The 128,730-nt window shown below is 46.7% G+C and overlaps 2 protein-coding genes across 2 annotated transcripts; one reads left to right on the top strand and one right to left on the bottom strand.

Moving 5' to 3' along the window:
• Positions 1–7,045: 7,045 nt before the first annotated feature.
• LOC149470514 (uncharacterized) lies at positions 7,046–71,387 on the bottom strand. The gene is given in 4 exon segments (XM_089662991.1): positions 7,046–8,169; positions 42,908–42,915; positions 58,662–59,639; positions 71,242–71,387. Coding segments are annotated over 3 exon segments (1,569 nt in total). The 5' UTR covers positions 59,334–59,639; positions 71,242–71,387; the 3' UTR covers positions 7,046–7,280.
• A 33,289-nt stretch (positions 71,388–104,676) lies between these two features.
• On the top strand, positions 104,677–109,266 carry LOC149470513 (uncharacterized). The gene has a single exon (XM_089662975.1). The coding sequence runs from the start codon at positions 104,987–104,989 to the stop codon at positions 106,049–106,051; it is 1,065 nt and encodes a 354-aa protein (XP_089519101.1). The 5' UTR covers positions 104,677–104,986; the 3' UTR covers positions 106,052–109,266.
• The last annotated feature ends 19,464 nt before the right edge of the window (positions 109,267–128,730 follow it).

The following is a 128,730-nucleotide window of genomic DNA, read 5'->3' as shown; positions in this document are numbered from 1 at the left end:
GAAGCTAGTAGGACAGGAAATATGACCTCAGATGGCTCATAGGGGGGAAGGGGAGGAAGTCTGCTGACCTCAGAAGACTCATGGGGGAGGACCAGTGATAGATAATAGCAAAGGCTATGCTCCAATTGGAATGTATATCCTCTGTATAGGCAATCCCCATTGTATTGTTCGGTGGGAGGGTTTGACTTTATTCATGTGGGGGGCATGTGTGTATTCTTAATAAAAACAGAGAGCTGAGCCTAAAGCCGGCCCTTATGTGAGTTGCAACCAGCCTTAGAGTGTCGTGTGATCATTCCAGGGTAACGGAGCTCCATCACCCACAAATTCAACAGAACCAAAGTATTTGGATGGGCAGGAATCGTGTAGTTTGGCTGCAGTCGTGGTAAGCGAGATTCGCACAGCTTTATGGGGGATTTCTGCGCATCCAACTGCGAGTACTCACGGTAAGGAGAAATTCGTTAAAGCGAATTTCCAAGACAGGAGGAGGTGTAGATGGAGAAGAGAAGGGGCCCAAGGATGGAACCTTGAGGGACCCCAACAGAAAGGGGGAGTAAGGGGGAGGTGGTAGCATTATAGGTAATGCTGAAAGAGCGTTGTGACAGGTAGGATGAGAGCCAGGAGAGAGCAGAATCTCTGAGGCCGAGGGAGTGTAGTTTTTTGAGGAGGAGGGGTTGGTCGACTGTGTGGAAGGCCGCAGAGAGGTCAAGGAGTAGGAGCACTGAATAGTGGCCATTAGCTTTGGCGGTTAGCAGGTCATTGGAGAGTTTGAGTAAGGCAGTTTCGGTGGAGTGTAGGGGACGGAAGCCAGACTGTAGGGGATCGAGGAGGTTGTTGTCGTTGAGGTGAGAGCATAGGCGGGTGTAGACTAGGCGCTCAAGGAGTTTAGATGTAAATGGGAGATGGGTCTGAGGTTGTTCGGGTCATTGGGGTCCAGGGAGGGCTTTTTAAGTATGGGGGTGATGTGTGCATGTTTCAGAGGGGAGGGGAAAGTGCCGGAGGAGAGGGGGAGATTGAAGATGTGGGTGAGGGAGCGTAGGATGGAGGGGGAGGGAGGTTGTAGGAGTTGTGAGGGGATAGGGTCGAGGGGGCAGGTGGTGAGGCGGGCATCAGAGAGGATCTTGGAGACTTCCTCGATGGTAGTAAGGTCAAAGGTGCGGAGTGTTGGGGGAGCTTCAGTATGAAGAATGTAGGGTGGGGAAGTGGAGGTCAGAGCAGTGGTGAGGCCGTGGGAGAGGGGTGATGAAGGGGTAGCTGAGTGAAGGGGAACGGGGTTGGAGGGAGTTTGAGCAGCAACGAAGTCCCTGCTGGTTATGTCGAGGGGGAGGGAGGATGAGGGGGTAGCTGTGTGAGAGGGGACAGGTTGAGAGGGCATGTGAGTTGCGGCGATGTCCTTGCGGATTGTGTCAGTCTTGTTTTTGAAGTGATTGGCAATCTCAAGGGCAGTGAGTGAGGTGCTGGGTGGAGGTGGGGGTGGCGAGAGTAGAGAGTTGAAGGTGGGGAAGAGTCGGTGAGGATTTGAGGAGAGGGCCTTGATGAGGGTCAGGAAGTAGGCTTGTTTGGCTGTGTGGAGGGAGGAGGTGTAGGTGTGGAAGGCAGATTTGTAGCGGGTGAAGGCGTGTTGGGATTTGGTTTTGCGCCATAGTCGCTCCAGGGCACGACTGTGTCGTTTGAGGGTTTTGGTGTGATCAGTGTGCCAGGGCTGGAGCGGTCGGGGTTTGATGTTGCGTGTGGTTAGAGGCGCTAGTGAGTCAAGGGCTGTTGACAGCGTGTTGTTGTAGGCAGTCATAGCCAAGTCGGGCAGGACAGGAGGAGGATGCTGTCATGGAGTTGATCAGTTGCAGAGTGGAGGGGGCAGGATTAAGGTTGCGGAGGTTACGGCTGGTAGTAGTGTGACATTTGGAGGGGTAGGCGTTGGAGGACGAGGAGATAGAGAAGGTAATAAGGCTGTGGTCAGAGAGAGGGAAGGGGGTTTAAGTGAGGTTGTGGGGAGCGCAGCGGTTGGAGAAGACAAGATCAAGGATATTACCGTCAGAGTGGGTGGTGGATTGTATGCACTGTGCAAGTGCAAAGGAGGAGGTTAAGTGGAGGAGATGGGATGTGTCCGGGTTGTTGAGGTTGACAGGGATGTTGAAATACCCAAGGATGATGGTGGGTAGCTCAGAGGAGAGGAAGAAGGGTAGCCAGGAGCAAAAGTCATCCAGGAAGCGGGGTATGGATCCAGGAGGTATATCACAGCAATCTTCAGGGGGGTTGGGGAGAATAGTCGGACGCAGTGGGCCTCGAAGGAGGAGAAGGATAGGGAGGGGGGGTTTGGGAGGACTCGGAAGGTGCTCTGCGGTGACAGGAGCAGACCAACCCGACCACCTTTACGACCGTTAGGCCTGGGTGAGTGGGTCCAGGTGAGACCTCCGTAGGAGAGTGCAGCAGGGAAGGTAGAGTCAGTGGGCTGGATCCAGGTTTCTGTGATCGCTAGGAGGTTGAGGGAGCGGGAAACAAAGAGGTCGTGGATGGCGGTAAGCTTGTTGCACACCGATCGGGCGTTCAGGAGTGCACATGAAAACAGGGGGGGAGATTTAGGGAGCAGGAGGACAGATACTAAGTTGTGGGGGTTGTGGCGGGACGTGGAGGTGGGAGGGTGTTGTGCGGGTGAGGGAGGTGGTGGAGGGCCAGGATTCGGGGAGATGTCTCCCGCGGTTAGGAGGAGGAGAAGGGTGAGAAAGGTGGCATGGGAGCGGGATGTGCAGGAGCGTGAGAAACTACTAGTGGAGGTGTTGGGGTCAGTGGGAGAGTGGAGTAATAGGAGGAGGTGGTGGGTGCCGTTGAGGGGTGAAGGAAGCAGTGAGGACACAATATACAATTGTTTGGGAGGGGCAGAGGGATATAGTGAATGGATTTTGGGAATGGAGGAGAGGAAAATGAGGAGGAGAGGAAGAGGCATTTTGGGGAGGTGATGAGAGCAATAGTAGGGAGATGATAGCAATGAGGGGGAGATGTACAAGTTTTGGGGTGGAGCAGAGCGGTAAAGAAATGAGATTTGGGAACAGAGGATAGTAATATGATAAGGAGAAGAGGGGCGTATTATATAAAGGTACACGGAGTGGGACTCAGGCATGTAAGAGATGTTTCCCGGGGTGTTTGCTTGCAGTCTGTCCAGCGTGCAGTAGAGTTTCTTGCTGTTGTTGTGTCTTCCTGCTGCTGAAGTTCTCCTGCTTTAGTTCAACTGCTGTGTTTAACTGCATCCCACTCCTTCAACACAGCACTCAATCAGAAGCAGCACCCCCATCAGAGACTGTGCCCCCCCTCAGTGATCTCCCCCCATGAGCTGATCTAAATTTATAGGGAGATGCTCAAATGAGCATTCAACTCCACCCCAATTAGAAGCTGATAAGGATCACATGAATAGTGGGGGATGGTTCTCAGGGAACAGGCTACAGTCATAAACCTGAGTGCAGCTGGAGGTGAGGAATGGTCAACATACACAAATATAAATACACCATTTGTTCTGAATTTAACAGGAGTCAATGCATTTTTCTAGTTAAGAGCGGAGATTGGAGATAGATGCATTTACCCAGAGGAAAGCAGCAGGAGTCAATGCGTTCTCCTAGTTAAGAGCGGAGATAGGAGATAGATGCATTCACCCAGAGGAAAGAGCAAATAACAACAAAGGGCCAGAAGAGAACTAGGGAAATGAGGAAATAGAATTTGTTTCCCTAAAACTTGCTTAGCTTATGTATATATTGCTGACCATCAGATTTACAGTGCTATATTTCTTTTTACATAATTTGGACAACCCCTTTAAGGTTTTTTTTGGCATTTTATATCTTAAATGCACTTATGTGAATTAATTAATAGTAATTTGGACTTTAAATTTGGTTAAAAACCCATAATATAAAAAAAAAAAAATAAAATAATTTTTTTTTTATAAATTTGAAGACAATTTTGCATTTTGTGACAAATCATGACGTCTAAGAGTTTTTTCAATATTTTATTTGTTTTCAATATTTTTTTATTTGTTTTCAGCACACCAAAATACACGGAAATTAGATGAAAATAATCAAACAGCTTTATAGTCGCAGACCTGAGTTATAAGTAAGACACACAACAAGTAAAGCCCAACTTCAGTTAACGCTTCTACAGCAGTTACAGCAACAGGTTCTCTATAAGGTCCAACCCCCCATATGAATGACAACTGACAGTTGTGAGCACCCCCAGGAGTGTTATAGGATTTGCCCCAACCCCTCCAACTGCCATTTTTCCCTAAAGACTTAGTCTTCTACAGGAAGTAGAGAAAAAAAAAAAACAATCTACTGGGAGGGACAACAAAAAATAAAACAATAAGAGACTCAGAAAAACAAAACCTGCTCTGCTAATGACAGATTTCATTATTAATGTCATTAGTGATGTTGCCCATAGTTACACTTTGGTGCCAACGTTGTAATATTTCCAGGGAGAAGAAGTTCTCTTTAGAAACTTTACACCAAAAAGAGATGTGTGCACTCAGAGTGATTATTGTGAACCCCAATCAGAGGAATGTCAGTCCCCCGGAAGAAGTGGTAGGAATATGACCGCACACTCAGCACTTTGTAAGTTCAGATCTCTGGCAGTTGTATTGTGTGATTAGTCTATGGAGAGGAGTAATAGCTGGAAAGAGAAAACATGGAACAAGGATTTCTGATCTTCACCTGATGGAATCCCATTTGGTAGAACCACATGGAACACAAGTGGCCAGCTGGGCTTACGTTTTACTGCTGAATACATCCCCTAAATCAGCAGTAACTCAGTATTGGAAGGCCTGCATCAGCTTGGGATGTTGTTTTCTCACTGAACAAAGACTTCTTTCTAGCTGGTGTCACAGTCGCAGACCTGCCTAAAAGGTTGTCATCCATGAGATGATATCCTACAACCTCACAAACACCCACTTTCCTCTCTATGATCACAATCTCATCACCTTCACAGTCTCCTCATCATCAAACACTTATCCCTCCAAGCAGCAATCACCTGCAGAAACCATCACAACTTGAACCCTTCTCCTTTCCACTCTGCAACTGACCAACTCTATGACAGAATCTCTCCCCTGACCTGGCCATTGCATTCTATAACAGTTCACTTTCATCCACATTAGACTCACTTGCTCCTCTAACCACACGAAGCATCAGGCCCCGACCATTACAACCTTGGCAGACTGACAACACCAGAGATCTTAAACGACATAGTCGTGTGCTGGAGCGAATGTGGCATAAAACCAAATCTCACCAAGCATTCACCCGATATAAATCTGCTTTCTTCACATACAATTCCTCCCTCCATGCTGCCAGACAAGCCTACTTTGTCACTCTCATCAATAGCTTGTCATCCAGTCCTCGTTGTCTCTTCTCTACTTTTAACTCTCTACTTTCTCCACCTCCACGCAGTACCTCACTCACTGCTCACGAGATTGCAAATCACTTCAAAAACAAGATTGATGCAATTCATAGGGGCATCTCCACTGCACAGACATCCATCCCACTTAGCATACCTTATACTAAACCTCCCTCAACACTTTCCTCTTTTGACCTTGCTACTACCGAAGAGGTCACTAAGGTTCTCTCAGAAGCCCGTCTCACTACCTGCCCCCTGGACCCTATCCCCTCTCGACTCTTCCGGTCACCCCCCTCTTCCCTCATCTGCTCCCTCACCCACATCTTCAATCTCTCCCTCTCTACCGGCGTATTCCCCTCACCTCTAAAGCATGCGCACATCACTCCCATACTTAAAAAATCCTCCCTGGACCCCACCAACCTGAACAACTTAAGACCCACCTCCCTGCTCGTTTACTTTTAAACTCTTAGAACGCTTAGTCTACAATTGCCTGAGCTCCTCCCACCTCACCGACAACAACCTTCTTGACCCTTTACAGTCTGCCTTTCGCTCACTACACTCCACTGAAACTGCCCTACTAAACCTCACCAATGATCTACTAACTGCTAAAACCAATGGCCACTACTCGATACTCATCCCAACCAATGGCCACTGCTCCGTACTCATCCCACCCAATGGCCACTGCTCCGTGCTCATCCCAACCAATGGCCACTGCTCCGTGCTCATCCCAACCAATGGCCACTGCTCCGTGCTCATCCCAACCAATGGCCACTGCTCCGTGCTCATCCCAACCAATGGCCACTGCTCCGTACTCATCCCAACCAATGGCCACCACTCTGTACTCATCCCAACCAATGGCCACCACTCTGTACTCATCCCAACCAATGGCAACTACTCTGTACTCATCCCAACCAATGGCCACTACTCCGTACTCATCCCAACCAATGGCCACTACTCCGTATTCATCCCAACCAATGGCCACTACTCCGTACTCATCCCAACCAATGGCCACTACTCCGTACTCATCCCAACCAATGGCCACTACTCTGTACTCATCCCAACCAATGGCCACTACTCTGTACTCATCCCAACCAATGGCCACTACTCCATACTCATTCCAACCAATGGCCACTACTCCGTACTCATCCCAACCAATGGCCACTACTCCATACTCTTACTACTTGACCTCTCTGCAGCTTTTGATATGGTTGACAAATCCCTTCTCCTCAAAAAACTCCACTCAGTTGGCCTCCAAGACTCTGAACAAGCTCTGCAATAGGTAGGAGAACCAGGAGAGAGCAGAGTTAACTATAACTCTGCCTCCTCCTCTTCACTCCCTCTTTCCATAGGGGTACCTCAAGGTTCCGTTCTTGGACCCCTACTCTTCTACATCTACACCTCCTTCCCCTACTGCCATGGTTTTAAGTACCATCTCTATGCTGATGACACACAAATCTATATTTCTACTACTCACCTCGCCCCTTCAGTCTCCTCTCTCATTACTAACCTACTAAGCGACATATCGGAATGGATGTCACTCCACTTCCTCCAACTCAATCTTAACAAATCTGAGCTCTTAGTATTCCCCCCCAGCCTGTGCCCCCTCCCTGACTTCTCCATCAAGACCAATAACACAACCATCAGTCCCTCCCCCCATCAAAAAATGTCAAAACTCAGTTCATCCGATCATTACATTCCAGTTTGCTCACAGATTTTAGTTTGTTTCTTTTAAAGTAACATTTTAACTTTTCTCTTCTTCTCTAGCTTGTGGGATGACATTGGGGATGTGAAACAAACCTGTGACACCTGAAACTTCTTTAATATTCCTTTTCTTCCAGAATTTAATCAATGCAGAAATTTATGAAACCTCCGGTGATAGATTAGACTGGCATTAACTATAAAACTTTGTCACATTGAGAGCATTAAAATGGCTTCTCTCCAGTGTGCCTCCTCTGGTGTTTCATAAGATCTGACTTATATGTAAAAGCTTTATCACATTCAGAACACTGATATAGCTTCTCTCCAGTGTGAACCCTCTGGTGTCTGATAAGATTTAACTTCTGAGTAAAAGCGTTATCACATTCAGAACACTGATATGGCTTCTCTCCAGTGTGTATCTTCTGGTGTCTGATAAGATTTGACTTCACAGTAAAAGCTTTATCACATTCAGAACACTGATATGGCTTCTCTCCAGTGTGAATCCTCTGGTGTTTGATAAGATGTGACTTCAATGTAAAAGCTTTATCACATTCAGAACACTGATATGGCTTCTCTCCAGTGTGAATCCTCTGGTGTGGGATAATATGTGATTTATCTGTAAAAGCTTTATCACATTCAGAACACTGATATAGCTTCTCTCCAGTGTGAATCCTCTGGTGTGTGATAAGACTTGACTTCACAGTAAAAGCTTTATCACATTCAGAACACTGATATGACTTCTCTCCAGTGTGAATCCTCTGGTGTGTGATAAGATGTGACTTCAATGTAAAAGCTTTATCACATTCAGAACACTGATATGGCTTCTCTCCAGTGTGAATCCTCTTATGTCTGAAAAAATTTGACTTCTTTATAAAAGCTTTATCACATTCAGGACACTGATATGGCTTCTCTCCAGTGTGAATCTTCTGGTGTCTGGTAAGATGTGACTTCTGTGTAAAAGCTTTATCACAATCAGAACACTGATATGGCTTCTCTCCAGTATGAATCCTTTGGTGTCTGATAAGATCTGACTTCCGTGTAAAAGCTTTATCACATTCAGAACACCGATATGACTTCTCTCCCTTGTGAACCTTCTGGTGTGTGATATATTTTCTTTCCATTGTAAAATCTCCAAATAAGAAGTAGTTTGAAATGACTCCTCTTATTTATACTTAGTTGGACTTTATTGTAAAGTCATTGTCACTTCCAGAACACTGAAATTACTTTTCTCCTGCTGGATCAATGTGGAAGAGGATCCAAACCATGACTTTTAGAACACAGATATGACTTGTATCCCGTGTGAATCCTCCAGTGAGCTGCAATAAAGACTTTCAGTCAATTAAGACATCCATATGTCTTGTTTTCCATGTGACTCAGCTGTATTTATGAAGATCAACATGACCGAAAACTTGGTTCATCAATCCACCTGTACAAAAAAAAAAAAGAATTTTATATAAAGCTAATGGCCACTATTCAGTGCTCCTACTCCTTGACCTCTCTGCGGCCTTCGACACAGTTGACCACCCCCTCCTCCTCAAAATACTACACTCCCTCGACCTCAGAGATTCTGCTCTCTCCTGGCTCTTATCCTACCTGTCACAACGCTCTTTCAGCGTTACCTATAATGCTACCACCTCCCCCTCACTCCCCCTCTCTGTTGGGGTCCCTCAAGGCTCTGTCCTTGGGCCCCTTCTCTTCTCCATCTACACCTCCTCCCTTGGCCAACTCATACACTCTCACGGCTTCAACTACCACCTCTATGCCGACGACACACAAATCTATCTCTCAACCCCCCAGCTCACCCCCTCGGTCTCCGTCCGAATCACACACCTACTGAGCGACATATCAGACTGGATGTCGCTCCACTTCCTTAAACTGAATCTCTCCAAAACCGAGTTTCTTGTCTTCCCCCCAGCCCGAACCCCACCCCCCATTGACTTCTCCATCACATCCAACAACGCCAATATCAAACCCGCCCTGCAGGCCAGAGTACTTGGTGTCATTCTGGACTCCAACCTATCCTTCCAGCCCCAAGTCCAATCTTTAACAAACTCGTGCAGACTCCACCTCCGCAACATGCAGACTCCACCTCCGCAACATGCAGACTCCACCTCCACAACATCGCCAAAATCCACACGTTCCTAACCCCAGAAACCACTAAACAGCTCATCCACTCCCTCATCATATCACGACTTGACTACTGCAACTCCCTCCTCACTGGCCTGCCTCGCCGCTGGCTATACCCGCTTCAGTCGATCCTGAATACGGCTGCCAGACTCATTCACCTTTCCAACCGCTCCGTTTCCGCCACCCCCCTCTGCCAATCCCTCCACTGACCTCCACACCCCTCTGCCAATCCCTACACTGGCTTCCGATTGCGCAACAGATCAAATTTAAAATCCTAACACTGACGTACAAAGCTGTCCACCATACTGCCCCGAACTACATCACTGACCTAATTTCCAAGTACCGCCCAGCACGCACACACCGCTCCTCACAAGACCTTCTTCACTCTAGTTCCCTGGTCTCCTCCTCCCATGCCCGCCTCCAGGACTTCTCCAGGGTGTCACCCATCCTCTGGAACTCACTTCCCCAACCCATCAGATTATCACTCTCCTCTCCTTTAGGCGCACCCTGAAAACCCTTCTCTTCATGGAAGCCTACCCCCTGCTATCTTGACCGACCTCCTCCACTCTTCCTACCACTCCATCCCCCACAGCTATCTCCTCCTGTACCACCATCCCCTCCCTTCTAAATTGTAAGCTCGAAAGAGCAGGGCCCTCAATCCCCTCATGTTTTGCATTGTATTGGTATTGTTCTGTCACATGTTCTGTCCCCCTTTGTAATGTACAGCGCTGAGCCAACTATTTACTTTATAAATACTGTATAATAATAATAATAATAATAATAATAAAGGGCTACATAAAGTTGCTTTCTATTTTTAATGTTCATTACTAAATATATCTTCTGAATAGAAAGAATATGTACAGCATTATCTACAGTATTTTTTAATCAAATAGATTTTATTAAGAAAGTTTATAAGTGCGCACAGTATTCCCATTCAGCCCAGACAATGGAGTCATACATTCTCACGTATAGGCAGTTGTGGCACTGTTACAGATCATACAGAACAATAACTTGCTTTGTCTATGGTGTCACTTTTACCTTTTATAAACAAATGAACAGAGAAAAGAAGAAACAGCCTAGAACAATTCAGCTGTACACAGCAAGTAACTCCCCCCAGTACATACAGTTGTGTTCAAAATAATAGCAGTGTGATGATAAAAGTGACTAAAGCTGAAAATCCTTCTAATAGCTTTTATTTCCATCCACACAAATGCATTGGGAACACGACACATTCTATTCCAAATCACAACATGAAGAAAAATATATCAAATTTGTGTTGTTCCTCTAAAAAAAATGGAAGAAAAGTGAATATTAGACGGTTCAAAAAAATCGCAGTGTTTGTATTCTTCTTTACAAACTCCAACATTCACTATATAAACTGAGAAATGTTTGAAGATTTTGCTTTCCTTTGAATGACTTCATGAATATTTGGTTGTATAAGCACTGTTTCTGAGAACTGCTGTACATCTGTGTTGCATGGAGTCCCCCAACTTCTGGCCCCTGTGATCAGGTATTCCAGCCCAGGATGATTGGACCACATTCCACAGTTCTTCTCTATTTCTTGGTTTTGCCTCAGAAACTGCATTTTTGATGTCACCCCACAAGTTTTCTATTGGATTAAGATCCGGGGATTGGGCTGGCCACTCCATAACATCCATCTTGTTGGTCTGGAACCAAGATGTTGCCCGTTTACTGGTGTGTTTGGGGTCGTTGTCTTGTTGGAACACCCATTTCAAAGGCATTTCCTCTTCAGCATAAGGCAGCATGACCTCTTCAAGTATTCTGATGGATTCAAACTGATCCATGATCCCTGGTATGCGATAAATAGGCCCAACACCGTAGTATGAGAAACATCCCCATATCATGATGCTTGCACCACCATGCTTCATGGTCTTCACAGTGTGCTGTGGCTTGAATTCAGTGTTTGGGGGTCGTCTGACAAACTGTCTCCGCCCACTAGACCCAAAAAGAACAATCTTACTTTCATCAGTCCACAAAATGTTGCGCCATTTCTCTTTAGGCCAGTCAATGTGCTCTTTGGCAGATTGTAACCTCTTCAGCACACGTCTTTTTTCCAACAGTGGGACTTTGCGGGGACTTCTTGCAGATAGCTTGGCTTCACATAGGCGTCTTCTAATTGTAACAGTCCTCACAGGGAACGTCACACCTTCTTTCATCTTCCTGGAGCTGATTGTTGGCTGAGTCCGCCCCATTTTGGCTATTCTTCTATCCATTCCAATGGTAGTTTTTCGCTTTCTTCTACGTCTTTCAGGTTTTGGTTGCCATTTTAAAGCAATTGTGATCTTTTTAGCTGAGCAGCCGATCATTTTCTGCACTTCTTTATATGTTTTCCCCTCTCCAATCAACTTTTTAATCAAGGTACGCTGTTCTCCTGAACAATGTCTGGAACGACCCATTTTCCTCAGAATTTCAGAGAGAAATGCACTGTAACCAGCATGTACAACATTTGCTGCCTTCCTTCCTTAAATAAGGGCAATAATTGCCACCTGTTTATCAAAGAATGAATGACCTCACTAATAGAACTCCACACTGCTATTATTTTGAACACGCCCCTTTCAATGAGTGATTCAATGACACAGAATCAGCAGCATGCATGTCATGATTTTTGGGTCTGTTGGATTTCTATTACTCTACTGCACCTGCTAGGAAATTATTTGCCATGTAGAAATATAATTTCTACCAAAAACTGTGATTGATCCGGTTAGTGATGTCTGACTGCTATTATTTTGAACACAACTGTACATAGAAAGCTGACACCGTTCAATGAGGCCCGTGTCTACAGGATCATACCCCAAGTATGGGCCCCCCATGTAGTCACCATTCAGTAGGATACAACTGGCCGTTCTCCTTCTATGGGGCTAAAAGAGCTAAGATTTTAAAAGCCTATGAAGAACTAACTAGGAGTGAGCAAGGAGTATCCAGCCAGTGCTGCCAGACATACATCTCCTGGGAGAATTACAATGTTGGTAAGTTAGTTTTCACATGTTAATGTGGAGATCACCTGCTCAATCCACTGGTGTCTGCTGGGAGTTTGAGATGATAGCCAAGATCGGGATATTTTTTATAGTCAAGCAGCCTCACTATTGCTATATGACTTGTAATAGGAGGAGGTGTAAATAATTCCTCCTCTATTGAGACCAAGAGGCACACCCGAGGAATATTGAATACCAACATTACAATACTGGTCATATTGTTCCACTTTTTGAATAATTTTGGACATCTCCAAAACGTGTATCAAATCCTCGACAACACCACTACAATTGGGGTCATAAGGGGAAATCCCTCCTGTCCTAGCTGAACAATTGAGCTGGAGTCCTGAAAGATCTATGCAAAAGAAATGACTGAGTTTCTGTGAAGAGGACAGACAGATGAGAGGTATGGAGGTCACAATCACCTCCCACCACTCTCTCTTATTTTCTCTGTTTCCCATTTCTTTCTATAAGTCTTCGGTAAGAGTCAAAAGACTGGAATAAATAGATGAGAGATCATGCCTTTCCCACTGGTGCCATCTGAAGCCCATTAACAAGTGTGAGAGTGATGTGAAATCTGTATCTGATGGAAGTAGCAACCGATGGATGGGATCTAATGTGTCTACTAAGTCCCACCTGGTAAGATGCTGAAGTTGGGCAGCTATAATATAAAGTCTAACATTTGGTATTGCTAGGCCTCCTTGGTCTTCACCATACTGTAGAGTAGTGAGTTTGATTCTAGCTGACGGCTTCTTCTAAATGAGTTCCCCAAACTGGGAGTCTATACTGGAGAACCACTTACGAGGTGTCCACATGGGAGAATTGTGGAGTATATAGAGGAATTGTGGGGTCCATATCTTCTCTTGTTCATAGATTTTATTGGAAAGAGATAATAGTTTTATGTGTTTCCAGTGCCGGCATCTTCAGTGTGGGCACCCAGCTGTGATAGCTTGCGGCTTCATAGCCGGGTGCCCACTGAGCATGTGCGAGTATCTCTGTGCTTTGTGAATGGTCCTGTAGTCTTCTAGGACCTTTCATGTGTCCCAGAAGACTACAGGGAGGGAGGGGGGAGGACAATGTCCGCTTCTGATCACCTAGGTGATTGCAGCAGAAGTGGGAGCGGGTACCTGCCAATTTTGGTTACCCCCCCAAAAGGTGCCAGTGGGGTCCTTAACCACTTGCCTACCAGGCACTTATATCCCCTTCCTTACCAGGCCAATTTTCAGCTTTCAGTGTTGTCGCACTTTAAATGACAATTGCGCGGTCATGCAACATTGTACTCATATGAAATTTTTATAATTTTTTTTCACACAAATAGAGCTTTCTTTTGGTGGTATTTACTCCCCGTTGGGTGTTTTATTTTTAGTGCTATAAACAAAAAAAGAGCAAAACATTTGAAAAAAAAGTTCTTTGTTTCTATTATAAAATTTTGCAAACAGGTCATTTTTCTCCTTCACTGATGTGCGTTGATGAGGCTGTACTGATGGGCACTGATAGGCGGCACTGATTACACGGATTAGAGACTAACCGTTTTTATATTTCACGTATGCACTTTGAAACGCCAACTTGGGACATTTATCACATCTATACTCCACCATACTCCTCAGTGCGTGTATTTATTTATGTCACTATAATTGATATGGAGATCATAGTTGGTCACTTTTATATTCTCCATTGTATCTACATACATTTCATTCATGATATTTATGATTTTACATTTTTTCATACCTTTAGCGCTGCATGTGTTTTATTTATTATTGATTAGAGGGTTTTGAGGTTCTTACCTTTCATGCCAGCTGCTCCATTTCTATATTTATCCAGCGCTCATTTTATCTTATTGGATGAGGCAGCACTGATGAGCTGGCACTGTTAGGCGGCACTGATGAGCTGGCACTGTTAGGCGGCACTGATGAGCTGGCACTGTTAGGCGGCACTGATGATGGGAACGGATAGTCACTGATAGGCAGCACTGGTGGGCACTGACTGGTGGCACTGACAGGCGGCACTGATGAGCTGGCACTGTTAGGCAGCACTGATGATGGGCACCACATGTGAAGGTGGGTAACTGCTTCATAGCAGCCATGGAAACAAGTCAGGGATTAGGATGGAATGAATGCAGTAATCTGGGCAGGGACCAGGTACCTGAGGGGAGAGGTCTTTGCTATAGGCAGCACTGGTCACACATATATATATTAGGGCATCAACTCTTGTCAGCTTCAGCTCTGAGGAAAGGGACACGTCCCCGAAATGCATCAGCAGGCTGACAGCACAACCAGTCGGACTCTCTGACATCAGTTTGGGCCATCACTGTGGCTTTTTAGGCTTTTTCATGTACATATTCTGTGATTATGTTTTTTGTCTTTTTTATTTTTTTTTTTTAATAAAGCTTGGATAATACGCTAGGTGTTTGCACCGCCTGTGTGACTTTTTTCTTTTTTACCAGAACATGAGAGTTTTGTAGTTAGTCTCCATGGCTACTATATTTTGGGAGGAGGATTTCCAAATGTAGATTTAAATCCCATTCCCACTTGGATGTATATGGTATGAAGTGTAAGGTGGTGGAGCTGGTAGCTGTGTATATACAGTTGTGGCCAAAATTATTCAACCCCCAATGCTGTAAAGGGGTTTAGGGACTATAGTGTACATTTGGAATTGTATTCAGAATCAAATCCTACAAGGACGTTGTAACTACCCAAATGCAACTAAAATGACATCAATTGTTTATGTAATACAGTAGTAAATGGTTCTTATGTGGTTTCTTCATTGCCACAATTATTCAACCCCTTAAAGACTACCACTCTGAAGAACAGAGGTTCATACAGGTGCTTTCCATCAGGTATTGAAAACACCTGTGGATGTCACCGAGCAGCAATCAAGCATAATAAGCACCAATTAGGCAGCTTTAAAATGACTGTGATACTCAGCTCCTTCTAGACATTTACTGGTGTGGTTACAAACATGGTGAAGGCAAGAGAATGGTCCAGGAAGACAAGAGAAGAGGTGATTTCTCTTCACAGGAAGGGCAATGGCTATAAGAAGATTGCAAAGATGTTAAACATACCAAGAGACACCTTAGGAAGCATCATTCGCAAATTCAAGGCAAAGGGCACTGTTGAAACGCTACCTGGTCGTGGCAGAAAGAAGATGCTGACTTCGACTGCTGTGCGCTACCTGAAGCGTAGAGTGGAGAGAAGTCCCCGTGTGACTGCTGAGGAACTGAGAAAAGATTTGTCAGATGTGGGTACAGAAGTTTCAGCCCAGACAATAAGACGCACACTGCGTAATGAAGGCCTCCGTGCCAGAACTCCCAGGCGTACCCCCTTGCTGTCTCCAAAGAATAAGAAGAGTCGACTGCAGTATGCCAAAAGCCATGTGGACAAACCACAAAAGTTGTGGGATAGTGTTCTGTGGACTGATGAAACAAAATTAGAACTGTTTGGGCCCATGGATCAACGCTATGTTTGGAGGAGGAAGAACAAGGCCTATGATGAAAAGAACACCTTGCCTACTGTGAAGCATGGTGGAGGGTCAATCATGCTTTGGGGCTGTTTTGCTTCTGCAGGTACAGGGAAGCTTCAGCGTGTGCAAGGTACCATGAATTCTCTTCAGTACCAGGAGATATTGGATGGAAACGTGATGCAGTCCGTCACACACCTGAGGCTTGGGAGACGTTGGACCTTTCAACAGGACAATGATCCCAAGCATACCTCCAAGTCCACTAGAGCATGGTTGCAGAGGAAAGGCTGGAACATTTTGGAGTGGCCATCGCAGTCACCAGACTTAAATCCGATTGAGAACCTCTGGTGGGACTTAAAGAAAGCAGTTGCAGTGCGCAAGCCTAAGAATGTGACTGAACTGGAGGCCTTTGCCCATGAAGAATGGGCGAAGATACCCGTAGATCGCTGCAAGACACTTGTGTCAAGCTATGCTTCACGTTTAAAAGCTGTTATAACTGTAAAAGGATGCTGTACTAAGTACTAAGATTGAATGTCACTTGGGGGTTGAATAAAACTGATAATGCTGTGAGCACAGAAAAGACATTTGTGGTTATTTCATTATAACTGTTATGTTATATTTGTCTGACCTACAAGTGCCTCTTTAATGTAAATGTAAGCAAGATGACTGAATGATCAAAAGCAATGTCAAACTGGCCAAAACACTCAATTTCAGTGGGGGTTGAATAATTTTGGCCACAACTGTAAGGTGGAAATCAAACCTCTGACATGGGGGTCACATTTACATACGTGTTCAAACCTTGTCATGTCTGGGAGGGAGGGGGTTGGTGTGTAAGTAGGAGGAACAAAAGTGATTGATCTGAAGATATCTAAAACTTTCAGGTCTAGATATTTTGTGGGAGTCACATAGGGTTTGGAAGGGTATAAAGGAGTCTGGTGTTGAACTAGACTAGCTCTAGGACAAGCATGAAAAGAAGATGGAGGCATCCATGCCGGATAAAAGCCTGGATTGAGGAGGTATGCCATGAGTGGGTTATGGGGTGACTGTAAGGTGTATCAGAACTTAGACTGTCCCAGATAGATGGGTAGTGTTGAGTAATTGGGTGTTGGAGTGAGCGATGGTCTCTGGAGTGTAGCCATAGTAAATTGGCAACTGATAAGGGGTCACAATCTACTGACTCTATAGTGACACATGGGGGGGGGGGTCACTTTTACTGCATGATATTTAGGGAGTTGAGCAAGATGTGCAGCTTGGAAATATTTTGCAAAGTTCGGAAGCCCCAGACCGCTCTAAGTTTCGGTGAGGTACGGATCGACCTGAGCAGATGCAGTTTAATAGTGCCCCATACATAAGTGGTGCCGTGACACTAATATGCAGAGGAAAAAGGAAGGTATATATATGGGTAGGACCCAAAAAAGGTATAATATTTTGGAAAGAATTGTCATTTTTTACAACCGTGATACAACTCATCCATGAGAGGGGTAGTTTGGACCAGGATGTCATAATATTAGTAAGGTGTGTTAACATAGGAGGGTAGTTAGTAGAATATAGAATATTGAGGTCTGCCATCAGCTTGGGTCCTAAATCAGGAATATATTGACTGGACCAAGAGAAGGGTGGAGGACGTTGTAGTTGTGACACAGTTAAGGAGGGTAGAGAGATATTAGGAGCTGTAGACTTTTTGGGATTCACAACCAGGTCCGAAATCACTGCAAATTGGTCCAGGCATTGGAGAAGGTTGGGTGCTGAGATCAAAGGAGAAGACATGAAGAGGAGATTGTCATCAGAGAAAAAGCATAACTTATGATGATGACCGCCAAGTTCTAATCCTTTAATATTTGTGTTAGTTCTTATCAGCTGTGCTAAAGGTTCATTCGCTAGAAAAGGAGGGGGGGAGGGGCAGCCTTGCCTCATTCCCCTTTGTATGGAAATAAAGTCTGACTTGTAACGCACGTACCTCAAGTAAGCCCTTGGGGAGGTGTAAAGGGGTGATATCCATTGGAGTCAAAGGCTTTTTTTATGTCTAAGGAAAGGAGACAGCCGGGTATGCGGCGTATGCAAGCTGCATGTTCTAGCAAAATCACTCTGTGGTCTCGGCTTGGCAGAGGGGGGTTAAAACCCATCTGATCCTTGTGTATCAAGGTGCCAATGATGGAGTTCAGCCATGCAGATAGGATTTTTCTAGGATTTTAACATCCAAGTTAAGAAGGAAGATTGGTGTGTAATGAAGCCATGTGGTGTGATCTGATTGGGGTTCAGGTAGCATAGAAATGACTGCTGTTAGGGAGTCTGAGCAGAAAGAATAACCTTTGAGTAAGGCATTAAATGCATTAACCAATAAAGGTGGAAGGAGGTTAGTAAATATTTGGAATATAGGGCTGTAAGCTGTCTGGGTCAGGCCGCTTATTAGACTTTAGGGACTTGATGGAGTTCGGGACCTCAAGTTCTGTAATTGGTGTTTCCAGGGAAGAACATTGAGAAGCTGAGAGTGTTGGTAGAGATAGGCTTGAGAAAAGTTCAGTGGCCTGCGATTCATCATAGGAGCCGGTCTCAGAGTATAATTCTGCTAGATGTTTGTGGAAGACCTGTAATATTTTATTAGGATGGCTGGTGTGTGAAGTTTTTGTAATCTTTAAATGGACAAGTCTGTGTGTGTGGTCTGAGGTTCACAGTCCCAGGGCTAGAAAAGTGTCAGGTTTGTTTGCGTTCATATAATGTTCATGCCTGGATTGGTGTAGAACTTTTTCATCTGATTCTGTCAAGAAAACATCTATTTCTAGCCTGGTCTTGTCCAGGACAATCTATGAGAAGGTGAGGGGTCTGATTGGAAGGCTTTGTTGGCCTAATGAAATGAGGTTTCTAAGCGGTGATGGATTGCTCGCTGTCCTTTCTTGAGATGTGAGGCTTGGCTGATACAGGCTCCCCTAATTACAGACTTATGGGCTTCCCAAAAGGTCAGGAGAGAGATGTCATCAGTTGTGTTATGTGTCAGGTATTCTTTGATGGTTAGTTCAATGTCCAGTCTGTGGGATGGGTGGGCCATTTAGACTCCATGTAGTGCTAGTTTCTTGGGGAAGTAAGGAGGAGAGGGTCAAGAGGACAGCTTTGTGACCAGTCCAGGGGGGAGGTATGATGGTTCAGGATAGGAGGGCTGGGGACATACCTCTAGTCAGAAATATATGGTCAATGTGGGAGAAAGTTTTATGTGGATATGAGTAGTATGTATAGTGTCTTCTAGCTGGGTTAGCTTCTTGCCATGTGTCTATGAGAGAGCGTTGTTGGAGTTGTTGCTGGAAGGAGGATGTGGATGGATAAGAGGTTATGGGGGATTTGTCTAAAAAGGGATAAACTAGCTGATTGGAATTGCCACATAGTAAAAGTGTACCTAATTTATGGGAATCTATTACTTGTAGCAAATGGGAGTTAGGACTGCAATTGAGGCATAGTATGAAGCTATAGTGACCTCTGAGTCAAGGAGGTGACCCACTAGAAAATATAACGGCCCTCTGGGTCCCAGATCCCTGCCTTGGGTGTAAAGGGAGTAGAGCAGTGGAAAGCTTTGAGTACACCTGTGTGTTTAGTTGCGGCAGAAGCCATATAAACCTGTGGGTAGGAAGAGCTGAGATATTTCTGCATATGGCTGGCAGTAAAATGAGTCTCCTGCAGGCACACCACATGTGCTTTGGCATGGGCAAAGGATTTGAAGGCCTTAATTTTTTTATTCCCCGAACATTCAGGGTAAGTATATTTATTGGAGCCATGATAAAGGACAGATGCAAAGCTGATTGTAGGTGTCGCATCATGGTGACATCATCACCCCTGGGACAGGAATAAGAGAAAGAAAGGAGGAGAGAAGTGGGGGAAGCAAGGTTAGTAAAGAGAGAGAAATGTCTGACAAAACAGGTCAGGAGGCCAAAAGGCCATGATGTGAAAACAGGTAGGTTGTCCATCTGTCTATGTCACTGGGATATAAATGGACAGGAAAAAAACAGTCCTGGGCAGGCCCAACTCAGGGCTAGCAAGGAAAATGTGGGGGAGCAGTGAACATCTTCAGAAGCCACAGAGGCCAAAAACAGGATATTAAATATCCGTTTTATAAGAGTCAGGCCAAGGATAGACTATTGGGAATAAGATGTCAGCCTGCAGATAGAAGCAGTTGGTAAGTGTATGCATTGTTCAAAGAGGCTATGCTTGGCTGGGTATCATGGGCATTAAACAGCATTAGACCACAGCTGGATGAAAGGGTGATCCGTTTGTTATTTTGTTGTCCAGCTATTGGTAGAAGGTTTAGCTAACAGCATTGAGCTGTTAGTTGCAAAAATTGTAGAATTATACTAAATATATATTTTTTGTTTACAAACGTTTTTATTTTTTAAGAAATAGACTTCAAAATGGCATTACAGCTTCAAATAGAATATACAACAGAAACAAGGAACAACTGCAGTATTCATTTCAAAGGTGAAATTATGTAGAATAAAGGGAAAAAAAAAGAGAAAAGAAATGAAGTACATGAGCAATATAGGTAGAGAGGTAGGCAGAGTTATAAAACGACCAACAAAGTAACTCAATCAATCAAAGCATAAATGGTCCTTATTGATCTAGTAAATGCCTGTGAGTTCTCCAAAGTTCCCATTTTCTGTCAAATAAATGCATCTTATCCAATAGAGTATAATGAATTCTCTCCATGAGCATCACCGCATCAACTCTGCAGAACTGTGGTCAATGGTACTGTGAGGGATTTCCAATTTAGGGCAATAGCCCATAGGGTGGATATACAAATGCTATCGATTAGCCTCATAACCTCAGTCTGAACTCCCGAGATAGGGGCTCCCAGTAGGCAGGACTGCATAGACAGATGCACCGGAGCACCTGCCACTGCAGAGGCAACTTCAGAAATTTTGCGCCACACCAATGAGAGGCTTGGGCAGGCCCAAAATATATGCAGTAGAGTACCAGCAAGGCCACAGCCCCGGAAACAAAGGTGGGACATCCCTGGATACATGGCGTGTAGTCTAGATGGGATATGATACCATCTGGTTATTACTTTGAGGGCCGTCTCACGGACAGAAAGATCTAGAGCTCTTACACACATTATCCATCATGGAATCCCAATCCTCATCAGAAAAAGTGACATCACGATCAGCCTCCCATTTCTGTCTATAAAGAGGGGGTGAGGGAAAGAAAGTAACCAAAAATTGGCGATACAAATCTGAAATAAGACCCCTGCCCCTAGGAGAGTCATGGCTAATACGTTCTAAAAATGAAATCAGAGATGAAGGTGTAAGACCAAAATGTGAATTAAAAAAATGTCTAATCTGTCGATAATGATAATATTCACGAAGCGGAATATCAAAAAGTATGCGTAGCATCTCAAAAGTGATAGAAGATCCTCCTCTCTGAAAGTCAGATGACCTAATAAAGGACCTATCATACCACCAACGGAATACCTGTGAAGATGAGAATGCTGTAATAAAATTTGGGTCACCAAAAAATGATGAACCTGGTGAGACAGAGGAGACAAGATTCAATTTAAGTTTATAACGGGACCAAAACATCAATGATTGGGCAACAATGGAATTATAGAGCAATAACGAGCGGGGGGGGGGGGGGGGATTTTGGACCATAATACACCTGGTAAATAGAATGGATGTATAGACTGAGATTCAAATCTGATCCATGGGACCTGGGAAGTAATAGTCACCCATTGTGATAGCTGTGCGAAACGGGCTGACAGGTAGTAAAGCCAGAAATTGGGGAGACCTAGGCCTCCCACCCATTGTGACCGGTAGAGGACCGATGAAGTAAAACGAGGGCGTTTGTTACGCCAAATAAAATCATTAATAATCCGTTGAAAGTGATCTAAGAACGTTTTTGAGACAGAGATTGGGAGTGATCTAAATAAAGTAATTTAGGGAAGACATTCATTGTTACTGCCGTGACTCTGCCAAGAATGAGATAGGGTATCCATGCCAGATCTTCAATAGAGGTGAGAGGCGTGACACACATGGTGGCCAATTAGCAGCAAATAATTTTGAGTATCTGGGGGTGAGGTTTATACCTAGGTATGAAATCTGATCTGTGGCCCAACGAAATGGAAAAGAATTGCGGAGAGATGCACCCAGGGAATCAGGAACATTAATAGGCAGAACTACTGATTTAGTAAAATTTACAGTAAGACCTGATACTGTTACAAAGTCATTCAATAATGAGCAGAAGTCAGGCAATGACACCAACAGTTTAGTAAGGAAAAGCATAACATCATCTGCATACATACAAATTGTGAAATGTGAACCAATAATGGGGAACCAGAAATGTCTGAGTGTGATTATTGCAATTGCCAAGGGTTCCAAAACAAGCGCCAATAATAAGGGTGAAAGAGGACAACCCTGACGGGTACCTCCGCCTAGTGTACAAAATACAGAATTGCAGCCTGGAAGTCTTATTCTTGTTTTGGGGGGAGTCATACAAAGCCTGTACACCAGACAGAAATTCATCACTAAAGCCCATCTTCTGCAGTAATGAAAACAAGTATGGTCAGAGCAGAAGCGGACTGACAACTCATGGGGCCCCCGGGATATAGGGGATCATGGGGCCCACACTCAAAGCACACACAAAAAAAGCCTATAAAAAAGGTACTAGGGGCATTTCATGGGACCCCCTACTGACCCTGGGCCCTTGGGCAGTGCCCGAGTGCTCGAATAGTCAGTCCGCCCCTGGGCCAGAGGACGCTATCAATAACAAAACCTCTTTAGAATGCAAATTGACGTCCTGAATAACATTTAATGTGAGAGGAATATTGTCCGTGATAAGTCTGCCTGGGATAAATCCCGATTGGTCCGGTGAGACCAAAGAGGAGATAATGGGGCCAACCTATCTGCCAGAATGTGGCTAAATATTTTCAGATCATTGTTCATCACTGAGATTGGTCTATAGTTTTGAGGTAAATGATGGTCTTTCAGGGGTTTAGGTAATAGAGACAGGTTAGCCAAGAGTATCTCCTCAGGAAACCTACCGCCCTGCAAAACATCATTGAATAATGACATCAAAGAGGGAGCCAATGTAGGAGCAAAATGTTTATAATAACTGGCCGTGAACCCATCAGGGCCGGTGCTGTGGAAGTTCTGAGTGCGCTAATCACACAGGATATTTCCTTCAAAGTGCATGGGGCATTGGGAGAGGATATCTGAGAGGGTGAGAGAACAGGGAGGGTATAGAATCAAGCCATGAGCCATTTGAGGAAGCAGAAGTTGATTGCGGGGGAGCTAATAGGGTGGATTAAAAATTTTCAAAAATACCCAGGACTTCACGAGGAAGAGAGGAGATACTGCCGGATTTAGTACATAACTTGTAGATATGTGGGGGTCGTATAGAATGGTTTAATTTCCGTGCGAACATAGTAGATGCTGAGTTATTATGTAATAAAAAGGAGGCCTTCGAACAGCGTAGAGCTTTTTCAGTTTTCTGGGATAGTAAAGTATTCAGTTCTAGACGCTTTTGCGATATCATGGTTTGTTACGGAGAGATGGATTGCCATCATGAGCCCTATAATGTGATTCTAATTCTCAGGTAAGTTTCTGAATTTGTTTCCACCGCTCTCTATTTCTAGAAGAAGCCATAGAAATAAGGTGGAAATAAAAACCCTACTAGAGTAAAACCTTTTCTTGCTCTCTGGGAGTGTCCTCTTGTTATGGGCCGTACATTCCAGAGCCTCCTCGAGACCTGGACCAAAAAGATTATCGGCAATAAAGGGTAAGGCACAAAGGTTCAGTTTGAATGCTGAGTTCCCTGCCCAGGTTTTTAACCAAAATGCCCTTTTAGCTGAATTCACTAGGCAGAGGTTCAAGCCGCTAGCTTAACTGATTTGGCCGAGGCATCCACAAGGAAACCAACTGCTTTAAACAGCAAAGGAAATTATTTATTTATTTCAGGTACTTATATATTGCTGTCAGTTTACGCCGCGCTTTACATATATATTGTACATTCACATCAGTCCCTAACCCTCAAGGGGCGTACAATCTAAGGTCCCTAACTCACATTCATACATACACATACTAGGGACAATTTTGACATCAGCCAATTCACCTCCCAACATGTCTTTGGAGTGTAGGAGGAAACCAGAGTACCCAGAGGAAACCTATGCAGGCACAGGGAGAACATGCAAACTCCAAGCAGGTGGTGCCGTGGCTGGGATTCGAACCAACAACCCAAGTACTGCCAGGTGGAAGTGCTAACCATTTAGCCACTGTGCTGCCCTATATTTCAGGATTTGCTGCCTGGAGGTCCCTGCTGAGAGATGTGACTGGGTAAGTCAGCATTCCAGATTTCTGGTGACAAGGTAGACGATAAAGCTGGCCTAAAGCTGATGGAAGTGGAATCCCAGGCCCTACGGAGTAAGACTTCATCCCTTTTATACATAGGGTCTTTCAGAGCCCCCATATCTTCAAATGCTAAGTCTGTCCTTTTAGAGACTTTAGATAAGGGGGTGTCTAATTTCTGAACCTTGTTCCATTGCTGGGACCTGTTATCCTAAAAAGGAAACCTCCTATTAAGATTACTTGAGAAAAAGGGTTTCCTCTCAGGGCTTTCCCATTCCTGCCTAATGGTATCAACCAGGGAACTATGGACTGGAAAGACACTAGTCTTTCTAGCATGCAAACCTTGATACATGAGGTCATGCTTAGATAGGCAAACATCCTCCTCCTCGATCTCTAAGGTTTTGTAGATAACTTTAACCACCTTCCGTCCGGCCGTTGCATATAAACGGCCGGACGGTATCACTGCAGGGTCGGGTGGCCGTTTATGAACGGCCTCCCCTCACCCTGCTTGTGCGCGCTCCCTGGGAGCACGCAGCACCGCGATCCGGTGCCCGCTGTGTTCTCCGGACACAGTGAAACACCGATCGTCGGACGGGACCTCTGTACGAGGTCCCGATCATGTGATCACTGATTGGCCAATCAGTGATCACATGCAAAGTTTTGCTTACTACATCATTGCTTACTACGTGTGAAATCTGTGAATGATCACAGAGGTCACATGGTACAGGGCTATTCACAACAGCCTTGTACCATGTGACAAGCTGTGATCAATCACAGCTCACTCAGTACTTCTCAATGAGAAAGAGAAATGATTGCTTTTACATCCTATATGGGTGTAAAAGCAATCAGTGTAAAAAAAAAAAAAAAAAAAAAAAAAATCTTCATCACCCCCCACAAGTAGTACAGTGTCACCATGGTGACACTGTACTGCTAGGGTGACAGTATGTAAAAAAATTAATAAAAAATATTAATATAAAAAAATAAAATAAAAATGTAAAAAAAAGTTTAAAAATTATAATTTTTGGTTATAAACTAATTTGTTTTGTTTTTTTTTTTACTAAAAAGATAGCGGAATAAATTTTGGCAAAGATTTATGATGAAATATAATTTATTTGCAAAATGTTATAAAAAAAACACTTTTACATAGCAAAAAAAATAAAAATCCCAGCGGTGAATAAATACCACCAAAACAAAGCTTTATCTGTCTCAAAAAAATGGTAAACATTTAATTTGGGTACAGTGTTGCATGACTGCGCAATTGTCATTCAAAGTGTGATAGCGCTGAAAGCTGAAAATTGCCCTGGTCAGGAAGGGGGTAAAAGTGTCCGGTCTGGAAGTGGTTAAGGAGGTCGTCCACATCTTCCAGGGGCAATTTGTTCCTGGAACCTCTGGAAGAGCAAACTTCACCGTCCTCCTCTTATGAGCCTGAATCTACCTTTGAGGAAGCAAGAGACCTAGGATCCTCAGGGTCCTCCTCCCCTTTTAATGTATCTGCTACCGACAAACCCACCGATTGGGTCCAAGGACCCAGTGGCGACTGCATTTTTCCAATAGGGATCTAAAGGATACACTACTACCTCCCCCCCACTCCCCCTCTCTGTTGGGGTCCCTCAAGGCTCTGTCCTTGGGCCCCTTCTCTTCTCCATGTACACCTCCTCCCTTGGCCAACTGATACACTCCCACGGCTTCAACTACCACCTCTATGCCGACGACGGGCAAATCTATCTCTCGACCCCCCACCTCATCCCTTCAGTCTCCGCCCGAATCACCAGCCTACTGAACGACATATCAGATTGGATGTCACTCCACTTCCTTAAACTGAACCTCTCCAAAACTGAGCTCCTAGTCTTCCCCCCAGCCCGCACACCACCCCCCACTGACTTCTCCATCACGCCCAACCATGCCACCATCAAGCCCACCTCAGAAGCCAGAGTACTTGGTGTCATTCTGGACTCCAACCTATCCTTCCAGCCCCAAGTCCAATCTTTAACAAACTCATGCAGACTCCACCTCCGCAACATGCAGACTCCACCTCCGCAACATCGCCAAAATCCGCACGTTCCTAACCCCAGAAACCACTAAACAGCTCATCCACTCCCTCATCATATCACGACTGGACTACTGCAACTCCCTCCTCACTGGCCTGCCTCGCCGCTGGCTATCCCCGCTTCAGTCCATCCTGAATACGGCTGCCAGACTCATCCACCTTTCCAACCGCTCAGCTTCTGCCACACCCCCTGCCAATCCCTCCACTGGCTTCCGATTGCCCAACGGATCAAATTCAGAATGCTAACACTGACGTACAAAGCTGTCCACCATACTGCCCCGAACTACATCACTGACTTAATATCCATCTACCACACAAAAGATATGTTTCGCTTCTCACAAGACCTCCTTCTCTCTAGTTCCCTGATCTCCTCCTCCCATGCTCGCCTTCAGGACTTCTCCAGGGCATCACCCATCCTCTGGAACTCCCTACCCCAATCCATCAGACTATCACCCACTCTCCTCTCCTTTAGGCGCACCCTAAAAACCCATCTCTTCAGGGAAGCCTACCCCACCCTCTGCTAACTGCCGATCTCCTCCACTCCTCCTACCACTCCAACCCACAGCTTTTCCTCCCATACCACTATCCCCTCCCTCCTAGATTGAAAGCTCCAAGGAGCAGGGCCCTCGAACCCCTCGTGTATCACATTGTATTGTTATTGTACTGTCTCATGTATTGTCTTCCATTGTAATGTACAGCGCTGAGCGAACTGTTGGCGCTTTATAAATACTGTATAATAATACTAATAATAATAATAAAAGGATTGAAATGTAGACAACATGTCATCCTTAATGGAGGTGAGCACTTTATGGCACGCTGTAAATGACTTATCCTTAATTAGGCTAGCCACACAATTGCAGCATAAGGGTTTTTCCCAAGCTGAACCCAATTTAGCTGCACAAACTGCACACTTCTTCTTGGGGGTCTGACTCTGCACCTTGTCCTGGACTTTAACCTACAATAAGCAAGAAAAGACACAATACAGAAAATAATCAGCCCAGGGCCCCTCATACAAAACCACTGTGCTGGGGGAGCAAGAAAAGGAAGTGTGCCCACCAGGGTCAGCAAGAGGGATCAGAGTCCCCAAGCTTACCTTAGAGGAGCCAGTGCTTGAAGGACCAGAGTATGCCTGAGAAGTGCCAGCGCCTTCCATATGTCCCTCTTGGTGTGGAGCCACACGCTCTGCTGGGTCTGTACTCCATACTGGCTGCCTGTGCTAATATGGAGACTGGAACCACGAGTCTCCGGCGCCTGTCAATGACCTCACCACGGCCGGTACTTCCGGTTCCTGGACAGCACCCAGAAGTTGCGGCTACTTGCACGCCTGCTTGGCAGTCAATCTGCCACATTGTGCATCGGATGCTGGAGCCCCCCCCGCACGAGAAGGACAACGACAGGCATCAAAGGTCCTGGACCCCCCAGGACACCCCCAATGATGGTTATCATCCACTGAGGCATGGAAGGACATCAGGAGCGCAGCCCCACTCCCCCTGAAGTGATTGCGTCGGGCAGGAGGAAGTAATCCAGACCAGAATCCACCAGCAACCTCTAGGGCCCAGGACTTCGACAATCAGTTCCTTGATGACTGCACCCATCCTTGCAGAGGAAACACTAAAAACTCAGGAGGGAGGCCTGGTGGTCCGCCTTTTATAGTACTGTGCTTACGTGTTTCCTGTCCCAGAGGGAGGAGCTCTGTCTCAGGAAGGATGTCCTGGAGGACGTTTGGAGAAATGAACATTAGAGTGTCTGAGAGACAAAAGCCAGAAATAGATCAGTGGCTGCATGCACACCTCATTGTTAGGCTGCAGGTAGAGAGGCAGAGATGAGGCAGGATTTATCATGAAATACAAATTAAAGTGTATTATTTTCAAAACAGCCAAGAATATTTCACAAGGTCTGAAAAGTATGTAAGTCATCGAGTTATTCCCCAATTTAAGAAGAAGAGCATAACTGCAGGTAGTAAATGTAAGAGAGGAGTTGCAGATGATATGATGGTGGGTAATATGTACAAGAGAGGAGTGTGGGGGGTGTGACAGTGATCGGTATGTACAGGAGAGGAGTGCGGAGGTATGACAGTGATCGGTATGTACAGGAGAGGAGTGTGGAGGTATGACAGTGATGGGTATGCACAGGAGAGGAGTGTGGAGGTATGACAGTGATCTGTGTGTACAGGAGAGGAGTACGGAGGTATGACAGTGATGGGTAGGTACAGGAGAGGAGTGTGGAGGTATGACAGTGATCGGTATGTACAGGAGAGGAGTGCGGAGGTATGACAGTGATCTGTATGTACAGGAGAGGAGTACGGAGGTATGACAGTGATCTGTGTGTACAGGAGAGGAGTGAGGAGGTATGACAGTGATCGGTATGTACAGGAGAGGAGTACGGAGGTATGACAGTGATCGGTATGTACAGGAGAGGAGTACGGAGGTATGACAGTGATCGGTATGTACAGGAGAGGAGTGTGGGGGGTATGACAGTGATCGGTATGTACAGGAGAGGAGTGTGGAGGTATGACAGTGATCGGTATGTACAGGAGAGGAGTGTGGGGGGTATGACAGTGATCGGTATGTACAGGAGAGGAGTGTGGAGGTATGACAGTGATCGGTATGTACAGGAGAGGAGTGTGGGTGGTATGACAGTGATCGGTATGTACAGGAGAGGAGTGTGGAGGTATGACAGTGATCGGTATGTACAGAAGAGGAGTGTGGAGGTATGACAGTGATCGGTATGTATAGGAGAGGAGTGTGGAGGTATGACAGTGATGGGTAAGTACAGGAGAGGAGTGTGGGTGGTATGACAGTGATCGGTATGTACAGCAGAGGAGTGTGGGTGGTATGACAGTGATCGGTATGTACAGGAGAGGAGTGTGGGTGGTATGACAGTGATCGGTATGTACAGGAGAGGAGTGTGGGTGGTATGACAGTGATCGGTATGTATAGGAGAGGAGTAAAGATGGTATGACAGTGATCAATATGTACAGGAGAGGAGAGTGGGGGGTATGACAGTGATCGATATGTACAGGAGAGGAGTATGGAGGTATGACAGTGATCGGTACATACAGGAGTACGGAGGTATGACAGTGATGGGTACGTACAGGAGAGAAGTACAGAGGTATGACAGTGATCGGTACGTACAGGAGAGGAGTACGGAGGTATGACAGTGATCGGTACGTACAGGAGAGGAGTACGGAGGTATGACAGTGTTCGATACGTACAGGAAAGGAACGTACAGGAGAGGAGTGTGGAGGCATGACAGTGATCGGTACATACAGGAGTACGGAGGTATGACAGTGATGGGTACGTACAGGAGAGGAGTGTGGGTGGTATGACAGTGATGGGTATGTACAGGAGAGGAGTGTGGGTGGTATGACAGTGATGGGTATGTACAGGAGAGGAGTACGGAGGTATGACAGTGATGGGTATGTACAAGAGAGGAGTACGGAGGTATGACATTGATGGGTATGTACAGGACAAGAGTACGGAGGTATGACAGTGATGGGTATGTACAGGAGAGGAGTGTGGGGGGTATGACAGTGATCGGTATGTACAGGAGAGGAGTACGGAGGTACGACAGTGATCGGTATGTACAGGAGAGGAGTACGGAGGTATGACAGTGATCGGTATGTACAGGAGAGGAGAGTGGAGGTATGACAGTGACCGGTGTGTACAGTAGAGGAGTACGGCGGTATGACAGTGATCGGTGTGTACAGGAGAGGAGTACGGAGGTATGACAGTGATGGGTACGTACAGGAGAGGAGTGTGGGGGGTATGACAGTGATGGGTATGTACAGGAGAGGAGTACGGAGGTATGACAGTGATGGGTATGTACAGGAGAGGAGTGTGGGGGGTATGACAGTGATGGTTATGTACAGGAGAGGAGTACAGAGGTATGACAGTGATGGGTATGTACAGGAGAAGAGTACGGAGGTATGACAGTGATCGGTATGTATAGGAGAGGAGTACGGAGGTATGACAGTGATGGGTATGTACAGGAGAGGAGTACGGAGGTATGACAGTGATGGGTATGTACAGGAGAGGAGTATGGAGGTATGACAGTGATGGGTATGTACAGGAGAGGAGTGTGGAGGTAAGACAGTGATGGGTATGTACAGGAGAGGAGTGTGGAGGTATGACAGTGATGGGTACGTACAGGAGAGGAGTGTGGGAGGTATGACAGTGATGGGTACGTACAGGAGAGGAGTACGGAGGTATGACAGTGATGGGTACGTACAGGAGAGGAGTACGGAGGTATGACAGTGATGGGTACGTACAGGAGAGGAGTACGGAGGTATGACAGTGATGGGTACGTACAGGAGAGGAGTACGGAGGTATGACAGTGATGGGTACGTACAGGAGAGGAGTACGGAGGTGTGACAGTGATGGGTATGTACAGGAGAGGAGTACGGAGGTATGACAGTGATGGGTATGTACAGGAGAGGAGTACGGAGGTATGACCGTTCCCAGGGAGGAGTATCTCAGAAAGGGTCTATACTCCACCATAACTCTGGTTCTCGGAGTGTCAGGTCCCAGCGGGTTCTCCTGGTGTCTCTCCTGTTATTCTGTCTCGGACACATCAGAGGAACATGGTGGGAGATCGGCCTGAATGTCCTTCCTAGGAGGGAATACCGGAGCCATTCTGAGGCCCATTTAATGGCCGGCAATGAGGAGGAAACTGAGAAGTAGATGCTGAGATATATACAGCACGGGGCAGCACAGTGGCTGAGTGGTTAGCACTTCCTCCTGGCAGTACTCGTGTTGTCGGTTCAAATCCCAACCATGGCACCACCTGCCTGGAGTTTGCATGTTGTCCCTGTGCCTGTGCGGGTTTCCTCCGGGAACTCAGGTTTCCTTCTACACTACAAAGACATGCTGGGAGGTGAATTGTCTCCGGTCTAAGTTGTCCCTAGTATGTGTATGTATGAATGTGAGTTAGGGCCCTTAGATTGTACACTCCTCAGGGGCGGGGACTGATGGGAATGTACAATATAGATGTAAACTGACGGCGCTATATAAGTACCTGGAATAAATAATAATAATACACCCAGATCATCGATGACGAGGAGGAAGGTTCGGTCACAGATGATTGGTCCGTCTATAGCAGGGACAGGAGCCGGGACCAGGAATAGGAGATCCACCTGACTTACCCGTGTGCTCTGACATGGAGAAGATCCCATGCTGGCCCTATGGTGGCCGTGTGTTCAGGATGGAGACCGATTCTGTTGGATCCTCTGGAAGCAGATCTAAAATGGCTGAAAGGAAGAAAGTTTTCCCGGTACAGGAAGTGACACCGAGAGGAAAAGCCACCAGACAGGAAGTGACACAAAACAGGAAGTGACTGGGGACAGATTTATACAGAGGCTGCAGTATGGAGAGCAGACACTAGATGGTGCTGGTCCAACAAAATCTGAATAGTATAAAACAACAGGGAAAAAACCTTAAAAGCAAAAGACGATGGCGGCTCGTAAACTTCTATTATGAATAAAACACAGTTATCACTTTACAGTGCAGTGGAGTAGATATTTGTCCTCCATTTTATTGTAGCACACCTGTCCCTCCTCCAGTGGTTATTTTTCTTTGGTATATTATCAATGTTTGTACAGTTATCACATTACAGTGCAGTGTATTAGATCTTTGTCCTCCATTTTGTTGTAGCCCACCTGTCCCTCCTCCAGTGGCCATTTTCCCTTAGTCTGATATGAATGCTGGCACATTGTGTCCCCTGATATTAGACATTAGCCGGGTGATTGTATACACACAGCGGGCAGATCTCAATCAATGTCACCCACTAGTCTATACTGTCACGGGGTTGGCCAGCCAATCATGTGGCTCCTATTCTGTCCTTCCAATGACCATTCCTAGTACATAGGACTCATCTTCCATACTACATTCATGATAAAACAAGATGGAAACTCCCAATATACAGAGAAAATCTCCCATAAAATACATAGAAATCACATCTGCCCTAAAGGGCCATAAACATAAGAAGATTGTCCCCGACGCCCCCAGATTCATCTACAATACTAGCCAAGGTGTCATTGGTTCCCCTAATACACGGACAGTACCTGTTTCATGTACAGGAATGCAGACAACACAAGCTGCTGGTGTGAGGAATCATGTTGTACACAGAACTGCATCCAGGTCAGCATAGAACAGGAAGCAGGAAGTATAAGGCCATGCAATATTCCCGGATACAAGTCGGGTCACAGTATTTGGACAATGACTCTATAACGTCTCCCTTTTTTACATTCCATTCAAACCTTGTAAACAATAAAACTAAAACAGATCCTGAACAGTCTTGAACATGGCATGCTGTGTTACTGGTAGATACACTACAGATTGAGTCTATCTGGTGGTCTGGAAACTCGACCACTACGCAAGGCCACAGGGATTTTCCTGGGGAAATCCGTTCAGCTCCAGAAGGTGTTGATAAGGAGCGACCCTCTTTCCTGGCTGGTGTGTTTGGCAGAGAAGAACTTGTCGGGATATGTGGCTGCATTATGTCATCCTCATTGTATCCCGATATGACAGCGGAGTTCTCTCTGCTTTGAGTATATGGTCCAGTAGGACTCGGGGCATTGAGCACCTCAGGAGGATCACGTGCGGGGTGCTCATAGGCTTGTGCAGGGAATCGTTCTGCCCTTTGCAGGTCCACTCGATTGCGGCGGTAAAGACTGCCTTCTACATCCACAAGATATGATCGAGGAGCAACCCTCTAAACACAGGAACCCAGTCTCCAGAGACCGGTCCTGTCACCTGGAAGCGGCTTCATACGGATTGCCTCTCCAATGCTTAGTTCAGGTAAGTCTTTAGCAGACACATCGTATGACAGTTTGGCAATCTGTTTCCTCCGCTGCAGTTTCACCGGGACACCTGTAACCACACAAGGATTAAGTAATTTGTTGGCCACAGGCAATGAAGTCTTCAGTCTCCTAGACATCAAGCGCTGTGCAGGACTACTGTCCATGCCTTCAGATGGGGTGTTCCTCCAATGTAGAATGGCCTTCCACGAATCAGTACCATCAAACTTGGCCTTCTTACAAAGATTCTTCACTATCTTGACAGCCAATTCCGCTTTACCATTGACTTGGGGATGAGGTAACATGCTCAAATCCCCAATCTGTAGAGAAACATCTGAATTGCTCACATGCAAATTGAGGTCCATTATCCGAGATGACTCTATCCTGCTGGCCATAACGTGCAAACTGTGCTTTACAACACTTGATGGTAGTATCAGCAGACAGGTCAGGAAGTAGCTCAATCTCCCAAAAGTCAGAATAGTGATCAACAATTAGCAGAAAATCCTGCCCAGCATAATTCAGTAAGTCCATGCTTACAATTTGCCAAGGCCGGGTGGGCAGCACATGTGACATCATAGGTTCTTTCTGTTGTACCTGATATTTTCATTTCATGCCGAGCAACAGTCTCTAATCTCATTCTGCATGTTGGGCCAGTATAGGGTATCACGTGCTTGCCTATAGCATGTTTCTCCTCCAATGTGACTGGCATGAATACGAGTCAGCATCTCCCATCTTAAAGATTTAGGAATGATGACCCTTGGCCCCTTGTACAGTATACCATCTTGGATGGCGATTTCATCTCTGAAAGTCCAATATTCTCTCACAAATAATGGGGCTTCCAACTTGGAATCAGGCCAACCGTTCAGGACAACATATTTAAGAGCCTGCAAACTCTCATCGGTTTCAGTGTGCTGTTTTATCTGAAGCAATCGTTGGTCCGTGACGTATAAATAGTCTGAATGATTAATCTGTGACAGGACCTCCAGGTCCCGCTGAACATTGCAAACTGTGTGTTGTGCATACTCAGGTGTACCACCTGCTGCTGTAGCTCTGCTAAGAGTGTCACTAATGTATCTTTCAGGACCAGGTTTATAGACAACATTTAGGCAATAGTTTTGTAACGTGACAACATGCTCTGTAGATGTTTGGGTGCACACAAAAGTGGTTTCTGGAAAATAGAAATCAGAGGTTTATGGTCAGTTTCTGCCGTGATCTTGTCGCGCCCATAGAGGTAGTGGTGAAAGCGCTGGCAGGCAAACACTATACTCTGACATTCCTCTTCTATTTGTGCGTAGTTTTGTTCGGTAGAGTCAGTGTCCTTGAAGCAAAAGCGATAGGCTGGCCAGCTTGCAATAGACAACACCCAAGTCCAGTTTTGCTTGCATCACTTTGAATAGTTACAGGTTTTGTAACGTCATAGTACTTCAGGACAGGTGTGTCCGTGACCAAGCGTTTGATGTCCTGCACTGCATTATCATGCTTAGGAAGCCAATGCCAAACAGCGTCCTTGTCCAGAAGCCTTCTCAATGGCTCACAGACCTCTGAGAGGTGTGGTAGGAATTTTGCTAGGTAGGTAACAAATCCAATAAAGCGCTGCAGGGATTTCACATTTGCTGGCTGCGGCATATCCAGTATGGCTCTGATTTTTTCTGGGTCAGTGTAAGGAACCACCTGGCGGGGCCTCTAGTAACCCATGGAATAGGATTCCCCAGAGCGCAGAGTCTAAGTTCCAGTCTGCTTGTTCACCAGGGCCCCTGATGGTGGGGATGGACTTGCAGCAGACAGAGACCAGGTCGCGGCCCCTGAGTACACCCACCCGTGGTAGAGGAATCTGCCAGAGGTATCCACAGGATGAGAGCCTGATATGAAGAGGCGGATGGATCCGAGTGGGATGGATGGATGACTGAGAAGAAGCGAGGTCAGACAGGCCGGGTCGGTAACTGTGGGGACAGCGAGGTACACGGCTGCAGGCAAAGAATAGTCGGGTCACTCGCTGGGTCAGTAACAGAAGATCAAATCCAAAGGGGGCATCCGAGAGAGAGGTCAGGCAAGCCAGAGGGTCAGAGCAGGAGAATTCAACACAGTCAGGGACAATCTGGGTCAGCAACGATCAAAATACAGAGACTTCAGGAACAGGAACACAGGATAGACCATACGGCAACCGGTGTCAGTGCAGAATGGATTTAAATACTGCGCCCTGCACTGTCATTGGTCCCGAATGCACATGCGTGAGTTCCGTCATTGCCGTGGCCGGCCAAGACCTAGTGCCCGCACACCAGTGCAAGTTGGCACACTGCGCCTGCTCCTGACAGTCAGCCTTCAAACCCTCCCAGGTTAGAATGTGTCCATGAAAGGGGACTTCTTTGACCTTGAATTGCAGCTTTTTCATGCCAAGTCTCAATTTTACCTGCCTACAATGATTTATCAGTTCCAGCACTTTGCCATCATGATCTTGCTCTGCTTCCTCATCTGTGTCCCCACAGCCAACCACAAGGATGTCATCAGCTATTGGTTCAATACCACCGAGTCCAGCCAATAGTTCATGTTGTTTACGTTGATACACCTCTGGTGCAACTGATACTCCAAAAGGCAGTTTGCGCCATCTTTTCCTGCCCCACGGAGTCCAGAAGGTTGTCATGTAACTACTTGCATCATCCAACTTACACTGTAAAAATGCATCCCGGGCATCAACAAGCGTGAACAGACGTGCCTTAGGCAGCTTGTACAAAACATCCTCGAGAGTTGGCATGATGTAGTGAGATCGTCTCAGTGCCATATTTAAGAATTTGGGATTTATGCATATTTATAGCTTATTTGGCTTCCATACAATCACCATGTTACTTATCCAGCCAGTTGGGTCAGTCACTGGTGCCAAGTGTCCATTGGCCTCATACTGGTCAAGCTGTGCCTTAACTGCCTGTTTTAATGCCACCGGCACATTGCGTGGTGCACATTGGACTGGACGGACACTCACATCAAGGTGGAAATGAACTTCCCCTGGTACAGATTCTACTGGCCCAGTAAACACATCACTAAATTCCTTTATCAGCAGTTGTTTTGTCAAGGGCCCCTTGGATAGATTGTCCATCACATTACGCTCTGCAGGGATGGATAAACGTCTCAGCCCTAGACGCTCACAGGATGAGCCAGACAACAGTGGCTTTTGGCTGCTTCCACAATTTCACACTCCAGCTTGTGTGTTAGTCCACGTATGGCACATTCTGTCTTGAAGAGCCCCAGAGATTTCATCATCGCACCGGAGTATAACTTTAATCTGGTGTCACTTGGCAGTAGACGTGCTTCTGGTGCTGACACCATTTTGTCTCTGAAGCACATTACATCCCACGTTGTTCCTGAATGGAGGTGACAGGATTGGGGCTTATTATTGACATGTAAAGTGACAAACCATTTCTTTCCTCTGGATTGCACAGCGCCCATCAATTCACTGCTGTCTATAACTTCAGTGGTGTGTGTGTGGGGGGAGGTAGGTGATCTGTGTGGGGGAGGTAGGTGATCTGTGTGGGGGGAGGTAGGTGATCTGTGTGTGGGGGGAGGTAGGTGATCTGTGTGTGGGGGGAGGTAGGTGATCTGTGTGGGGGGAGGTAGGTGATCTGTGTGTGGGGGGAGGTAGGTGATCTGTGTGTGGGGGGAGGTAGGTGATCTGTGTGGGGGGAGGTAGGTGATCTGTGTGGGGGAGGTAGGTGATCTGTGTGTGGGGAGGTTGGTGATCTGTGTGGGGAGGTTGGTGATCTGTGTGGTGGAGGTAGGTGATCTGTGTGGGGGGAGGTAGGTGATCTGTATGGGGGAGGTAGGTGATCTGTGTGGGGAGAGGTAGGCCGATCAATTCACTGCTGTCTATAACTTCAGTGGTGTGTGTGTGGGGGGAGGTAGGTGATCTGTGTGGGGGGAGGTAGGTGATCTGTGTGGGGGAGGTAGGTGATCTGTGTGGGGGGAGGTAGGTGATCTGTGTGGGGGAGGTAGGTAATCTGTGTGGGGGGAGGTAGGTGATCTGTGTGGGGGAGGTAGGTGATCTGTGTGGGGGGAGGTAGGTGATCTGTGTGGGGGGAGGTAGGTGATCTGTGTGGGGGGAGGTAGGTGATCTGTGTGGGGGAGGTAGGTGATCTGTGTGGGGGGAGGTAGGTGATCTGTGTGGGGAGGTAGGTGATCTGTGTGGGGGGAGGTAGGTGATCTGTGTGGGGGGAGGTAGGCCCATCAATTCCCTGCTGTCTATAACTTCAGTGGTGTGTCTCTTCCTCATATGTGGATGTGTTCTCCACGTTGTGTCATTTGCCTATTGATGGCCGTCGTTTACTTGACAAACAAACGTTAGTAAAATGGTTTGTTCTTCCACAAGACTTCCAAGACTCCCCATAAGCTGGACACGGCTCTTTAATTCTTTCATGCACAGTCCCACAGTATCTGCAAGCTGTAGGGTTGGCAGTATTTGTGCTCATCAGGCGGCGTTGCTGCACTTTGTTCCTGTTGCCATGCTGCATTGTAATGTTTATGCTGTCGGTCTGCTGTCTGTCCTGTTCCATAACTTTCAGACGTCTGTCAGTGAGCTCTGCTGTACGGCACGTCTCAATGGCTGTGTGTAGAGTGAAGTCATGTTCTCTTAGGAGGCGCCTGCGTGTGCTCTCTCGCTAGCTATACCAACAACAATTGTGTCCCTTATCAATTGGTCTCCGAGTGCCATATTCACAAGTTGCTGCCTTTTCTCTCCAGTGTGTAACAAAGTGATCCAAAGATTGTCCCTCTTCTTGTTTGCAGCATCCAAACACATCCCTTTCATAAATGACATTTGTAGCAGGTATGAGATCATCTTCCAGTACATTTACAATGGCTGTAACATTGTGTTGCTGATCTGCTGTGAGGGTCACATGGTGTTTATACACATGCCTGCATTCACTGCCCATGACTCTTCTCAGAGTTGCTGCCGGCACTCCTGCACATTTCTCATTCCAGCCTGTAGCCAGACAATAATCTTCACATTCAGCTCTGAAAGATTCCCAATTGCTGCTCCAATCCCCACTCATTGTCATCCCCTCTGGGGGAGGTATGCCATTCATGGCAGCCATATTGTCAGGAAGCCTCTGAGCTATCAAATCTCAGACAATCCTCAGTCTCAGGCTGTAGTTCACAAACCTGTGTTTCCCAAAGCTGCTGCGCTCCAAACAAGAGGCTCAGTCCTGATTCCAGTCACTTCTGACACCATGTTTCATGTACAGGAATGAAGACAACACAAGCTGCTGGTGTGAGGAATCATGTTGTACAACAGAACTGCATCCAGGTCAGCATAGAACAGGAAGCAGGAAGTAGAAGGCCATGCAATATTCCCGGATACAAGTCGGGTCACAGGATTTGTACAATGACTCTATAACAGTTTCCATCTTGTTGTATCATGAATGTAGTATGGAAGATGAGTCCTATGTACTAGGAATGGTCATTGGAAGGACAGAATAGGAGCCACATGATTGGCTGGCCAACCCCGTGACAGTATAGACTAGTGGGTGACATTGATTGAGATCTGCCCGCTGTGTGTATACAATCACCCGGCTAATGTCTAATATCAGGGGACAAAATGTGCCAGCATTCATATCAGACTAAGAGAAAATGGCCGCCAGAGGAGGGACAGGAGGGCTACAACAAAATGGAGGAGGGAGATCTAATCCACTGTAATGTAAAAACACTATATTAGACCAAGGGAAAATGGCTGCCAAATAAGGGACAGACAGGCTGCAACATAATGGCTCCCAATTAGTCTATTAAGGATTATATTGGTATATATAGGCAGCTGTACGTCCGATGGCCAACTCCTGAGGAAGTCACGTGATGTGATGTAACATGTAGAGTGGGACAATGACATCAAGCTGCTAAATAGGAAGTTTACGAGCCGCCATCTTCTTTTGCTTTTCAGGGTTTTTTCCCTGTTGTTTTATACTATTCAACTTTTGCTGGACCAGCACCATCTAGTGTCTGCTCTCCATACTGCAGCCTCTGTATAAATCTTTCTGAAGTCACTTCCTGTCTGCGTCACTTCCTGTCCCGGGAACACTTTCCTCCTCTCAGCCATTTTAGATCTGCTTCCAGAGGATCCTGTGATTGTCGGTCTCCATCCTGAACACACGGCCACCATAGGGCCAGCATGGGATCTTCTCCATGTCAGAGCACACGGGTAAGTCAGGTGGATCTCCTATTCCTGGTCCCGGCTCCTGTCCCTGCTATAGACGGACCAATCATCTGTGACCGAACCTTCCTCCTCGTCATCGATGATCTGGGTGTATTATTATTATTTATTCCAGGTACTTATATAGCGCCGTCAGTTTACATCTATATTGTACATTCCCATCAGTCCCCGCCCCCGAGGGGCGTACAATCTAAGGGCCCTAACTCGCATTCATACATATACATACTAGGGACAACTTAGACAGGAGACAATTCATGTCCCAGCATGTCTTTGTAGTGTAGGAGGAAACCAGAGTACCCAGAGGAAACCCACGCAGGCACAGGGAGAACATGCAAACTCCAGGCAGGTGGTGCCATGGTTGGGATTTGAACCAACAACCCGAGTACTGCCAGGTGGAAGTGCTAACCACTCAGCCACTGTGCTGCCCCGTGCTGTATATATCTCAGCATCTACTTCTCAGTGTTGGTTTCCTCCTCATTGCCGGCCATTAAATGGGCCTCAGAATGGCTCCGGTATTCCCTCCTAGGAAGGACATTCAGGCCGATCTCCCACCATGTTCCTCTGATGTGTCCGAGACAGAATAACAGGAGAGACACCAGGAGAACCCGCTGGGACCTGACACTCCGAGAACCAGAGTTATGGTGGAGTATAGACCCTTCCTGAGATAGTCCTCCCTGGGAACGGTCATACCTCCGTACTCCTCTCCTGTACATACCCATCACTGTCATACCTCCGTACTCCTCTCCTGTACATACCCATCACTGTCATACCTCCGTACTCCTCTCCTGTACATACCCATCACTGTCATACCTCCGTACTCCTCTCCTGTACATACCGATCACTGTCATACCTCCACACTCCTCTCCTGTACATACCCATCACTGTCATACCTCCGTACTCCTCTCCTGTACATACAGATCACTGTCATACCTCCGTACTCCTCTCCTGTACGTACCCATCACTGTCATACCTCCGTACTCCTCTCCTGTACATACCCATCACTGTCATACCTCCGTACTCCTCACCTGTACATACCCATCACTGTCATACCTCTGTACTCCTCACCTGTACATACCCATCACTGTCATACCTCCGTACTCCTCTCCTGTACATACCCATCACTGTCATACCTCCACACTCCTCTCCTGTACATACCCATCACTGTCATACCTCCGTACTCCTCTCCTGTACATACCCATCACTGTCATACCTCCGTACTCCTCTCCTGTACATACCCATCACTGTCATACCTCCGTACTCCTCTCCTGTACATACCCATCACTGTCATACCTCCGTACTCCTCTCCTGTGCATACCCATCACTGTCATACCTCCGTACTCCTCTCCTGTACATACCCATCACTGTCATACCTCCGTACTCCTCTCCTGTACATACCCGTCACTGTCATACCTCCGTACTCCTCTCCTGTACATACCGGTCACTGTCATACCTCCGTACTCCTCTCCTGTACATACCGATCACTGTCATACCTCCGTACTCCTCTCCTGTACATACCCATCACTGTCATACCTCCGTACTCCTCTCCTGTACATACCGATCACTGTCATACCTCCGTACTCCTCTCCTGTACATACCCATCACTGTCATACCTCCGTACTCCTCTCCTGTACATACCCATCACTGTCATACCTCCGTACTCCTCTCCTGTACATACCCATCACTGTCATACCTCCGTACTCCTCTCCTGTACATACCCATCACTGTCATACCTCCGTACTCCTCTCCTGTACATACCCATCACTGTCATACCTCCGTACTCCTCTCCTGTACATACCCATCACTGTCATACCTCCGTACTCCTCTCCTGTACATACCCATCACTGTCATACCTCCCATACTCCTCTTCTGTACATACCCATCACTGTCATACCTCCGTACTCCTCTCCTGTACATACCCATCACTGTCATACCTCCACACTCCTCTCCTGTACATACCCATCACTGTCATACCTCCGTACTCCTCTCCTGTTCATACCCATCACTGTCATACCTCCGTACTCCTCTCCTGTACATACCCATCACTGTCATACCTCCGTACTCCTCTCCTGTACATACCGATCACTGTCATACCTCCGTACTCCTCTCCTGTACATACCCATCACTGTCATACCTCCGTACTCCTCCCCTGTACATACCCATCACTGTCATACCTCTGTACTCCTCTCCTGTACATAACGATCACTGTCATACCTTTACACTCCTCTCCTGTACATACCCATCACTGTCATACCCCCACACTCCTCTCCTGTATGTACCCATCACTGTCATACCTCTGTACTCCTCTCCTGTACATACCCATCATTGTCATACCTCCGTACTCCTCTCCTGTACATACCCATCACTGTCAGACCTCAACACTCCTCCACACCACCACCTGAACAGGAAGGACCTTCTGCCGAATGGAAACCTGACACCGTGCATTCCATGTGTAGTAACGGGTCACTAGACAAACTAGAAAAAAGAGTGTTCAAATGAAAACCAGCATGACTTTCCAATGCCCCATATACCCACTCTGCATAAGACATGCAGTGCAGGAAGGGGATGTCCAGAGCCCTCCCCACCTCTTTATACACCTCTATGTTGAAGGGACACTGAAGCAAGAAGTGGTCCATAGATTCCACCTCGCCCCCCCACTCCGTCCTCGGACAACCAAGGTCATCCAGAGAACGGCACTTCAGGTTTCCCCTCACGTAGAGCCTGCCGTGGAACGCAAGCCAGGACTGGTCCCTAAACTTCAAGGGAATCCTTTCCATATTTAACAAACGTAGCCCCTCCCACAAAATATGGCCTGGGCAATATTGGCCTTGGCCTTCAAGGCCAATGGTGCATGAAACGCAGAGGCCACGACCCTTTCCCTCAGAAGTCTCCCCGTGTGCTCTCCTGTACATGCCGGCTGCCCACTGCACATGTGCGAGAAGCGCTGCTCTTTGTGAATTTCCCCGTAGTCTTCTGGGACCTGTCACGTGTCCACTACTGGGGGGGGAGGAGGGGAGGACAACCTCTGCTTCCAATCGCCTAGGCAATTACAACGGAAGTGAAAGCTGGTACTTGCCAAACTCGGGCACCCGCTCCACAACTCCCCCCACTTCAAAGGTCTGCAGTCTCTGGTCATCTCCTGTACTGTCCGCAGTCTCTGGTCATCTCCTGTATTATGTCTGCAGTCTCTGGTCATCTCCTGTACTGTGTCCGCAGTCTCTGGTCATCTCCTGTACTGTCTGCAGTCTCTGGTCATCTCCTGTACTGTGTCTGCAGTCTCTGGTCATCTCCTGTACTATGTCCGCAGTCTCTGGTCATCTCCTGTACTGTGTCCGCAGTCTCTGGTCATCTCCTGTACTGTGTCCGCAGTCTCTGCTCATCTCCTGTACTGTGTCCGCAGTCTCCGGTCATCTCCTGTACTATGTCCGCAGTCTCTGCTCATCTCCTGTACTGTCTGCAGTCTCTGGTCATCTCCTGTACTGTGTCCGCAGTCTCTGGTCATCTCCTGTACTGTGTCCGCAGTCTCTGGTCATCCCCTGTACTGTGTCCGCAGTCTCTGGCCATCTCCTGTACTGTGTCCTCAGTCTCTGGTCATCTCCTGTACTATGTCCTCAGTCTCTGGTCATCTCCTGTACTGTGTCCTCAGTCTCTGGTAATCTCCTGTACTGTGTCCGCAGTCTCTGGTCATCTCCTGTACTGTGTCCGCAGTCTCTGGTCATCTCCTGTACTATGTCCGCAGTCTCTGGTCATCTCCTGTACTGTGTCCGCAGTCTCTGGTCATCTCCTGTACTGTGTCCGCAGTCTCTGGTCATCTCCTGTACTGTGTCCGCAGTCTCTGGCCATCTCCTGTACTGTGTCCTCAGTCTCTGGTCATCTCCTGTACTATGTCCGCAGTCTCTGGTCATCTCCTGTACTGTGTCCGCAGTCTCTGGTCACCTCCTGTACTGTGTCCGCAGTCTCTGGTCATCTCCTGTACTGTGTCCGCAGTCTCCTGTCGTCTCCTGCACCATGTCCGCAGTCTCTGGTCATCAGTCGGGGCAAACAGTATCTCTAGGCTGGGTCTCTCTCCACCAGGCAAAGGCCCCAGAAATGATGTGGAATTACTAATTTCAGCGCTGTTGCACTTTGGATGACAATGACTCCGTCACGGAACACTGCACCCCTTTGACATTTGTATCATTTGTTTCACACAGATGGAGCTTTCCTTTGGTGGTATTTAATCACCTCTGAGGGGTTTATTGTTTGTTAAATAAATGAAAGAAATCTGAAAATGTTGGGAAAAAAGGTTTTCTTAGTTTGTGTCATGAAATGTTGCAAATAGGTCATTTCTCGGTGTCACTGATGAGCATTGATGAGGTGTCACTGATAGGCAGCTGTGCCAGCACTGAAGGAAAGGAATGTCAATAACTGGCAAGTGATGAGCTTTGATTGGCTTTTCCCCACAATATGCGATCAGCTGTGTCAGAAGGACCCCAGGGGGCCATGTGGGGGGCGTTGTTCTGGGGGGACGTCCACGGATATCCTCCCAGAATGAGAGAGCCGCACTGCAGCCATCTTTCATTTAGAGCGCGGTCAGGAAGTGGTTAATAAACATCATCTTCCAAGTAAAGTAATCTTTTACAGCCCCTCCCCTGGATAAACTCCTCCCCCATGATAAACTCCTCCCCCTCTATCTGACCAGTCTATTCAAGAAAACAATACCCCTCCAATGTAAAAGTCCTTTTATACTTTCCTGTATCTGTGATCACATGACTACCCCAAGTCTGCTTTGGGTCCTTCATTGGGTGACCACATTAGTGCCTGCCTGACACGGACACTCCCTATTAGATGGGCTCCAGTGGGGTCCTCTCAGAATAGAGAAGAGAATGATGTCATCACGGGGGGATGGCAGAGGAGAGATGATCTCAGGGGGTGAATCGCAGAGCTGGATCAGCAGTTCCCCCACCAGGACCCAGAGGTGAGGGACCTGTATGGGGGACTTGGGTGAGTATATCTGGTGTCACAAGGTGGGGGGGGGTAAATGTTTATTAGTATTGGTTGGGGGAGGAGGGCTATCAAATAATGTTTTTGGGGCTCCAATAACTTTTAAAAAAGCAACTGACACAACTTGCCGTTTAAAATGACTGTGTACCTGGCTCCACCCACATACCCAGGGGTGGACTGACCATTTGGAAACTAAGGCACTGCCCGAGGGCCCGGGGTCAGTAGGGGGCCACATGAGATGCCCCTGGTACCTTTTTCATAGGCTTTTTTGAGTTTGGTAAAGGACACAGGGGCCCCATGATCCCCTATTGCCCGGGGGCCCCTTGAGTTGTCAGTCCACCCCTGCACATACCGCTCAACTACTATTGGCCATGCGCCTAGCGCCACCCACATACCGCTCAACTACCAATGACCGTATACCTGACTCCACCCACATACCGCCTTATTATCAATGACTGCACCTGGCTCCACTCACATACCGCTTTATCATCAATGACTGTGCACCTGGCCCCACCCATATACCAACTTATTAATGACTGTGCACCTGGCTCCACCCACATACCACTTTAATATTAATGACTGTGCACCTGGCTCCACCCAGATATTACTCAATTACCAATGACTGCGCACCTGGCTCCATGCCCAGCATAAGGCAGCTCAGGCAACCATCCTAGGGTGTCAGGATGGGGGGCGGTTAAATTTGAATCTCCAGTCACTTGCTGGAGATTCGGATTGTTAACAATGCTGCAGACGTGTTATTTCCCCACAGTGCCCACCGCTATACAGCCGGGAGTGTGTGGACTTTAGTAAATCCGAATGTCGGCTGTCATGTGGAAGTGATACAATTGGCTGTGAAGCCGCCTATCATTCCCATCACTGAGATGTGCCCCTCCCCCCTTGACACCATGTGGGACAGCAGAGCCCTGTGCTGTCATGGTGGGTGTCACTGGGAAGGGCGGCAGGAGCTCAGTGGACCTCCTATACACAGACCAGGATCAGTGCCGGGGGAAGTAGCTGATGGAAGGCGGTCTGTGTTCCATCATCTGCAGTGGAGCAGACAGGAGACATCCAGAGTCTAATAGACCCCGGGGGTCTCCATAAAGAGAACCTGTCACCTATATGCCATCATATAGGAGGCTATTGGTCCCCTACATGATAGCAATACACATTACAGTGCCTTGAAATGCCCCCCCATGTTGTCATGTTACAATGTATTTATTGGGATTGGATGTGATAGACCGACACAAAGTGGCACATAATTGTGAAGTGGAAGGAAAATGAGAAATGGTTTCCAACATTTGTGACCAATAAACCTGTGAAAAGTGTGGCGGCATTTGTATTTGGCCCCCTGGAGTCAGTACTTTGTAGGACCCCCTTTGGCTGCAATTCCAGCTGCAAGTCTTTTTGGGGATGTCATGGAAACGACCCCAGACTGCGCTTAACTACTTCCGTTAGAATACCGCTTCCCCATCCGAACACCGACCACAGACACCACAGCCGACCATACAAGACCAGACACCAGTCCTGAAGTAAACTAGGAGGTAGACTACATTATTTGAACACAGATACAAGATATATACACTCAGGGGACAGTCCCCCCTCCCTGTATTACATCACAGGGCGGGGCAGTCTACATTTAGTAACAAGAGACACACAGGTAATCAAACTTCACACCAGCAGACAGTCCCATCGGGGGGAGGGATTCTAGAGACACCCCCTCCCCACTAAGCTAATACACAAACACATACATCCCATAATAGTTTGCTCCCAAGCCAGACAGACAATAGAACAATGGGATGCAACCACATGGCATTCAATAACAACCCCCACACAATATTAGGACAAACCCCCTGTACCCCTAACAGGCACAGGGTGACTTACACATAAGAGGGATATGGGGAACGGAGACAGGGGTATCCCCACCTCTCCAAAGTGAGCTGGGTTCCATGGACCCTCCACCCAAAGTGACCACCCCTCACAGACCCCCCTCACGTGTAGAAAGAGGATGTGTATGGGGGAGGGGTGAGAAGCTGTGAGGGGATATGTATGGGGAAGGGGTGAGAAGCTGTGAGGGGATATGTATGGGGAAGGGGTGAGAAGCTGTGAGGGGATATGTATGGGGAAGGGGTGAGAAGCTGGGAGGGGATATGTATGGGGGAGGGGTGAGAAGCTGGGAGGGCTGTGTATGGGTGAGGGGGGAGAAGCTGAGAGGGCTGTGTATGGGGGAGAGGTGCGAAGCTGGGAGGGGATATGTATGGGGGAGGGGTGAGAAGCTGGAAGGGAGGGGTGAGAAGATGGGGATTGATGTGTATGGGGGAGGGGTGAGAAGATGGGGATTGATGTGTATGAGGGAGGGGTGAGAAGCTTAGTAGGGGTGAGAAGTTGGGGGGGGGGAATGTGTATGGGGGATGGGTGAGAAGCTGGGAGAGATGTGTATGGGGCAGGGGTGAAAAGCTGGGGAGGGGGTAGAAGCTAGGAGGGAATATATTTGGGGGAGGGGTGAGAAGCTGGGAGGCATGTGTATGGGGAAGGGGTGAGAAGTTGGGGAGGGATGTGAATGGTGGAGGGGTGAGAAGTTGGGGGAAAAATATGTATGGGGGAGGAGTGAGAAGCTGGGAGGGATGTGTATGGGGGAGGGGTGAGATGTTGGGGAGGGCTTTTGTGATGGGAGTCACTTTGGGTGCTGGGTCCATGGAACACAGCCCCTTTTGGAAGGGTGGGGAGACCCCTGTTTCAGCTCCCCATATCCCTCTTATGTGTAAGTCACCCTGTGTCTGTTAGGGGTGCAGGGTGAGATGTCCTGATATTGTGTAGACATGTATAGGTGGGGTGGGAGGTTGTTCATTGTTTAATGCCATGTGGTTGCATCCTATTATTCTATTGTTTGTCTGGCTTGGGAGCAAACTATTATGGGATGTATGTGTTTGTGTTTATTGGTTGGTGGGGGGTGTCTCCAGCGGCCCTCCCTCCTGATGGGACTGTCTGCTGGTGTGAAGTTTGATTACTTTTTTGTCTCTTGTTACTAAATGTAGATTGCCCCGCCCTGTGTCATTATGCAGGGAGGGGGGATTGTCCCCTGAGTGTATATATCTTGTATCTGTGTTCAAATAAAGTAGTCTACCTCCTGGTTTACTTCAGGACTGGTGTCTAGTCTTGTATGGTCAGCTGTGGTGTCTGTGGTCGGTGTTCGGAGGGGGAAGTGGTATTCTAATGGAAGTACTCAAGCACAGTCTGGGGTCAGTTCCATTACAGTTGTGTATGGGGGAGGGGCGAGAAGCTAAAGAAGATATGTATGGGGGATGGGTGAGAAACTGGGGAGGGGTGAGAAGTTAGGGAGGGATGTGTATGGGGGAGGGGGTGAGAAGCTGGGAGGGATGTGTATGGGGGAGGGGTTAAAAGCTGGTAGAGGATACGTATGAGGGAGGTTTGAGAAGCTGGGAGGGATGTGTATGGGGGAGGGGTGAGAAGCTGGGAGGGGTGTGTATGGGGGAGAGGGTGAGAAGCTGGGGAGGGATGTGTATGGGGGAGAGGGTGAGAAGCTGGGAAGGGATATATATGGGGAAGGGGTTAAAAGCTGGTAGAGGATACGTATGAGGGAGGTTTGAGAAGCTGGGAGGGATGTGTATAGGGGAGGGGTGAGAAGCTGAGGAGGGATGTGTATGGGGGAGGGGTGAGAAGCTGAGGAGGGATGTGTATGGGGGAGGGGTGAGAAGCTGGGGAGGGATGTGTATAGGGGAGGGGTGAGAAGCTGGGAGGGATGTGTATAGGGGAGGGGTGAGAAGCTGGGAAGGATGTGTATAGGGGAGGGGTGAGAAGCTGGGGAGGGATGTGTATAGGGGAGGGGTGAGAAGCTGAGGAGGGATGTGTATAGGGGAGGGGTGAGAAGCTGGGAGGGATGTGTATAGGGGAGGGGTGAGAAGCTGGGAGGGATGTGTATGGGGGAGGGGTGAGAAGCTGGGAGGGATGTGTATAGGGGAGGGGTGAGAAGCTGGGGAGACCTTGTAACACAAACAAGTCACATGACACTGGGGAGGGAAAATGGCTAATTTGGACCTTGTCACTTAGGGGGGGACTCACTTTTGTTGCCTTCGGTTTAGACATTAATGGCGGTGTGTTGAGTTATTTTGAGGGGACAGGAAATTTCCATGTTATACAAGCTGTACACTGACTACGTCACATTGTAACAAAGTGTCATTTCTTCAGTGTTGTCACATGAAAAGAGAATCAGATACTGTATGTCTCTCTGGCAGAACTGGCTGGATATTCTGGGTGTTTCTCCCCTCCAGGTACGTCTTCAGACACTTTACAGGTTTAACTTTTTTAGCCACAAAAAAAGGACCGATCCAGTTCCATCCTACTAAATGGTAACTACTTTACAGACCAATACTTGGGGTAGACACGGGCCCCATTGATCGGTGTCAGCTATCTATGTATGGGGGGGGGGGGGTTACTTGCCGTGTACAGCTGAATTGTTCTAGGTTGTTTCTTCTTTTCTCTGTTCATTTGTTTATAAAAGGTAAAAGTGACACCATAGACAAAGCAAGTTATTGTTCTGTATGATCTGTAACAGTGCCACAACTGCCTATACGTGAGAATGTATGACTCCATTGTCTGGGCTGAATGTTGGGAATACTGTGCGCACTTAGAAACTTTCCTAATCAAATCTATTTGATTAAACATTTCTATATTGCTGTACATATGCTTTCTATGTATCAGATACATTTTTAATAATTAACAGAACCTTTATTTAGTCCTTTATATAGAATTCTGATATTTATTTATTTTTTATGCAGGTGGATGGGTGAACCAAGTTTTCGGTCATGTTGGTCTTCCTAAATACAACAAAGTCACATGGAAACAAGACATATGGTTGTCCTAATTGACTGAAAGTCTTTATTGCAGTTCACTGGAGGATTCACACGGGACACAAGTCAGATCCACGTTCTAAAAGTCATAAAAGTTTTGGATCCTCTTCAACATTGATCCAGCCTCAGAGGACAAGAGAGAAGTCATTTCAGTGTTCTGGATGTGACAATGGAGGCAAAACATATCACTGTAGAGAAGCCATATCAGTGTTCTAATTGTGGCAAAGCTTTTACATCGAAGTCAAACCTTATCAGACACCAGAGGAATCACACTGGAGAGAAGCCATATCAGTGTTCTGAATATCAATGTTCTGAATGTGATAAAGCTTTTGCAAAGAAGTCATATCTTATTGCACACCAGATTGTTCACACTGGAGAGAAGCCATATCAGTGTTCTGAATGTGGCAAAGCTTTTACAGAGAAGTCACCTCCAACACTGGACATTTATTTCCTTTCAGTGACACCAACAACACAGGACATTTCTTTCCTTCCAGTGACACCACCAACACAGGACATTTCTTTCTGCTAATTGTCTCTTTGTGGAAACCAATCATTCCCATCCAGGACTCTCTGGGTTTTCTCTATGGAAGAAACAAATACAGAGAGAGGTTGGCTGAGAGAGAACTCTGCTTCTTTCAGTGTTTAGTCCCCGGTCACATGGGGTGTCACTCGGCATGCCATTTCCATGCTATGCTTCTTGCAGATCACAAGTCGCCCCCTACTGCCCACAATGACGGGTCATATCGGTGGGTGTGACTTGGTGGGAGTCGCAGCGATTTCTAAAGTCGTCCCTGCACTACTATTAGTGGGATTGGCATAGACATCGGTTTCACTCCTGAAATCGGCATTTCCCCCGACTTGGAAATCGTACGACTTCACTGTAAGCTGGATGTGACCGGGGGGGTTAGAGGACAAAACCGGGAACTCCGCAAATGAGGCGTCCCACGATGATTAGTGACACCCTCTTTCCTTCTTTCTCTTTCCCTCTCAATTCAATGAGCTTTATTGGCAGGAACAAATGACATTGTAGCATTGCCAAAGCAGTTTGTATGGGAAGAGGGGAAATATAAAGGGGGAGGGGTCCATGGGAAGGATTATGAAGTCCTCAGTGTTTCAATGCGGCCCATTCACAAAGTGCAGTGCGATTGGCCCATGAGCAGGAGGAAACTGACTGTGGGGAGTCATGAGAAACATACAATTCCTGGTGTGACCGGAGCCTGACCAGGAGAGTGATGGGAGATATGATCAAATACAATCTCATTACCTCCTCTGCTCACACTTCCAGCAACGTCTCCTCTATAATTCCTCCCACATGGAGCTTCCTGTCTGTGATATCTTCTACTTTGTTATAAAACATATCCCATAAAATCTTCATTCTTCATACATGTAGTACAACGTGTATTCTGCTCCGTGTCTTTGGTAGAAGCATAGCTGAATCCGTGGATATTGATTGGTCTGTGTGAAGTTATGGCGTCTACAAACTATGGGATATAGAATGGAATTTATGCAGCTTTTACGTCGCTGTTACTTTCTGACTGCCGATCACATTTCTTGAGGCACTAAAATGCCCGGACCTTACAAACATCCCCAAATGTCCCCTTTATGGGAAGGATACATCCCAAGGTATGTGCTGAGAGGCATGTTGTGTCCATGGAACATTTACAGTTTTTGCCATAAGTTATTGGAAAATGAAAAATAAATTCTATTTACACCAAGTTGTCATTTAATGAGCTATTTCTGGCACACGTCATGGGGATATGTGGAATTACACCCCAAAACACATTCTGCTACTTCTCCCCAGTATGAGGACACCACAAGTGACAGACTTTCTGGCAGCCTTGCCACATACAGGTCCCAAAATCCAATGACCACCTTAAGGAGGCTTAGGTAACCATCTTAGGGTGCCAGGAAAGGGGGGTGATAAAATATGAACCTGCAGCCACTTGCTGGGGATTTGGATATTTAACAATGCTGCAGACGTGTTTTTTTACAACACTCCCCACCGCTATACAGCCGGGAGTGTGTGGACTTTAGTAAATCCAAATGTTGGCTGTCATGTGAAAGTAATACAAGTGGCTGTGAAGCCGCCTATCATTCCCACACCCACCACTGAGATGTGTCCCTCCCCCTGACACCATGTGGGACAGCAGAGCCTGGTGCTGTCATGGTGGGTGTCACTGGGAAGGACAGAGGGAGCTCAGCGGACCTCCTATACACAGACCAGGATGTGACATGTACATCGGGGTGCCTACATAGGAACACAGTGATCCCCACACACGTTACATATCAGCGCACACGCCGGAGGGAGAGCAATGATTGGAGCACCAGTGCTCCTGTGTAACTCTATACTGATGACCTGGAGGGGCTATTAAAGCGTTCCAAGTGCACACAGTGTTACGGCTTGACATGTTGGGAATCCCATTTCCTCGGCACAACCTCATCTTTTATATTTCACCAGAAAATAGGTCATGAATTGCATTTATGTGCTCAGAAATAAACGTTACTATATTGTTCCTGAAATGTTGCCTTTCATAAACTGTTGTGCTAATATCATGTAACATAGAAAATGACAACTCCCAACATTGTATTATATAGGGTGTCTGCTATCAAAGAATACATCAGATTTGGGGTTTAGTGATCTTCAGGAATAAAATGATTTTTAAAAGTTGTGAACAAGAAATAAAAAAATGTCCCCAGGACTCCATGGACCCCTTCATTCCACGCCATCTCCAGGAACCGGGAAACCACTGAGAAGCCAAGTGTACCCCGACTTCCTGTCAGGAATGGACTTGCCAGTGGTGGTGGGACTCACCTGCCTTGTAGGCTGCAGTACCAGGGCTGGCCAGCGGGTGCTCTCAGCAACCACTCCTGCAATGAGCCATTACCTGAGGCTGATTACAGCAGGTGTATTTAAGGAATGGCCAGGCCTGTGATCAGGGCCTTGGTGTATGTTTCCCATGGGCCCCTGTACCTGCATCCTGTCTACTTTCTGCCTGATCCAGATTCTGCTTTGATCCCTGATTCTGAATGAACTCCGCCTGTCCTGACTTTGGCTATTCCTAACTACTCTTCCGCCTGCTCCTTGAGCCCTGCCTGCCCGTTTGCTACCAACCCGGCCCGCCCAACTACGCTTAGTATTGTTTCTATTGTTATTTGTTGGAGGTTTGGGTTGGTTTTGTTTGCACTATGTCAGGGGAGTATTGGGAGAAATTGAGGCTTTCCCTTACAGATATGGGGGAGGGGCAACATCACCTAAAGTACAGCTATGGGTGGAATTGAAGGGAAGCCATTTTAGGGTGCTCCTTCCACACAAGAAGCAATGTATCTGGAAGGACTAGGAATCCATTGGACCAATGGGGATGAAATGTTACTGGCCTGTGATTGGCTCTCCTATTGTTAATGAAGTGAGACTCCCCTTATTGGTGTCATTAATGAAAGAAACCATGTGAAATGTTTCCTCCAAATCCAAAAAGTTGACCCCCTTGGGTAGGTACCCATCCTAATATTCCTGATAGGAGTTTGTAGTCCCTGCTACTACAGGAAACATGCAGGTGATCATTTACACCTTTTACAGCAGGACAGTAAATATCATCCACATTAGACTCACTTGCTCCTCTAACAACATGAAGCATCAGGCCCTGACCTCTACAACCTTGGCAGACTGACCAGACCCGGAATCTCAAATGACACAGTCGTGCGCTGGAGTGAATATGGCGTAAAACCAAATCCCACCAAGCGTTCACCCGTTATAAATCTGCCTTCCTAACATACACTTCTTCCTTTTATGCTGCCAAACAAGCCTACTTTGACACTCCCATCAATACCTTCTCTTCAAGTCCTCACCGGCTCTTCTCTACCTTTAACTCCCTATTTTCTCCACCCCCACCTAGTGCCTCACTCACTGCCCACGAGATTGCAAACCACTTCCAAAACAAGATTGACACAATTCCTAGGGACATCGCCACTACACAGACACCCACCCCACTTAGCATTCCTCATACCATACCTCCCTCAACACTCTTCTCCTTTGACTTCGCTACCACTGAAGAGGTCTTCAAGGTCTTCTCAGAAGCCTGTTTCACTACCTGCCCCCTGGATCCTGTCCCCTCAAAACTACTACTACTACTCATTGTAATGCACCATTTTCCCTGGTATCTCCTTTCCATCTCTTTAATGTCTTGGTGGACTCGTTCACCTTGTTCCTCACTCACAGCTCCCAAATTTTCAGGAAAGCAGTCAAGGTGGGACTGGAGGAAATGCACTTTCAAACTCATCAGGCAACCTAAAGCTTGAAATGCTTTCAGCATTTGTCTGACAATCTTTTTGTAGTGAGGATCTTTGGTATTGCCTAAAAATTTCTGTACGACGTCTTTAAATGCAATCCACCCTTCTTTGTGAGGATCCGTCATGGTATTGACAAACTCTTGATCAACTCTAAGCCTTCTAATGTCTGGTCCGATGAACACACCTTCCTTCAATTTTGCCCCTGACAGGCCTGGAAAGTTGGTGGCCATTTGAATTTGAAGCATTCTCCGTCTCTTGGAAGTGATTTTACAAATTGCTTCATCAAACCCAATTTTATGTGGAGAGGTGGTAGAAGAACTTTATGGGAAGGTACCAAAGTTACCCTCGGCTGTCACCTCTTCTTGGTCCAGTGATTTTGTCTGTCTCGACTGTCCCATAGACACAGAAAACAAGGGTATTTGGTATCCCACCCACTGGATTCTTCAGGAAAGATTGACCCTTTCTACCATTAGAAGCACAGACTCAGGGCTGAGGCTTACCCTCAGTAGTCAGACATGTCACTCAGAGCAGCACATGTATTCACCCCCTTTGCAGGGAGGGAGGGGCAGAGATTGTTTACCTGCAAATAACAACAAAGGGCCAGAAGAGAACTAGGGAAATGAGGAAATAGAATTTGTTTCACTAAAACTTGCTTAGCTTATGTATATATTGCTGACCATCAGATTTACAGTGCTATATTTTTTTTTACGTAATTCAGACAACCCCTTTAATGTTTTTTTGGCATTTTATACCTTAAATGCACTTATGTGAATTAATTAATAGTAATTTGGACTTTAAATTTGGTTAAAAACCCATAATATAAAAAAAAAAAAACAATTTTTTTTTTTTATAAATTTGAAGACAATTTTGCATTTTGTGGCAAATCATGACGTCTAGGAGTTTTTTCAATATTTTATTTGTTTTCAGCACACCAAAATACATGGAAATTAGCTGAAAATAATCAAACAGCTTTTTAGTCGCAGACCTGTGTTATAAGTAAGACACACAACAAGTAAAGCCCAACTTCAGCTAACGCTTCTACAGCAGTTACAGCAACAGGTTCTCTATAAGGTCCAACCCCCATATGAATGACAACTGACAGTTGTGAGCACCCCCCAGCAGTGTTATAGGATTTGCCCCAACCCCTCCAACTGCCATTTTTCCCAAAAGACGTGGCCTTCTACAGGAAGTAGACAAAAATTATCTACTTAGAGGGACAACAAAACATAAAATAATAGGAGACTCGGAAAAACAAAGCCTGCTCTGCTAATGACAGATTTCATTATTAATGTCATTATTGATTTTGCCCATAGTTACACTTTGGTGCCAATGTTGTAATATTTCCAGGGAGAAGAAGTTTTCTTTACAAACTTTCCACCAAAAAGAGATGTGTGCACTCAGAGTGATTATTGTGAACCCCAATCAGAGGAATGTCAGTCCCCCGGAAGAAGTGGTAGGAATATGACCGCACACTCAGCACTTTGTAAGTTCAGATCTCTGGCAGTTGTATTGTGTGATTAGTCTATGGAGAGGAGTAATAGCTGGAAAGAGAAAACATGGAACAAGGATTTCTGATCTTCACCTGATGGAATCCCATTTGGCAGAACCACATGGAACACAAGTGGCCAGCTGGGCTTACGTTTTACTGCTGAATACATCCCCTAAATCAGCAGTAACTCAGTATTGGAAGGCCTGCATCAGCTTGGGATGTTGTTTTCTCACTGAACAGAGACTTCTTTCTAGCTGGTGTCACAGACACAAACCTGCCTGAAAGGTTGTCACCCATGAGATGATATCCTACAACCTCACAAACACCCCCTTTCCTCTCTATGATCACAATCTCATCACCTTCACAGTCTCCTCATCTTCAAACACTTATCCCTCCAATCACCAATCACCTGCAGAAACCTTCACAACTTGAACCCTTCTCCTTTCCACTCTGCAACTGACCAACTCTATGACAGAATCTCTCCCCTGTCCTGCCCTGACCTGGCCACTGCTGTCTACAACAGTTCACTTTCATCCACATTAGACTCACTTGCTCCTCTAACATGAAGCATCAGGCCCCGACCATTACAACCTTGGCAGATTGACAACACCAGAGATCTTAAACGACATAGTCGTGTGCTGGATCGAATGTGGCGTAAAACCAAATCTCACCAAGCATTCACCCGATATAAATCTGCTTTCTTAACATACAATTCCTCCCTCCATGCTGCCAGACAAGCCAACTTTGTCACTCTCATCAATAGCTTGTCATCCAGTCCTCGTCGTCTCTTCTCTACTTCTAACTCTCAACTTTCTCCACCTCCACCCAGTACCTCACTCACTGCTCACGAGATTAAAAAATCATTTAAAAAACAAGATTGATGCAATTCATAGGGGCATTGCCACTGCACAGACATCCATACTGTGTTGCCTTCACAGGCTAATTGAATTAAAGTTACTTATATGGGACATGTAGTGTACCACGGCCATCTAGTGGCAAACATGTATGGCAGTTCTCCTCTGGATATGTAAGCTCTCAGACAGGAAGTGACTCTTGGTTTATGAAGTTCGTCAGCCATTTTAGACTTCTATTAACTGTGGATGCAGTGTGCTTGCTTCTCTCCCAAGGGGCTTGAGACATCATCACCTGTAAGTTCCTTTCTGCTGTGTCATCTGTCATTTATGTTACACTAGTTATTCTATGTATACTGATATGCTGTCATTGTATTGTGTTTCAGTTTCACCTATAAAATAAAGTTGGATTCTTTGGTAGACAACACAAGCAGTGGGCTTCTGTTTGCTGGAGATTCTGACAAGGGTTTAGCTGTCCATTTAGAGCCACACATTGTCAGTGTTTTGAGAACGGAACACATACCACTTAGCATAACTTATACTAAACCTCCCTCCACACTTTACTCTTCTGACCTTCCTACTACCGAAGAGGTCACTAAGGTTTCTCAGAAGCCCGTCTCACTACCTGCCCCCTGGATCCTGTCCCCTCACAACTACTACGGTCACCCTCTTCTTCCATCCTATGCTCCCTCACTCACATCTTCAATCTCTCCCTCTCTACTGGGCCCTTCCCCTCCCCTCTAAAGCATACGCACATCACTCCCATACTTAAAAAGCTCTCGCTGGACACCACCAACCTGAACAACTTAAGACCCATCTCCCTGCTCTTGTTTACTTTTAAACTCTTAGAACGCTTAGTCTACAATCACCTGAGCTCCTAACTCACCAACAAAAACCTTTTTGACCCTTTACAGTCTGGCTTTTGCTCACTACACTCCACTGAAACTGCCCTACTAAAACCCACTAATAATATAACTGCTAAAACCAATGGCCACTACTCTGTACTCATTCCAACCAATGGCCGCTACTCCATACTAATCCCAACCAATGGCCACTACTCCGTACTCATCCCAACCAATGGTCACTACTCCGTACTAATCCCAACCAATGGCCACTACTCCATACTCATCCCAACCAATGGCCACTACTCCATACTCATCCCAACCAATGGCCACTACTCCATACTCTTACTACTTGACCTCTCTGCAGCTTTTGATATGGTTGACCAACCCCTCCTCCTCAAAAAACTCCACTCAGTTGGCCTCCAAGACTCTGCTCTCTCCTGGTTCTCCTACCTATTGCAGAGCTTGTTCATTGTTAACTATAACTCTGCCTCCTCCTCTCCACTCCCTTTTTCCATAGGGGTACCTCAAGGTTTCGTCCTTGGACCCCTACTCTTCTACATCTACACCTCCTCTCCCTTCTGCCATGGTTTTAAATACCATCTCTATGCTGATGAAACACACATCTATCTTTCTACTCCTCACCTCTTCAGTCTCCTCTCGCATTACTAACTTACTAAGCGACATATCGGAATGGATGTCCCTCCACTTCCTCAAACTCAATCTTTCCAAAACTGAGCTCTTAGTATTCCCCCCAGCCTGTGCCCCCTCCCCGACTTCTCCATCAAGATCAATAACACAATCATCAGTCCCTCCCCTCATGCCAGGGTACTAGGTGTAATCCTAGACTCCCATCTGTCCTTTCAGTCCCAAATCCAATCACTGTCCAAATCTTGTAGACTTCACCTCCACAATATCTCCAATATACGTCCGTTCTTAACCTCGGAAACCACTAAGGAACTTATTTACTCCCTTGTTATATCCCTTCTTGACTATTGTAACTCCCTCCTCATTGGCCGACCTCATCGCAGGCTATCCCCGCTCCAGTCTATCATGAACGCTGCTGCCAGACTCATCCACCTTACTAACTATTCTATATCAGCCACCCCTCTCTGCCAATCCCTCCACTCAGTGTCCTCCACCCCTCTCTGCCAATCCCTCCACTGGCCTTCACTCAGTGTCCTCCACCCCTCTCTGCCAATCCCTCCACTGCCTTCCCATTGCCCAACGGATAAAATTCAAAAACATTAACAATAACATATAAAGCCATTTATAACTCTGCCCCAAATTACATCACCGATCTTGTCTCCAAATATCACCCAAAACGTACTCTCCGCTCCTCTCACAACCTCTTGCTCTCTAGCTCCCTTGTCTCCTCTCATGCTTGTCTCCAGAGCTTCCCCCGTCCTCTGGAACTCTCTACCCAAATTTATCAGACTATTGCCTACTCTGCTCACTTTTAGGCGATCTGTGAAAACCTCTCTCTTCAGGGAAGCCTATCCTGCCCTCAGCTAATAATGGAATCTTCTACTCTTCCTACCAGTCCATCCCCCACAGTTACTACCTTTTGTACCACTAGCCCCTCCTTCCTAGAATGTAAGCTCCAAAGAGCAGGGCCCTCCTATCCCTCTTGTATTGTTGCTGTATTGTCTCCCGTTATATTGTAAACCGCTGAGCAAACTGTTGGCGCCATAAATCCTGTATAATAATATTAATGAGAGATGAAATGTGGAAAGGAGGCATTGAATGGGAGAGGAGATGGAACATGTATTGGGAGGAGTGGACAAGGTGGGCTTAGCTGGAGACCTCAAGCCTGGCTGATGATGTATTACTAGTCGGAAGAACCTGGAATGGACTCTCCCAATGAGGCTTCAGAGACTTGGTAAGATGACAATAGACCCCATCCTAGTCTCTGGTACTGAGGCAGTGTTGGTCATGTATTACCTCAGGATCCAGAAATGAAGAAAATGCTTGGAAACACAACTCAGTTGGTGAATCATGAAAATGCATTACATGTTCAGTCAAAGCTCCATAAAAAAGATAAAGATGAGAATCATGAGGGAAGCTGTTCAGTTATTGATGCTTATCTTAAAAACAATTGTCAAAAGGTAAAATATTCAAATCCCTTCTAGTTGTGTATTGATGGACATAAGCACTAAACTCAGTTCATCCAATCATTACATTCCAGTTTGTTTAAGTTTGTTTCTTTAAAAGTAACATTTTATCTTTTCCCTTCTTCTCTAGCTTGTGGGATGACATTGGGGATGTGAAACAAACTTGTGACACCTGAAACTGCTTTAATATCCCTTTTCTTCCAAAATTTAATCTATGCAGAAATGTATGAATCCTCCGATGATCGATTAGACCGACATTAACTGTAAACGTTTTGTCACATTGAGAGCATTAAAATTACTTCTCTCCAGTGTGAATCATTTGGTGTGTGATAAGACTTGACTTCCGTGTAAAAGCTTTATCACATTCAGAACACTGATATGACTTCTCTCCAGTGTGAATCCTCTGGTGTGTGATAAGATGTGACTTCACTGTAAAAGTTTTATCACATTCAGAACACTGATATGGCTTCTCTCCAGTGTGAATCATCTGGTGTGTGATAAGATGTGACTTCACTGTAAAGGTTTTATCACATTCAGAACACTGATATGGCTTCTCTCCAGTGTGAATCCTCTGGTGTTTGATAAGATATGACTTATGTATAAAAGCTTTGCCACATTCAGAACACTGATGTGGCTTCTCTCCAGTGTGAATCCTCTGGTGTGGGATAAGATTTGACTTCTGAGTAAAAGCTTTATCACATTCAGAACACTGATATGGCTTCTCTCCAGTGTGACTTCTCTGGTGTGTGATAAGATTTGTCTTCACAGTAAAAGCTTTATCACATTCAGAACACTGATATGACTTCTCTCCAGTGTGAATCCTCTGGTGTCTGAAAAAATTTGACTTCTTTATAAAAGCTTTATCACATTCAGAACACTGATATGACTTCTCTCCCTTGTGAACCTTCTGGTGACTGATATATTTTCTCTCCATTGTAAAATCTCCAAATAAGAAGTAGTTTGAAATGACTTTTCTTATGTATACTTGGGTTGGACTTTATTGTAAAGCCATTGTCACTTCCAGAACATTGAAATTACTTTTCTCCTGCTGGATCAATGTGGAAGAGGATCCAAACCATGACTTTTAGAACACAGATATGACTTGTATCCCGTGTGAATCCTCCAGTGAGCTGCAGTAAAGACTTTCAGTCAATTAAGACACCCATATGTCTTGTTTTCCATGTGACTCAGCCATATTTATGAAGACCAACATGACCCAAAACTTGGTTCATCAATCTACCTGTTCAAAAAAAAAAAGAAAAAATAATTCTATATAAAGGGCTACATAAAGTTGCTTTCTATTTTTAATGTTCATTACTAAATATATCTTATGAATAGAAAGAATATGTACAGCATTATCTACAGTATTTTTTTTAATCAAATAGATTTTATTAAGAAAGTTTCTAAGTGCGCACAGTATTCCCAACATTCAGCCCAGACAATGGAGTCATACATTCTCACGTATAGGCAGTTGTGGCACTGTTACAGATCATACAGAACAATAACTTGCTTTGTCTATGGTGTCACTTTTACCTTTTATAAACAAATGAACAGAGAAAAGAAGAAACAGCCTAGAACAATTCAGCTGTACACAGCAAGTAACTCCCCCAGTACATACAGTTGTGTTCAAAATAATAGCAGTGTGTTGAAAAAAGTGACTAAAGCTGAAAATCCTTCTAATAGCTTTTATTTCCATCCACACAAATGCATTGGGAACACGACACATTCTATTCCAAATCACAACATGAAGAAAATACATCAAATTTGTGTTGTTCCTCTAAAAAAATGGAAGAAAAGTGAATATTAGACGGTTCAAAAAAATTGCAGTGTTTGTATTCTTCTTTACAAACTCCAACATTCACTATATAAACTGAGAAATGTTTGAAGATTTTGCTTTCCTTTGAATGACTTCATGAATATTTGGTTGTAGTCGCACTGTTTCTGAGAACTGCTGTACATCTGTGTTGCATGGAGTCCCCCAACTTCTGGCCCCTGTGATCAGGTATTCCAGCCCAGGATGATTGGACCACATTCCACAGTTCTTCTCTATTTCTTGGTTTTGCCTCAGAAACGGCATTTTTGATGTCACCCCACAAGTTTTCTATTGGATGAAGATCCGGGGATTGGGCTGGCCACTCCATAACGTCCATCTTGTTGGTCTGGAACCAAGATATTGCACGTTTACTGGTGTGTTTGGGGTCGTTGTCTTGTTGGAACACCCATTTCAAGGGCATTTCCTCTTCAGCATAAGGCAGCATGACCTCTTCAAGTATTCTGATGTATTCAAACTGATCCATGATCCCTGGTATGCGATAAATAGCCCCAACACCGTAGTATGAGAAACATCCCCATATCATGATGCTTGCACCACCATGACCACCACCTTCACGGTCTTCACAGTGTACTGTGGCTTGAATTCAGTGTTTGGGGGTCGTCTGACAAACTGTCTCCGCCCACTAGACCCAAAAAGAACAATCTTACTTTCATCAGTCCACAAAATGTTGCGCCATTTCTCTTTAGGCCGGTCAATGTGCTCTTTGGCAGATTGTAACCTCTTCAGCACGTCTTTTCTCCAACAGTGGGACTTTGCGGGGACTTCTTGCAGATAGCTTGGCTTCACATCGGCGTCTTCTAATTGTAACAGTCCTCACAGGGAACGTCACACCTTCTTTCATCTTCCTGGAGCTGATTGTTGGCTGAGTCCGCGCCATTTTGGCTATTCTTCTATCCATTCCAATGGTAGTTTTTTGCTTTCTTCCACGTCTTTCAGGTTTTGGTTGCCATTTTAAAGCATTTGCAATAATTTTAGCTGAGCAGCCGATCATTTTCTGCACTTCTTTATATGTTTTCCCTTCTCCAATCAACTTTTTAATTAAGGTACGCCGTTCTTCTGAACAATGTCTGGAACAACCCATTTTCCTCAGAATTTCAGAGAGAAATGCACTGTAACCAGCATGTCCAACATTTGCTGCCTTCCTTCCTTAAATAAGGGCAATAATTGCCACCTGTTTCTCAAAGAATGAATGACCTCACTAATAGAACTCCACACTGCTATTATTTTGAACACGCCCCTTTCAATGAGTGATTCAATGACACAGAATCAGCAGCATGCATGTCATGACTGTTGGGTCTGTTGGATTTCTATGACTCTACTACACCTGCTAGGAAATTATTTGCCATGTAGAAATATCATTTCTACCAAAAACAGTGATTGATCCGGTTAGTGATGTCTGACTGCTATTATTTTGAACACAACTGTACATAGATAGCGGACACCATTCAATGAGGCCTGTGTCTACAGGATCATTCCCCAAGTATCAGTCTTCAATGTAGTCACCATTCAGTAGGATACAACTGGCCGTTCTCCTTCTATGGGGCTAAAAGAGCTAAGATTTTAAAAGCCTATGAAGAACTAACTAAGAGAGAGCAAGGAGTATCCAGCCAGTTCTGCTAGAGAGACATACATTTCTTGGGGGAATAACAATGTTGATACGTTCGTTTTTTCACATGTTGATGTGGAGATCACCTGCTCAATTCACTGGTGTCTGCTGGGAGTTTGAGATGATAGCCAAGATCGGGATATTTTTTATGGTCAAGCAGCCTCACTATTGCTATATGACTTGTAATAGGAGGAGGTGTAAATAATTCCTCCTCTATTGAGACCAAGAGGCACACCCGAGGAATATTGAACACCAACATTACAATACTGGTCATATCGTTCCACTTTTTGAATAATTTTGGACATCTCCAAAATGTGTATCAAATCCCCGACAACACCACTACAATTGGGGTCATAAGGGGAAATCCCTCTTGTCCTAGCTGAACAATTGAGCTGGAGTCCTGAAAGCTCTATGCAAAAGAAATGACTGAGTTTCTGTGAAGAGGACAGAGAGATGAGAGGTATGGAGGTCACAATCACCTCCCACCACTCTCTCTTAGAGTCAAAAGACTGGAATAAATATATGAGAGATCATGCCTTTCCCACTGGTGCCATCTGAAGCCCATTAACAAGTGTGAGAGTGATGTGAAATCTGTATCTGATGGAAGTAACAATCAATGGATGGGATCTAATGTGTCTACTAAGTCCCACCTGGTAAGATGTTGAAGTTGGGCAGCTATAATATAAAGTCTAACATTTGGTATTGCTAGGCCTCCTTGGTCTTCACCATACTGTAGAGTAGTGAGTTTGATTCTAGCTGACGGCTTCTTCTAAATGAGCTCCCCAAACTGGAAGCCACTTACAGAAGTGGGAGCGGGTACCTGTCAATTTTGGTTACCCCCCCAAAAAGGTGCCAGTTGGGTCCTTAACCACTTGCCGACCAGGCACTTATACCCCCTTCCTTACCAGGCCAATTTTCAGCGTTGCCACACTAAATGACAATTGCGCGGTCATGCAACATTGTACTCGTGTGAAATTTTTATCATTTTTGTCACACAAATAGAGCTTTCTTTTGGTGGTATTTACTCCCCGATGGCTGTTTTATTTTTAGCGCTATAAACAAAAAAATAGCAAAACATTTGAAAAAAAAAGTTCTTTGTTTCTATTATAAAATATTGCAAATTGAAGGTAATTTTTCTCCTTCACTGATGTGCGTTGATGAGGCGGCACTGATGGGCACTGATAGGCAGCACTGATGGGCACTGATAGGCAGCACTGATGGGCACTGATAGGCAGCACTGATTACACGGATTAGAGACTAACCGTTTTTATATTTCACGTATGCACTTTGAAACGCCAACTTGGGACGTTTATCACATCTATACTCCACCATACGCCTCAGTGCGTGTATTTATTTATGTCACTATAATTGATATGGAGATCATAGTTGGTCACTTTTATATTCTCCATTGTATCTACATACATTTCATTCATGATATTTATGATTTTACATTTTTTTCATACCTTTAGCGCTGCATGTGTTTTATTTATTATTGATTAGAGGGTTTTGAGGTTCTTACCTTTCATGCCAGCTGCTCCATTTCTATGTTTATCCAGCGCTCATTTTATCTTATTGGATGAGGCAGCACTGATGAGCTGGCACTGTTAGGCAGCACTGATGAGCTGGCACTGTTAGGCGGCACTGATGATGGGTACTGATAGTCACTGATAGGCAGCACTGCTGGGCACTGACTGGTGACACTGCTGGGCAAAGGTGGGTGGCACTGATGGGCACTTGTGGGTGGAACTGGTGGGTGGCACTGATGGGCACCGATCCTCAGGGCACTGATGATCCCTCCTCTGACAACTGCCGGCAGTACTTTCCTCATGCTCTGACAGCGTGAGGAAAGTGCAGTCTAGAACCGGCAATTGCATTTCTCGATGACCAGCGTGTCATAGAACACAACAATCACGGAGATCGCCAGGTGTGCGCCCCCAGGGGCATGCAGGAGAGCGCATTCTGGGAGGACGTCATATGACAGCCTCCCAGAACTGGCCTGCCGCAGTGCAGTCGTCATTTGGCTACCTGCGGTCGGCAACTAGTTGAAGCAGGACTTCCCCTTTTGGGTGGAGCTCTGCTTTAACATCAGCAAGAGATAACAGTGCTATAGTATCAAGAGAGGAGTGAATGTAGAGACTGAAACATGTTATATACTCTATAATATCATTTCTGGTACTCTCACAGTGGGAGTATAGATTTAGTACTTCAACCTGTATGCAGATATCAGTGGCAGACGAGTGGGTGACCTGTCCGCCTCACTGAAAATTCAAACTGATAGTGTAGGTTCCCCAATTGGGAAAACCCCCATAAGGGATAAAGAGCTAATGAGAGGAAAGGTGAAAAGGAAGAGAGCAATGGAGAGATAAGAGCAAGAGTAGTGAAGAAAGGGGTACAGATAAGGGGGGAGGAGAGGAGGTCCCCAGGGGGGAGGGTGTGTGCCTGTATAGAGTAGCAACTGAGTAGTGGGTTACCTAATGGACTCAGGACTACAAAGAGAGTAAGGTTTCATCAGAGTTTGAGGGTAGGAAATGGTCAACCCATGGTTGCCATAGTTGTTCATTTTTATGCACTCTGTCTAATAGGACGGCTTCTACTTTGACATGTATCGTGGCTCGAGTGACACTATTCTTAGTTTCAGTGGTATTGAGGTGGGGGGATTTCCAGGCCTTCGCTATGGTTTGCTAAGCCGTGGTGGTGACCTACAGGAGTAGTTTGAATTGCCAGTGTGTCACTTCTTGGGCATTATGCAAGTAAAGGAATGGATGCTGGTCAACCGACCAAGTCCAGTGTTGAGGAATGGCCTCAGCTGCCATTCTAGCCACGCCCTCTGATGCATTTCACCCCGCCCACTAGGGCTTGGTCACACTGCATCCATCCCGTTACTTGTATTGGCTGACACTGGAATCGCTCTGACTCATGCTCCCCTCTTCTCACTTGCCGGTGGGGTGATCCCTTTCCTTCTATCCATAGCTTGGAGACACACCATAAGTTATACTTCTTGGGGCTTGTTATTAAATGAGGCAGTGGCCGGATGGATATATATACTGTAACTTCTTCATAAAGAACTGTAGGCATATGGAATATTTTGCACCAATACGTTAGAACAACCGGGCAGGTCCACCAAATGTGGATACCTGCTTCAGAGCAGCCACATAAACAAGTCAGGGATTAGGGATGGATTTAGCTATCCGGGCAGGGACCAGGTACCAGTGCATGAGAGTGCTGTGGTTAGTCTCCATAGCAACTATATTTTGGGAGGAGGATTTTGCAGCAGACCATATGTCTGCCCAATCGCTTTCAAATGAAGATTTAAATCCCATTACCACTTGGATGTATATGGTAAGGAAGTGTAAGGTGGTGGAGCTGGTAACTGTGCATATAAGGTGGAAATCAAAAGTCTGGCATGGGGGTCACATTTACATATGTGTCCAAACCTAGTCATGTCTGGGAGAGAGGTGTTCATGTGTAAGTGGGAGCAATACAAGTGTTTGATCTGAAGATATCTACAAATTTCAGAGGTAGAGATTTTGTTGGAGTCACATAGGGTTTGGAAGGGTATAAAGGAGTCTGGTGTTGAACTAGACTAGCTCTAGGACAAGCATGAAAAGAAGATGGAGGCATCCATGCCGGATAAAAGCCTGGATGGAGGAGGTATGCCATGAGTGGGTTATGGGGTGACTGTAAGGTGTATCAGAACTTTAGACTGTCCCAGATAGATGGGTAGTGTTGAGTAATTGGGTGTTGGAGTGAGCGACGATCTCTTGGGTGTAGCCATAGTAAATTTGCAACTGATGAGGGGATACAATCTACTGACTCTATAGTGACCCATAGGAGGGGGTCACTTTTACTGCATGATATTTAGGGAGTTGAGCAAGATGTGCAGCTTGGAAATATTTAGCAAAGTTAGGAAGCCCCAGACCACTCTAAGTTTCGGTAAGATACGGATGGACTGGGGTAGATGCAGTTTAACAGAGCCCCATACATAAGTGGTGGCATGACACTGTAATATGCAGAGGAAACAGGAAGGTATATTGTGACGGAGGGTAGGCAGGACAGAACACGCAAGGCAGATGGCAAACACACAAAGCTTTATTATTACAAATGGCAGTCACTCAATGGGGGATTGCAAGGGGGTGGCAGTGCCCAGTATGGGAAATAGCAAGAAGAGGACCAAAAATAATTGTAGTCCAGCCCCAGGGGCAAAGTTAAAATCTCTACAGCAGTTTGTAATCCAAACAGGGAGGTGGAGAGGGAGTACAAGAACAGTTCAGGGAAAACAGGGGAGCATTCACTCACAGATCAGACAGGGGTGCCCGGGTCCACAAGGGAGCAAGGCAGTATGACATCAAGTACTTGCCCTGAAACCGGAGTATGCGTGGCATAGTCCATGGTAATAATCCCCCCGAGTCCTAGATGCCTGCAGAAGGCAGCTGGTGTAGTTCTCCCCCTATCCTTGGGGCTTGCAGAGTGGCAGCTTGTGGAGGTCTCCCCCTTCTCTGGGGCTTGCGGTGGGCAGCTGGCATAATTCTCCCCCTTAGCTTTGGGGTGTGCAGAGCGGCAGCTCCCCTTATCCGTTGGGGGGGTGTATGCAGAGTGGACACAAGAGTCCCGTCTTATCTGGGATCCCTCGGTGGCTTGGCAGTGAAATGGATGACCGGGAAGAGCCTGTCATCGGTCTCTTAAACCGATGCAGGACGCTTCTTGGTCGTCCTGGCAATGGCGGGCGGGCCGTGGGCAGTGAGCCTCGTTGCTCGGCAAAGAGGCACGCCCCCCTGGACACGGAGCGCAGCCTTTGTCCGGTGGCATCCGCAAGAGCGGGAACTCCCTGTGCATGCAGTGCAGATGTCGGGACCGTGCGGCATCATTCTGACACCGCGGTCCAGAACCTCTCCGCAGACAGGTGTGAACCTCACTATCTTTTCCCCTAATGCCTCGCAGGATGGGGAGAAGATAGTGGCGGAGGTGAGAGGAGCCACACCTCTTGTCCTGCGTGGTTCGGCTTCAAAAAGCCGCGTCAGGACGAGAGGCAGCAAGGGGGGAAGGTCATCCTGACAGGGGGGAAACAACTACTGAAATGGGAGCTGAGCTTTATTAATTAAATTACAATGTGCTAAGGGAATTGGGGGAAACTGGCTAATGAAATTGGGACTGGAATGCACTTTATTTGAGGGGCTGAAATGTACTATATTTGGGAGGGAAATATAACAGATTTGGGCACCCTGGCAGCACCTATATTGTGACATTTTACAGTTGCAAGAAAAAGTATGTGAACCCCTTGGGAATACGTGGAGTTTTGCATGAATTGGGCATAAAATGTGCTCTGAACGTCATCTAAATCACAACAATAGAAGAACACAGTCTGCTGAACATAATACTACACAAACATTAGATGTTGCCATGGTTTGATTGCACATAACATGTAAACATTCACAGTGCAGGGAGGAAAAAGTATGTGTACCTTTGGACTTAATAACTGGTTGACCCTCCTTTGGCAGCAATAACCTCAACCAAACGTTTCCTGTAGTTGCAGATCAGACCTGCACAACGATCTGGAGTCATTTTGGACCTTTTCCTACTCTCTGGGAATGTCCTCTTGTTATGGGCTGTACATTCCAGAACCTCCTCAAGACCTGGACCAAAAAGATTATCGCCAATAAAGGGTAAGGCACAAAGGTGCAGTTTGAATGCTGAGTTCCCTGCCCAGGTTTTTAACCAAAATGCCGTTTTAGCTGAATTCACTAGGGCAGAGGTTCAAGCCGCTAGCTTAACTGATTTGGCCGAGGCATCCACAAGGAAACCAACTGCTTTAAACAGCAAAGGAAATTATTTCAGGATTTGCTGCCTGGAGGTTCCTGCCGAGAGAAGTGACTGTGTAAGCCAGCATTCCAGATATCTGGTGACACAGGTAGCCGAGAAAGCTGGCCTAAAGCTGATGGAAGTGGAATTCCAGGCCCTACGGATTAAGACTTCATCCCTCTTATCCATAGGGTCTTTCAGAGCCCCCAAATCTTCAAATGCTAAGTCTGTCCTTTTAGAGACTTTAGATAAGGGGGTGTCTAATTTCTGAACCTTGTCGCATTGCTGGGACCCGTTATCCTCAAATGGAAACCTCCTATTAAGATTACTTGAGAAAAAGGGTTTCCTCTCAGGGCTTTCCCATTCCTGCTTAATGGTATCAACCAGGGAACTATAAACTGGAAAGACACTAGTCTTTCTAGCATACAAACCTTGATACATGAGGTCATGCTTAGATAGGCAAACATCCTCCTCCTCGATCTCTAAGGTTTCGTAGATAGCTTTAAGGGGGTTGTCCACATCTTCCAGGGGCAATTTGTTCCTGGAACCTCTGGAGGAGCAAACATCACCGTCCTCCTCTTATGAGCCTGAATCTACCCAGGACCTAGGATCCTCCTCCGGGTCCTCCTCCCCTTTTAATGCATCTGCTACCTCCAAACCCACTGATTGGGTCCAAGGATCCAGTGGTGGCTGCATTTTTCCAATAGGGATCTAAAGGATTGAAATGTAGACAACATGTCATCCTTAATGGAGGTGAGCACTTTATGGCAGGCTGTAAATGACTTATCCTTAATTAGGCTAGCCACACAATTGCAGCATAAGGGTTTTTCCCATGCTGAACCCAATTTAGCTGCACAAACTGCACACTTCTTCTTGGGGGTCTGACTCTGCACCTTGTCCTGGACTTTAACCTACAATAAGCAAGAAAAAAAACAGTACAGAAAATAATCAGCCCAGGGCCCCTCATACAAAACCACTGTGCTGGGGGAGCAAGAAAAGGAAGTGTGCCCACCAGGGTCAGTAAGAGGGATCAGAGTCCCCAAGCTTACCTTAGAGGAGCCAGTGCCTGAATGACCAGGATATGCCTGAGTACTGTCAGTGCCTTCCATCCATCCCTCTTGTGGTGGCGCCACAGGCTCTGCTGGGTCTGTACACCAGACTGGCTGCCTAACCAGATGCTAGTGCTGCTATGGAGACTGGAACCACGAGTCTCAGGCGCCCGTTGACGACATCACCGCAGCAGGAACTTCTGGTACCTGGACAGCACCCAGAAGTTGCAGCTACTCGCACGCCAGATTGGCAGTCACTCTGCCCCACTGTGCATCGGATGCTGGAGCCCCCCCCGGAAGGAGAATGACAGGCATCAAATGTCCTGGATCCCCCAGGACACACCCGATGGTCATCATCCACTGAGGCATGGAAAAATATCAGGAGCGCAGCCCCACTTCCCCTGAAAGGATCACATCGGGCAGGAGGAAGTAAGACAGACCAGGAGCCACCAGCAACCTCTAGGGCCCAGGGCTTCGATAATCAGTTCCTTGATGACTGCACCCATCCTTGCAGAGGAAACACTAAAAACTCAGGAGGGAGGCCTGGTGGTCCGCCTTTTATAGTACTGTGCTTACGTGTTTCCTGTCCCAGAGGGAGGAGTTCTGTCTCAGGAAGGATGTCCTGGAGGACGTTTGGAGAAATGAACATTAGAATGTCTGAGAGACAAAAGCCAGAAATAGATCAGTGGCTGCATGCACGCCTCATTGTTAGGCTGCAGGTAGAGAGGCAGAGATGAGGCAGGATTTATCATGAAATACAAATTAAAGTGTATTATTTTCAAAACAGCCAAGAATATTTCACAAGGTCTGAAAAGTATGTAAGTAATCGAGTTATTCCCCAATTTAAGAAGAAGAGCATAACTGCAGGTAGTAAATGTAAGAGAGGAGTTGCAGATGATACGATGGTGAGTAGTATGTACAGGAAAGGAGTACGGAGGTATGACAGTGATCGGTATGTACAGGAGAGGAGTGTGGGGGGGTATGACAGTGATCGGTATGTACAGGAGAGGAGTGTGGAGGTATGACAGTGATCGGTATGTACAGGAGAGGAGTACGGAGGTATGACAGTGATCGGTATGTACAGGAGAGGAGTGTGGAGGTAAGACAGTGATGGGTATGTACAGGAGAGGAGTACGGAGGTATGACAGTGATAGGTATGTACAGGAGAGGAGTACGGAGGTATGACAGTGATGGGTATGTACAGGAGAGGAGTACGGAGGTATGACAGTGATGGGTATGTACAGGAGAGGAGTACGGAGGTATGACAGTGATGGGTACGTACAGGAGAGGAGTGTGGGGGGTATGACAGTGATGGGTACGTACAGAAGAGGAGTACGGAGGTATGACAGTGATGGGTATGTACAGGAGAGGAGTACGGAGGTATGACAGTGATGGGTATGTACAGGAGAGGAGTACGGAGGTATGACAGTGATGGGTATGTACAGGAGAGGAGTACGGAGGTATGACAGTGATGGGTATGTACAGGAGAGGAGTACGGAGGTATGACAGTGATGGGTATGTACAGGAGAGGAGTACGGAGGTATGACAGTGATGGGTACGTACAGGAGAGGAGTACGGAGGTATGACAGTGATGGGTACGTACAGGAGAGGAGTACGGAGGTATGACAGTGATGGGTACGTACAGGAGAGGAGTACGGAGGTATGACAGTGATCGGTATGTACAGGAGAGGAGTACGGAGGTATGACAGTGATGGGTATGTACAGGAGAGGAGTACGGAGGTATGACAGTGATGGGTATGTACAGGAGAGGAGTACAGAGGTATGACAGTGATGGGTATGTACAAGAGAGGAGTACGGAGGTATGACAGTGATCGGTATGTACAGGAGAGGAGTACGGAGGTATGACGTTCCCAAGGAGGAGTATCTCAGGAAGGGTCTATACTCCACCATAACTCTGGTTCTCGGAGTGTCAGGTCCCAGCGGGTTCTCCTGGTGTCTCTCCTGTTATTCTGTCTCGGACACATCAGAGGAACATGGTGGGAGATCGGCCTGAATGTCCTTCCTAGGAGGGAACACCGGAGCCATTCTGAGGCCCATTTAATGGCCGGCAATGAGGAGGAAACCAACACTGAGGAGTACATGCTGAGATCTATACAGCACGGGGCAGCACAGTGGCTGAGTGGTTAGCACTTCCTCCTGGCAGTACTCGGGTTGTTGGTTCAAATCCCAACCATGGCACCACCTGCCTGGAGTTTGCATGTTCTCCCTGTGCCTTTGTGGGTTTTCTCCAAGTACTATAGTTTCCTCCCACACTACAAAGACATGCTGGGAGGTGAATTGTCTCCTATGTTGTCCCTAGTATGTGTATGTATGAATGTGAGTTAGGGCCCCTAGATTGTACGCTCCTCGGGGGCGGGGACTGATGGGAATGTACAATATAGATGTAAACTGACGGCGCTATATAAGTACCTGGAATAAATAATAATAATACACCCAGATCATCGATGACGAGGAGGAAGGTTCGGTCACAGATGATTGGTCCGTCTATAGCAGGGACAGGAGCCGGGACCAGGAATAGGAGATCCACCTGACTTACCCGTGTGCTCTGACATGGAGAAGATCCCATGCTGGCCCTATGGTGGCCGTGTGTTCAGGATGGAGACCGATTCTGTTGGACCTTCTTGAAGCTGATCTAAAATGGCTGAGAGGAAGAAAGTGTTCTCGGGACAGGAAGTGACAGACAGGAAGTGACACCAGTCAGGAAGTGACTGCAGACAGATTTATACAGAGGGTGCAGTATGGAGAGCAGACACTAGATGGTGCTGGTACAAAAAAAGCTGAATAGAATAAAACAACAGAGAAAAAACCTGAAAAGCAAAAGATGATGGCGGCTCGTAATCTTCTCATTTAACAGCTTGACGTCATTGTCCCACTCTACATGTTACATCACATCACGTGACTTCCTCAGGAGTTGGCCATCGGACGTACAGCTGCCTATATATACCATTATAATCCTTAATAGACTAATCGGGCGCCATTATGTTGTAGCCTGTCTGTCCTTTATTTGGCGGCCATTTTCCCTTGGTCTAATTTCATTTATATCTCATTTATCACATTACAGTGCAGTGGATTAGATCTCCCTCCTACATTTTCTTGTAGACCACCTGTACCTCCTTTGGTGGCAATTTTTTCCTGGTCTATTATCAATGAAACACAGTTATCACATTACAGTGCAGTGGGTTAGATCTCCCTCCTCCATTTTGTTGTAGCCCGCCTGTCCCTCCTCCAGCGGCCATTTTCCCTTAGTCTGATATGGAAGCTGAGGATCTGCCCCCCTTGATGTATCTGCGCATGTGCCAGTTTCAGGCATAAGCAGACGATCAGCGATCTCGCTCTGAGAAAGTGTTAACTCCTTTCATGCTGGATTGCAATTACAGGAGTCGCATCCCTCGGATCACTGCTGCTGACGATCCTGATGTTACAGGAGTCACATCCCTCGGATCACTGCTGCTGACGATCCCGATATTACAGGAGTCACATCCCTCGGATCACTGCTGCTGACGATCCCGATGTTACAGGAGTCACATCCCTCGGATCACTGCTGCTGACGATCCCGATATTACAGGAGTCATATCCCTCGGATCACTGCTGCTGACGATCCCGATATTACAGGAGTCACATCCCTCGGATCACTGCTGCTGACTATCCCGATGTTACAGGAGTCACATCCCTCGGATCACTGCTGCTGGCGATCCCGATATTACAGGAGTCACGTCCCTCGGATCACTGCTGCTGACGATCCCGATATTACAGGAGTCACATCCCTCGGATCACTGCTGCTGACGATCCCGATATTACAGGAGTCACATCCCTCGGATCACTGCTGCTGAGGATCCCAATATTACAGGAGTCACATCCCTCGGATCACTGCTGCTGAGGATCCCGATATTACAGGAGTCACATCCCTCGGATCACTGCTGCTGACGATCCTGATATTACAGGAGTCACATCCCTCGGATCACTGCTGCTGACGATCCCGATGTTACAGGAGTCACATCCCTCGGATCACTGCTGCTGACTATCCCGATGTTACAGGAGTCACATCCCTCGGATCACTGCTGCTGACGATCCCGATATTACAGGAGTCACATCCCTCGGATCACTGCTGCTGACGATCCCGATATTACAGGAGTCACATCCCTCGGATCACTGCTGCTGACGATCCCGATATTACAGGAGTCACATCCCTCGGATCACTGCTGCTGACTATCCCGATGTTACAGGAGTCACATCCCTCGGATCACTGCTGCTGACGATCCCGATATTACAGGAGTCACATCCCTCGGATCACTGCTGCTGACGATCCCGATATTACAGGAGTCACGTCCCTCGGATCACTGCTGCTGACGATCCCGATATTACAGGAGTCACATCCCTCGGATCACTGCTGCTGACTATCCCGATGTTACAGGAGTCACATCCCTCGGATCACTGCTGCTGACGATCCCGATATTACAGGAGTCACATCCCTCGGATCACTGCTGCTGGCGATCCCGATATTACAGGAGTCACATCCCTCGGATCACTGCTGCTGGCGATCCCGATATTACAGGAGTCACGTCCCTCAGATCACTGCTGCTGACGATCCCGATATTACAGGAGTCACATCCCTCGGATCACTGCTGCTGACGATCCCGATGTTACAGGAGTCACATCCCTCGGATCACTGCTGCTGACGATCCTGATGTCGCCAAGCTGCTTGGGGGGTGACATGGCAAGTACAGTCACATGTGGGGGGATCAGTGATATTGGGGGGCCATAACATGTTTTGGTGGTGCAGTTACACGTGGGTGCCAGTCACATGGGGGTGGGGATTTGCAGCAAGGGAGACTGAGCTTATTGCTAGGGGGGGATGTTTGCCTCAATGGGGGGCAGATCTTCACAGGGTACTGATCCTGGGGTGAGGGGGGGGGGTAATGACAAGGGGTGCAGATCTTCAATGGGGGCAGATCTAGCTGGGGAATAATGACAAGGGGGGGCAGATCTTCACGGGGGACTGATCTTGCTGGGGGGGGAAGACAAGGGGGGGCAGATCTTCACGGCGGAATGATCTTGCTGGGGGGAATGACAAGGGGGGCACATCTTCATGGGGGACTGATCTTGCTGGGGGGGGAATGACAAGGGGGGCAGATCTTCAAGGGGGACTGATCTTGCTGGGGGGAATGACAAGGGGGGCAGATCTTCAAGGGGGATTGATCTTGCTGGGGGGAGTGACAAGGGGGGCACATCTTCACAGGGGACTGATCTTGCAGGGGAGGAATGACAAGGGGGGCAGATCTTCACGGGGGACTGATCTTGCTGGGGGGGAAGACAAGGGGGGGCACATCCTCATGGCGGATTGATCTTGCTGGGGGGGAATGACAAGGGGGGCAGATCTTCACGGGGACTGATTTTGCTGGGGGGTAATGACAAGGGGACACATCTTCACGGCGGACTGATCTTGCTGGGGGGGGTATGACAAGGGGGGCAGATCTTCACGGGGAACTGATTTTGCTGGGGAATAATGACAAGGGGGGCACATCTTCACGGCGGACTGATCTTGCTGGGGGGGAATGACAAGGGGGGCACATCTTCACGGGGGACTGATTTGGCTGGGGGGGAATGACAAGGGGGGCACATCTTCACGGCGGACAGATCTTGCTGGGGGGGTATGACAAGGGGGGCAGATCTTCATGGCGGACTGATCTTGCTGGGGGGGTATGACAAGGGGGGCACATCTTCACGGCGGACTGGTCTTGCTGGGGGGGTATGACAAGGGGGGCAGATCTTCACGGCGGACTGATCTTGCTGGGGGGGTATGACAAGGGGGGCAGATCTTCCCGGCGGACTGATCTTGCTGGGGAATAATGACAAGGGGGGCAGATCTTCATGGCGGACTGATCTTGCTGGGGGGGTATGACAAGGGGGGCAGATTTATGGCGGACTGATTTTGCTGGGGGGAAATGACAAGGGGGGCAGATCTTCATGGCGGACTGAATTTGCTGGGGGGAAATGACAAGGGGGGCAGATCTTCATGGGGGACTGATTTTGCTGGGGGGAAATGACAAGGGGGGCAGATCTTCATGGGGGACTGATTTTGCTGGGGGGAAATGACAAGGGGGGCAGATCTTCATGGGGGATTGATCTTGCTGGGGGGGAATGACAAGGGGGGCACATCTACACGGGGGACTGATCTTGCTGGGGGGAAATGACAAGGGGGGCAGATCTTCACGGGGGACTGATCTTGCTGGGGGGAAATGACAAGGGGGGCACATCTTCACGTGGGACTGATCTGGCTGGGGGGAATGACAAGGGGGGCACATCTTCACGGGGGACTGATCTTGCTGGGGGGAAATGACAAGGGGGGCAGATCTTCACGGGGGACTGATCTTGCTGGGGGGAAATGACAAGGGGGGGCACATGTACACAATATATAACCCTTTGCACACTACGCCATTCATATGGGCACACGGATGTCAGTGCAGTTGCAGTTCTGTCACTTGATGGTGTTACTTTGGTAGGGGTGCTGTTTATGGCAGAAGGGGCGGAAGTCTGTCAATAATTGTTTGTGGTAGTTTTGTTGTGGATGTCTGTGGTTGGTAGGTCGTGTTATAGCAATTTAGGGGTCACAATTGGCACCCCGATATTTCAGTGGCTACAATTTCACATTCTGCAGTATCATGAATTAAAGTGATACATTATTTCATGGCCTCTATGATTATCAGAGGATACATTGAATGGATACCTAATTCCATTAACCCCTCGCTAACCGGGCACTTCTACCCCCTTCCTGCCTACAGGACACTTCTACCCCCTTCCTGCCTACCGGGCACTTCTACCCCCTTCCTGCCTACCGGACACTTCTACCCCCTTCCTAACTACAGGGCACTTCTACCCCCTTCCTGCCTACAGGACACTTCTACCCCCTTCCTGCCTACAGGGCACTTCTACCCCCTTCCTGCCTACAGGGCACTTCTACCCCCTTCCTGCCTACAGGGCACTTCTACCCCCTTCCTGCCTACCGGGCACTTCTACCCCCTTCCTGCCTACAGGACACTTCTACCCCCTTCCTGCCTACAGGGCACTTCTACCCCCTTCCTGCCTACCGGCACTTCTATCCCCTTCCTGCCTACCGGGCACTTCTACCCCCTTCCTGCCTACAGGGCACTTCTACCCCCTTCCTGCCTACAGGACACTTCTACCCCCTTCCTGCCTACCGGGCACTTCTACCCCATTCCTGCCTACAGGGCACTTCTACCCCCTTCCTGCCTACAGGGCACTTCTACCCCCTTCCTGCCTACCGGGCACTTCTACCCCCTTCCTGCCTACAGGGCACTTCTACCCCCTTCCTGCCTACCGGGCACTTCTACCCCCTTCCTGCCTACCGGGCACTTCTACCCCCTTCCTGACTACAGGGCACTTCTACCCCCTTCCTGCCTACAGGGCACTTCTACCCCCTTCCTGCCTACCGGGCACTTCTACCCCCTTCCTGCCTACAGGACACTTCTACCCCCTTCCTGCCTACAGGACACTTCTACCCCCTTCCTGCCTACAGGGCACTTCTACCCCCTTCCTTCCTATAGGACACTTCTACCCTCTTCCTGCCTACAGGACACTTCTACCCCCTTCCTGCCTACAGGACACTTCTACCCCCTTCCTGCCTACAGGGCATTTCTACCCCCTTCCTGCCTACAGGACACTTCTACCCCCTTCCTGCCTACCGGGCACTTCTACCCCCTTCCTGCCTACAGGACACTTCTACCCCCTTCCTGCCTACAGGACACTTCTACCCCCTTCCTGCCTACAGGACACTTCTACCCCCTTCCTGCCTACAGGACACTTCAACTCCCTTCCTGCCTACCGGGCACTTCTACCCCCTTCCTGCCTACAGGGCACTTCTACCCCCTTCCTGCCTACAGGGCACTTCTACCCCCTTCCTGCCTACAGGACACTTCTACCCCTTCCTGCCCCCCGACAATTTTCAGCTTTATGCGCTGTCGCACTTTCAATTACAATTGGTTGTTCATGCAGAACTGTACCCATCTGAAGTTTTATCATTTTTTGTCCCAAATACAACCTTCTTTTCGTGGTATGTACTCTCCACTGTGTGTTTAACTGTTTGCTCTATAATCAATAATAGTGCCCCCGAAACATTTCTATGTTTCTATTAAAACATTGTGAAAACTGGTAATTTTTCTCCTTCACTGATGTGTGTTGATGATGCGGCACTGATAGGCATCACTTATGGGCAATGATAGGCGGCACTGATAGTCAGCACTGAAGGGCACTCATAGACAGCACTAATGAGATGGCGCGGATAGGCGGCACTGCTAGGCGGCATTGACTGGTGTCACTGACTGGGGCTACTGCTGGGCAAGGAGTGGCAGAACTACTGGGCTGCACTGATGAGCATTGGTGGGTGGCACTGATGGGCACAGGTTGGTGACAAAGGTGGGTGGCATTGTCTCATCAATGTTCATTTCATATAGTACTAGGTTACCAGGGGCAAACTGACAACTCATGGGGCCCCTGGGCAATAGGGGACCATGGGGCCATTGTGTCCTTGGCCAAACTCCAAAATAGACTATGAAAAAGGTACCAGGGGCATCTCATGGGACCCCATACTGACCCCGGGCCCTCGGGCACTGGCCGAGTTTCCAAATGGTGATTTGGCCCCTGCATGTGACATGAATGTAGTTTATAAATGACACAATGGTAAAGAGAAATGTTTACTTGGGATTGCAATGAGAAGTATTCTGATAGAAAAACATTTTGTCTTGTTTTTGAAGAGGTGAAATTAGCAGATGGCAGCTGTTGATCTTATGACAAGGTGTTGCTTTCTGCAGACATATGTATGATGATGACCTCATCAGCAGCCTTTCCCCTAGTGTTACCTCATCTTCATGACATCATCTCTCTAGGGGGGGTCAGTGTCTCTCTGGTTGTGGGGGGAGGGGTGTTCCCAGTGTATGGGGAGTGGTGGTAGTGGAGGGCTCTCTCGGGTAGGGGTGGGGTCTTGTTGTTCAATGTCAGGCTCTCTTTGTGGTTGAAGGGGGGGGGTCAGTGTCTCTCTGGTTGTGGGGGGAGGGGTGTTGCCAGTGTATGGGGAGTGGTGGTAGTGGAGGGCTCTCTCGGGTAGGGGTGGGGTCTTGTTGTTCAATGTCAGGCTCTCTTTGTGGTTGAAGGGGGGGGGGGTCAGTGTCTCTCTGGTTGTGGGGGGAGGGGTGTTTGAGCCAATGTTTGGTTGCCACGGCAGCCTGCACCCTAAATGCATGACATAAAACAGGACATGTCAGTGAGGGGATAAAGAATTACACAGGATAACAGATAGCAGATGGAATTGATGATCTTGTAGGACAACATTGAAGGGTGAGCACAACGTTCCTAACATGTTACATGTTTAAATGTTGCAAAAAAATGAGTTCAATTTAAATGAAAAGATAATGACAAGAGTCAGCACACAAGATCAGACTCCACCAGTCAGAGGATGACCCTGTACTACACGGGGGACATTTATTAATAATAATAATAATAATAATAATATGTTTCTTCCACATTCACTTGTAACCCCTTCCCTACCGGCACTTGTACCTCCTTCCCTACCGGCACTTGTACCTCCTTCCCTACCGTCACTTGTACCTCCTTCCCTACCGGGCACTTGTACCTCCTTCCCTACCGGCACTTATACCTCCTTCCCTACCGGCACTTATACCTCCTTCCCTACCGGCACTTATACCTCCTTCCCTACCGGCACTTATACCTCCTTCCCTACCGGCACTTATACCTCCTTCCCTACCGGGCACTTGTAACCCCTTCCCTACCGGCACTTATACCTCCTTCCCTACCGGGCACTTATACCTCCTTCCCTACCGGCACTTATACCTCCTTCCCTACCGGGCACTTATACCTCCTTCCCTACCGGCACTTATACCTCCTTCCCTACCGGGCACTTGTAACCCCTTCCCTACCGGCACTTATACCTCCTTCCCTACCGGCACTTATACCTCCTTCCCTACCGGGCACTTATACCTCCTTCCCTACCGGCACTTATACCTCCTTCCCTACCGGGCACTTGTAACCCCTTCCCTACCGGGCACTTGTAACCCCTTCCCTACCGGGCACTTGTAACCCCTTCCCTACCGGCACTTGTACCTCCTTCCCTACCGGCACTTGTACCTCCTTCCCTACCGGCACTTGTACCTCCTTCCCTACCGGGCACTTATACCTCCTTCCCTACCGGCACTTATACCTCCTTCCCTACCGGCACTTATACCTCCTTCCCTACCGGCACTTATACCTCCTTCCCTACCGGGCACTTATACCTCCTTCCCTACCGGGCACTTATACCTCCTTCCCTACCGGGCACTTATACCTCCTTCCCTACCGGGCACTTGTAACCCCTTCCCTACCGGCACTTATACCTCCTTCCCTACCGGCACTTATACCTCCTTCCCTACCGGCACTTATATCTCCTTCCCTACCGGCACTTATACCTCCTTCCCTACCGGGCACTTGTAACCCCTTCCCTACCGGGCACTTATACCTCCTTCCCTACCGGCACTTATACCTCCTTCCCTACCGGGCACTTGTAACCCCTTCCCTACCGGGTACTTGTAACCCCTTCCCTACCGGCACTTATACCTCCTTCCCTACCGGCACTTATACCTCCTTCCCTACCGGCACTTATACCTCCTTCCCTACCGGCACTTATACCTCCTTCCCTACCGGCACTTGTACCTCCTTCCCTACCGGGCACTTATACCTCCTTCCCTACCGGCACTTATACCTCCTTCCCTACCGGCACTTGTACCCCCTTCCCTACCGGCACTTGTAACTCCTTCCCTACCGGCACTTATACCTCCTTCCCTACCGGGCACTTGTACCTCCTTCCCTACCGGGCACTTATACCTCCTTCCCTACCGGCACTTATACCTCCTTCCCTACCGGCACTTGTACCCCCTTCCCTACCGGCACTTGTAACTCCTTCCCTACCGGCACTTATACCTCCTTCCCTACCGGGCACTTGTACCTCCTTCCCTACCGGGCACTTATACCTCCTTCCCTACCGGGCACTTATACCTCCTTCCCTACCGGGCACTTGTACCTCCTTCCCTACCGGGCACTTGTACCTCCTTCCCTACCGGGCACTTGTACCTCCTTCCCTACCGGGCACTTGTACCTCCTTCCCTACCGGGCACTTATACCTCCTTCCCTACCGGGCACTTGTACCTCCTTCCCTACCGGCACTTATACCTCCTTCCCTATCGGCACTTATACCTCCTTCCCTACCGGCACTTGTACCTCCTTCCCTACCGGCACTTATACCTCCTTCCCTACCGGCACTTGTACCTCCTTCCCTACCGGCACTTGTACCTCCTTCCCTACCGGCACTTATACCTCCTTCCCTACCGGCACTTATACCTCCTTCCCTACCGGCACTTGTAACCCCTTCCCTACCGGCACTTATACCTCCTTCCCTACCGGCACTTATACCTCCTTCCCTACCGGCACTTATATCTCCTTCCCTACCGGCACTTATACCTCCTTCCCTACCGGGCACTTGTAACCCCTTCCCTACCGGGCACTTATACCTCCTTCCCTACCGGCACTTATACCTCCTTCCCTACCGGGCACTTGTAACCCCTTCCCTACCGGGTACTTGTAACCCCTTCCCTACCGGCACTTATACCTCCTTCCCTACCGGCACTTATACCTCCTTCCCTACCGGCACTTATACCTCCTTCCCTACCGGCACTTATACCTCCTTCCCTACCGGCACTTATACCTCCTTCCCTACCGGCACTTGTACCTCCTTCCCTACCGGGCACTTATACCTCCTTCCCTACCGGCACTTATACCTCCTTCCCTACCGGCACTTGTACCCCCTTCCCTACCGGCACTTGTAACTCCTTCCCTACCGGCACTTATACCTCCTTCCCTACCGGGCACTTGTACCTCCTTCCCTACCGGGCACTTGTACCTCCTTCCCTACCGGGCACTTATACCTCCTTCCCTACCGGGCACTTATACCTCCTTCCCTACCGGGCACTTGTACCTCCTTCCCTACCGGGCACTTGTACCTCCTTCCCTACCGGGCACTTATACCTCCTTCCCTACCGGGCACTTATACCTCCTTCCCTACCGGGCACTTGTACCTCCTTCCCTACCGGGCACTTATACCTCCTTCCCTACCGGGCACTTGTACCTCCTTCCCTACCGGCACTTATACCTCCTTCCCTACCGGCACTTATACCTCCTTCCCTACCGGCACTTGTACCTCCTTCCCTACCGGCACTTATACCTCCTTCCCTACCGGCACTTGTACCTCCTTCCCTACCGGCACTTATACCTCCTTCCCTACCGGCACTTATACCTCCTTCCCTACCGGCACTTGTACCTCCTTCCCTACCGGCACTTATACCTCCTTCCCTACCGGGCACTTGTACCTCCTTCCCTACCGGGCACTTGTACCTCCTTCCCTACCGGGCACTTGTACCTCCTTCCCTACCGGGCACTTGTACCTCCTTCCCTACCGGCACTTATACCTCCTTCTTTACCGGGCAATTTTCAGCTTTCAGCGCTGTTGCACTTTGAATGACAATTGCGCGGTCATGCAAGATTGTACCCATATGAAATGGTTATCTTTTTCTCACAAATAGAGCTTTCTTTTGGTGGTATTTAAGGACTGCTGGGCACTTTACTTTTTGCAATATAAAAAAAGAAAGTGCAAACAAAAAAAAAAAAACTTGCTTTGTTTCTATTATACAATTTTTTAAAAAAGGTAAATTTTCTCCGTCAATGATGTACGTTGATGAGGCAGCACTGATCGGCAGCACTGCTGGGCACTGATAGGCAGCACTGCTGGGCACTGATAGACAGCACTGATAGACAGCACTGCTGGGCACTGATAGACAGCACTGATAGACAGCACTGATGGGCACTGATAGGCAGCACTGCTGAGCACTGATAGGCAGCACTGCTGGGCACTGATAGGCAGCAGTGATGGGCACTGATAGGCAGCAGTGATGGGCACTGATAGGCAGCAGTGATGGGCACTGATAAGCAGCACTCAATGGCACTGATAAGCAGCATTAATGAGGTAGCACAGATAGGCAGCACTGATAATGGGTACTGATAGACAGCACTGATAGGTGGCACTGACTGGCATCACTGTTGGGCGCTGACTGGTGCAACCGCTGGGCTGCACTGATGGGCACAGGTGGGTGGCACTGGTGGACACAGGTGGGTGGCACTGGTGGGCAGAGGTGGGTGGCACTGGTGGGCACAGGTGGGTGGCACTGGTGGGTACACTGCTGGGCACAGGTGGCTGACACAGGTGGGTGTACAGATTGGTGCAGTGCTAGGCACAGGTGGGCGTAACTGGTGGGTGGCACTGCTGGGCACTGATCATCACTGGCCTAATAATCGGTGCCGATCCCCGCTCTGACAACTGCCGGTTCTCGTCAGTACTTTCCTGGTGCTCTGACAGCGTGAGGAAAGAGAACCTGCAATGGCATTTCCTGGTGATCAGTGTGTCATTGGACACGGCTGATCAGGTGCTGAAATCCAGGCATAATTGGCCTTTTAACACATTACATGATCAGCCGTGTACGTAGAACACAGCGATCACGGAGATCGCCGGGTGTGCGGACCAGGGGGCGCCCAGGAGAGCGCGTTCTGGGAGGACGTCATATGATGTCCACCCAGAACTGGCCGGACGCAGTGTAGCCGTCATTCGGATATCTGCTGTTGGCAATTAGTTAATCAAAACATTTTCACAACAAAAAAAAAAGAAAAAAAAAAGATTCTAATTTCCATACAGATATCATTTGGGCATTTTAGAGCCTCGAGAAAAAGAAGACAAGAGTTCATCATGACTGACGAATGATCAGATATATTGTATAGAACATAGTTATAGACTGTATTGTTCCCCCCAACCAATTAATAACACATAGAAAAGACATGTCGGATGATCCATTATTGCCTACATTCATCTAAAGAAATAGGATTTTATTGGAGTAGAAAGTATTTTTTAATTTTACATATTTCCAGTCTTTTCAAAATCTATATGAAAGTTTAATTTTCTTTTGAAACTAAGAAAAAAATTGATACTTAACTTCCTATGGAGACACCCAAGCAGGTGCATTGGCAAGATGATGGTCCATGTGTCCATTCACACACAGGCCACGGCTTGGCCACGCCTCCTCTTACTTCATTACATGACTGCCTGGGATTTACAGCAGTGGGAGCCAATGACAAGGCAGAGAAAAGGGACAGCCAAGGCTGTTGTGGCCATTCATTGATATCAATGGGGATCAAGTAAATATTGTGGGGGGGGGGGGTTGGCAGGGATGGGTGTACTGCAGCATACATGTTTTGTAATGCATGCATACAATGCATGAAGCTGAAAGAACGTAAGCCTTTAAAATCAATTTATCATGGAAAATAAACAGTGGTGATGCAAAATAATACAAAGTAAATAAATAATAAAAATAATATTTCTATATATATTGGTAATCAAATTCAATGTTATTACAATATTACATGACTCTGCAACGGCCAGTTAAAGTAGCGCTGTAATGAATAGCTAGAAAGGCTGTCGTCATGGAGGTAAAACCTTGCAGACAACAAGTGGATAAGCACAACATAAATCTAAATATCAGCCATAACAATGTTGATACATACAAAACATGACTAGATAGTAGGATACAATAGGCCATGGCCCTTTTATTGGTGAAACAAAAAACATTTGATTTCAAAAAATGTTAGAAAATATATTTTAAATCATATAAAAGATAAAAAAAAACACATTAAACAATAAATGAATGCTTGAATACTGCTATAACAACAATAGTCCATTCATTTATTTTTTCTCACTGTTGGCCAGGGGTGGACTAACCACTCATGGGGCCCCTGTGTCCTTGCCCAAACAAAAAAGCCTATGGAAAAGGTACCAGGGGCATCTCATGGGGCCCCCTACTGTCCCCTGGCCCTGGGGCAGTGCCCGAGTTTAAAAATGGTCAGTCTATTCCTGCTATTGACCAGAGGAAGTAGGCTACACTATTGCAAGGTGAGACATTGATGCCTGAAAACAGATGAAGGAGATGAATTATCCAGAAGTCACAGGAGCAGAATTCTGGAAAGGTGATCTGGATACACCATTATCAGCCAAGTTCTCTATCCACATCGATAAGTACACGTCCCGTCACAGGTTGATGTGACCATTGAAGATCTGCAAGGGCACACCCAATAGCAACAACAATGCCGTATACAGCCAACAAAGCCTGGACCTAAAACAGAGAACAAAGAGAAGAGTTAGAAACCAACACATAGAACAATGATATTTCACAGGATAACAGACATACATGAACAATGTAACATACAACAGCATGAAGACTAAACACACCGGCCATGACACCCAAGAATTACAGAGCAACACCGCAAGCAGCCTGACACCCCCCCATATCTACCTACAGAAGTCCAAGGATGATCCCAATCCAACAGAACAGAAACAACAGACTGACAACCTGACACACGTCACCTCAACCTGATTACAGGACAAAATGAAACATTTCCTGCACCCCAAACAAAAACACAGACTCCTAGCAAACACGAGCAACACTCCACAACTGATCATAAAACATGGGCACAAGCAACTGACAACACAGACTGACCGACATCCAGACTACAACTCAACCACACTGTCCTCCCCATGTCATTGTAATTGTCCTCCCCATGTCACTGACCCCCCAATGTCACTGTCCTCCCCATGTCACTGACCCCCCCAATGTCACTGTCCTCCCCATGTCATTGTAATTGTCCTCCCCATGTCACTGACCCCCCAATGTCACTGTCCTCCCCATGTCACTGTCCTCCCCATGTCATTGTAATTGTCCTCCCCATGTCACTGACCCCCCAATGTCACTGTCCTCCCCATGTCATTGTAATTGTCCTCCCCATGTCACTGACCCCCCAATGTCACTGTCCTCCCCATGTCATTGTAATTGTCCTCCCCATGTCACTGACCCCCCAATGTCACTGTCCTCCCCATGTCATTGTAATTGTCCTCCCCATGTCACTGACCCCCCAATGTCACTGTCCTCCCCATGTCATTGTAATTGTCCTCCCCATGTCACTGACCCCCCAATGTCACTGTCCTCCCCATGTCATTGTAATTGTCCTCCCCATGTCACTGACCCCCCAATGTCACTGTCCTCCCCATGTCACTGACCCCCCAATGTCACTGTCCTCCCCATGTCATTGTAATTGTCCTCCCCATGTCACTGACCCCCCAATGTCACTGTCCTCCCCATGTCATTGTAATTGTCCTCCCCATGTCACTGACCCCCCAATGTCACTGTCCTCCCCATGTCAGGACCCATCATGTCACTGTCCGCCCATATATCACTTTCCTCCCCATGTCAGGACCTACCATGTCACTGCCCCCTCACATGTCACTGTCCTCCCCATGTCAGGACCCCCCAATGTCACTGTCCTCCCCATGTCACTGACCCCCCAATGTCACTGTCCTCCCCATGTCAGGACCCACCATGTCACTGTCCGCCCATATGTCACTTTCCTCACCATGTCAGGACCTACCATGTCACTGCCCCCTCACATGTCACTGTCCTCCCCATGTCACTGCCCCCTCACATTTCACTGTCCTCCCCATGTCAGGCAACACCATATGTCACTGTCCTCCCCATGTCAAGCCCCACCATGTCACTGCCACCACATGTCAATGTGCCTCATATGTAATGCCCCCCCATATCACTGCCAACCCCCATATCATTGCCCCACTCAAATTTGAACTCTCCCCCTACCATGTCACTGTACCCAGGGGCGAATTTGTTGCGAGGCAAACAAGGCATTTACCTAGGGTGGAACTTTTTAGGGGGTTGGCTCAGTGCTGCCGCCACCCCATCCAATGGAAAGGACACTGTGTACCGGAGCGGGAAGGGGTCTGCTGTGTCTTACCTGGTTCCGTGTCCCAGTCCCACGATGATGCAGTCCAGGAAGCGCTGCTCCTTCATTCACTCCGCCCGCTCCCTCACTTCATGTTCGCGCTGCTGCTCGGCTCCGCCTCCTCACCGGTGATTGGGCAACAGAACTGTAGCTCAGGAAAGGCACACAGGCGGCCAATCACATGCAAGGAGCCGGAGCCGAACGGACCCACAGCATCGAGTGAGGGAGCAGCCAGAGTGAATGAAAGAGGACAGCTGACCGCCCGGTAAGTGTGCTGTGCAGATGGTGCTGCTGCAACCAGGTATGCTGCCTGCAGCAGCACCTACCCTGGCGCAGGGGTCAGCATGTTAAGTGTCTTTGGTGTAAGTGGGAGGAATAGTGCCCCATCATTGGTGTCACTGATACTAATGATGGGGCACTATTTATCCCACTAACACCAACCATGGGGCACTATTCCTCCCCCAACTGATACCAATAATGTGGCACGTGAAGATGTGCCCCCCTTGTCCATAACCACAGCTAGATCAGTCCCCCATGAAGATCTGCCCCCCCTTGTCATTCCCCCCAGCAAAATCAGTCCGCCGTGAAGATCTGCCCCCCTTGTCATTACCCCCCCAAGATCAGTCCCCCGTGAAGATCTGCCCCCCTTGTCATTTCCCCCCCCCCAAGATCTGTCCCCCATGAAGATGTGCCCCCCTTGTCATTCCCCCCCAGCAAGATCAGTCCCCCCGTGAAGATCTGCCCCCCTTGTCATTACCCCCCCAAGATCAGTACCCCGTGAAGATCTGCCCCCCTTGTCATTTCCCCCCCCCCCAAGATCTGTCCCCCGTGAAGATGTATAAAACAAATAGTGCAGTGCTAGATGATATATGACTGCACTAGTATATGAGGTAGTGCGATATCCCTTACTTAATGTCAACTAATGTAGGCCACATATATTATATGTGACCTTCCCACGAGATGAAAACAAAGGGGGGAAGTAATGACGTGTACTCCACACGGCTTTACTTCACAATGAGAACGCACAATATAAATGTACAATATAGTCCAGTAATTGAAACAGCACAGATAGATGTATCTTGATAAGATCCTTCTGATGTATATAGTCCGGCGTTGTGCAGAAAAAATGAATAAATTGCGCACTCACCGGAAGCACAATTTAAATTGTGCGTTTATATCTCATACACCAAGGATCACTCCGGCTGTAGATGGAAGGAAGCTCTGAACAGGTAGTTCCGTGATGAGGGGTAACACATCTGGGGGTTCCTTATGGTAGACCAGGCTCCAAACAGGATAGGCTGAACGTTACTCTGGGCCTTAGGATAGTCACCTGGTGGTCCTGAGGGATCAAATGCTCGATGTGGAGCAAAAAGGAATACCCATAGTGTAGTATTTAAATCAAATTTAAAACGGATTTATTGAATATTAGAGCAAAACACTTAACATGAGTATGAAAATAAAATCAATCCTTGTGCACTAAGGATATCATGAAGGACACACTAACCAGCTGGTATAGAAGAGTGGCCGCCGGACCTCCTTGATCCGGCGGCTTGACGTCACGGCTAGCAAGGGCTCCTCCTTGACGCGCGTTTCGTATCACACGTACATCATCAGAAGGAATAAGAACCATCCAGATTAATTAGCATAAATTAGTCAAAAGCCAGGTTCCTGGAGGTGACACCTTTTGTGTGTCAATCAGGTTATCACTTTCTGGGAAAACAGGTTTGGAGTGAAGGACAGCAGACAGACTGTCTGCCTTATGTGGAAAGCTCTTTAAGTACATCATACATCAGAGAAGGATGTTTCATCTCTCATAAAAGCTAAAATATTAGTTGCAGAGAGGTGAACATACTCCCTTCTTGTAGGCCATTCTGTACGCTTCATTTGCATATGAAAATCATATTTGTGGCTTGGGGAGAAAGCCAGGAAAATGCATGGAATGATTAGATGACGCGGGGGTGCGACAGTCTGATGGTGTTTGGTACTGTTGCGATCGGGCTGACGCGCTGGTGTCAGAAATCCAATCCCCGACTTGGTGTTCATGGCAGTCTTGGCCCAATTGAACTTGGGCAGGTCCTTACACAGTACCTCTTGTGGGCAGGTCAGGACCACCTCCCCCAGGGTCAATTGGCCAAAGACTAATGTCCCGCCCATGTCCTAATCCCAATAAATTGGTTACACGGACATTTGGACATTTGTGATCCGTACGGAGCTGGTTCGATCGACCAATGGATTGCTAAGTTTCTGGCTTGCTCCAGCCGCAGGGTAAAGTGTTATTTTGTCTTTTTATTCCCTTTTTATTTTATAGTAATTAGTCATTTGTGTGTCTTCTTATATCTTTTGTATTTTCTGTAACTTGTTATATTTTGTACATATTTTATGCCCCGCCCACTTTTGGGAAATTAAATCTTAAAATTAATTAGTGAACTTCTGTGTATTTAAGCTCGGGCTCATATCTCCGGAGAGACTAGATCGGAGAGACTAGATTGTATTGTATTTTAGTGCCTTTAAAACGCTCGGTTAAGCTCATTGCCAATCTGTATGCAACTGCACTGTGAGTGGGCAGATTGCACGCAGATTGCAAAGGTAACAGATCGGCCAGACGGAGATCTGTGTGTGTGTGGTGTCTCAACAGACCGTTCTGCGGATAAACTGTTGGGTGGTGGCAGGCTACCTTCGTGGTGCGTCTGGTGTAGGGGTGTGTGGACAGTGGAAGGGTTATCAACACCGGGGTTCAAGCTAGGATAGCTGAAGGGACCTTAGAAGGGTGTGATTACTAAGCTGGTCCTCAACTCTAATCAGGGCACCAGGTTGTATGTAAGATCGTATCGGCCAGTGTGTGGTCGACCAGCTGGATTGGAGTGGAGTCTCCATCTGGTGGTGGCCAGAGGTAGTGCGGGCTGTGAAAAGGTATCACGGCTGATCTTATATACGGTTTTAGATATTTAAGTGTTAATCCCTTTATTATCCCCTCTTTACCACCCTGTCGCGGCCGCACGCACGCGTCTCGGTTAGCTAGTTGCTGTGGGTGCGGCGTGTGAGGGACACGTGACAGGGTGATCGTTGACAAATCCTTGACATAGGTCCTTTATTAGGTTATCTGACTTTCAGAGAGGAGGATCTTGTATCACTTTTGAGATGCTACGCATACTTTTTGATATTCCGCTTCGTGAATATTATCATTATCGACAGATTAGACTTTTTTTTAATTCACATTTTGGTCTTACACCTTCATCTCCGATTTCATTTTTTGAACGTATTAGCCGTGACTCTCCTAGGGGCAGGGGTCTTATTTCAGATTTGTATCACCAATTTTTGGTTACTTTCTTTCCCTCACCCCCTCTTTATAGACAGAAATGGGAGGCTGATAGTGATGTCACTTTTTCTGATGAGGATTGGGATTCCATGGTGGATAATGTGTGTAAGAGCTCTAGATCTTTCTGTCCGTGAGACGGCCCACAAAGTAATAACCAGATGGTATCATACCCCATCTAGACTACATGCCATGTATCCAGGGGCGTCCCACCTTTGTTTCTGGGGCTGTGGCCTTGCTGGTACTCTAGTGCATATATTTTGGGCCTGCCCAAGCCTCTCATTGGTGTGGCACAAAATTTCTGAAGTTGCCTCTGCAGTGGCAGGTGCTCCGGTGAATCTGTCTATGCAGTCCTGCCTACTGGGAGCCCCTATCTCGGGAGTTCAGACTGAGGTTATGAGGCTAATCCATAGCATTTGTATATCCACCCTATGGGCTATTGCCCTACATTGGAAATCCCTCACAGTACCATTGACCACAGTTCTGCAGAGTTGATGCGGTGATGCTCATGGAGAGAATTCATTATATTCTATTGGATAAGATGCATTTATTTGACAGAAAATGGGAACTTTGGAGAACTCACAGGCATTTACTAGATCAATAAGGACCATTTATGCTTTGATTGATTGAGTTACTTTGTTGGTAGTATCTCAGCTCTTCCTACCCACAGGTTTATATGGCTTCTGCCGCAACTAAACACACAGGTGTACTCAAAGCGCTCCACTGCTCTACTCCCTTTACACCCAAGGCAGGGATCTGGGACCCAGAGGGCCATTATATTTTCTAGTGGGTCACCTCCTTGACTCAGAGGTCACTATAGCGTCATACTATGCCCCAATCCCAATCCTAACTCCCATTTTCTACAAGTAATATATTCCCATAAATTAGGTACACTTTTACTATGTGGCAATTCCAATTGGCTAGTTTATCCCTTTTTAGACAAATCCCCCATAACCTCTTATCCATCCACATCCTCCTTCCAGCAACAACTCCAACAACGCTCTCTCATAGACACATGGCAAGAAGCTAACCCAGCTAGAAGACACTATACATACTACTCATATCCACATAAATCTTTGACCATATATTTCTGACTAGAGGTATGTCCCCAGCCCTCTTATCCTGAACCATCATACCTTACCCCTGGACTGGTCACAAAGCTGTCCTCTTGACCCTCTCCTCCTTAGTACCCCAACAAACTAGCAGTACATGGAGTCTAAATGGCCCACCCATCCCACAGACTGGACATTGAACTAGCCATCAAAGAATACCTGACACATAACACAACTGATGACATCTCTCTCCTGACCTTTTGGGAAGTCCATAAGTCTGTAATTAGAGGAGCCTGTATCAGCCAAGCCTCACATCTCAAGAAAGGACAACGAGCAATCCATCGCTTAGAAACCTCATTTCATCAGGCCAACAAAGCCTTCCAATCAGACCCCTCACCTTCTCATAGATTGTCCTGGACAAGACCAGGCTAGAAATAAATGTTTTCTTGACAGAATCAGATGAGAAAGTTCTACGCCAATCCAGGCATAAACATTATATGAACACAAACAAACCTGACACTTTTCTAGCCCTGGGACTGCGAACCTCAGACCACACACACAGACTTGTCCATTTAAAGATTACAAAAACTTCACACACCAGCCATCCTAATAAAATATTACAGGTCTTCCACAAACATCTAGCAGAATTATACTCTGAGACCGGCTCCTATGATGAATCGCAGGCCACTGAACTTTTCTCAAGCCTATCTCTACCAACACTCTCAGCTTCTCAATGTTCTTCCCTGGAAACACCTATTACAGAACTTGAGGTCCCGAACTCCATCAAGTCCCTAAAGTCTAATAAGCGGCCTGGCCCAGACAGCTTACAGCCCTATATTCCAAATATTTACTAACCTCCTTCCACCTTTATTGGTTAATGCATTTAATGCCTTACTCAAAGGTTATTCTTTCTGCTCAGACTCCCTAACAGCAGTCATTTCTATGCTACCTGAACCCCAATCAGATCACACCACATGGCTTCATTACACACCAATCTCCCTTCTTAACTTTACATGTTAAAATCCTAGAAAAATCCTATCTGCATGGCTGAACTCTATCATAGGCACCTTGATACACAAGGATCAGATGGGTTTTAAACCGCCCTCTGCCAAGCCGAGACCACAGAGTGATTTTGCTAGAACATGCAGCTTGCATACGCCGCATTCCCGGCTGTTTTCTTTCCTTAGACATAAAAAAAGCCTTTGACTCCAATGGATATCACCCCTTTACACCTCCCCAAGGGCTTACTTAAGGTACGTGGGTTACAAGTCAGACCTTTTCTTCCACACAAGGGGAATGAGGCAAGGCTGCCCCTTGCCCCCCTCCTTTTCTAGCGAATTAACCTTTAGCACAGCTGATAAGAACTAACACAAATATTAAAGGATTAGAACTTGGCGGTCATTGTCAAGGATCGCATGATCGCCACCCTCAACATGCGACGATCGCACGACCGCAACGTCCAATATGTCATGATCGCGGCGTCACACCCCAGACCTTCTCACCAAACTCATGACCGAAGGATTGGCCGATCTAAAACCACTATGTGACGTGCATAACACTGCCACACCCATCTACACCCTGCACAACGATTTTCCAGCTAATGGACTACAATCTGTGCCTGCAGCCTCATAGCGCTTGTTACTGGGTCAGGTTAATCACTCAATTAACCATTCATTGCCACCACCTCCTTTTTATCAGAGAAAGAGGAAACTCGGGGTTCAGCTAATACACTATAATGATTGAAATAATTGTCTGTATAAAACGGTCTGCAGACCGGTTATACAGAGGTTAAAACAAACAGTCGCATCTCTTCAAAGGCAGGGATTCGTGAATTGCAATTAAGAGCTATAGGAACAGTTCAACACGTTCAGAAGACAGATTTATTACTAAAAGGTTCAAACGTGCAATAATAATATTTACAGAAAAGATGTAACTAAGATATATATATATATATATATATATATATATATATATATATAACAGCACAGCAAAGAGATAACAGGGAGAAGTTAAAGGGTTAAGTTACTTGTCATTTAAGCCTTGAATGGAAGCAGACCATGTTTCAGAGCAAAAGGTCTCCCCGGGTGGTATATTGATGTTAAGAATTGGGAGATGTCTTTTAACTTTTTTTTAGGCCTGCTAGCCTGTTTTTTAAAGTCCCCCAGCAGGGGGGTGGCTCTGAGTAACTGACCAATACTCTGTTTAGGGAGGGACTGGCAGGAGGAGCCCAAAATTAGAACCAGCATCTTTCATAATTCATTTTCTGGCCTATAACTTCCCAGCTGCACAAGCGACAATCTCTCCGCGGGTGTTTTATTATGCAGATAAGTCTAAGGATCATGTAGATATGAATTATGAAATTGTATGTTACACGGTGTACGAGTTCTATGTTTTGGCTCCCCTGATGATCTGAGGTGGACGAGTGACCAATCAAAATGTTAGTCTGTGCATTGGCTATCTGATGAGGTGCCCAGTTTTTATGTAAGTCTTCCATATTTCAAGATATGAAGCATAGGGGAAAAACTGATTTTACCAGAAGTTATCTGATCCTGCCACCTACACTGAGCTGGTTTTATGAGGTTACAATTTCTTTCAATTCCTGGGAAAAGCTGCCTTATCTCAGTTACGAGGTGAGAAATTACAAAGGTTCTCTGGCAGAGAGACTCTGGCTCTCTTGGGGGGCTTTGTAGCTCTGGGACCCCTGCTGCTCTAGCCTGCCAGTGACCCACAACCAGATGTCGCTGTGGCTGAACAGAGAGGAAAGGGGGGAGGATGCAGGAAAATATATTTTAGGATGGTTAGTCCCTTCGCCAAGATGAAGGTTGAAACCTAAATGGCTGACCCACGTCCATCTCTGATGCGCGCTTTTGCGACAGTCATCATCATAAGTTATGCTTTTTCGCTGATGACAATCTCCTCTTCATGTCTTCTCCTTTGATCTCAGCACCCAACCTTCTCCAATGCCTGGACCAATTTGCAGTGATTTCGGACCTGGTTGTGAATCCCAAAAAGTCTACAGCCTAACCTGGTTGACCCACACCATCTGTCAGGAGATCACGTTTGCCTCTCGGGAAGGGAGGGAGTAGGGAATGAGGGCTGAGGAATAGAAAAAGGGGAACTCCGTGTCCAACTCTGATGAGCAAGTTTGCTACACTCTCCACTTCCTTGTTTGGATTACAAACTGCTGTAGAGACATTAACTTTGCCCCTGGGGCTGGACTACAATTATTTTGGGCCCCTTCATTGCTATTTCCCATACTGGGCACTGCCACCCCCCTTGCAATCCCCCATTGAGTGACTGCCATTTGTATTAATAAAGATTTGTGTGTTTGCCATCCACCTTGCGTGTTCTGTCCTGCCTACCCTCCGTCACAATATACCTTCCTGTTTCCTCTGCATATTACAGTGTCATGCCACCACTTATGTATGGGGCACTGTTAAACTGCATCTACCCCAGTCCATCCATACCTTACTGAAACTTAGAGTGGTCTGGGGCTTCCAAACTTTGCAAAATATTTCCAAACTGGACATCTTGCTCAACTCCCTAAATATCACGCGGTAAAAGTGGGCCCCTCCTATGGGTCACTATAGAGTCAGTAGATTGTAACCCCTCATGAGTTGCCAATTTACTATGGCTACACCCAAGAGACCGTCGCTCACTCCAACACCCAATTACTCAACACTACCCATCTATCTGGGACAGTCTAAAGTTCTGATACACCTTACAGTCACCCCATAACCCACTCATGGCATACCTCCTCAATCCAGGCTTTTATCCGGCATGGATGCCTCCATCTTCTTTTCATGCTTGTCCTAGAGCTAGTCTAATTCAACACCAGACTCCTTTATACCCTTCCAAACCCTATGTGACTCCAACAAAATCTCTACATCTGAAATGTTTAGATATCTTCAGATCAAACACTTGTATTGCTCCCACTTACACATGAACACCTCTGTCCTAGACATGACTAGGTTTGGACACATATGTAAATGTGACCCCCCCCCATGCCAGACTTTTGATTTCCACCTTATATGCACAGTTACCAGCTCCACCACTTTACACTTCTATACCATATACATCCAAGTGGGAATGGGATTTAAATCTTCATTTGGAAGCGATTGGGCAGACATATGGTCTGCTGCAAAATCCTCCTCCCAAAATATAGTTGCTATGGAGACTAACCACAGCACTCTCATGCACTGGTACCTGGTCCCTGCCCGGATCGCTAAATCCATCCCTAATCCCTGACTTGTTTATGTGGCTGCTCTGAAGCAGGTATCCACATGTGGTGGACCTGCCCAGTTGTTCAAACGTATTGGTGCAAAATATTCCATATGCCTGTAGTTCTTTATGAAGAAGTTACAGTATATATATCCATCCGGCCACTGCCTCATTTAATAACAAGCCCCAAGAAGTATACCTTATGGTGTGTCTCCAAACTATGGATGGAAGGAAAGGGATCACCCCACCGGCAAGTGAGAAGAGGGGAGCATGAGTCAGAGCAATTCCAGTGTCAGCCAATACAAGTAAGGGGATGGATGCAGTGTGACCAAGCCCAAGTGGGCGGGGTGAAATGCATCAGAGGGCATGGCTAGAATGGCAGCTGAGGCCATTCCTCAACACTGGACTTGGTCGGTTGACCAGCGTCCATTCCTTTACGTGCATAAGGCCCAAGAAGTGACACACTGGCAATTCAAGCTACTCCTGTAGGTCACCACCACGGCTTAGCAAACCATAGCGAAGGCCTGGAAATCCCCCCACCTCAATACCACTGAAACTAAGAATAGTGTCACTCGAGCCACGATACATGTCAAAGTAGAAGCCGTCCTATTAGACAGAGTGCATAAAAATGAACAACTATGGCAACCATGGGTTGACCATTTCCTACCCTCAAACTCTGATGAAACCTTACTCTCTTTGTAGTCCTGAGTCCATTAGGTAACCCACTACTCAGTTGCTACTCTATACAGGCACACACCCTCCCCCCCTGGGGACCTCCTCTCCTCCCCCCTTATCTGTACCTCTTTCTTCACTACTCTTGCTTTATCCCTTTATGGGGTTTTCGCAATTGGGGGAACCTACACTATCAGTTTGAATTTTCAGTGAGGCGGACAGGTCACCCACTCGTCTGCCACTGGTATCTGCATACAGGTAGAAGCACTAAATCTATACTCCCACTGTGAGAGTACCAGGAATGATACTATAGAGTATATAACATGTTTCAGTCCCTACATTCACTCCTCCCTTGATACTATAGCACTGTTATCTCTTGCTTAAGTTAAAGTAGAGCTCCACCCAAAAGGGGAAGTCCTGCTTTAACTAGTTGATGACCGCAGGTAGCCAAATGATGGCTGCACCGCAGCCGGCCAGTTCTGAGAGGCCGTCATATGACGTCCTCCCAGAACGAGCTCTCCTGCATGCCCCCGGCGATCTCCGTGATTGCCGTGTCCTATGACACGCTGGTCACCGGGAAATGCAATTGCCGGTTCTTGACTGCACTTTCGTCAAGCTGTCAGAGCATGAGGAAAGTACTGCGGGCAGTTGTCAGAGGAGGGATTGGCACCAATCATCAGGTGCCCAGCAGCGCCACCCACCAGTTCTGCTCACAAGTGCCCAGCAGTGCCACCCACATTTGCCCAGCAGTGCTACCAGTCAGAGCCCACCAGTGCCGCCAGTCAGTGCCAGCTCATCAGTGTCACCTATCAGTGCCGTCTCAATAGTGCTGCCTATCAGTGCTGCCTATCAGTTCAGCCTCATCAACGCTCATCAGTGAAGGAGAAAAATTACCTGTTTGCAAAATTTTATAATAGAAACAAAGAAACTTTTTTTCACGTTTTTTGCTCTTTTTTTGTTGATAGCGCAAAAAATAAAACACCCAGCGGGGAGTAAATACCACCAAAAGAAAGCTCTATTTGTGTGAAAAAAATTATAAAAATTTCATATGAGTACAATGTTGCATGACCGCGCAATTGTCATTTAAACTGCGACAATGCTGAAAGCTGAAAATTGGCCTGCTAAGGAAGGGGGTATAAGTGCCTGGTAGGCTAGTGGTTAAGGACCCCACTGGCACCTTTTTGGGGGGATAACCGAAATTGACAAGTACCCGCTCCCACTTCTGCTGCAATCACCTAGGTGATCAGAAGCAGAAGTTGTCCTCCCCCCTCCCTCCCTGTAGTGTTCTGGGACACATGAAAGGTCCTAGAAGACTACGGGACCATTCACAAAGCACAGAGATACTTGCACATGCTCAGTGGGCACCCAGATGTGAAGCTGCAAGCTGTCACAGCTGGGTGCCCACACTGAAGATGCCGGCACTGGAAACACAGGCTGGCCGGTGAAATGGGCTGCGGGGAGGACACCACGAGATCGAGGGACAGGTAAGTGCCCGTCTTTTTTTTGTTTACAAATGATTTTATTATATGAAGGTAGACTGTAAAACAACAGCACATTTTCATATATAATTTACAGCAATATCAAGGCACTTTTGAATAGTACAATACAGAAAAGGATATTAATGCAGAAAAAGAAAAGAAGAAGAGAGAGAAAAAGGAAAAAAAAAAAAAAAATTAAAGATTGCAGGAACATGAAATGTGTAAATGATGAGGTAGATTAAATGATACATCTGTCAACAATATACACCATTCAACTCTCTCTAGGAATATTATTAATCATGCAATAAATGTCTACAATCCTTCCACGACTCCCACTTCTTATCAAACAAGTGCATCTTATCCAGTAGGGTATAATGAATGCGTTCCATGAGCATTACAGTATCAATTCTGTGTAAAACGGAGGTCAAGGGTACAGCATTGGACTTCCAATGCAAGGCAATAGACCATAAAGTGGCAATACAAATGGTATGTATCAATCTCATTGTGGCCTCAGAGACCCCCGGAATATGAGCCCCCAGTAAGCAGGTCTGCATAGACAGTTGTACCTGGGTACCCGCCAATGAGGTAGCCACCTCAGATATCCTGCACCAAATCACAGATACTATTGGGCAATCCCAGAATATATGAGCCAAAGTTCCCGTAAGGTCACAGCCCTTAAAACAGAAGGGGGACGTTTGTGGGAATAGTACATGTAGTCTTGATGGTGTATAATACCATCTGGTCAAAACCTTAAGGGCCGTCTCACGAACAGAAAGGGATCTAGAGCACTTACATATGTTATCCATCATGGAATCCCAATCCTCATCCAAAAAGGTAACGCCATTATCCTCTTCCCATTTTTGTCTGTATAAAGGGGGTGTATGAAAAAGACAAGTCAAAGATTGATGATAAAGGTCAGAAATAAGACCCCTACTCCTGGGAGAGTCACGGCTGATACGTTCGAAAAAGGAAATCGGGGAGGATGGTATAAGGCCAAAATGTGAATGAAAAAAGTGTCTAATCTGTCGGTAGCGATGGTACTCGCGAAGAGGGATATCGAAAAACTCGCGAAGCATATCAAAAGTAATGTATGATCCTCCTCTCTGGAAATCAGATAATCTGATAAGGGAACAATCATACCACCAACGAAACGTTTGAGGGGAGGAAAAAGCTGCAACAAAAGTAGGATCACCAACAAATGAAACCCCTGGGGGAATAAGAGAGACTAGATTCAATTTAATTTTATACTTGGACCAAAGCGTCAGTGAATGGGTCACTATGGAGTTATGGAAGGTTAGCGATCGGGGAGAGGCCTTGGACCAAAGAATACCCTGTAAGTAGAATGAGCGTATAGACTGAGATTCAAATTTGATCCATGGGGTCTGGGAATTAATAGTCGCCCATTGTGATAGTTGCGCAAAACGGGCCGAGAGGTAATATATATCCAAAAATTAGGAAGACCGAGACCTCCAGTGCGTTGTGAGCGGTACAAAATGGATGAAGCAAAGCGTGGACGCTTATTACCCCAAATAAAATTGTTAATAGTCCGCTGAAAGCGGTCTAAAAACGTTTTCGAGACCAGGACTGGAAGTGCTCTGAAAAGATAAAGTAATTTAGGCAAAATATTCATTTTAACAGCCGTGACTCTACCCAGAAAGGAAATAGGGTAACCATGCCAGATCTTCAGTAGAGTAGAGAGACGTGATAAACACGGTGGATAATTAGCAGCAAACATATCCGAGTATCTGGGAGTGAGATTAACCCCCAAATAGGATATACGATCCGTGGCCCAACGAAACAGAAAAGAACTACGGAGAGATGCACTTAGGGAATCAGGAACATTAACAGGCATAATCACCGATTTGGTGAAATTAACAGTGAGACCTGACGCCACAGCAAAATCGTTCAACAAGGCACATAAATTAGGCAATGAGGTTAATGGTTTAGTAAGAAAAAGCATAACGTCATCAGCATACATGCTTATTTTGAAATGTGAAATTAATAATGGATAGCCAGAAATATCTGGATGTGATTTAATCGCCACTGCCAAGGGTTCCAACACCAGCGCAAACAAGAGGGGTGAAAGAGGACAACCCTGACGGGTGCCTCTACCCAACGTAAAAAAGTCAGAGTTACAGCCAGGGAGCCTGATTCTCGTTTTAGGGGAATCGTATAGGGCATGCACACCAGCCAAAAACCCATCACTGAAGCCCATTTTCCATAGCAAGGAGAACAAATAAGGCCAAAGCACACTATCAAAGGCCTTGTTTATGTCTAGACTCATCAACAGAACCTCTTTAGAATGAAGATTGGCATCTTGAATAACATTTAAAGTGAGGCGAATGTTATCAGTAATAAATCTGTCAGGAATGAAACCCGATTGGTCTGGGGAGACCAAAGAGGAGATAATAGGGGCCAACCTGTCCGCCAAAATGCGGCTAAATATTTTCAGATCATTATTCATTACTGAGATTGGTCTATAATTTTGTGGTAAACAGTGATCTTTCTGTGGTTTGGGTATTAAAGACATATTGGCCAACAGCATCTCCTCAGGAAACTTACCCCCCTGCAAAACATCATTAAATAATGTTATCAAATAGGGAGCCAACGTAGAGGCAAAATGTTTATAATAGCTAGCGGTAAATCCGTCAGGGCCCGGTGCAGTAGATCTTTTTAGCGCGCTAATTGCACAAGTAATTTCCTCTATTGTACAGGGGGCGTTAAGAGAGGCAAGCTGAGAAGGTGTAAGGGCAGGGAGGAGTATAGAGTCCAGCCATGAGTCAGACGAAGAAACAGAGTCCGACTGGGGAGAAGCTAGAAGACCAGCATAAAAGTTTTCAAAAATACCCAAAACTTCCTGAGGTAGAGACGAAGTAGTGCCCGAGGCAGTGCGCAACTTATAGACGTGTGGGGGGCGCAGAGAGTGGTTCAATTTCCTTGCAAACATGGTGGAAGCTGAGTTACTATGTAACAAGTACGAGGCCTTCGACCAGCGGAGAGCTTTTTCAGTCTTTTGGGAAAGTAGGGTATTCAATTCTAAACGCTTTTGAGACAGCAACTGTTTATTAAGGAGAGATGGACTAGCAACATGACGTCTATAATGTGCTTCCATTTCTCGGGTAAGAAGTAGTATTTGTTGCCATCGTTTTCTATTCCTGGTGGAGGCCATGGAGATAAGGCGGCCACGTAGGACTGCCTTATGGGCTACCCATAGTGTGGCTGAAGATATATCAGGCATAGAGTTAGACTGAAAGTATTCCCGGAGAGAAGTAACCACCTCATGGCGAGAGTCAATATCAGTAAGCATAGAGTCATTAAGTCTCCAAGAGAAGGGGGTAGGCGCCAATCCTATAAACGTGATAGATAAAGCCATAATATCGTGATCCGACCAGGGGCTCAGGTGAATGCAAGCTGACCTAGAATTCGCTAATAGAATAGGGGTGCAATAGATATAGTCTAATCTGGGGTAAGAGTCATGTGGGTGAGAATAAAATGAATAATCCCTAGCTCCTGCATTATGCGCTCTCCAGGTGTCCACCAACTGGAGGGCATCTAGTTTTTTAGTAAGGGATTTTGGGAAAGCCTGGGAAGATTGCGAGGAGGAGCTCCGGTCCAAAAGAGGGTTTGCTACCAGGTTAAAATCTCCACCCACCAATAGATGGGGGGACAAGAACCTATCTAGAACGTCAAAAAAGTTTGAAAAAAAAGACGCTTGTGCCAAATTCGGTGCATAGATATTTGCAATAGTAAGTTCTCGACCTGAAAGGGTGCCTTTAAGAATGATAAACCTACTGTCCGGATCACGATATACATGTTGGACCTCAAAGGGGAATGAATTATGTAAAAAGATAGCCACTCCTCTGCTCTTGGAGGAATGTAAAGTATAATACCCCTGCCTATAGGATTTATGAAAATATGTCGGGTGTTTTGCAGCTGCAAAATGTGTTTCCTGTAATAAAATAATTTTAGCCCCTAATCGCTTATATTGAAGAAAGGCTGTTTTGCGCTTATTTGGTGAGTTGAAACCGTGGACATTATGCAAAATACAATGAATCGCCATAGCATACAAAAGTTGTGGTTATCAGCGTAAAAATACACATTGCAAAAACATCACCCAGAATTATTCGGCTAGACACAAGGACCCGTGAGTCTACATCAGACAGATTGACAGGCAATAGTACCAGCATAGGGGACATCCAGATCCCAATACAGGGGTCATGACGTCCACAAGCCGGCAAGAATCCAACATCATGTACGAAAGTTTTGAAAAGAGAAAGGTGAAAGAATGATAAAGATGAAGCTTTAATAGCTCCTATAATTATAACGGTAACTGAAAAACATGGATCAGGCAGGCAGTATGCCATACCTGAAAAAACATAGATTTCAAACTTCAATGGGCCAAATGGGCCCATAACCCTGCCTTCGCAAAACATGGAAAATGGAGCTGCCACCCCACAATCTGGCAGTGACACCTCCGGCCATGTCAGGCGGCAAGGTGGGGGAACGTGTTTAGGGGTTATGAAACCATGAGTTAATGGGCGATATTAAGAGGGTCCAAAGACCCTTGTGAAGTTTCAACACATCCAGTTATCAATGAGAAAGCATACATAGGTCTCAGAAACACTGAAACTGCACAACAGTGACCACAAAATTGCACATCCTTAAGGTATAAAAAGGTACAAATGGGCAAAGTCCCTATATCCCGGTGTTTGTCTCAGTCATAGTAAATTGTGGATCAGGATTGAGGGTTGTCAAAATAATGAGTAATAGACAAGTGAGCAAGGTCCTGTCAACCCGGTTCTTGTCGGACTCTTCTTCTATCCCTCCGTGGGGATGGAGTGTGCCAAATAGGGGAGACACGAGGAGTGGAGGATGGGCGGTGAGGTGATGGGGCATCCGCCAGTCCCAGCTTGGCCAAGATTTCTCTGCCTTCAGGAAGGGAGGTGGCTATATATGTGCTCCCATTATGTGGAACTATCAGCTTAAAAGGGAAGCCCCACTTGTAACGAATACGGGCAGAGAAAAGGGCAGTTGTAACTTCCTTCATTTTTCTGCATTTCTCCAACGTAGCCGGAGAAACATCTGGAAAGATTTGCAAAACCGAGCCATCGAAGGAGAACGTTGGGGTATTTCGAGCTGCTCTAAGAATATCCTCTTTGGTCAGAAAATCTTTCATACACAGAACAATGTCCCTAGGTGGTTTATCAATAGGAGGTTTAGAACGCAGGGCTCTATGGATGCGATCACAAGCAAAGGACCCAGGGTCACGATCTGGGAGGAGTGACTTGAAAACCTTGGTAATGGTTTGCGAGAGATCCAACATAGACTCCGGTATTCCCCTGACCCGCAGGTTATTATATTAGATTATCTAGGTCCTCAACCTGCGCCTGCAGTTGTGAAAAGGCCATTTGTAAATGATCATGATCTCTGGAAAGTTCACCATAGGCTAGGCTGAGCTCATCGTGTTTGGTTTCCAAGCGGTCGGTCCTGGAGCCCAATGCGGCGATTTCCTGAGAGAGAACATTTGTGCTTTTATGTAATTCTGATTGGAACTTAGTGGCCAGCTTGGTGTACATAATTTCCAGGCAAGATTACAAGTCCCCCTTTGTGAGTTGCTGTGTATCTGCATTAATCAGAGCCGATGAAGGAGCTGTGGTATCCTGCGTGGGATCGGACAGAGATGCTCGTTCTGTATTATCTGAAGACATGCTGCAAATCTCGTGTGTCTTAAGTAGGTATGTCGTGAGGGACTTTTGAGCTTGTCCCCTTTTTTTCTTGGTGGACGGCATACAGGGAGTCTCCTGGGGGTGTTCAACTGAAAATTGGATAGCCTAAAGAGATAATAACCCCAGGGGGGCTATAGCGCCCAAAACAGGTTTAGGATTGTAGTTACATAGATGCTAACAAGGTTATCCGCAGAAACTTTATATTGTAAAAACGTTTAGCGAACCGTAAGGGCATGGAGAAGGCATAGGCCGTGGTATAGCATTAATGACTTGCAGAAGCAGGATGATGGCTTCAGCTCCCACCTCAGGGCCCGGGTTGGATGAGGGGCACGCGTGGAACAGAGGTCCCCCAATGATGAGCTCCGGGTCCTCCAGGGCGGATCCAGGGAGCCCCGACACCCCTCCGGAGTACTATATAGGCCTCAGTAGGCCTCTGGGCCCAGCAGGGGCCGTGATAACAGAGGAAGGTAGTGTTTGGGGCAGCAGATAGAAGCCCCGTTCCCTGAAACTCTGGGGGGGGACCCGATGACAATTGGCAGTCAGCCCTTTAGCCCCCTGTACTCACTGTGACCCGGATGAGAGGGGGTCCGTGATAGATGAAGCAGGCCACGAACGTCCAGTGCCACGAGAACGCAAATATTGAGCTGCGCCACCCCCACAGACACAGAGGGCGCAGAAAATGCCCTCAGTAATCCTCTGCAGCTCGGATGGGTGTAGGCACCTGCCGCCGAGGCCCCGGGTCATGCGGCCGCGCCAGGCCTCGGACGTCCGCCGTTACCAAGGGCGGTAATATCGCTCAGAGCCCCTCTCCCAGGGCAAGGAGATGTGCCCAAGAGCCTCCGCCACCCCGCTATGGTCCGTGGCTGCCTGGATGGCAGCGGATTATGCAGGCCAACACTGGAGCCCTGGAACATGCGGCCGCGCCAGGCCGTGGAAGTCCGCCGTCGCAGATGGCGGAAATAATATATGTGGCCCCTCTCTCAGGGGCAGGGGATACCCCCGGGAGCCTCCGCTGTCCTGCTGTGTTCCTCCGCTGCCCGGATGGCAGCGGATTACAGAAGTCGGCGTCGGAGATTAGGATTGTGCAGCCGCTCCAGTCGCCATCTTGGACACGCCCCTCAAGTGCCAGTCTTTTAAAACTCAGCAGCTACAGTTTTTGTAGCAGCTGACTTATTTTTTATTTTCACTGGAACTCCACTTTAATGTATGAAGATATTATTTGTAGTGTACAAATTACAACCTGTACGTTACCTCTAAGGGTTGTACCCCTTCTGACTTACTGTTGGTGAGTCCTGCAATCACATTGTTATCAGCTCCTTGTAAAACTATTATCTCTTTCCAATAAAATCTATGAACAAGAGAAGATATGAACCCCACAATTCCTCTATATACTCCAAAATTCTCCCATGTGGACACCTCGTAAGTGGTTCTCCAGTATAGACTCCCAGTTTGGGGAACTCATTTAGAAGAAGCCATCAAATAAGCCGTTATAGAAAGAAATGGGAAACAGACAGAGAAAATAATAGAGAGTGGTGGGAGGTGATTGTGACCTCCATACCTCTCATCTCTCTGTCCTCTTCACAGAAACTCAGTCATTTCTTTTGCATAGATCTTTCAGGACTCCAGCTCAATTGTTCAGTTAGGACAGGAGGGATTTCCCCTTATGACCCCAATTGTAGTGGTGATGTCGGGGATTTGATACATCTTTTGGAGATGTCCAAAATTATTCAAAAAGTGGAACAATATGACTAGTATTGTAATGTTGGTATTTAATATTCCTCGGGTGTGCCTCTTGGTCTCAATAGAGGAGGAATTATTTACACCTCCTCCTATTACAAGTCATATAGCAATAGTGAGGCTGCTTGACCATAAAAAATATCCCGATCTTGGCTATCATCTCAAACTCCCAGCAGACAACAGTGGATTGAGCAGATGATCTCCACATTAACATGTGAAAAATGAACTCTCCAACATTGTAATTCCCCCAGGAGATGTATGTCTGGCAGAACTGGCTGGATACTCCTTGCTCTCTCCTAGTTAGTTCTTCTTTTAAAATCTTAGCTTTTTTAGCCCCATAGAAGGAGAACGGCCAGTTGTATCCTACTGAATGGTGACTACATGGGGGGCCCATACTTGGGGTATGATCCTGGAGACACGGGCCCCATTGATCGGTGTCAGCTATCTATGTATGTACTGGGGGGAGTTACTTGCCGTGTACAGCTGAATTGTTCTAGGCTGTTTCTTCTTTTCTCTGTTCATTTGTTTATAAAAGGTAAAAGTGACACCATAGACAAAGCAAGTTATTGTTCTGTATGATCTGTAACAGTGCCACAACCGCCTATACGTGAGAATGTATGACTCCATTGTCTGGGCTGAATGTTGGGAATACTGTGCACACTTATAAACTTTCTAAATAATATCTATTTGATTAAAAAATACTGTAGATAATGCTGTACATATTCTTTCTATTCATAAGATATATTTAGTAATGAACATTAAAAATAGAAAGAAACTTTGTAGCCCTTTTATATAGAATTCTATCTTTTTTCTTTCTCTACAGGTAGATTGATGAACCAAGTTTTTAGGACATTTTGGTCTTCATGAATACAGCTGAGTCACAGCTGAGTCACATGGAAAATAAAACACATGGTTGTCTTAATTGACTGAAAGTCTTTACTGCAGTTCACTGGAGGATTCACACGGGATGCAAGTCATATCTGTGTTCTAAAAGTCATGGTTTGGATCCTCTTCCACATTGATCCAGCAGGAGAAAAGTAATTTCAGTGTTCTGGAAGTGACAATGGCTTTACAGTAAAGTCCAAACTACGTATGCATAAGAGGAGTCATTTCAAACTACTTGTTTGGAGATTTTACAATGGAGAGAAAATATATCACACATCAGAAGGTTCACAATGGAGGGAAGCCATATCCTTGTTCTGAATGTGACAAAACTTTTATAAGCAAGTGCGAGCTTACAGTACACCAACGAGTTCACACTAGAAAGAAGCCATATCAGTGTTCTGAATGTGATAAAGCTTTTACTCGGAAGTCACATCTTCTCACACACCAGAGGATTCACACTGGAGAGAAACCATATCAGTGTTCTGAATGTGATAAAGCTTTTATACAGAAATCACTTCTTATCAATCACCAGAGTATTCACACTGGAGAGAAGCCATATCAGTGTTCTGAATGTGATAAAGCTTTTACTCGGAAATCACATCTTCTCACACACCAGAGGATTCACACTGGAGAGAAGTCATATCAGTGTTCTGAATGTGACAAAGCTTTTTCACAGAAGTCAGATCTTATCACACACCAGAGGATTCCCACTGGAGAGAAGTCATATCAGTGTTCTGAATGTGATAAAGCTTTTCCAGAGAAGTCAAATCTTATCAGACACCAGAGGATTCACACTGGAGAGAAGCCATATCAGTGTTCTGAATGTGATAAAGCTTTTACACAGAAGTCAAATCTTCTCAAACACCAGAGGTTTCACACTGGAGAGAAGTCATATCAGTGTTCTGAATGTGATAAAGCTTTTACAGAGAAGTCAAATCTTCTCATACACCAGAGGATTCACACTGGAGAGAAGTCATATCAGTGTTCTGAATGTGATAAAGCTTTTACACAGAAGTCACATCTTATCAGACACCAGAGGATTCACACTGGAGAGAAGCGATATCAGTGTTCTGAATGTGATAAAGCTTTTCAACAGAAGTCAAATCTTATCACACACCAGAGGATTCACACTGGAGAGAAGTCATATCAGTGTTCTGAATGTGATAAAGCTTTTACACAGAAGTCAAGTCTTATCACACACCAGAGGGTTCACACTGGAGAGAAGTCATATCAGTGTTCTGAATGTGATAAAGCTTTTACACAGAAGTCAAGTCTTATCAGACACCAGAGGATTCACACTGGAGAGAAATCATTTTAATGCTATCAATGTCACAAAACCTTTACAGTTAATGCCGGTCTAATTTATCATTAGAGGATTCAAATCTCAGCATAGACTATATTCTGGAAGAAAAGTGATATTAAAGAAGTTTCAGGTGTCACAAGTTAGTTTCACATCCCCAATGTCATCCCATAAGCTAGAGAAGAAGGGAGAAGATAAAATATTACTTTAAAAGAAACAAACTAAAATCTGAGCAAACTGGAATGTAATGATCGGATGAACTGAGTTTAGTGCTTATGTCCATCAATACACAACTAGAAGGGATTTGAATATTTTACCTTTTGACAATTTATTTAAGATAAGCATCAATAACTGAACATCTTCCCTCATGATTCTCATCTTTATATTTTAATATGGAGCTTTGAATGAACATGTAATGCATTTTCATGATTCACCAACTGAGTTGTGTTTCCAAGCATTTTTCTTCATTTCTGGATCCTGAGGTAAAACATGCCCAACACTGCCTCAGTACCAGAGACTAGGATGTGGTCTATTGTCATCTTACCAAGTCTCTGAAGCCTCAGTGGGAGAATCCATTCCAGGTTCTTCTGACTATTGATACATGATCAGCCAGGTTTGAGGTCTCCAGCTAAGCCCACCTTGTCTAATCCTCCCATTACGTTCCATCTCCTCTCCCATTATCAATGCCTTCTTTCCACATTTCATCTCTCATGGGCGACAACTTTTCAGGCAGGTCTGCGGCTGTGACGGCAGCTAGAAAGAAGTCTATTCAGTGAGAAAACAACATCCCAAGCTGATGCAGGCCTTCCAACTCTACAATACAAGTCAAATCTTATCACACACCAGAGGAGTCACACTGGCGAGAGGCCATATCGGTGTTTTGAATGTGGCAAAGCTTTTACACAGAGAGAACAACTTAACACACACAAGAGGGTCCACACCAGAGAAAAGCCGTAGCCGTGTTGTGAGTGTAACACAGATTTTTTTACATAAGTCACAGCTGATCACACACCAGAGGATTCGCAGGCTTCAGCTGCAGGAGGTAATGGGGAGAAGGGGGGTTTAAAGGAGTAGAAACCCAAGACTATTTTACCTTTTGACTATTTTCATCAGACAAGTATCAACAGTGAATTGTGTTTCCTAATGATTTAAATCTCTATCCTTTTTATGGAGCTTTGACTGAACATGTAATATATTTTCATCATTCATTAACTGAGCTGTGTTCCCAAATGTTTTCTTCATTGTCAGATCCTGAGCTAATGCATTACCAACACTGCCTCAGCACCAAGACTAGGTAGTGGTCAAGTGGCATCTTACCAAGCCTCCAAAGCCTCAGTGGGAGAGACTTTTCTAGATTCTGCTGACTATTCCAATATCCGTCTAGCTTGAGGGCTCCAGCTACGCTCACCTTGTCCACGCCTCCCTTCACATATTCCACCTCCCCTCCAATGATCAATGCCTTATTTCCAGGTTCCTCCTCCTCTTATGGATGACAGCTTTACAGGTAGGACTGCAACAGGGACAACAGCCATGGAGAAATCTCTGTCCAGTGAGAAATCAAATTCCTAAGCTGGTGTAGGCCTTCCAACACCAATTCACTGCTCTTTGTTTGGGATGTGTTCAACAGTACCACTTACACCCAGCTGGCTGCTTGTGTTCCATCTTGTCCTGCCACAAATCCAAGGAATTCCATCAGGAGAAGATTGGACTTCCTTATTATATTGTCTCTCTGTTCAGCTATTGCTCCTCTCCATAGACCGATCACTTACTACAACTGCATCTTCTGGGTGACTGAAATTCCTCTGACTCGGGTTCTCTTCAATGACTCTGAATAGTCAATTCTCTTTTTTTGGGTAGATATTGTTTGCGAAGAACCCTCTTTTGACCCTAGAAACATTCTGATGTTGACCCTAAAGTGTAACTACGGTTAGAATTAATATTTACATAAAGGGTGCAATCTGTCCTGAACCACTTATGGTGATGTCCCAGTTCAGCACATTACACCTTTAGGATTTGTAATCTACCCAAATGCATTATACATCAGTTTTTCATGTCAGAGGGCTTTAATGTGGTAGAAAATGAGGATACGTATATTTTATTTGTTTTTCTAGGTAACACTTGTGATGTCACTACACTCCTAATGTAAATACAGTGCAAAAGAATTCTGTTTTTGTTGCTTTTACAGTGTTCTCCTATGCAGTGATCTGTTAAAACATTGAAAGCCTGGGGGGGGATGATTCCGGCTTGTGTGCTTAGTGCTGAATGCCGGCTGTTACAGAGCCTCCAATACCTGGATCTGGTAAGACCGGTGCCGCTTTAATATGGCCCTGGGACCAATAGCCACTATCCCAGCTAAAACTCAAGTGGTTGTTTTTCTGAGTCCTTCTTGTAACATTTTATGACTTGTTGATCCTGCCAGTAGAGCCGTTATTTTTCTACTTCCTGAAGGAAGGAAGCCATCCTAAAAATGGCAGCTGGAGGGGTTGAGACAAATCAAATAACACTGCTGGGGTGCATACAACTGTCAGCTTTTATTCATATGGTCTAAACCTTTGTAGAAAGGAACAAAACTGTTGCTGGAACTGCTTTACAAGTGTCAGTTGAAGTTGATTTGAATGTTTTTTGTCTCTTACTGAACCATTTGGCATGTTTAACCTTCTTCCTCTCCAGGCCATTCTCCAGTTTTCAGCACCGTGACATTTTGACTGACAATTACTTGGTCATGCAACACTGCACTTAAATTCATTTTATATCCGTGTTGTGATAGATAGACATTTCTTTTGCTGATATTTAATCATTACTGTTTTTTTGTATTTTCTCTATGAAAAGAGGAAATTACTTAACATTTTGAAAAAAAAGTTTCCCTTAGTTTCTGCTCTAAAACTTTACAAATAAATAATCTTCCTTGTTAAATGTAGGCCAAAGTATATTACTCTACTTTTGTTTTTGGTAAAAAAAAATATATTATTTAGTGTGTGTGAAAGTTATGGAGTCTCCAAACTATGGCAAATACACTGTATTTCAAGGTTACCAACCCAGATGTTGTGAAGGCCGGTCACATTTCTTGAGGTCCTAAAATGCCAGGACAGTACAAACACCCTCCAAATGACCCCGTTTTTGGAAAGTAGACACTCCGGGGTCTTTAGTAAGAATTGTGGCTATTTTTGTTGTAGTTGTAATTTTGTGTCACTTTTTTTGAAAATGAAGCAAGTAAATAAAAGATGTTTTCTTCACATAGTTGTCATTTTAACAAGTTATTTCTCACACACGGCTTAGGTATACTTACAATTACACTCCAGAATACTTTCTTCTACTCCTCCTGAGTAATACATAGAGGGGCCCTGTGACGGAGGTGTGGGGGGAACAGAAGACACGCGGAGAGCAGGAGTACACACAAGGCTTTTATTGAAACACAGCGAGGAGCACATGACTGGTAGAGCAGAGTTCTGTTAGACAAAGGGTTAAGTCTACACACAGGATGGGGGCACAGTGGGGGGCACAACTCTGGCCGGCAAAGGAATTCAATCCATACCACAGGGTTGGCAGAATTCCAGCAGACAAAAGGTTAAGTCCCTAACACAGTCTGTGCACACAGCAGAGGGGCAGAACTCCAGCAAACAAAGGGTTAAATGCTCAGCATAGGGTTAGCATACAACAGGAATGGCAGAACTCCGGCAGACAAAGGGTTAAATCCTCAGCACAGGGTTGGCATACATCAGGAATGGCAGAACTCCAGCAGACAAACGGTTAAATTTTCAGCACAAGGTTTGCATACCACAGGAATGGCGGAACTCCAGGAGACCAAGGGTTAAATCCTCAGCACAGGGTTTGCATACCACAGGAATGGCGGAACACCAGGAGACAAAGGGTTACATCCTCAGCACAGGGTTTGCATACCACAGGAATGGCGGAACACCAGGAGACAAAGGGTTAAATCCTCAGCACAGGGTTTGCATACCACAGGAATGGCGGAACTCCAGGAGACAAAGGGTTAAATCCTCAGCACAGGGTTAGCATACAACAGGAATGGTGGAACTCCAGGAGACAAAGGGTTAAATCCTCAGCACAGGGTTAGCATACAACAGGAATGGCAGAACTCCAGCAGACAAAGGGTTAAATCCTCAGCACAGGGTTAGCACACAGCAGGGATGGAAGAACTCCAGCAGACAAAGGGTTAAATCCTCAGCACAGGGTTAGCACACAGCAGGGATGGCAGAACTCCAGCAGACAAAGGGTTAAATCCTCAGCACAGGGTTGGCACACAGCAGGGATGGAAGAACTCCAGCAGACAAAGGGTTAATTCCAGCACAGGGTTGGCACACAGCAGGGATGGCAGAACTCCAGCAGACAAAGGGTTAATTCCAGCACAAAGGGCAAAAGGTGCCGGGCAGAACATGGGTTGGTCCAGCATGCAGGACAAAGGGTCCAGGCAGAGCAGGGTTAATCCAACACAGAGAGTACAGCCATGGTATGGTCTCCAGGAAAGGGTTGTGGGGTCTGGCCACAGCTCAGAAGCAAAGAACAAAAGAAAGGAGCGCACAAACCTTGCGCATTACCTCAATAAACAATTCATGTATTTATTAATAAGTTATACTCACAAGAGTAGCAGTACAAAAGGCATATAACATCCAACACCAACACAGGGTGAGACCACACGTGCGAGTTCCATCCAGAAGGGAGATAAACTCTTGCTCAACTCACGCATTTCGAGGGGAGATCCCTTCTTCATCAGAGCTTAAACGTCTGCAAGCAGTTTGCAGGAATAATTCATTTTCAGTGGTCAAAAGATAACTGACAGCCTCTCAGTTGAGTGTTTTCTGAGTCTTCATTCATAGGAGGCATTTAGCTGCTGTGTGTCAGGATTTCAGTGTTTACATCAAAACAGAGGCAAAACTTTTAGGATTTAATTTCCTGAAAATGGACGGTGCATAAAATATGTACAAAGTATAAAAAGTTACAGAAAATACAAGAAGACAAACAAATGACTATTCACTATAAAATAAAAGGAAATAAAACAGAAATAAAACTTTTACCAACAATTATCCTGTGACTGGTGCAAGTCAGAGAAAGTCCACAATCTGTTAGTCGATAGAACCGGCTCCATACGAATCACCACGTCCACCTCAAGTCCTCAATTTATGGGAATATGGATGTGGGTGGGACATTAGTCCTTGGCCAATCAACCCTGGAGGGTGTTCCCGTACCAGCCCACAGGACGTTCTGGGAGTTGAAATGCCCAAAGTCCATTGGACCAGGAACGGTTTGATTCACCAAGTCGGGGATTGAATTTCCGACAGCAGCGCATCAGTCCGATCGCAACAGTACCAATCACTGTTCAGCTGTCACAATCCGGCACCATATAACCATTTCCTGCATTTCTCTGGCATTCTACATAGACCACAAATACAGTTTTACATGCAGATGTAGCCTACAGAGTGTCCAATCAGAAGGAAGTATTTTCATCTCTCTGCAACTAATATTTTAGCTTTTATGAGAGGTGAAACATATTCCTTTTGATCTGTGTATATACGCCAGAGCTCCCCAGACAGATCGGAGCCCCCCTGGTCTCCTGCAGCCAAAATGTCTGGTGTTCTTCTTTTATACCTCAGGAAGGTGGCAAAGTCTGATTATAGGTAGGTGACAAATCTTATGGGCACTTAGGTGTCACTTCCAGCCTGAGGAAGCTGCTCTGTCTTTTCAGATACTAATGGGTGGGCACATGTCTCTGAGTACCTATGACTGAATATATGACTGAATACATCTTTAATGACAAGGAATGAAACTAAATGTACGATTACATATTGCTACAGATCACATCTCAGCTCCTCACATCTGTACATTTATGTCCCACCCTTCCTTACACTCACAGAAGGTGGTCAGAAGGTGATAATCCATTCTTAACTTCCTCCCAGCTCTCACTCCTGGATGGACGGATGGATGGATGGATGGACAGATGGATGGACGGATAGGGGTACTTTATGACCAGCTTGTTACTCTCAAGCCTTCGCTCATGATTCCTCAGTTTGAGAAATGTTTACAAAGAGAAGACCGCGCCCCTCTGATTAATAAACTATTAACTATATGACTGTGTAACGTGAAATATAATTACAATCCGCCACTGGGGGAATACTAGCACATAGTTGCTTCATACTTAGGATGTATAACGGGTCCTTACTATCTCCTGGATTGGGCCGGTGCTGGAGGATCCCATAGGGTTCTCTACTAATGGCGCCCCCGTTCTTATGTGTCCATGACTCAGCTCATATATATATACATGCACGTATTTATGTGTGAATCGATTTTGAGTAGACTTCGCACTTATATGATGCATATGCATTTTCTTCACTACCCCTACTATTATGGGCTCCCCCAAACGCTACTCCGATCTCCCCCACGTGAATCGTAGGATCTGACTTGTTATACACCCCCAACCTATTCTCGGACTAGGTAGTATCTCAGTGTCCCAGCTATAGGATAAAAGCCCTCCATGTTGTGATTCACATCCATGGTGCACTTTAGGGTGTTAAAGCGTGACCTATGCGATCATTGACGTTGACCAATACGCAAATTGGGCCATGGATTCTAAATACCTTCCTTTCAATATGCCGCTCGTGGAGGGTAATAGTAAGAAAACTCCACACTTGTAAGCAATAACATGCTAAATAACAGAAGTTCCCTCGGTCAGGATTTGTATTTAAAAAGTTGTTTGAATGTCAATTACACGGAATAGATGGCCTATGGCCTACATCCTGGAACACTTAAACACTATATTATTGTTGTATCCATACTATGTTTTACATACGGTTGATGTTCTTACTTGAACCTGATACAGTTAAAAATGATCTTCGTCTAGTGATATGATTATCAGATATCATTGGTTCATAGTTAATGATAAGAATTATCTATTTACTTATTATGTACAGACTGAACTTATGCCTGTTTACCACGCTACGAGGTATGAGGACGCTTCAATTTATTGATTAGCACAATTTTCGGTACCTATCCACATTCACGTACATATAATCCACCACATAGGCACTCTCCTTCATGACTTACTTCTTACATATTCCTCATCGTGTATTCGCGCCTGTGAGGACTGTCATTAGCCCCTGTGTTCGTCTGCAATGCTTTAGCTTATATAGCTTTATATCTTTATGTATATTATCTGTTACCCACCTCTCTTCCCTTTTTACTCTCGACATACATTGGCTGCTTCCCACATATCTCTGTGTTTCAAGGCCATTTTATGTTGGTCAAAGTCCTTTATATACCTTTCGTTTGAGGACACGTAACCTTTTCACGAGTATATTATACGTTCACAATACGGCCGTTTCTGGGCTCGACACATCTCCAAGTGTAATTTCCTATTCTAGTACACACCTTTATAATTTACCAGAGCTTTATTGAGAGAGAGAGTAGCTGGCCTACATCTTCTCTGGAGTCTTATATATAAAAGAAGTTGAAGGAACATATGACTGCTATATATACATATATATATGGGTTTCTATGTGACACACCTGACACTTCTTTCTTCTTCTCCTTTATTCCTCTCCTACATATCTATCATCTGTATTCCTATCTTGACACACTTTTATTCTAGTATTCCTTAAATTCCCTTTTTATCCTCTCCCCATACCTACCCTCCCCCTTTCTTCCCCCCCCCCTTTTTTTTTTTTTTTTTTCTTCTTCCTTCTTCTCTATCTGATATCTCTCTTATCTTACTTACAACCATTTGATACGCCAACAGGTTTTGAATAAGTATTTTTGGCATACAATATAATGGCTATTAACCTTCCATTTGCGCGTTCAGCACCCAAACTCTCTGTGGCCTCACTCAACGCAAAGGGCTTAAATATACCTGAGAAACGCTCGCAACTTCTAACATATATGAAACACCTTAGAGCAGACGTGATCTTTGTCCAAGAGACTCACTTTCGTGCAGACCACATACCTAGATTTTCGGATGCTAACTTTCCAAAGGTATATCACGCAGTCAACACGGAGGCGAAAGCAAAGGGTGTGTCTATTCTACTCTCTAAACAGCTCCCGTTTACAATCACTGAACATCTTGAGGACCCCGAGGGGAGGTTCCTGTTTCTTAAAGGCACCCTCTATAATAAGCCAGTTACTCTAGCTAACATTTACAGCCCCAATACCGCACAAGTCTGCTTTTTTCGCAAAATCGCCAAATTACTGTCCACTTTTCAGTCGGGTATTCTGATTCTTGGCGGCGACTTTAATGTAGCATTGAACCCATTGGAGGATACTTCCACCGGTTCCTCCTCTAAACCCTTCAAAGCACTCAGACAGATTAAACTGGAGCTACATGATCTTCTCCTCCATGATACCTGGCGCACCCTCCACCCTAAAGACAAAGACTACACGTTTTACTCCGCACCACATAAGCGACATTCTAGAATTGATTATTTTTTTCTTTCTCAGAAAGACTTACATAACTTGCACTCTGCTTCGATCGAACCAATGATCCTTTCTGACCACCACCCAATTTTGATGACATTACAATTTCCTGATGCGCCGGGCGTGTCCAAAACATGGAGATTGGACCCCTTTCTTCTTACAGACTCCTCTGTTTCCCTCCAGATCCGTGATTCTCTGACCAATTATTTCAAAGAAAATGTATCTCCTGAAACGACCCCTCTCACACAGTGGGAAGCACATAAATGTGTAACCCGCGGGCTTCTCATGTCTATAACCGCCTTGCGAAAACGTCTAGCTCAAGCATCTTTTGCCTCCCTACTGCAAAAAGTTTGTACACTTGAATGCACACATAAACGCTCTAGAGCCTTGAATTCTGCATCTGAACTAGATCAAGTGCGTAAACAACTTCTAGATGTTGTAGACAGGAAAGCCAAACGTAGTTTTATTCTTCAACAAAAACTCTTTTATGAACATGGAAATAAGAGTGGCAAGTTTCTAGCCCGGGCCTTACAAGCCAAAAAGGCAGCTCGACACATATACCAGCTTACTTCTAAGCAGGGACGCTTATTGAAAACATCAAAGAATATTGCAGCTGAATTTGAAAACTATTATTCTGCCTTATACAATTTACCTGTACCATCTAAACCTCCAGGTGACACTAGATCACGTAAGACAATTATCCAGACTTTCCTGAACCAATATCTCCCAAACCCAATTACTAGAACACAAGCAAAAGATTTAGATGGTGCTCTGACCCTGACGGAGTTACAACAAGCTATTGCACAACTGAAACCTGGTAAAAGCCCAGGTCCCGATGGATTTGTCACTGCCTACTATAAGACTTTCCACGACATATTGGCACAACCATTTTTACGGGCCTTCAATACCTTAGATACACCAGGGCAATCCTTGCGCCATCTCACTGAGGCACATATTACGGTTATACCAAAAGAGGATAAAGACCACACATTACCAGCAAATTATCGTCCGATCTCTTTATTGAATGTTGATTTAAAGATCTTTGCAAAAATCTTGGCCAATCGCCTATTACATATTATAGATCCCATTGTATCAATGGATCAAGTGGGCTTCGTACCTGGGAGAGAAGCCAGAGACAACGCCATACGGGCCATAAATGTTCATCATTGGTTAATTCAAAAACAACAATCAGGCTTTTTCTTATCACTAGATGCCGAGAAGGCCTTTGATAGGTTAGCATGGGATTATATGGAGGCGGTTCTTTTTGGCCTTGGATTGCCTCAGCGTTTCCGTACCTTCATTATGTCTTTATATACCTCTCCCACAGCTAAAGTGCGAGTTAACGGTCTACTCTCGGACTCTTTTTTGATAGGCAATGGCACCAGGCAGGGATGCCCACTATCCCCCCTCCTTTTTATTTTAACACTGGAACCACTGAAGAATTGCATCAAACAAAACGATAATATCAAGGGGATTCATATCAATGGCAAAATTCATAAGATAGCGGCCTTTGCAGATGACATCTTGCTTTTTCTAACAGATCCCCATATCACTTTACCTAATCTGCTAAAAGATTTTGAATTGTTTCATTACCTGGCCAATTTCAAAATAAATTTCTCTAAATCCCAAGCGCTTAATGTCTCTCTTCACCGGGAGGTGATTAGGCAAGCGAAATCGAACTTCCCTTTTGCCTGGCAGTCGGAGGCAATTACATACTTGGGAATCCAATTACCGACTAATCTAAAGGAACTCTATGATTTGAATTTCCTACCCCTCTTGCGTAATATTTCCAAAGACCTCCAGACTTGGAACAAACCTTGGTTTTCCTGGTTTGGTAGAGCAGCCATTCTCAAAATGAATGTGCTTCCAAGAATACTGTACCTACTCCAAACAATACCGATTGCATTACCGAGTTCTTTCTTTACATCTTATAAAAATCTCTGCTCCTCCTTTCTTTGGAATAACAAACACCCCAGAATTAGCTTTGTACAACTCACCATGCCTAAGAGAAGTGGAGGTATTGGACTACCTGACATTACATGGTACTACAGGGCGTGTCAATTGGCAAGAGTAGTAGACTGGACCTCGAACTGTGATCGTAAGATTTGGGTTGACGTAGAATCTGATTTTTCGATGATTTCGCTTGCCTCCTCCCCTTGGCTGGGAAATGCTCATATTCCCACTGAATTTCGGGATCACCCTCTTGTAGACCCCACGTTAAACTGTTGCCGACAGACATTCCAGAACACTGAGCTCTCTTCCTCCCCGGGCCCCTTAACCCCAATCAAAAAGAACCCTGACTTTTTGCCGGGTATGTCCCAGACTTTCCTCTCTGGATGTGACCTTCCAGATAATCTGACAATACATCACCTTTTCAAAAATACTAAGTTCTTATCTAGAGAGGACATTTTGAAGTTGTGGCCATCCCTGAACCTAACACCGTGGATATATAGACAAATTCATCATTTTACACATAACGCCTCGCATTTACAAGACTACTCCAGGTCGCTTACTCCATTTGAGAAACTTTGCTTCTCGAATTCCCCCCAGCGACATGTTATATCCAAGCTTTACTCCCTTCTTGAAACTACTAGTATATCTCAACCTCGAAAAGCGTGTGAGGCTTGGATACGAGATTTACAAATACCTTTGTCAACTGACGACTGGGATCACATTTATGAACACATACATTCGGGCTCCATGTGTGTTTCCACGCAGGAAAGTAATTACAAACTATACTCTAGATGGTACAGAGTTCCGTCCCTGCTGCATAAATTTGACCCTAACATTTCAGAGTTGTGCTAGAGATGTAGACAGACAACAGGCACACTCCTACATATCTGGTGGGATTGTCCCTTGTTGCAGCCTTTTTGGGAAAAAGTGCGAGATATAGTCTCACAAGTGACTACTTACACTCTGGAATACACCCCGGCTCAATTTTTACTTCACCACTCCTCAATTCCGTTAAGGATGTACCGTAAGTCTCTGACCCTGCATATGATAAATGCGGCGAAACAATGTATTCCTGTCCACTGGCGATCAGAACAGATTCCTACTGTGCGGGAGTGGTTTCATAGGGTCATCAGAGTTGCGGAGATGGAGGAATTGATTTCAGTGACAAGAGACCACCCTGAGAGATTTCGGAAAACTTGGGCGTGTTGGAAACACTTCCAAACTACCAATTTCTATAATCTCTATATGAATAACTAAAACTAATTTACAGGTCGTGAATACCGTTCAAAGTTATCACCTCTGGAATAGCGCCGCGGACCGTGTTTATCGAAATGTATGTTAAGTCCTAAGGATAATACCTATTAGCTTGTCTACTATATTATATTATGGTTGGCTTAATAGCTATTACCATTACTTGATCCATCCTTCCCTTTTCACTTCCATCCCACCTCTCCCCCCCCCCCCCCCCCTCTCCGTTCCCCCCCCCTTATTTTTTTTTTTTCTCACTCCTCCCTGTGCTTTCTAAATCTTCCTCCATATACAGTACTCTCCTCTTTTTCTTTTCTCTCTTTTCTTTCCTTTTGTCTCATATTTCTCTCTTAAACAACTATTTCTACATACAAGCAGAAACTTAACTTAACCGGGTGCGGAATTACACGAGGCGTCCGCCTCAGACATCAATGCTGTTTTTTGCTCCACTACCCGATTACTTAAGCGCTTTTTACCCCCGACACTTGCATCCTCTATACCTCTATTGCTTACCATCCATATTTGCGAACCTGTTATTCTACTTTGTTTACTGGGTAGCGTGATCTCCTGTTTATGTTTACTGCATACTTCAATTACATGTCTGACTACCCGTCTGCGTTACGGGAGATTGCTTCAGTTATACGTGTGCAAAATGTGTTCCGTACATGTCTTTAATCTCAAATGTCTTGTATTTCAATAAAAATTTTTGGAAGAAAAAAAAAAAAAAAAAAAGGAATTGAGGTCAGGAACAAACAGGAAGTGAGGTCAGGCACAGACAGGAAGTGATGTTAGGCACAGACGGGAAGTGAGGTCAGGTAAAGACATAAAGCGATATCGGGAACAGGCTGCAAGTGAGGTCGGGCGCAGACATGAAGTGAGGTCAGGTAAAGACATAAAGCAATGTCGGGCACAGAGGGGAAGTGAGGTCGAGAACAGGCAGGAAGTGAGCTCAGGTAAAGACATAAAGCGATGTCGGGCACAGATGGGAAGTGAGGTCGGGCTCAGACAGGAAGTTATGTCAGGCACAGACAGGAAGTGATGTCAAGCTCAGACAGGAAGTGAGGTCAGGTATATTCAGGAAGTGAGGTAAGTTACAGACAGGAAGTGATTTAAGTTACAGACATAAAGTGATGTAAGGAAAGAAAAGAAGTGATGTCAGGCACAGACAGGAAGTGAGGTCAGGAACAAAGGGGAAGTGAGGTCAGGTACAGACAGGAAGTGAGGTCAGGAACAAAGGGGAAGTGAGGTCAGGCACAGACAGGAAGTGATGTTAGGCACAGATGGGAAGTGAGGTCAGGCAAAGACATTAAGCGATATCGGGAACAGGCGGGAAGTGAGGTTGGGCACAGACATGAAGTGAGGTCAGGTAAAGACATAAAGCAATGTCGGGAACAGATGGGAAGTGAGGTCGAGCACAGAGAGGAAGTGAGTTCAGGTAAAGACATAAAGCGATGTCGAGCACAGACGGGAAGTGAGGTTGGGTTCAGACAGGAAGTGAGGTCGGGCTCAGACAGGAAGTTATGTCAGGCAAAGACTGGAAGTGATGTCGGGCTCAGACAGTAAGTAAGGTCAGGTATATTCAGGAAGTGAGGTAATTTAAAGACAGGAAGTGAGGTCAGGAACAAACGGGAAGTGAGGTCAGGCACAGACAGGAAGTGAGGTCATACAGAAAGTGATGTAAGGTACAGACATGAAGTGATGTCATGTACAGACAGGAAGTGATGTCAGGAAGACAGGAAGTGATGCCAGGCACAGACGGGAAGTGAGGTCAGGCAAAGACAGGAAGTGATGTCGAGCACAGACGGGAAGTGATTTCGGGTACAGACGGGAAGTGATGTCAGGCACAGACAGGAAGTGAGGTCATGTATATTCAGGAAGTGAGGTAGGTGACAAACAAGAAGTGATGTCAAGTACATACAGGACATGATGTCAGGTAGAGATGAGCGAATTATTCAAAAATTTGATTCGGCTGATTCGGCGAATTCGTGGAAAAAAATCGATTCGAGTCGAATATATTCGCTGCAAATTTAACTTATAAAAGGGTGTTTCTAGGCTTCAGAGAGCCTTTATATTAGTGCAGAACACTGTACCTTTAATTTAAATGCCCTTGGAGTCTGCTGGGGAAGAGAAATAATACTGTCAGTCAGTATGACATGCAGATGAGTGCCGTCGATCTTAGAATCACCGCAAACCGCACACTTCACTCATTTGGGCAGTCACGGGGCCAAAACCAGAGTGTGGAGCCACAGTGTGGCGGTGGAGGCAGCAGCAATGGGAGGCCATACAGCACCCTATGACAAAATGGAACCCACCAGCAGTGTGAGGAGACCTGAAAGTGGCACATGGCAGAGTGTGGCGATGGAGACAGCAGCAATGGGAGGCCGTACAGGGACCCATGACACACTGTGGACCTGGCAGCAGCATGAGGAGGCGGTACAGGGGCCCATGGCAGATTACGGGCCTGGCAGCAGCAATGGGAGGCCCGTAATCTGCCAGCACCCTATGACAAAATGGAACTCACCAGCAGTGTGAGGAGACCTGAAAGTGGCACATGGCAGAGTGTGGCGATGGAGACAGCAGCAATGGGAGGCCGTACAGGGACCCATGACACACTGTGGACCTGGCAGCAGCATGAGGAGGCGGTACAGGGGCCCATGGCAGATTACGGGCCTGGCAGCAGCAATGGGAGGCCCGTAATCTGCCAGCACCCTATGACAAAATGAAACCCACCAGCAGTGTGAGGAGACCTGAAAGTGGCACATGGCAGAGTGTGGCGATGGAGACAGCAGCAATGGGAGGCCGTACAGGGACCCATGAGACACTCTGGATCTGGCAGCAGCATGAGGAGGCGGTACAGGGGCCCATGACAGATTACGGGCCTGGCAGCAGCATGAGGAGTCGGTACGGGGGCCCATGGCAGATTACGGGCCTGGCAGCAGCAATGGGAGGCCATACAGCACCCTATGACAAAATGGAACCCACCAGCAGTGTGAGGAGACCTGAAAGTGTCACATGGCAGAGTGTGGCGATGGAGACAGCAGCAATGGGAGGCCGTACAGGGACCCATGAGACACTCTGGACCTGGCAGCAGCATGAGGAGGCGGTACAGGGGCCCATGACAGATTACGGGCCTGGCAGCAGCATGAGGAGTCGGTACGGGGGCCCATGGCAGATTACGGGCCTGGCAGCAGCAATGGGAGGCCATACAGCACCCTATGACAAAATGGAACCCACCAGCAGTGTGAGGAGACCTGAAAGTGGCACATGGCAGAGTGTGGCGATGGAGACAGCAGCAATGGGAGGCCGTACAGGGACCCATGAGACACTCTGGACCTGGCAGCAGCATGAGGAGGCAGTACAGGGGCCCATGACAGATTACGGGCCTGGCAGCAGCATGAGGAGTCGGTACGGGGGCCCATGGCAGATTAGGGCCTGGCAGCAGCAATGGGAGGCCATACAGCACCCTATGACAAAATGGAACCCACCAGCAGTGTGAGGAGACCTGAAAGTGTCACATGGCAGAGTGTGGCGATGGAGACAGCAGCAATGGGAGGCCGTACAGGGACCCATAAGACACTCTGGACCTGGCAGCAGCATGAGGAGGCGGTACAGGGGCCCATGACAGATTACGGGCCTGGCAGCAGCATGAGGAGTCGGTACGGGGGCCCATGGCAGATTACGGGCCCGGTAGCAGCAATGGGAGGCCATACAGCACCCTATGACAAAATGGAACCCACCAGCAGTGTGAGGAGACCTGAAAGTGGCCCATGGCAGAGTGTGGCGATGGAGACAGCAGCAATGGGAGGCCGTAAAGGGACCCATGACACACTGTGGACCTGGCAGCAGCATGAGGAGGCAGTACAAGGGCCCATGGCAGATTACGGGCCTGGCAGCACCTATGGGAGGCCCGTAATCTGCCAGCACCCTATGACAAAATGGAACCCACCAGCAGTGTGAGGAGACCTGAAAGTGGCACATGGCAGAGTGTGGCGATGGAGACAGCAGCAATGGGAGGCCGTACAGGGACCCATGACACACTGTGGACCTGGCAGCAGCATGAGGAGGCGGTACAGGGGCCCATGGCAGATTACGGGCCTGGCAGCAGCAATGGGAGGCCCGTAATCTGCCAGCACCCTATGACAAAATGGAACCCACCAGCAGTGTGAGGAGACCTGAAAGTGGCACATGGCAGAGTGTGGCGATGGAGACAGCAGCAATGGGAGGCCGTACAGGGACCCATGACACACTGTGGACCTGGCAGCAGCATGAGGAGGCGGTACAGGGGCCCATGGCAGATTACGGGCCTGGCAGCAGCAATGGGAGGCCCGTAATCTGCCAGCACCCTATGACAAAATGGAACCCACCAGCAGTGTGAGGAGACCTGAAAGTGGCACATGGCAGAGTGTGGCGATGGAGACAGCAGCAATGGGAGGCCGTACAGGGACCCATGACACACTGTGGACCTGGCAGCAGCATGAGGAGGCGGTACAGGGGCCCATGGCAGATTACGGGCCTGGCAGCAGCAATGGGAGGCCCGTAATCTGCCAGCACCCTATGACAAAATGGAACCCACCAGCAGTGTGAGGAGACCTGAAAGTGGCACATGGCAGAGTGTGGCGATGGAGACAGCAGCAATGGGAGGCCGTACAGGGACCCATGACACACTGTGGACCTGGCAGCAGCATGAGGAGGCGGTACAGGGGCCCATGGCAGATTACGGGCCTGGCAGCAGCAATGGGAGGCCCGTAATCTGCCAGCACCCTATGACAAAATGGAACCCACCAGCAGTGTGAGGAGACCTGAAAGTGGCACATGTTTGGGGCATGATTCATGGCGGATTTAGTCACTTGTGTCAGGAACTGGTGGTTTGAAATCCAGACTAATCCACGCCTGATTCATTTTCACAAACGTGAGTCTCTCCACACTTTGGGTGGACAGTCTTGTCCTCCGCGGAGTTACAATACCTCCTGCCGCACTAAACACGCGCTCCGATGCCACGCTACTGGCCGGGCATGACAGCCTTTCAAGGGCAAATTCAGCTAGTTGGGGCCAAAGGTCAAGTTTCGTTGCCCAGTAGTCAAGGGGATTGTCTACCTCGGTTGGCAGGGTGCTGTCCAAGTAGGCCCAAGCCTGTTGTTTGAGCTCCTGCTCCAGGTCCACCTGATGCTGCTGCTGCTGCTGCGGCTGGTTAGTAGTTTCCTCACTGCGCTGGTGAAGAAAGCTACTCATCATCGACTGCAGACTGAGGCAGCCGCTGCTGGTGGAGCTGCCACTGCTCCTACCACCCCTCCCCTGCTGCCATGGCAGCGGAATGCGAGCGCACAGGGCCCACAGTGTCTGAGGATGGACGTTGGCGCAGAAAGGCAGAGACCAACTGACTACATAGGTGGTTTTTATAGTACGTTATTTTGGCCTCCCTCTCAGCAGGTGTGAAAAAGGCCACCATTTTTGAACGGTAGCGAGGGTCCAACAAGGTGGACAGCCAAAAGTCATCCCTCTGTCTGATGGTTATTATTCGGCTGTCGCTACGCAAGCAACCGAGCATGCTATGGGCCATTTGTGCCAAGGAATGCGAGGGACTCCCTGCCTCCATCTCCACAGCATACTGCCACGGTGCGTCTGGGTCCTCTGTCTCCTCCTCCTCCTCCTCTACCAGATGCTCCTGCTCCTCCACTCCTGTCCGTTAAGTGGAAAAACCAACCATTTCACTCAATAATTCCTGAGCACCAATGTCCTCCTCTACCTCCTCCTCTTTTTCCTGTCCTGCCCCCACAGGGGTCATGTGGCGTTGAGATCTGTGCGCCACGTCTACCGCACCCTGACCAGCCATTGTTAACAGCATTTATCTGAGGCTGAGGACACGGCGGAAGAAGAGGTGGTAGAGGCGGACATCTTTGCTGGACCAAGGACGTGCAAACGTGGAGGCAAAAGCGGCGTGACCTGTCCAAGTTGCTGGTGCGGCTGTGTCGGCACCACGTTCACCCAGTGGGCCGTAAATGACATGTACTGTCCCTGACCGTAGTTACAGCTCCACACGTCGGCGCTGCCGTGCACTTTGGCAGAGACCGACATGCTCAAAGACTGGCCCACCATCTCTTCTACATGTGAATGCAGGGCTGGCACTGCCTTTTTGGCGAAGAAATGCCGGCTTGGCACTCTCCACCGCAGCGGGGCACAAGCCATCATTTCTCGGAAAGGTGCTGAGTCCACCACTTGGAAAGGGAGGGACTGCAGCACCAGCAACTTGGACAGGAGGACGTTCAACTTCTGCACCGTCGGGTGCGTGCTCGCAAACTGTTGTCTCTTGGAAACGGATTCCAAGAAAGACTGCTGACGGAATCCGTGAAGAGGAGTAGCAGGAGAAGGAGCATCTGAACGAGCGGAAGATGCCAACGAGCGACAACTCCCCTCAGCAGAGGTGTTGGAGCCTTGACTGGCTGATAGAGGGCGATTGACGTCGGGTGACGGAGCAAGTAACGGAGCGGGTGATGGAGCGGGGGCTGGGGCAGGCAGAACCGCCGTATCTTTATCACGGTTTTCCCAGGCCACCAAATGGCGATGCTGCATATGCTGACGCAACGCTGTAGTCCCAACATGGGCCCCCTGGCCACGCTTGACTTTCTGGCCACATAGTCGACATACGGCTACGTTTACTTCCTCGGGCGGCTTGACGAAAAATTGCCACACTGCCGAGTAGGAAACTTTGCCCCCGCTACTCCTCACTGGCTGACTGCTACTTCCTCCGTGCACACCGGCACCACTACTGGCCGTGGTGGTAGGCTGCAGTGGAGCTGGTGCTCTACTCCGTGGCCGTTTGCCTCCACTGACACTGGTGCGACCCTGCTGCCTCCTGGGCAACCCACCGACTGTTTTGCTCGCTGCCAAGCTGGCACCCTCTTCTCCCGATGATGCGGAAGCAATAGCCTGATGACGACGAGGCTGCCAAGTGCGATCAGCCTCATCATCATCAATTAGGGTCTCCGCCTCACTACTAGCCCCCTCGGCTGCGTGTGGGTCAGGAGACAGACCTGTCTCTAGACCGGCTACCGAGCCACTCTCCTCGCCAGTACTTCTTCGCCTGGCTGCTGAAGAGGCGGATGTCTCCCCCCGTTCCTGACCGCCCTCTGTTAGCTCTTCCTCACTGTACAGTGGGGCTGAGCCCACAGCATGCGATACTTCGCTTGGTGAGGGAACACCAAAGGACAAGGGCAGGTAGAGGACACGTGATTTCAGTGGGCTTGCTCCCGGGCCATGCCAACTAACGGTTGTGTCTGACATACCCACCGACCGTTGGCTGTAGGTGTCAGAGGTGACCTGGGAAGAGGAAGACGACCGAGCCAACCAATCGATGACGGCAGGGTTGTTGGTGGAGACACGACCGCTGGATGACACCGGGAGCACTGGCCTCTGGCTGCGACTAGTGCTGCCTCGACCCCTTCCTCTGCTGCCACGTCTGCTCGCTCCTAAAACATTGCCTCCTCTGCCACTCCTCTGTGTGTTGTCTGACATACTCTTTAATTCTATAAGCACCCAAAAAATAACGTAACGATTATGTGTCCCTCAGTAACAATTCTGTGTCCCTGAGTAACAATTATGTGTCCCTGAGTAACAATTATGTGTCCCTGAGTAACAATTATGTGTCACCGAGTAACTATTCTGTGTCACTGAGTAACAATTCTGTGTCCCTGAGTAACAATGAGTAACAATTATGTGTCCCTCAGTAACAATTCTGTGTCCCTGAGTAACAATTATGTGTCCCTGAGTAACAATTCTGTGTCTGTCCCTGAGTAACAATTCTGTGTCCCTCAGTAACGATTCTGTGTCCCTCAGTAACAATTCTGTGTCCCTGAGTAACAATTCTGTGTCTGTCCCGAGTAACAATTCGGTGTCCCTCAGTAACGATTATGTGTCCCTCAGTAACGATTCTGTGTCCCTGAGTAACAATTCTGTGTCCCTGAGTAACAATTCTGTGTCCCCGAGTAACAATTCTGTGTCCCTGAGTAACAACTATGTGTCCCTGAGTAACAATTTTGTGTCCCTGAGTAACAATGAGAAACAATTCTGTGTCCCACAGTAACAATTATGTGTCCCTGAGTAACAATTCTGTGTCCCTGAGTAACAATGAGTAACAATTCTGTGTCCCTCAGTAACAATTCTGTGTCCCTGAGTAACAATTCTGTGTCCCTGAGTAACAATTCTGTGTTTGTCCCTGAGTAACAATTATGTGTCCCTCAGTAACAATTCTGTGTCCCTGAGTAACAATTCTGTGTCTGTCCCTGAGTAACAATTCTGTGTCTGTCCCTGAGTAACAATTCTGTGTCTGTCCCTGAGTAACAATTCTGTGTCTGTCCCTGAGTAACAATTCTGTGTCCCTGAGTTACAATTCTGTGTCCCTGAGTAACAATTCTGTGTCTGTCCCTGAGTAACAATTCTGTGTCCCTGAGTAACAATTCTGTGTTTACTGAGTAACAATTATGTGTCCCTGAGTAACAATGAGTAACAATTATGTGTCCCTGAGTAACAATTATGTGTCCCTGAGTAACAATTCTGTGTCCCTGAGTCACAATTCTGTGTCCCTGAGTAACAATTTGGTGTCCCTCAGTAACGATTATGTGTCCCTCAGTAACAATTCTGTGTCCCTGAGTAAGAATTCTGTGTCCCTCAGTAACAATTCTGTGTCACTGAGTAACAATTCTGTGTCTGTCCCTGAGTAACAATTCTGTGTCCCTGAGTAACAATTCTGTGTCTGTCCCTGAGCAACAATTCTGTGTCCCTGAGTAACAATTCTGTGTCCCTGAGTAACAATGAGTAACAATTATGTGTCCCTGAGTAACAATTCTGTGTCCCTGAGTAACATTTCTGTGTCCCTGAGTAACAATTTGGTGTCCCTCAGTAACGATTATGTGTCCCTCAGTAACAATTCTGTGTCCCTGAGTAAGAATTCTGTGTCCCTCAGTAACAATTCTGTGTCCCTGAGTAACAATTCTGTGTCTGTCCCTGAGCAACAATTCTGTGTCCCTGAGTAACAATGAGTAACAATTATGTGTCCCTGAGTAACAATTCTGTGTCCCTGAGTAACAATTCTGTGTCCCTGAGTAACATTTCTGTGTCTGTCCCTGAGTAACAATTCTGTGTCCCTGAGTAACAATTCTGTGTCTGTCCCTGAGTAACAATTATGTGTCCCTGAGTAACAATTCTGTGTCCCTGAGTAACAATTCTGTGTCCCTGAGTAACAATTCTGTGTCCCTGAGTAACAATGAGTAACAATTCTGTGTCCTTCAGTAACAATTCTGTGTCCCTGAGTAACAATTATGTGTCCCTGAGTAACAATGAGTAACGATTCTGTGTCCCTCAGTAACAATTCTGTGTCCATTAGTAACAATTATGTGTCCCTGAGTAACAATGAGTAACGATTCTGTGTCCCTCAGCAACAATTCTGTGTCCCTCAGTAACAATTCTGTGTCCCTCAGTAACGATTATGTGTCCCTCAGTAACAATTCTGTGTCCCTGAGTAACAATTCTGTGTCCCTGAGTAACAATTTTGTGTCCCTGAGTAACAATTCTGTGTCCCTGAGTAACAATTATGTGTCCCTGAGTAACAATGAGTAACAATTCTGTGTCCCTCAGTAACAATTCTGTGTCCCTGAGTAACAATTCTGTGTCTGTCCCTGAGTAACAATTATGTGTCCCTGAGTAACAATTCTGTGTCCCTGAGTAACAATGAGTAACAATTCTGTGTCTGTCCCTGAGTAACAATTCTGTGTCCCTCAGTAACAATTCTGTGTCTGTCCCTGTGTAACAATTCTGTGTCCCCGAGTAACAATTATGTGTCCCTGAGTAACAATTCTGTGTCTTTCCCTGAGTAACAATTCTGTGTCCCCGAGTAACAATTCTGTGTCCCTCAGTAACAATTCTGTGTCCCTGAGTAACAATTCTGTGTCCCTGAGTAACAATTTTGTGTCCCTGAGTAACAATTCTGTGTCCCTGAGTAACAATTCTGTGTCCCTGAGTAACAATGAGTAACAATTATGTGTCCCTCAGTAACAATTCTGTGTCCCTGAGTAACAATTCTGTGTCTGTCCCTGAGTAACAATTATGTGTCCCTGAGTAACAATTATGTGTCCCTGAGTAACAATGAGTAACAATTCTGTGTCTGTCCCTGAGTAACAATTCTGTGTCCCTCAGTAACAATTCTGTGTCTGTCCCTGTGTAACAATTCTGTGTCCCCGAGTAACAATTATGTGTCCCTGAGTAACAATTCTGTGTCTTTCCCTGAGTAACAATTCTGTGTCCCCGAGTAACAATTCTGTGTCCCTGAGTAACAACGAGTAACAATTATGTGTCCCTCAGTAACAATTATGTGTCCCTGAGTAACAATTATGTGTCCCTGAGTAACAATTCTGTGTCTGTCCCAGAGTAACAATTCTGTGTCCCTGAATGACAATTATGTGTCCCTGAGTAACGATTCTGTGTCCCTGAGTAACAATTCTGTGTCCCTGAGTAACAATGAGTAACAATTCTGTGTCCCTCAGTAACAATTCTGTGTCCCTGAGTAACAATTCTGTGTCTGTCCCTGTGTAACAATTCTGTGTCCCTCAGTAACAATTCTGTGTCCCTGAGTAACAATCCTGTGTCCCTGAGCAACAATTCTGTGTCTGTCCCTGAGTAACAATTCTGTGTCCCTGAGTAACAATTCTGTGTCCCTCAGTAACGATTATGTGTCCCTCAGTAACAATTCTGTGTCCCTGAGTAACAATTTTGTGTCCCTGAGTAACAATTATGTGTCCCTGAGTAACAATTCTTTGTCCCTGAGTAACAATGAGTAACAATTCTGTGTCCTTCAGTAACAATTCTGTGTCCATTAGTAACAATTATGTGTCCCTGAGTAACAATGAGTAACGATTCTGTGTCCCTCAGTAACAATTCTGTGTCCCTCAGTAACAATTCTGTGTCTGTCCATGAGTAACAATTCTGTGTCCCTCAGTAACGATTCTGTGTCCCTCAGTAACAATTCTGTGTCCCTGAGTAACAATTCTGTGTCTGTCCCTGAGTAACAATTCTGTGTCCCTCAGTAACGA

The sequence above is a fragment of the Staurois parvus genome, unplaced genomic scaffold (genome assembly GCF_062004578.1).
Source record: "Staurois parvus isolate SC_StPar_1 unplaced genomic scaffold, SC_StPar_1.0 ptg000040l, whole genome shotgun sequence".
Classification (NCBI taxonomy): domain Eukaryota; kingdom Metazoa; phylum Chordata; class Amphibia; order Anura; family Ranidae; genus Staurois; species Staurois parvus.
The sequence above is the reverse complement of the archived record's forward strand: the minus strand, read 5'-3'. Positions and strand labels throughout refer to the sequence as shown.

Excerpts from the sequence above, each read along its gene's own strand:
- LOC149470513 (XM_089662975.1), top strand. The coding sequence starts at position 104,987 with ATGGAGAGAAAATATATCACACATCAGAAGGTTCACAATGGAGGGAAG.